The sequence below is a fragment of the Mustela putorius genome, unplaced genomic scaffold, assembly GCF_011764305.1.
Source record: "Mustela putorius furo isolate JIRA1106 unplaced genomic scaffold, ASM1176430v1.1 tig00000450_pilon_pilon_pilon, whole genome shotgun sequence".
NCBI lineage: Eukaryota > Metazoa > Chordata > Mammalia > Carnivora > Mustelidae > Mustela > Mustela putorius.
Window position 1 is genome coordinate 17,039,819 of NW_025421385.1, and position 144,179 is coordinate 17,183,997.

Consider the following 144,179-nt stretch of genomic DNA (forward strand, 5'->3'; position numbering starts at 1 on the left):
GCTGGGGGATGGATCCCATGACCTCTTCAGAGCCTTGCAGGGCTGGGAAACTCTGATTCTATTAGTGAATTTCAAAGCGGAAGATTCATCTTGTGGATTAGAAGTTGCATTAAAAATGTTAAATCTGTTACAAAGCGATCATCAGTGAAATATTTCATGCTCCGTGAGGCAAGAGCAACCTTGAAGCTTTTTGTGAGCCCGGAAGCTGTGGAATGATGGCTTCCTCGAGAGTCTGATGGGCGCTCTGGGGTCCTTCCGACTAGTTGGAGAGATAATAGTTTGTGTCTTGGAATCTGAAATGTTGACATTCAAATGGCAATTCACCATTTGTTCCGTGTTGGGTCATTCATCTACATCTGTGGCATTGGGATTTCTACGTAATACAATTACATGATAATAGCATCACTGTACCTTCCGTGATCGTTTTTGTCTGGATCATCGTTCATGAGTTTCACATCGTTCTTTTGATCTAGAGGCTGACTTCTTATAGTCACGTACTGTACCTTGTGGTCTTTACTTACTTAGCTGTTTGTGCCAGTGGGCATCAGGATTATTGAAATAGCAAAACATTTTAAACCACTTTTATGTTAGGTCACCCATATAGGCAGCAACAGATAGGCAGCACTATTCAGCAGGTGGCAAAACAAGAACATGGCTAATCAAGAAAGGTCTGCCACAGACTCCGTTCAAAGAGCCAGAAGTTAAATCCAGAAGAGCTCATGGGACTGGCATGTGGGGGCCTCCTCAGGCCTGCCTGGGGAGGTTTATTCCAGGGGAGTCAGCCAAGGTAAGCAGGTAGTAGATAGGTAAACAGGTAGGATCTCAGGGTCCTGGGATTGAGCCTCCGATTGGGCTCAGATGCGGGAGCACAGCTGCCAGGAGACCAGCAACAGAGCAGTGAACCTTGAGTAAAGAATGGGAGTCGATTTCCATCTCCTAGACCTTGACAGCTGGGAGTTTAAACTATTAGGAATGGGCAGACGGAGGCCAGTGCCTGTGGGTGACCAAGGAAGGGCAATACATGTTCTCAGGGACAGGGTGGAGAAAAGTGGCTCAGGATCCACTGGAATCAGCACACGTGGGCAAGACCCGGGTCTGCTGTGTGCTGGCTATGTGACTGCCAAGCGAGTCAACCTCTTAGATGTTCAGTGTCCACCTCTGCAAAGTAAGGAGAATGCAAGGCGCTTCATTTGTTTGCTATGATATGACGTCAGTAGAGCGCACAGCCCATTAGAAGTGCTCAGTGTTTCAACTACACACACATACACACACACACACCCTCCCCACACACTAAAGAATATTATACAGTATAAAAGAAAGAAATTCAGCAAAGTTGTGTGAGCAGAATGCAGTCTGTTGGATGGTCCCTGAGTGCCACGCTGAGGGAATGAGGCTCCTTGGATGGCTTGTGCTACGCAGTTGGATGACAAGGCACAATCAGATCCTAAAAATGCAGTAGACTCATTCTGGTACAGGTTTCCATCATGGCTGCCCAACTGGAATAGACTGCCTGTCAGGTCAGACGGTGCCCTTTGAAACAGGACAAACTCAGAAGTTGTGGTTAGGGACAGACCTCTCCTGGATTCGATTCTGGTTGCCACTGGTAAAAAGTTAGAGATTTCCCTTGTAACTACTGGAACCCTCAAACCCCAATTTTGTCAAACCCTTCTCTACTAGTTTCCTATTGTTGCTGTCCTAAATTACCAGACACAGTGCCTTAAAACAACCCAAATTTATTATCTTAACAATTATGTAGGTCAGAAGACCAAACTCTGGGCAGAAGTCAAGTGTCAGCTGGGCTGGTTCCGTAGGGAAGCTCTAGGGGGGCAGCTGAATGTCACTGTCCCATCTTCAAAGCCAGGAACATAGTGTTGTCAACAATGCCTTGACCCCTCTGCTTCTGTCCTCACATCTCCTTTCTCACTCTGACTCTCCTATTTCCTTCTTTCAATGACCTATGTATTAATTACACTGGGTCTACCAGGTAATCCAAGATAATCACAAGATCCTTAATGTAACCACACCTGTGTAACGTACTGTACACACTGGCTCTGGGGATTTGGTCGTAGCTCTCGCTCAGGGGCCAGCATGCTGCCTACCCCACACCTTCCCTCCTTGGTATCCAGCCTATGAATCTATGCTTAGACGGGCATTTACATTTTTCCTGCAAGGTGAGGACATCTTGGAGTAAAGTCCACATAAAATTAAGTCATCATAGCTAAGTTGAGACAGCGAGAGTTGTTTTATCTTCTACTTCTCAGATAAAACCGAGCACGCTCCCCGACTCTCCTGTCCCTCAGGAAGCCTGGTTCTTTGGTTCTTCCAGTTTGCCTGGGAACGTACCCCAGGCCAAAGTGATTCTTTTGGCATGCAAATGAACCCCTCCTCAGGAGCTCCTTGGTCATCTGAACACAGGATTCTCAGTTCCAGGGCTCTTCTCAGCAATCCCCTCCTGCATTTGTGGGCACTGGAATGTCAATGGCTTCTCTGCTCTAAGCTGCTGCTACTTTTCAAACTCTCAGCACTCTGTGGCTCACTGACTTTATTAATTAACTGGTTTCTTCTTGTTTTGCAATCCGAAGTCATCTCTCAAATCTGCTAGCATACCCCAATTGATCCATTGCATCTACAATGCCGAGGATTTTGCCAGGCTGAGGCTGATTCACAGACTGAGGCAGCTTTTGGTGTGAGGGTTTGCAGGGGGTCTCCTGGAAGATTCAGGGCTGGGGTCCACAGAGCCTCTGCTCCGTGCCAGGCAGGTGACGTGGCTCTTTCGTGGTGGAACTCTGATGATCGCACCACAAAGTGCTATCATTAGACGCATTTTACAGGTGAGTAAACTAAGGCTCAGACATGAAAATAAGCTTGTCAAAGTCCCGGCACACCACGTCAGAGTGGGTTTGCCTAGATCCCATGCTCTTTCACTAAACCACAGCCTTTCCGATCTACATTCCGTGCAGATGTTTGCTTCCTCCAAACTTCTGTTTACTTCCAGGCTTCCCTGCATTCTGGCCCCTTGACCTTGGCTGTGCCTGTTATCTTGCAGTTCACTTTTCCTTCTGTGTAAGGTCATAAGCCTGTGGTGGTCAGAGACCTGTTTTATGCCCTCTTATATGGACTGTGCCGGGCACTGTGCTAGAACGTACTTTGTAAACAGTGATGATTAAAAGGATGACTTCTGATAAAATGCCAATACTCTGTAATAAACAGGCATCTTCCTGCTGGGGGTATACTCTAGAGATATTCCAGCATCCGTGAAACTCCAAGACAAGTTTATGCTAGCCTGCTTTTCTCTCCATACATTGACTCTACAGCCATACCACACAGTGTAAAACACAATTCAACCTTCACCCGGCTGTTGTGGGAGAGCAGACCCAGCCTTGTAAGTTGCCAAACACTCTGTAAATGCTGGTGCTGATGATAAGAATTAATTATGACTAAAGAAGACTGAGGAGAAGACTGGGCGCCTGGGTGGTTCAGGCTGTTAAGCATCTGCCTTCGGCTCAGGTCATGATCTTAGGGTTCTGGGATCGAGCCCCACATTGGGCTCTCTGCTGAGTGGCAAGTCTACTTCTCTCCCTCCTTCTCCCTCTGTGATCTCTCTGTCACTCTTTCTCAAGTAAGTAAATAAAATCTAAAAAAAAAAAAAAAAACCACAAAGACAGAAAAACAAACAAACAAACCCAAAAGCAACACAGAAGGACTGGGTTCAAGGGCACTTTGGACCAGTCTATCCCACCTCCTACGGGATTAAAGGCAGAGCATTTAATCCTTCCAGGTTCAGAGTGCTCATTTCTAAACTGAGACAGTCCCTCTTTATTGATTTCAGAGGAGGTGAACATAGGTAAGAATACCTCTTAGTAGAAAAGTGCTATAAATTTCAGAGAAATAGTGTTATTTCTAAAGTGAAACCCAAATTTATAGAATATCAGGAAAATGTTCAACTTGATCTTCTTTCTGGGAATACTGTTATTAAATCTTCCCTGAATTCACGATGAGCCTCGTGGGAAGGCTGATGATAAGATGGAGAAGAACCGAACTGAACCCTGAGCCCAAGACTTCCATCAGCTCTTGGGAGAGCGTCTGTGTCTCAAATGGAGCCGTCACTAGCGGGATTCCTCCATTAAATCTTTACAGCCTACAAATTTATAGCTCTGTCAGGGAGGCTCGAACTTCTCCACATACCCCGATTGAATATGGAAGGAAAATAATTGGTGCTGTTGTCAGTAGTTGGAAGAAAATTTGAACTTGGAGAACGACTCTTTCTCAGGGTGACTAGTGAGGGCTCCCAGGCTCGCTTCTCTCTGTTGGTTGGCTGCCAAATTGGAGACTCTACCATAAAATCTCTTACATGGATGTGAAATTGGTCATTGCAGAGCTTACTCCAGTAGGCTTTAAAAGCTATCTGATTCTACATCTGATTTTATAGTTCTTTTTTCAACTCAGAGCTTAGTATTTGTGGAAGTTGGTAAAATAATACACATGTGGGCTCTTTCCTTACTAGTCTCTCACGTGACTTAATTGTTGTGCTTTCCCCCATTATAATCTGTGCCAATGTAGCAGTTTCAGTAAAAACAACTAAACAAACAACTAAAAGATTCCTGGGTTGTCAGCTTGTAAAAAAAAAAAAAAATTAAAAATCCTTTGGATCCTAGTTAAAAAGGAGTTTTTTTCCTCTATGCTTGAATTATGGGCTCTTATCTTTCACTGTTTCTATTCTGGGAGTCAGCAAAAACCTCCAAGGGCCTCAGAAAATGAGTAGTTGATAAAGAGAGATTTTTGAGACTTTTTTTCTCTCTTCCAATGTTCAATTTGCGAAGTTTATTGGTGATAGCAGGCTAGACCAATTGGGTTATCTAAGATTTTTTTTTTTGTTTTTTTGTTAAGGGAAAGCATCAGTGAGGGTTTGATTAAAGAAGCAGGACCTCTCTGAGTGATACGGCAAAAGGAATATATTATAAGGTTTAGACATTATATCATTGTCTGAGATGGTGAAGAATTCTCTGGAAAGCTATTGCCTCTGCATCTGATATGGCCTGAAGTAAGTGTAGGTCTGCAGGGCTGGTGGTGAGGTGGAGCAGCTGAATATGAAATGGGAAAGAGCAAGGACATGCTGGAAGCCGGGAGAATAGGGACAAACTTTCCCCTCTATCGATTTTTCTCAACACCTTGAACCTCAGTGAGGCAGATAACCAGCAGGAAAAGCTGGTGCTCATTTGCCAGACACTCAGGACTCAAAAGTTACTGATGGATCAGGCAGGAGCTGGAGGAGCTGCTGCAGGGTCAAGGCGAGCCATTAGATCGAGTGAGCTGTGCGCGTGCCTCGCGCTCTCCACAGATTTCAGAGCTTCGTGGTTACTGTCTTTTTTCTGCCTTTGAGATCTCACATTTCCCTAGTGGTCAGCCCAAACTCTGAACCACACAGGGAATGGAACTCCAGGATATATCATTCCAGCTGATCTAAGTTGACACAGTTAAAGCCACCACAGGGGATTTCTAAGACATTGTGGACTGATGGTTGAGGTCAACAAATACAGTAGGTTACCTGTCAAACACTGTATCAAGTCCTTCAGAAACAGTGGTGGACAAAACAGACAAGATCCTTGCCTTCAAATGAACCATAAACAGGAACACAAAATGGTTACAATTTTGAAGTGTGCAAAGAGATTTAAAGGGTATTGTGATCCAGAATAATAGAGGAATGATTATTCTGGAGAATGTATTAGGTAGGTAGGGTAGGAGTCAACATTTGGTGAACAGAAACGAGTCTGTTGTTGGGGGACCTTGTCAGAAAAGATGATGTCTCGGGCTAAATTAGTGGGAGAGAAAGTAGGAAGAAATGGAAAGCTCTTTGTTGTATTTTAGAGGAAGAAACAATAGCATTTGCTATTAGATTGGGTGTGTAAGATAAAAAGAAAGAAAATTTAAGGATCATCCTTAGGTCTTTAGCCTGAGGTTATTATTTGGGAAAGTCAGAGGAGGACTGGTTTGAGGAGATAGAAGCAAGCACTAAGTTTTGAACTTGATAGTTTAGAGATATTCATTTGGAAATATCACATGTAGTTATTTATAAAATCTGGAGCTCAGGGAAGCTGGAGAATAATACAGTGAAGATGGAAGTTGGGAATTACTCTTATGGAGATGGAATTTAAGACCATGATAACAAATAAGATCTTGTAGGAAGGAAAATACAGAGGGAGAAGACAGAGGATCTCGACTAGAGCTCCAAGTAACTCTGCAGTTTTGAGAATAGGTAAACAAGGAGGGTCTCACCAACGTTAAAAAAAAAGAGAAAATCAGTGAAGACGATTCGTAGAGTGTGCTGTTATAAAGGCCAGGAGGAAAATGTCAGTAATATTGCAGAGGGGGAGTTAGAACAAAGGTAAATTTTCAAGCATTTTGATTTCAGGAATCTTTTACAATCCTAAAAACTTTGGAAGACCTCAAGGGGTTTCTGATTTTGAGTTATATTTATCAATGTTTACCATTCCAGAAATTAAAACTGAGAAGAGTTTAAGGTGTTTATTTATTAATTAAAAAATGGCAGAACGAATCAATTTCACATTAACATAAATAATACACTTTCATGAGAAATAACTATAGCAAAGCGAAAAATATTGAGACAACAATGACATTGTTTTACATTTTTGCAAATCTCTTTAAAGGCTGGCTTGATGGGAGATTGCTGGATTTCTGAATTTAATCTATTGTTCTCTGTTTTGTTTGAAGTATATGAATTTTTTTTTTTTCCACAAAGCACAAAATTGGGACAGTAACTGAGAAGGATGTATGACTAAAGAAAGCTTTTGCTTTGTTTTGTGTAAAACACAACCATATATTTGCATGTTGATGGCGTTGTTTGGGAAGACTAGAAGATATGACTAGGTTGTAGAAAAAGGAGATAATTGCAGGAACAAAGTCTTTGTGAAGTTGTGAGGAGATTATATTTGATAACATGGATTTGCTTTTAAAAAGAACCCAAGAATAAGAGGGTAGGTTCAGCTGTGGGTAGCTTGATGATTTTGGATTTAGATGGCTTTTTTTTTTTTTTTTCCTATGTGAAGTCTGAAGTGAATTTACCAGCTAAAACTGGGACTAAGAGGAAGGAGTTTTTGAAACTTAAGAAAAGTTATAAGGTAAGAAATGTTTGGGAGAGGGAGAATATGAGTTCAGAGAAGCATAAGAGTGGCTGGTCTTCTGGACAGAGGACGCTTACGTACACACATTTAAAGTGAAATTAATTACTTGCTTGCATGGCCTTTGCCCAGCAGTGTTCACCTATTTATTTGGGTGCAGGGATGGAGAATGCTGATGGTCAGGTTTGTGCAAGATTAGTTTTTTTTTTTTTCCCCCAACATAACAGTATTCATTATTTTTGCACCACACCCAGTGCTCCATGCAATCTGTGCCCTCTATAATACCCACCACCTGGTACCCCGATCTCCCACCCCCCGCCCCTTCAAAATCCTCCGACTGTTTTTCAGAGTCCATAGTCTCTCATGGTTCACCTCCCCTTCCAATTTCCCCCAACTCCCTTCTCCTCTCTAATTCCCCATGTCCTCCATGCTATTTGTTATGCTCCACAAATAACTGAAACCATATGATACTTGACTCTCTCGGCTTGACTTATTTCACTCAGCAGAATCTCTTCCAGTCCTGTCCATGTTGCTACAAAAGTTGGGTATTCATCCTTTCTGATGGAGGCATAATACTCCATAGTGTATATGCACCACATCTTCCTTATCCATTTGTCTGTTGAAGGGTATCTTGGTTCTTTCCACAGTTTGGCAATTGTGGCCATTGCTGCTATAAACATTGGGGTACAGAGGGCCCATCTTTTCACTACATCTGTATCTTTGGGGTAAATACCCAGGAGTGCAATTACAGGGTCATAGGGAAGTTTTATTTTTAATTTCTTGAGGAATCTCCACACTGTTCTCCAAAGAGGCTGCACCAACTTGCATTCCCACCAACAGTGGAAGAGGGTTCCCCTTTCTCCACATCCCCTCCAACACATGTTGTTTCCTGTCTTGCTAATTTTGGCCATTCTAACTGGTGTAAGGTGATATCTCAATGTGGTTTTAATTTGAATCTCCCTGATGGCTTTTATTCATGTGTGATGAATATTTTTTCATGTGTCTGATAGCTATTTGCATGTCTTCATTGGAGAAGTGTCTGTTCATTTCTTCTGCCCATTTTTTGATATGATTGTCTGTTTTATGTGTGTTGAGTTTGAGAAGTTCTTTATAGATCCTGGATATCAACCTTTTGTCTGTACTGTCATTTGCAAATATCTTCTCCCATTCCGTGGGTTGCATCTTTGTTTTCTTGACTGTTTCCTTTGCTGTGCAGAAGCTTTTGATTTTGATGAAGTCCCAAAAGTTCATCTTCACTTTTGTTTCCTTTGCCTTTGGAGACATATCTTGAAAGAAGTTGCTGTGGCTGATATCAAAGAGGTTATTGCCTATGTTCTCCTCTAGGATTCTGATGGATTCCTGTCTCTCATTGAGGTCTTTTATCCATTTTGAGTTTATCTTCGTGTACGGTGTAAGAGAAAGGTTGAGTTTTATTCTTTTACATATAGCTGTTCAGTTTTCCCAGCACCATTTATTGAAGAGACTGTCTTTTTTCCACTGTATGTTTTTTCCTGTTTTGTCAAAGATTATTTGACCATAGAGTTTGAGGCTGATCAAGGATGAGGAAAGGCAAGTAAAGGCTAATGGAAGGATGGAGAGGATATTTGTAAATGCTTAATTATGTTAATGTGTCATATGATCTAAACTGACAAGGGAGGGAATTGAAGGTAGGAGGAGGTTGATGGAAAGTGATAGAAGTCTGAGGTCAATGGATTGGAGATCACCATTAAAGGAGGACATTGGGGGGTGGAGAGGACAAAGAGATGGAGGAGTGGTCAAAGAATGTGTTCTTTTTTAAAAATTTGAATTGAATTGTTATCATAATTTCTGATGATGATGAGTTCTATGGAATGACCATGAGAATGATTGGTAAGTGGAAGGGAGGAAGAAGATTCATGAAGTAAAGCAGTAAAGAAATTGAGAGTCCAGTATATTTCATGTTCTCACTGTGGGTCAGTGATGATGATGGTGTTGGAGAGGAGAGAAGACTGAGTCATGTATTGAAAACTGATTAAAGGTTCATCAAAGACTGTGGTGGGACATTAAAGAAAGAATAAGGATTCAGAAAGAAGCAGAGAGCTGAGACACTCAGCAGGCCAAGAACCAGGGAGGCTGACGGAAGATAGAAATGGTGGGTTGCCTGAGGTGTGAGCGAAAATGAAGCTTTTGAAAACAGCTGGACACAGGTGACTCTGATAATAACATTAGAGCTGTTTGGAGCCAAGAAAAAAGTCTCTCATTTTGTTGTGATAGTTCCTACTATTGCTTGGCCAGTAGCTTCTAGATGAAAGGTATTCCTATAAGTGAATCTGATACTTATTCCAACAGCTGGAACTTATGAACTAAAATCTGTGCATTCCTTTTTCATTATTTGAAGCTTGATGTCTTAAATTAAAAATAAAGACAAACAAGTCCAAATCCAACAAGTTAATTCATATTTTGTGTACAATTTCCAAATCTTTGAATATAAGAGTCAAAAAAGGTGATTTTGGAAGTTTTACTCAATTATAAATTTCTTTGAATTTTAGGGAAAGCCTCAGGAAAATGCAGAATAGAAGGTGTTCAAATTAAAAAAAAACATTAAAACATTAAACATTTGCTCTGCTTACAAATCACATTTTAAATATGTTTAGAATTTAGCAATACCCCTATATAGCAAGTATATAATGCACCTCTTGAATATGCCACTGAGGATGGTTCAATGCATATGGAAATATGATAAAATAGATCTTCCTTGACTTATGATGGAGTCGCATCTGGAGAAATTTGCTGTTAGTTGAAAATGTTGTTAAGTCAAAGAGGTAGTTCATATATTGAACCTCCCACAAACATAATAGCTTCAACTAGCCTACCTTAAAAGAGCTTAGAACACACCATGGCTTACAGTTGGACAAAATCTTCTAATACAAATCCCATTTTATAATAAAAATAAAGGGTTGTCTATCTCATGTAATTTATGGACTACTGTACTGAAAGTGACAAACAGAATGGCTCTATGAGTACAGAATGTTGTAAGTGTATCAGTGGTTTACCCTAGAGACCGAGTAGCTGTCTGGGAGCCGTGACTTGTTGCCACTTCCTAGCATTGTGAGAGAGAATCATATATGCCCCGTATTGCTAGCCTGGAGAAAGATCAAAATTCAAAATTCAAACTATGGTTTCTACTAAAAAACAAAACCAAGAAAAAAACAAAGTACAGTTTCTACTGAACGTATACAGTTTTCTCACTATTGTAAAGTCAAAAAATTGTTAAGTCATGGGGCCCCTGGGTGCCCCAGTCAGTTAAGTGTCAGACTCTTGACTGGCTCTGGTCATGATCTTAGGGTCATGAGATCGAGCCCTGCCTGACCAGGATCAACACTGGGCCTGGAATCTCCTTAGAGTCTCCCTGTCTCTCTCTCTACACCTCTCCCTGCTCATGATTACTCTCTCTCTCTCAAAAAAAAATATTATAAGCTGAACCATTTTAAGTCAGGGACTGTCTATAGTTATTAGGAATGTTAAAATGATCTTTCAGTTTCTTCTGAAAATTTATATTAAGGAAATAAATATAGAAAATATGTTATTCAGAAATGTGGTGAGACATATATTTTATTTACTGAAAAACTGGAAACAGACCAAATGTTTGTTTCTGATGGAAACTGCAGTATACCCTAGTAAATAAAAAGCAATGTTTATGAAAAATATTGTTTATTTGAATATTGCTCATGAAAAGCAGAGAATTAAGAAAAATACTTAAGAGATAGTAAACAAAGAAGGCAAGATGAAAATTATTCATACATATGATTGTACAATTATTGTATACAATCAGTTATACACCCTATGCATAGAAAATAAAAGACCAGAAAGAATATTGAGAGTGGTTATATTTGATAACGAAAGCTGCAGGTTCTCCTTTTCTCCTTTCTACCTTTCTGTCTTTCCAAATTTTCTTTGAAAAGATGATTTCTGTGAGAACAAACATGAAATGATATTTAAAATAAGACTGCAGCTCTTCTAAAACTGTGAGTGTCAGAGACAGAGATCTTAGGTGGGAAAAGATTTTCATTCTTTTCCAGGGATTGAGGATGATTTGCCCAACTTGACAGGTGGCAATTACACATTATGTCCCTCCTAGAACCCAGGTAAGTACTCCTCCCTCCACCAAATACAAATCATTGCAAAATCAGTACTTTATGTAAAACGGAGCAGGTATAATTTATAAAGCACAGAGGAGACTTGGAGATTAAAATGTGTGCTCCATCTTTTGACCTTCAAATAGAAACCGCCCCCCCCCAATCCAGAACACTGAGCTGCTCATATAAAATGCATGTGAGTCAAGTGGCTTTTGACTGTTAAGTTAGCAGTCATAGATCTAGGTCTCTTATTTGTATTCCTGGCTAGATAAATGCTTCCAGGATCGTCAGCAGAAGGTGGAAATCCTGAGATGACCACACAGACAGCCTTGCAGATCTCAGAAGGGAACCAAATGTTGCTATTCTTCTCCTGAATCAGAAGGAGAAAAGTTAAGCTGATATTTTATTGCATTCCATATTATGTCCCTCCAGTGGAATTCAGATCTGATCAGCCAGTAAGTCAAATAAAAAGGGCTAGCAACTGGATTCTGATCCACAATTGTGCTTTTATTCAAAAGCAGCAACAGCTTTTATGCTTGGGGAGTTAAATTTGCTTTATTATTTGGAATCAAACCTCTGCTCTGTGCCCCTGGGCTAGCTAATTATTCTTTTAGAGAGAATTAGTCTTCTGATGACTCATTAAGAGGTTCTTCTAGAAAACAATACATTTTTAACATTGGACCAAGTCCCAGGATATTTGAAATTAGTGTAAGTAATGGTTGGAAAGCCCCCAAATGATGGCTGTAAATGACATCCAGAGTGGCAGGCTCAGTGGAGGCGGGGATTTAATGGGTGCAGAGACAGACACCCTGTAGGAGCAGAATGCCATGCTGGAGGATTAAATGACCAGTGTCTAAGAGGCTGGATGCTACAATTTGAGATTTATTGTGGCTGTTCTAGAATGATTTCTCCAGCATCAATGCTGGTATTTCAAATGGTGTTTCCAGAGGTATTGGCTTACAGTGCATTTCGATTTGGGTTCAACAAAACATTTTCAATATGCTTGCTAGGAATACATTCACCTTCTATTATTCTGTGTGTGTGTGTGTGTGTGTGTGTGTGTGTACACTTTCGTCCCTGAGGGGTAGATGTTGTGACGTTAAGTATTATCGTTGGATCTGTGAACACAATTCCCATATTAATGGTGTCCCAGATGGGTTGCAAGAAAGCACGCGAGGAGTGTAGCTGAGAAAAGTCACAATATGCTTTTATGAAGAAGAGGTGTTTTATAAACATTGAGTAATATTGTAACGTTATATAAAAAGTAATTTTTCTTGTCTTTTTTTTTTAGCATTTTGTATCAAGGGCCATGTATTATATTAATTTGTGAGATAGCAATTGATGACTGGATAAAATTCTTACAGAGATAGTCTGTCAAGAATAAGACATCAAAATTGGTCTCCAAAGGAAGCAAATAATATACAAAATCATTGGTTATTACCTTTTCATTCTTAGGTTAAAAAAAATGATCCTTTTCTCCTCCTCTGGATGGCTCTGTTCTTCTTCCCACTTGCTGTTTATGAATATTCATTCCCCACGGCTTTAGCCATTCTATTTCCTTCTCCGTGTATCAGTTCAGCCAATGCTGCTAACTTCCCGTTATAAATGTGTAAATGGTCCAAATCTAATGCTCTAGGACTTTCATGCCACGGCTTAGAGGCAACATGGAGAGGTGTTGAATTTCTGGTCAGTCATAACCTTTGTCCATTTGCTTGTCTTCTTTGGATGAATCTCTTTGCTCCAATAGGCATACGGTTCAAACCAGTGCAATATATTTATAAGTTATAAAGGAATCTGACAATACATATCAGGATATAATGAAGGGACATGAGAGATTGTTGGATCTAGATTCCAGATTCTAGATGAACCTCCCATGCTACTTTTATTCATTTTTTTGGTGCTGGTTCTCTATTCACATTTGTCTTATAGGATGGTTTTGGGTCTGTGATAGAAGTTTAATAAATATATTTTATGTCCAGCAACATTTTAAATGATTTTAGAGGAAAAATCGTATTTTCTGCTTCTTCATGTCCTTGGCCCTCTATTGGGTCTGTCTGTTGTCGGTTTTAAGAGTGAGGGAGAGTCAGTGGATTCGTGTTCCCTGAATATGAGGTGCTAACAGGAAGGTGTGAGAGGAAGAAGATGGGAGGCACATGACGTCTGCAACCGAGTTTGAGTGATTCAAAGTCACACACATGTAGCTACAAAGTTGCATCTATTAATGAAGATGGGTTGCAAAACTGAAGAGTTGGTGAGATCTTCTTAAGATGAAAATCTGATCATGTTTCTTCCTTTGTATGAACTGCAGCCTTATGTGCTCATTAATATCAGAAATACCCATATTCTTTGCTTTATTTATGAGGTCCATTATAATCAGCTGTTTCTCTACCTATCCAGGCTAATTTTATCTCTCTCTTCTTACAAAACTACTACTTTCAATTGCTCTAGCGTGGGTGGATTAAAAGCTACAGAAGAAATGAAAATTATTGGCTCAACAGACCACAGACTTGCTCTTCGGCATTATCTACGTATTTAAAGAAAAAGGAGAAGTATATGCACTCAATCCATTTTATCTAATGAAGGTATGACTTTGGGATTCAGTTGCTAGAAGGAGATAAGGTCACATTTGGCACTGAAACGCATTTGCATTTTTAGCTATAAAAACAACTGTATCAGCTATCCAGGATCATAGAATAACATCATCTTATCCCATTGTAAGGCTAATGGGGTAACTGAATTGAAATTGTGGATGAACTTCTTTTAACCAGTTTTAAAGGGGAACTTGTCTGTTATTGGTACTGTGTAAAATTTCCAGGGTAACTAGAGTCAGCCGAGGGAAGGGGATTGAATTGGGGAAGAGAAGTTAGGGAAAGAAGTTCCAAAGGGGACGGTGATTGAGGCCTGACCCTAATACCCATGAGCTGCCGCTGGAATGGACACACTGAACGGCTGGAAAGGGTTAGGTTAATTTGCACCAGAGAGTGTCGGCTCAGAGTCAAAAACGGAATTTCATTCTAAGAATATTAATGCTTTTTCTACCCTGAACAGTAACTAAAATTTTATAACCACATAAATACTTACTGCTACATAATACATAACTACTTTTTTTTTTAACCTAATACTGCCTAATAGTGGTAATAATCATAACTAATATCACCGAGTGCTTACTATGTGCCAGACGTCACTCTTCTTCATACTCTATACGTACTAACACAGTGCTCACCGTAGCTCCACTGGTGTAATTATTACACCAGTTTTATCAAAGAAACTAAATCTTGGGTCAAGTAACTTTTCTGAGCCCACAAACAAGGAAGTGGCGTGGCTGGGCTTCCAACCCACGCAGTCAGCTCAAAGACTCTACCTTCTGTGTGAGCAGAACCCACCCCTAGATGCGCCAGGGGCTGTCATTCATTATCATCGTGGATGCTCCTTCATTTCTGTGTGTTAGTTCACTGAGAATGCAAGCCTTTAGAATGGAAGTAAATTCACACAAAACCCAACCCCAGTTTTTTCTTTTACAGGCAAGGGCACTGAAGCCTCGAGAAAATACGTGTGTTTATCTGACGTTACATCAAGAGGGTAGAAGTGAACCGGAGCACTGTTTCATCTTAGGCAAACACTGTATATTGAACATTTTTTGAGAGCCCTGGAAAAAAAAAAATCTCTAAGTTCTGGTTCTGGTGGTTCTTTATTTTGTTTTATGTATATATATGGGTGTGTGCATAAATGTGTATGGAAATACATATATACACATACATATAAGATATATGGAAATACAATTAAAATATATACATACACATATACACAGTAAAAAAAAATAGAGATATTTATCCCCCTTAGGGCATGTTTTTCAAAGGTAGAAGAATGCGTTAGACCTTCCTCATCCCTCCACCTAGCCCTCTCCCTGCAAGCAGGTACAGCACATGGTGATGTAATCAGGCTGCTGGGGGTTCTTACAGACCCAACTGCGACTCTATCTTCAGCAGCCTCAGGCCCATCCACTCATCTTTGCTTCTTTGGAGTTGGATGGAACCAGAAAACTGAGAGACCCACATTCTTTTTCTTCTTTTGTAGTTGTTTGTGCCTTGCTTTGATGCGTAGCATTTCTATTCAAACAGAAAGGATCAATAAGTGTATATGGCCGTTATCTGGTTCCACATCTTACCCATGTTAGAGGATAAAGGGAACTTGTTCATTTTTTTGTTCTGAAACAAGATCTATATTAATATTTGTTTTGTTGGGCAGAGTTTCATTATTTCTTTCTCTGACTGCAAGCATCTAGACTTGTTCCAAGATGTCCTTAAGTGACAGGTCCCTCACCTTCCACTGTATCCAGGGCAGATTCTGTGATATGTTATTATTCTCGATACCTTAACAACCACTTAACTTTCTTATCTCTAGGAACTGGTCTCTGGCTCTGTTTTAGATTTCACATCTCAACACCTTCCCCGTTGCCCCCGGTCCCCAAAATCTTTGGTCTTCTCTCTGTTCCTAAAATTCTCTTTCTGCTGATCTTTTCACAGTGAGGATTCTTTTGGTCATTCAGCTTAGATGTCCCAAGAGAGGATTTCCCTGACCACTCAATCTAAGGTGACGATTGTCACTGTATCACATTAATCTAGTTGTTTACAGAACATTTATTCTAGGATATTTTCTGGTTTAGTTTTTTTTTTTAAAGATTTTATTTATTTATTTGAAAGACAGAGACCACAAGCAGGCAGAGAGGCAGGCAGAGAGAGAGGGGGAAGCAGGTTCTCCGCTGAGCAGAGAGCCCGATGAGGGGCTCGATCCCAGGACCCTGAGATCATGACCTGAGCCGAAGGCAGAGGTTTAACCCACTGAGCCACCCAGGTGCCCCACTGGTTTAGTTTTTATTGTCTGTCTCTTTCTTCCAGAATCATGAGATCAACTCATTCACTTTATCTGCTGCACTTGGAACACAGGGTAGCTCATAACAGTCACAATATATGAATGTGTTGAATTAATGCTAATAGAGGCATGAAGGCTACGTATTCAAGCAGACTCAATTTTCTGACTGGGTCTGGATCTTGAAACAAAGTCTATATCTATAAGCTGATATCTTTTTAATTTTTCTGGATTAGCAGTAAATTAGGGTATTTTAACCAAGTCAGAGAAAAGACTAAGAATAAATGATTCACCAACAAAGAAATTGCCAGATCGATGGACTGTTTCATGTGACATACAGGTTCCTATTTATAAGGTTTTATGATGATGGTGTTTTCCTTGATGGTGCATTACATAGATATATGTATGTTTTAGGATTAGGCCTTGAGGCTTACACGAATACCATATTAATTCATTATCTGTAGCCTTTCAAACATCAAAACAAATAAGAATGAAACGAGTTAATGGTAAGCATCTATTCTAGATGACTAGGATAAAAGAAGCTAATGCTCATAACCTTTAATCAGGTTGAACAAATTCTTTTTAAAAATCCTTAAGAGAAGTGCCCATGTGTTACCACTACGGGAAATCACTGAGAGGATTCTCCCGGAGATTTATTTATCCTTTCTGACTAATGAAATTAATCTTGACTCTCAATAAATAACAGTAATTCACATACTGGCAAGTGTCAAAGGATTTTATAAATATAAGTAGATCATATGGATAATCAGTCTTTACAGAGTAGGTGATGGGATTTATAAAATCTTAGCTGGCAACTAAGTGACATGGCAACCAATATTAGTGGTCAGGAATATAGTATATTTGAAATACTCAAGTCTAGCACTGATCAGGTTTGCAAGAAGTTATGTTAGGTTAGCACCATTGTTTTGCTTGACTTAGGCAATGTTTAAAAATGGGTAGACTGCAACGGAAAATCCAGATCTTTGTCTTCTCTCAAAGAATTGGGTTATCTGTCCTCCAATGAGCCTTTGTTGCCACACGGCAACAGGCAGCTGAACAGAGTGGTTTCTCATCTCTTCACCACCCCTTGTTCTTCCATACATTGCCTGCAGCCTCTCACTGCAGTCATTTGTTTTTCCTGCCTGTGCCCTGTATACAGTGTATTGTCAAATCTGTCAACTGTTCTGGATGATAGTCAAATGAGTAGTAATACCGAATTCATACTAGGGAAATATCAAATTGTTTTACCTGTCTTGATATCACAGAAAGATTATATATTTTTTGCATAAATGTTGTACAGTTGTGTATTAAGTCAAAAGGTAACTGAAACTTTGAAGGGGGGTCGGGGGTAACGGGGTAGGGAGAGGGTGGTGGGATTATGGACACTGGGGAGGGTCTGTGCTATGGTGAGAGCAGTGAAGTGTGTAAACCTGGCGATTCACAGACATGTACCCCTGGGGCTAATAGTACATTATATGTTCATTAAAAAAAATTTAAAAAAAAGGTAACTAAAACTTTGAGATACTTAACTATACAATAATACAAGATAATATTATTTTGTGTTTTTAAAAAATTGGCACAATTTTGTTCTAAGTGGTATGAATCTGACACATTTTTTTACCTAAGATTGCATAGTAAAATGATCGATGCAAGAGTATTATCAGAATATATTGGCACATGTCCTCCATATTGGTGAATGAAAATTTATATTTATTTTGTAACATTTCCCGATTACAGGTATTACACATATTTATGGTAGAAAAATTTGTGTGCAGAAAAATTCAGAGAAAAACAAAAAATATCCATATCTGATTATATTAAATAATGCATATATATGTGTGTGTGGGAGGTGCTTGTGTGTGTTGTGTGTGAATATACATATCTAAGCATGCATAAAAATTTTATAGTAATATTGTATAGTTTTTTTGTTTTTATCTTTTGTACAGTCTTTTAAAGCAAAATTTAATATTAATATTTTGAATAGTTGTTCATTTTCAATACATTGTCAATAATTTCCCATGTCACTGAATTTAGTAGACCTTCCCGAGAGAGGAAATAGATGTAGTTTTTTCTTTTTATTTATAACAAATAACAAATAGGAATATTTCATTTAATTTTAAAAGTATCAACTTTTAACTGACCCTGGTTAGGGTCCATCTTGCTCAATTCATTTGAAAGGGGAAATATCTATAAAGAAAAGCAAAAATTCATAATAAATAAATAAGTAAATAAATAAATATTAGTCTACAAAGAAGTAAAGATTTATTTTCTTCATTCTATATTCTTTACTAAGGTTCTGATTTGATTTGGCATCGTAAGCAAGACTTAGAGATATTTTTACCCTAACAGAAAGGCAAGACATGCTATTTTAAGAAAACTTCTACTAACATCTGAAAGATCCCTATTTTTCCATATTCTATTTTGACAAAAATAGAATAGCAATTGAAAATGAATAATTCAAAGAAACTATGTTATCCTTTGCTAAATAGGGTCTCCTTTCTTCCTTCATTTGATTAAGCAGAAGAACCAGTCAGTATGATTTGGAGAAACTTTTACACTTGATCTTAGCCAAAAGGCCAAGAAGCGATGGATTTGGAGAAACTTTTAATGACCATGTATATGTTTGGAGCTAAGTATTAAATTCATAAAATTGGAGCTAAGTATTAAATTCATTAAATTCATAGCTCCACTCTATGGCTAATAATTGTGTCAGCAATGGAATGACTGAGTTCTATACAGCACACCCAATAAAACCCATGTAAAATTCCATTTCCAAAAAGATTTGATAAATTTTTAATTTTTATTTCACTTTATAGATGAGAAAACAAACCCAGAGAAAAAAGTGTCATGACCAAGTAACATGGGAATTTAGCAGGAGGGGGAGGGAGAAATCAAAACCCTGTATAGTACGTACCCATTAAATCACCATGTTCCTGGAAAACTCATATTGCCTGGTTTACTCAATTTCAATGTATGTGCAGATCATGTGTTTTCCAAAATAATATTCTTTAAGCTTTCTATTAATTTAACTGTTTTTTAAAAAAAGATTTTATTTATTTGAGAGAGGGAGAGAGTATAAGCAGGAGGGAGGGGCAGAGGGAGAAGCAGACTCCCCTCTGAGCAGAGAGCCCAATGTTGGACTTGATCCCAGCATCCTGGGATCATGACCTGAGCCAAAGGCAGATGCTTAACCTACTGAGCCAGCCAGGAACCTGCTTAAACACTGTCTTAACTTGTCATTCACTTTTTTTTTTTCTGACTCCAGGGCTGTGGTTTCTGACCCAACTTCATATACCAGAGAAACATAATATTATCAAAATGTAATTAGCACTTTTCCTGATTAATTGTGCTAAGACTGAATTATTGAAAATAAAAATAAAGATAATTTTCATACTGCTTTATATATCAGGAAATACATTTTCATTTTAAAAGCTGAAAATTAACTTTGGATAAATGACATTCTATCCTTGCTGTTTTTTAATTTTCTCTTTTTAATGCAAATAATAAAAAAACCTGCTGAATATTATACCCAACAATGCCTAATTACTATCTAACTAAAGCAGAAAGCATGCAAAGGTGACTTGTTTTTGTAAGTCAGTCACTGTAAGACGTTCCACTGAAGAAAAGCTTTGTCTTGAAATAAACACAGCATTGCCATCTGAGATATGTAATGATTCAAATGCACATTTCAGTTTGTTAATACTCAAAGCAATCTTTCAGGCAGTATAGACATTTCTCTCTTTAAAAATGGTCATTTATTATGATACCGCAATTTATAATCCCAGATTTTCGTAAAAAACATTTTAATCGCCTAATCGCCATCGGATCATCAGTGGTTTTCTAGAAGTCCCTCTTCACTGCTCTCTTTGCCCAGCTACCACCTGTCCTCCGGCTCATGTCTGCGTTTTCAGCAGCTGCCTTATTTACTTGGTTATTATGTTGATATCAAACGTCCAGTGATCTTGTTCGAGCATTAGAAAGTAAATCACAGCTGAGATCCCAGAAAAGCTCCCTGTAAAGGTACCATTTTGCCTTTCGCACATAAAGGGCTATTTCGTCACTGGCATTCCCATGCTTCCCAAGCCTTAACAACTAAGCTAAAATAACTGCATTTTTTTTTTTTTCAGCCACCCTCTGACTTTTGAACTGTGGAACAATTCTGCTTTCGTTTCTCTCTAACCCTCTAGAAAATAAAGTTATTTAAGTATAGTTCTGGGATTCTTATTGTCTCTAAAGGTCATCTGCTCTGGCCAGAAAGGTTTCGAGGCGATGAGAAATTGATTTACCCAGAAAACAAGGAGCCTCGTTTTTAACTCTTCCTAATGGCCTTCACGAGGGAATTAGAACATCCTCCTCAGAAAGGTTGACATGTTCTGGCATGGACGGGGGCTGAGCTGCACTATAAACATGTTAGTGTCTTGACTGTGAATTGCTTGCCACCTAGATGAATGCTCATCACAGTCTCCGGGAGACACTTGTCACAGCCTCGCGGGGACCTGCTTATCATTCATGTGGTCACTTCCATTACCTCTGCTCAGACTGTGCTGACCTGCTATTAGTGACTCTAATTTAATTTCCCTCACTAGTGTCATGGGTTATTTCTTCCATTACTTGAGAGATTTAATTTACAGGGTAAACTCCATCAGATGAGAGAAGGAATTTTTCATGACAGTAGGAACAAGTACCTTTGAAGATTAAGATGATGCTGGCTATTTATCTTGGTCATCTCAGTAGCTGGCAGTTGAAACTTCATTGAATGGTAATATATTCCTGTATTGATGGTGCCTCTGACAGGAATTAAGCGATGTATGTTTGACTGATTTTATGGAGTCACTGTTTTGGCGCTATTCATTCAGAGAATCTTAAGTAACAGGTACAGCATAATTTCCAGAAGATAGAGAAAGAAGAAAAGGATATTATTTCCCTCTTGTTCCCCTATGGACTTCAGAATATGACTTCCCTCACTTTTATTCTATTTCAAAAGAATGGCAGTGGGGAAAAAAAGGTCTTAATTGTTTAAGATTAGATTAAAGCCTTCAAAGATGTTATTTTCCCTGTTTGTAGATTTGACTTCAAGAAATGCCTAATAACAGGGTCCCTTTAGAGTACAAAATAATGAAGGCAGGACTGACGGGCGGGGCATTGGGGAATATGAAACAATTTAAGTGCATTCATTACTTTGTCTATTTTTATCACTAATTGCCAGAAAATTTAAATATTTTCACTCACTTACCCCCTCATTCTTCATCTCAAGACCTTGTCTACATGGATTATTCTTTTCTCCAAGTTCTTGACTTACAAAGCCTCAGCAGTCTTGACAAATAATCACTGCTTTTCTTGGTCTGAGTTTTGTCCCCAAATGACTAGTGTCTTGTGAAGTTTCAATAAAGAAAGTTCAAACACAGAGCTTCGTGTCTCTGTGGGGAGAAAGAGAGACAGAAAGAAAGAGAGGGAGGGAGGGAGGGAGAGAGAGATGTCTATGCCTATCATTTTTCCCATCTTCATTGCTGCCTTTCTTGTTCAAGCCCCCAAATTGGGTTCATCCTTAATACTTTACTTTCTTTCACACCTTAGATCTAATCCTTTAGAAAATACTCTGCTTTCAAAATTGATTCAGAATGCCACCACTTCTCTCAAACACAAATTTCTTTGAGTGCCAGAGCAGACATCCATCCTGCACTTCTAGGGAGCAGTGTGCCGGCTACCACCAGACATCAGGACTGGGGTGGGGAAAGGAATCAGAAGGAAGACTGACATCAGAGAGCTCATCTATTTCAAAGCTTCAGTCCTAAGAAAAAGGGAAAGATTTTTCTTCACATCCTTTGCTTTTTTCAATTTTTATCTCAACTTTTCTACTGTCTTATTTAGGGGAATGAGTAATATTTTATTTAAATCAGTTGATACTTCCATTCCCCTTTGCCAGTGATTGGTCTGGGTTGGTCATGTGATCTCATTCTGACCAAGAGTCACAGAGAAACTCCTGAGGTGATTTTATTCCAAGATAACAGAAAGAAAGACAAAAAAATCTTCCTCCAAGTCTTCCTTCTCACTGGGAACACTAAAATGGTACTTGAAGCTGGGGAAGCCATGTTGTGGCAGAAAGGGAAAGCATGGGGATGACAAACCAATGCAAAATGACAAAGAACTTGGATCCTTACTGACTTTGCTAAGTGACTGAAACAATACTTCTGGGATTCTAGTTGAATAAATAATAAAAGCTACAAATAGTTGAGTTGAGTTGGGTTTGCTATCTGTAGCAAAAACCATTTCAAACTGATATACTTCCACATAATTTTGCCCCAGATTTCCCATTATCATGTTCTTCCATCCAGTGTTGAGTGATCTCATTCTTTTTGCTTGGAGCCTGGTGCAATCCATTTGCCTAAACCAAGATTGGAAAGTGCATTTTTGGTTACTATGCCTTTTCTGCCAGATGAATTTAGACTCCATTTTCTACACTTAGTGCTTTTCACTTTGCTGGGGTCACAGGTTGGGGTGTTGTTTAGCTTTTTACAAGGTCAGGTTGTCAGCCGTGTTTTCTATCCCATTAACCAGCATGTACTGTTCTGAGGTACCTGGATGCCCTAATCTAAGTAAATCTTTAGATAAGGATAAATCTAAGCAGTTCTTCGATTTATGGCTATATTTTATTCCCCCTAAATGAGATCATGTTTGTGACTACTTCTTGTCAGTTATTAAGAACTAAACATAATATGTGGATACTATTAATGTTATCACCACCATCATCATTATTACTGTTGTTATTGTCTTCTTTCTTCTCCATGTATATAATGACCTTCTCCTCCCAGAGCTAGCATTCTGACTAGTATTGCCATGATCAGTATAGAGGGTTTCAATGGAATGAGATTTCAACTGTATGAGGTTTCAAATGAAATGAGATTCTTCTAAGATGTTGGAAATAAGAAAAACGTCATTGTCTTCTGAGGGTTTAGTTGGAAATTAATGCAGGAAGACCAGAATATGTCACCATAAAGAATCTTCAAGGCTATAAAACTTGATTGTAACCCGAATGAATATATGAACATATGTAAAGTGAATGGATATCACCTAAAGGAGGGGCTTAATCTTCCATGGAAACATAAATAAAAAGAGTTATAGAGCCAAACATGACAATGATCTTTAATAACATCCAGGGAAGAGAAACTTTCCCCACTGCATGTGAATATTCTGGCTCTTGAAGTTTGTTTGTATATTGTCGTTTCTCCCCTTTCAAGGACTCCCCAACTCTTAAAATAGGATTTTCAAATTTGACATAACTAGTTTCTTTCTTAGAGGGGCTTCTGAATGAGTTTTAAGACTATGCAGATATACTTCTTTTTAGTGATTGAATTGGTTTTAAGAAATGTGATTCCTTACCAACTCCCAGAAAGAATATACTTTTTATTTTTTATGTTTGATCTTTGGGTTGATGGAGTGGATTGTACCTTGGTAAAACTTGACTTGACTCTGACAGTTGGACACATAGAGTCATTGACCTTGAAACTACTGTGAAATTGAAAAATTGCTGAGATTCAGAATAGCAATAATTTTAGAAAATTTAAATAAATCTGTAATTCAATTATATGCCTAATTTAGGTTTTCTAGAGACAAGATGTTTAGTATTGTTACAACACATATTTACTAATTATTTTCTATTAATGTGTGTACAATATATAATTTAAAATGAATAATTCATTGTGGGTTTGTTTGATTAATTCTTCTGTGCACTCCTTTGTCCTTGGAAACCCAGAGGAGTAAAATATTACATCTGCTCTTGTGCTTGTCCATGAATGAGTGGATCTAAACGCCTAGTTGGGCAGTGATTAATCAGATCTGGCTTGCCCTGGAACAGCTGTGTCCAGGACATCTCCCCTTGGAGTTGGTCAGAAGCATAATTTACCTCTAGGGATGGCATATGTCTCAATTTATTTTACAATTTTCTCCAGTGATTTTTTTTTTAAGCTTTCAAATGCAGGTGACATTTTGGTGAAGTATTAAGAGAACCAGATATCTGGTCAAAGATCAAGGTTCTAGGTCTGTCTCACCCCACTGATTAACAGATTGACCTTTGGGAAATCTCTTGTCAGCTCTGCATTGTACTCTAGGGCACAGTTTAATATTCTCTTCTTTAATTACCTTGCCATGTTGTCAAGAGCAACAAATAAAACTATCTATCTATCTATCTAGATAGATAGATATACACTACACATTTATATTTTGAGAGTGCCTTGAAAAAGTTAGTTAAAATGTTTTGTGTTTCTAAAACATAGTATTTGTTCTCATTGTTGTATAAGTGCTGGGCTACAATTTTCATGGCATAGGCTCACAAGCAAAATTACAAAGCTTTTTATTTATCTATGCCTGGCCTTAATACTTCTGGGAGTTTTCATTCCCTTTAGTGGAAGAACACTCAATCTGTGATCTCCTGAGAAATTCCAACATTTCCCAAAATTTGTCTTAGACAAATTTAGACAATCAGACAAACTTAGACAATTAAAATCTCTCCCTCTATTTCCTCTACAAAAGCATCACTAAATGCCAGACTTTCTGCCACACAAAGGTGGGGAGGGTACATCTTGTCCGCAGGTACCCTGTACCCACCATGATCACACAAGGGAATATTCAATCTTCTCATATTATTCTTTCCTTTCTAGTGGTTTGCATGGGAGTCCTGCACACTGATCTGGTGCTCACACTGACATCAAATTCTACTGTAGTGTCCCTCTGCCCCAACTAGGAGACTTCTGCTTTAGCAAGCCCTGTGTCACTTCTCTGCCATTCTTGGCTCCATGGGAGGAGCAGTATGGCCCCTGGCAGCCCTCTCTTATTTTCAGGCATGTGCAGGGGTGAATCTGAGAAGACTGCTATCTTGTCAGAGATCAAGACGAAAGGGAAGAACTTGCTTTCCCTTATATTTGGTTTTCTGTACTCTAGATTGCTCAAAAACTTCTGAAGATTCAGCTTCCCTCCTCTTTGTCCTGGGGTACCTGGCAGGGTGAAGGACTATCCCTTTTCCTTAGCTCTTATTTCATTTTTTTTTCTTCTATCATTAGTGTATATCTAGCAGGGTAGGACATTGGAGAGGGAAATGCCAGTCGATTCTACTAGATAATATTTTATTCACAACTTGCCTCTCTAAAGCCTGGATGGAGGGATTTTGAACTTAACTGTCAAAAATTTTTAATTTTCCACTGTGATTTCTCTACATGTGCGGGATGAGTAAAGTTTTGTTAAAAGTGAAGAAACTCAATGAACAAGGTGAACAGAGAGGGAAAACACATGGATTATTCTGTTATATAAATTCTTCTTTGTTCAATTTCTTTTTGACAAGAAACCTTACAGCATTGCTCAAAATGATTTCTGAGAAAGGGGAAAACTTGAAATGTGAACATTGAACATTTGGCTCTCCAAAATGGTTTAAAAAACATATCTGGAAGTATAAATTATAAATATGACATATGCTTTAGTAATTTCATTCTGTTTTAATGAACTTTATTTTTCTTGTATTCTTACAAAACTGTGCATTGGCTGACAGCTACCTTTTGCGAAAATATGTGTCTTTATAAAATAATTAAGTGTTATATCATTTAGAGGGAGATAAAAGATCTCTGTGAAGTGCTTATGGACATCATTGAGATGTCTGTGTGTTTTAATTAATGCTGATCACTTGTGTGCACACTAGAAGGACTTAATAAACAGTAAGTAATTAATTACCTTTAAATATTTGGAGGAATATGAAATAAGGTCATGATATAAATCAGGTTTAATTCAAAAAATTATTAGAACTAATAGATTATATTTGTACCTGGTACCATATTTGTAAAAAGAAGAGGGCTTGAGGCATAGGAAATAAAAAGAGGAAAGAGATCAGAGGTTCCATCAAATATTAAATATCAAACAATTTTGACATAGAACACATTTTTCCCTGATTTTGTTCTAACAACAGATACATTGTGATGATCAATTCTGTAAAAGAGGCAGCGGCCCTTCTCCTCGAAGTTAATAGTCCATTCAGAGCAGGAGGTAAGCACTTAAAACGAAAAGAAAGAAAGAAAACAAAAAGAATACTGCAAAATACAGTGCTGTAAATGCTATAATCAAATTATGACTAAGTGGTTTCAGAATTCTACAGGAGAACTGCTAAAATATCAGTCTCTTCCTAAAATTGCATTGTGTCCTCATGCATAAATTTAGACTCCATTAACCATATGAGAATATATATCACAATGTCCTGATATTGACAAAATTGAACTTGTTAGCCCTTCATTCTTTACCTCAACTGATCTTCCTTCAGGTCAAGGTGTCCAAGTTGCATGTTATGCTTGTCAGTCACGGAACTCTGGGATATGGCTGTGATACAATGATTCTTTAAAAACATTACAGTTTATCTGTACACCGTTTCTTATAGAAGAAACTCTGAAAGGAAGATGTGCTGTTACTTAAAAACAAACAAGTCAACAAACAAAACTTCCATGAACACTTTAGCTGAGGTTCTGTCCCTTTGAGCTTTTGCAAGAGCGCTGGGAGTTCCTAAGTCTGGATGCGAGAGACGCACAGCCCAACCCACCTCAGTGCTGTTTCGCACCATCAAGTCTAGTCCTGACTGGAAGGCTTTTGATGCAAATACTTCTTAGTTTATTTGTCTCCAGGCATAATGAGCCATTGCGTCTCCTGCTTTCCATAAGCTTCCTCGGAGCATACCTATAGCTGGCATCTAGCGACATAACCCGGCATATTTCCAGTTTCTCTGTGTCTGTGTTCATTGAGCTTCTAGAAACTAAGCTCTGCTTTCCCGGAAGTGGAAGCCACACCGGCAGCGGCCATGATGTGGGTCGCTGGAAGCCTGTCCCTGAGGCTAGGTGAAAGATGGCGGCCCTGAACGGATACCATGATGTTGCTTTGCCAATACTTCACCCCAATGTTTAACAAACCGAACATTCACGTAGGCTCTTTTTAGGATGAAGTTTCTTTTAGTGCTTACTTCAAACAAGACCTCCTCCTTTGAGCAACGGCTTCCCTCCCGAGCTCCTGTTCATAAAACAACCATGCAAATGTCTGCCCAGGGAGAACAGCCCATGTCATGTTCTGTGGCTGTCACAGTAATGGCCGCCGTAAAACAAATGCATTCTTTAAACCAGAAGAAAATCAGGTCCAGAGCAGTAAAGAGCTCTTCCTACTTGTTACTGAGCTTTTTATTTTAGGATGGTCTCAGAATTACAGAAAAATGGTGAGTTTGTAGAGAGATTTCCATAAACCCCACACTCCTATCTCCTTTTATTAACATCTTATGTTACTGTGGTACATTTGTCACAATTAATGAACCAATATTGATACCTTATTATTAATTAAAGTCCATCTTCACTCAGATCTCCTTAGTTTTTACCAAAAATCTGTTTTTTCTGTACCCAAAATTTAATGTGGTATCCAGAATACCACATAAAATTGACTTGTCGTGTCTCCATAAGCTCTTCTTGGCTTTGACAGTGACACAGATGGCCTCAACATTCTCCTCAGCTTAACTAAACTTGAGACAAGGTTCTTCCTGATGAGAGGTCCATGATATCCCTTTTCTTAGAGAATTTTCTTTAGGAACATGCAACTGTAAATTACGTGCCCACCTCTTTGAGACCTTTGGAAATCTCTGGGCCTCTTGTCACTTTCCCAGCCCAGTAGTGTCCTTCTTAAAGACCTGGGAACCATCTCTGAAATATAAATATACGCTAAAATACAAATGTAAACGGAGTATCAGTGTAATATGATATACATATAAATTGATGACAAGCTGAGATATACATAAAAGCTGGGAAACAGCACCTCTAAATCCCAGCCTCTATAGCTAGGTAGGAAACTGACTTCCTGGGGCCAATTAGCAAACACAGATGGCCTAATCACAGAGAAAAACATTTGCAAACTCAGGAATAACTCAATGTGCTTGACACATCCCATCGATCAATCTCTCCCCTAATGTCTTCTGGTACTTTTCCACTAGTCCATTCCAGCGCTTACACACACCCTTTGCCTTTTGTTTCCATGAACTCAAATTCTCCCCTGTTGAAGCCTTTCTTGCTTGTTTAACTTTGTCTGGTGCAGTTTGTGTTTTCCCAGTAGTGTCTGAGATTCCCCCCCCCCCCCCCCCACCTTTTTTTAATGATCTTGATACTTTCGAGCAGTCCTGGACAGGTATTTTGTACAATGTCCCTTAACTAGGATTTATCTGACATTTTTCTCATGATTAGACAGGGGCAGTGCCTTTTGGGGTGGCAGAGCATAAAGGGCCATTTTCATCAGACCACATCAAGGGTACATAACAGTCACACGACTTATCATTATTGATGTTGACTTTCATTACTTGGCTGAGGTCTCTTTTATCAGCCCCCGCCCCCACTTTTCTCTACCATATTTACTATAAGCAGCACACAACTAAATGGAAATATGCTCCCTTTCTTCAGGGTGGAGTATGTACATATATTCTGTGGAATTATTTTGAATGGGGGATTTTATATCTATTCCATTTATTAATTTGGTCAATCATTTATATTAATATGGATGTATGGATTTTTATTTTATATTTAGGGTTATAACTCAATGCTCCTCCATTTATTTTGTTGCTCAACTAATTGAGAGTGCTTTCAGTGGCTCCTGTGTCACTAATATACCTCTACCTTATCTGCCTGTCTATCTATCTATCTATCTATCTATCCATCTATCATCATCTAGTTAGCTAGCTATCATCTGCTTATCTAAAGTACTTCCTTACTCTCTGGAATTGCAAAATATTTCAGGCTGATCCTGTATATTTTCTGCCTCGGTTCCAGATTCAGTAATTTTTTAAAAAAAATCTGGTTCCTCTTATTTGAGAATGGTATTAGAAATAAATATCTGGGCTTTAAGTAGGCTAGTAGTTATCAGGATATCCTTGTTTCCAGGCCTTCTGAGCTTGCAGAGGAAGAAAATATATATGTGTATACTAATTTGTATGTGTATGTATATTTATAAACATTTCTATATGTAATTACCTGTATCTAAATAAACAAGAGCTATAATTGGCTAAATCAGTTTATATTGATGTCTCCAACTCTAGTTCATTAACAATTGGATTATTCTAGCCTTCTCCCCTTGCTTATCTGTAAACTCCAACTCCCACAGTGAGAAACGTGGCTCCCACCATTTGCCTTTGCCTCCCATTTACTTGTTTAATTACAGTATAATGTATAGCAGAATTGTTAACCTGTATTCCTATGGGAAATAACTTTATCAACTAGAGTGCAATGCTTATGCACAGTTCCTTTTGCCTTTAGTTTTGTATACTCCACTCATTTCCAAAGCTACTTAGGTCAGCACTGTCCCTACCCATCCCTATCAGTGAGGTTTTTATTTTATATATTTAAAATACAGTTAGAATCTTTTTCACATTCTATAGTCTATTCAGGGTTTCGTTTAACTTCTTAAATGATATTTAAAAAATTTGGATACATTAATGTCCACTCCATGATTATTGGTTTTAGACCTTTTTTCTTTGCTAATACAGTTGACCCTTGAACAACCTAGAGATTAGTGTGCCAACACTGTGCATAGTTGAAAATTCATGTATAACTTTTGACTCCCCCCAAACTTAACTACTAATTGTCTAATGTTGACCAGAAGCCTTACTGATAACATAAATGGTTGATTAACATGTTTTTTATGTTATGTGTATTATATATTGTATTCCTACCAAAAAAAGCTAGCAAAAAGAAAATGTTATTACTATAATTATAAGGAAGCAAAAATATGTAATTTTTAGTTTAATTCTGTTTGACCAGAAAGCATACTTTTTATGATTTCTATTCTTTTAAAATTGTTAAGGTATGTTTTCTGGCCCAGAACATGGTCTATCTTGGTGAAAATTCCATGTGAGTTTTAGAAGATGTGGATTCTGCAGATGTCAATGAAGTAGTTTATAAATGTCAATTAGATCAAATTGATTGGTAGTGCTGCTCAGGTCAACTGTATACTTACTGTTTCTGTTAATTGGATGTATCCATTACTAAAAGGGAGGTGTTGAATCCTCTATTTGTCTATTTCTCTTTTCAGTTCTATCATGTTTTTGGCTCACATTATAATTGTTAGGTGCATATACACTTTGGGTTGTTATGTCTTCTTGGAGACTTCACTCCTGTCATTATGTGCCCTGCTTTTCCCCTGATAATTTGTTTTGTTTTGATGCCTTCTCCTTGTCTGAAATTAAAAGAGCTACTCCAGTTTTCTTTAGATTTGCACTGGCATGACATATCTTTCTCCATCTTTTTACTTATAACCCTAGTCTTCTTATATAGTGTGGGTTTCATGTAGATAACATATGTTTGGGTGTGCTTTTAAAAAATTCATTCTGTGTGACAATCTTTGCTTTTTAATTGGTTTATTTAGATCATTCACATTTATTGATATGGCTAGTTCCTTTACTGCACTTGTTTTGTTTCTCTTCTCAGCTTTCGACTACCATGTTTGTAACTGTTTTCTATTTGTTGCATATGCTCTTTTTCTTCTTCCTTCTTGTTTTAAATAAGAATTTATTTAAAAGATTTTATTTATTTATTATTTGAGAGACAGCATGCAAGAGAAAGAGCACAATTGGGGAAGGGGCAGACTCTCCACTGAGCAGGTAGCTTGACCCAAGGATCCATGCCAGGACCTTGATATCATGACCTGAGGCAAAGGCAGACACTTAATTGACTGAACCACCCAGGCACCCCTAAATAAACATTTTATATAATTTCCACTCTCTACTACCTCAGCATATGTATTAATTATGCTTCTCTGTTTATTTATTTTTTTAGTGGTTAGTTTAGTTTAGTTTATTTTTTCAGTGGTTGCCCTAGAGTATACAATATGCATTTTTCAGTAATGTAAGTATACCTTCAAATGACTTTATACCACGTAAGTGATAGTGTGGGTATCTTATAGCAGAGTCTTTCCAGTTCCTCCTTCCTGTCCCTTATGGCATTGCTGTTATTCATTTATCTATATGCCATAGTCACCCAATACATTGTTAGTATTTTTATTTTGAAAAAAAAATAGTTTTTTTAAAATCAATTAAGTATAAGAAAAAGGCAAGTTTTTATCTTTATTTCTTCTCCAATCCTTTTCTTTACGTGAATACATATTTCTGACATATATAATTTTATATCTGACTTATGTCATACCATTTTCCTTCTGTCTGAAGAAATTAATTTAGCATTCCTTCCAGGGCAGGTCTCCTTGTAATGAATTTCCTCAGTTTTTGTTTGTTTGATTATATATTTTTGTTTCTCCTTAACTTATAAAAGATAATTTCTTTGGATATACAGTTCTAGGTTGCTGGGTTTTTTTCCTTTTAATTTAATACTTAAATAGCTCACTATACTCTTTTATTATGTATGTGGTTTTTACAGATAAGTTAATTCAATTCCTATCCTTGTTCCTTTATAGGTAAAGATTTTTTCTCTTCTGGATTTTTTCAAGATTTTTTCTTTGTCCTTAGTTTTTTGAAACCTGGAACATGTATCCGTAGGTATGTTACTTTTTGGTGTCTACACTGCTGGTTTTCTTTGAATTTTCCTGGATTTGTGGTTTGTTATCTTTCATTAATTTTGGATTGCTTTCAGTAATTACTTTTAGCAATTACTGCTCTGTTCTCTCTTCTCAACTGGCATTCTAATTCTGGTACATTGTACTTTTTGAAGTTATTCTTGAATTCTTAGAAATCCAGTTCTATTTCATTATTATTATTAGTTTTTGCACTTTTCTGAAGTATGTTTCTATTGATTTATCCTCAGTTTGACTCCTGTGTTGTCTACTGATGATCCCATTGAAGGCATTTTCCATTTTAACTAATGTTGCTGATGTTTAGCCCTTATTTATTTATTTTCCCAAGAGTTTCCATCTCTCTGTTTACATTACTTATCTGTTTTTACATGTTTTCTACTTTTTCTATTAGAATCCTTACTATATTAATCACAGTTATTTTAAATTCCCTGTCTAATAATCCAGACAAGTGTATCATATTTGACTTGGGTTCTGTTGATTGCTTTATCTCTCCAGACTGCATTTTCTTACTTTTGGCATGCCTTGTCATTTTTTGTTGAAAGCTGGATGTTGTACTGGAACGAGGGACTACACTAAAACAGTTCTTTAGTGTAAAGATTTATGTTAATCTATTAGAAGTTGGGCTGTTTTTAGTATTTGCTGAAGCTACAGGTGACCAAAGCTTCAAACTTCTTTGGTGTCCCTGCTTTTTTGTCTCTGTCTTCACAACTTTGGGCTTCCCTAAGTACTCCTGCTCTTAGAGAGTGTAGCTCTCACAGCCCTTTCAACGGTATGCTGTGGTGGCGCATGAGCCCGGTTGTTGTGGTGGGTAAGTTTTGGCCTTCTATAGTCCTTTGATTAAATCCCAATCATTTAGTCATCCTGTGTCTCAGGACTATGATTTTTACTATTGTGTCTCTGGTGATATAGATCCCCCCATCCCCATTCCCTGTGCCCTACTCTCTTCATTGGCTGCATCCCCATCCATTTCCTTGAGTCACAACCCTTGTTGAGTATGTTTTTCTCCCTTTAGGCGAGGCAGGAAAGCTAGAGCAGGATGGAGTGGGAAGAATGCCTTTTCCCCAGATGGGATAAATATCTAATACACTCTTTTCCCCCAGAGAATAGGCTTTTGTTATGGGGAACATCTTGGATATATTTCATAATGAACACTATTCTGTTCCTTTTGCTAGAGTTATGAGGTTTCTTTTTTGGACCTTCACTATGAACGCAAAAGGGTTCTTGGAGGTAAAACCCCTGACAGCATAATTGGTCCCATTAAGACTGTGTCACCTAGGAGTTCAGCCTCCAGCAATTCATCACAATGACCATTGAAGTATTCCTACCCACGGTGGCTTCTGCAGCTTTGGAGCCACGAAAACAGATCTCAGTTTATCTCTAGGACACACTGTTTCTTCAGATTTTCATGTGGCAGTTTGCCCTGTAGCCTCAGTTCTCTGATGGGTCTGAGATAAGTCATTTATTTTCAGTTTTCCAGATTTTCTTGTTGTAATGATGGGAGTGACAACTGGCAAGCTTTTAAATGTTTGAGATAAAACCAGAAGACCAACACTATTTTTTATGTAAACGGCTTGACCAATAAAATTCAGAGTGAGACAGGTAATTTCTCCCAGAGATCTCCTATCAGTAGCTCCAAATGTTCATTAAATGTTATCTTACTCCTCCTACAATCACTCTGAGGAGTAGAATTAAAGCAAATCATTCTAAGTGTGGAGTGAGGATAATCTTGGAACGGAAAAAGCTTAAATCACTTGTCAAAGGTGATATAAACACATCACAGCAGAAGCAGGTACGGGACTCAACATATAGTCAAGTGTTATAATTTCTTGTCTCAGACTTTCTCTCAGTTTTTACTGACTCTTAATTACAAGCAAAATATGGTCTTATACTCCACTATAGAAGTGAGATTTGGGGACCCTGGGCTAAGTTGTGACCATTCAGACACATGCAGCAGCACTTATTATTATTATTATTATTTTTTGAGAGAGAGAGAAAGCAAGTGTGAGAAAGAGAGAGGGGCGGCAGGAGAGGGAGAGAGAGAGGGAAGCTTAAGCAGGCCCCATGCCCAGCATGGAGCCCATAGTGGTGCTCTAGCTCAGGACCCTGAGATTATACCTGAGCCCAGATCAAGAGTCAGTCGCTTATGTGACTGAGCCACCCAGACGCCCCACAGCAACGCTTATCCTAACACATTGTCTTTGCTCATACGCTAATCTCCAATGAGCCAGCGCCGCTGTGCTGTTCCAGAGAAGCACAACGGTGAAATCTCAAGCAAGACTTTTATATACCAGCGATTTGATCAGCGTGGCTGTGTGAGAACACAGCTTGCGGCTTTAAAACACATGTGCGGTGGTCGCCTCAGGGCACCCTGCAAATCCTCTAATACCTGGTGCGAGCGCTAGAGCATCAGGATGGGAACTAAGTGTGAAAAGCGGGGACACGGGCCAAGCTGCTTGTCTAAGGGGCAGAACCGTGAGTATCTGTAATGTCATCTGCCGCAGAGTCAGAAAGAGGTAAGCGCAGTACAAGTGAAAAGAGATCTGCCAGTGTGCCTGCGGCCAAGTCACATCTGGCTTCCAAGTCACCCAGAGTTCTCTGTTTAGGGAGGCTCAGGCTGCCTGGTGGCAAGAGTGAGATAAAGGAGAATGTTTCTGCCACGTGCTGACTCAGCAGAGCACGAGGGTGTGACGGCGTCCAGCCTGAGCGCCCAGCACACAAGAGCGGCTCACTTGACAAGGTTCTGGAATCCAGAATGATCCACAAGATGTCTCCTGTCTCTTCAGCGCCTGCTCCACAGTGCAGAGAGCCGGAGGAAAGAAAGGCAAATATGTTCCTTGATTATTTGTTCTCTCAGAAGACTGTAATAACTGACGTCAACTGTTATTTTGTATTAATTCTCTTAAACAATAAGTAAAAAATGTTTCGAGTTGTATTACAAATCTATTTCTAAGTGGCAAAAAAGGTGAAAGAGGAGTGTGACAAGTGATGTTTTTGAGCAAGGAATGATTGTCTAGGGAGAAAAAGGCCTTGAGTCATACATTTTCACAAAATAAGTTTTTTTAGGAAGCTCCTTTCAAGGAAGGCTCAATTATTAAATAAGAAGCAAATACCTCTGCGAAGAAAATAACTTATTGGGAAAAAGTAATATAAGCTAAAAATTGTAGAGTGCTTTTATATTGGATTTGAGAAAAGTCTGTAATATGCTGCCTCAAATAAAAATATAGGAGATTGCTGGGTCTGAATAACTTAAAGGATAAAGGAGAGAGATATTCAGAAAATAAAAAAACAAAACAAAATAAAACACATGACTACCATTTGTTTTTCCCTGAGTTTTCTGTGTAAGATGAATCTGAAGGGTACATTGTTCTTACAAAAACAGTGATTGAATTACTACTATGGGAAGACCTGAGGAAAGTTCTATGAGTTAGGATAAAATAGCCTCTCTGTTATAAAAATAATCCTGTCTAGTTGGGGTATCATAGCTCCCCACATCTATAAGTCAGAAAGCAGCTCATTTACTGCCAAACGAATGGCACAGCTGTACTGTGTAACAGGAAGGGAAAATTCAGTGGTGGGTTGGCAAACCTTTAATGAAGCACTCTCTGAGGAGGGGGTGAGGGGCCCGCATTTGTAGTGTTCACTGATTCCTATGGTGGTAAATACTCCCGCCATAGCTAATTTTAAACCGCTAGTGTGAAATGGACAATCTATCAAAATTCGTGACAATTTATAATTGGCTATAACAAATTTGTATAGTGTTGTTGCAACATACCACTGGCTCAGACATTGCTTTGTACCTCTGCAGTCACGAAATGCATTTTGGAAAAATGGAGATTAGACTGAGCTCTAAGGGATAGGAACGATGAACTAGGTTTTGGCGTGGGGGGTAAAGGATCATTAATCGAGGTAGGAAAGTGGTCGTGAAGAGCCTGGGTGGCTCAGTGAGTTAAGCCTCTGCCTTCGGCTCAGGTCATGATCTCAGGGTCCTGGGATCGAGCCCGGTGTTGGGTTTTTCTGCTCAGCGGGGTGCCTGCTTCCCTTCCTCTCTCTCTGCCTGCCTCTCTGCCTACTTGTGATCTCTGTCAAATGAATAAATAAAATCTTTAAAAAAAATTAGAATAAAGATAATGTAAATTTAGAAAGTGGTCGTGAGCCCAGACGAGAAGTGGAAATGCTTGTGAGTGAATAGAACTGAAAGAGTGGTCTGGAAAAAGGGACCCGTTGTAGGGGTGTAGAGTTGAAAAGACAAGATGACGGTAAACCACATAGAGTTTCTTAAATGATACAAAAGTAGTATTTTTGCTGTATGTACCAGGTAACTATTGAAGGTTTTTGTCAGGTCTGAGTCAAGATTATAAGGTAGTGAATTGCGAAGATTAGGCTGGAAGAGAGTACACAGAGGGAGTGAGGTGGCGGAAGAGTGGAGAAGAGTTTGTACCCTCTCATGATTCAGGCTCCCTAGGAAGATACTCTGAGGAGAGTCACATGCAGCCATTGACTGGGGACACCTCTCAGAAAGACACCTATTCAGAGAATGAAGGAAACAGTGTTGGGCTATGAGAACAAGTTAACCCACATTTTAGTTGTCACAACAAAGATCATAATTGATCCTGCGGGGAATCCAGCTAGGAGGACCCCTCAGGGATGTCCTGATTTAGGCTGAAGGTGGTAGGTCTTTTTATTGTGACAGCAACAGATATGAGCTGCTCCCAGAAGGGAATGAGACCTTTAGAGGCATCTTTCTCCAGCCCAGGACATGTCCTAGAGAGGCACTAGCTGACACCTGTAGGCAGCCAATCCTTCAGGCAGGTGGAAGAACAGAAGCTGCTATTCTGTCATGAGGGGTCCAGGTGACACATCACAGCACCACGTACCTTCCTTAAAATACGAGTAAATTGGTGAGAAACTGGTCCAAGGTGAAAATGGTATTGGAAAGGAAGCTATAAACTGTGAGATACATTTCAATGGGAGCTTCATGTTATCACAAAATTATTTTTCACTTTTACAATTTCTCTTTTGTTCAAAATAACTTTTACCCTCTCTTACTGCTTACTCATTTTTATTATATTTTAATTTCATAATGTTTCCTTACACATGTTTTCTTTTAAGAATGTCCTTTACCCTAGGTAGTATAGACATTTTAACAATGTTTATTCTTCCAGTCCATGAGCATGGAATGCTCTCCCTCTTTTTTGTGTCTTCTTCAATTTCTTTCATGAGTGTTCTGTAGTTCCTCAAGTACAGATCCTTTACCTCTTTGGTTAGGTTTATTTCCAGGTATCTTATGGTATCTTGGTTCTTGGTTACTTGGCTATATAAATGGAATCAATTCTCTAATTTCCCTTTCTATATTTTAATTGTTAGTGTATAAGAAAGCAACTGATTTTTGTACATTGATTTTGTATCCTGCCACATTACTGAATTGCTGTATGAGTTCTAGTAGTTTGAGGGTGGAGTCTTTTGGGTTTTCCATATAGAGTATCATGTCACCTGCAAAGAGAGAGAGTTTGACTTCTTCTTTGCCAATACGTTTTATTTCTTTTTGTTGTCTGATTGCTGTTGCTAGGAGTTCTAGTACAATGCTGAACAACAGTGGTGAGAGTGGACATCCTTGTCGAATTCCACTGGCGTTTTTCAAAGAGCTAGAACAAATAATCCTAAAATTTGTATGGAACCGGAAGAGACCCCAAATTGCTAAGGAAATGCTGAAAAAGAAAAACAAAACTGAGGGCATCACATTGCCTGATTTAAAACTTTACTACAAAGCTGTGATCACCAAGACAACATGGTACTGACATAAAAACAGACACATAGACCAGTGGAACAGAGTAGAGAGCCCAGATATGGACCCTCAACTCTATGGTCAAATAATCTTCGACAAAGCAGGAAAAAAAATATCCAGTGGAAAAAAGACAGTCTCTTCAATAAATGGTGCTGGGAAAATTGGACAGCTATATGTAGAAGAATGAAACTTGACCATTCTCTTACACCATACACAAAGATAAACTCAAAATGGATAAAAGATCTCTATGTGAGGTAGGAATCTATCAGAATTCTACAAGAGAACATAGGCAGTGGCCTCTTTGACATTGGCCACAGCAACTTCTTTCAAGACATGTCCCCAAAGGCAAAGGAAACAAAAGCGAAAATGAACTTTTGGTACTTCATCAAGATCAAAAGTTTCTGCACAGCAAAGGAAACAGTCAACAAAACAAAGAGGGAACCCACGGAATGGGAGAAGATATTCTCAAATGACACTACAGACAAAGAGCTGATATCCAAGATCTATGAAGAACTCCTCAAACTCAACACACACAAAACAGATAATCACATCAAAAATTGGGCAGAAGACATGAACAGACTCTTCTCCAAAGAAGACATACAAATGGTTAACAGACACATGAAAAAATGTTCACCATCATTAGCCATCAGGGAGATTCAAATCAAAACCATATTGAGATACCACCTTACACCAGTTAGAATGGCCAAACTCAACAAGACAGTAAACAACAAGTGTTGGAGAGGATGTGGAGAAAGGGGAACCCTCTTACACTGTTGGTGGGAATGCAAGTTCGTGCAGCCACTTCGGAAAACAATGTGGAGATTCCTTAAGATATTAAAAATAGAGATACCCTATGACCCTGCAATTGCACTACTGGTATTTACCCCAAATATACAGATGTAGTGAAAAGAAGGGCCATCTGTACCCCAATGTTCACAGCAGCAACAGCCACAGTCGCCAAGCTGTGGAAAGAACCAAGATGCCATTCAACAGATGAATGGATAAAGAAGATATGGTCCATATATACAATGAAGTATTATACTTCCATCAGAAAGGATGAGCACCCAACTTTTATATCAACATGAACAGGACTAGAAGAGATTATGCTGAGTGAAATAAGTCAAGCAGAGAGAGTCAAGTATCATATGGTTTCACTTACTTGTGGAGCATAAAGAATAACATGGAGGACATGGGAAGAGGGAGAGGAGAAGTGAGTTAGGGGAAATCTGAGGGGGAGACAAACCATGACAGAATGTGGACTCTGAGAAACAAACAGGGTTTTGGAGGGAAGAGGGGTAGGGGGGTTGGGTGAGCCTGGTGGTGGGTATTAGTGAGGGCACATATTGCATGGAGCACTGGGTGTGGTACATAAACAATGAATTTTGTAAAACTTCAAAAAAAAATTTAAAAAATTTAAAATAAATACATTAATGCATAAAAAAGAATGTCTTTTACCCACTATTTCAAATACCTAAAATATTTAGTATGCAAATCCATTGTTTGTTGTTTCCCACTAATGATAGATGGTTCTTCATGTGTTTCATAGCATTTGTTGATGAGACCATATTTACTTGATCATAATCCTCAGGTTATCCTGAGGTAATAATCCTCAGGTAATCATCCAGGTTCCAGAATCAAGATACTCCTCCATGGAGAGGATCTGCAACTGTTCCCATAGTAGTTGGGTACTTTATCAAACTGAGCTCCTTTCTGGCATCCCTAGTTCAGTGAGGGTGTCTTAGGGCCAGCCACTCTTGCTTAGGCCATCATACTTATGGTAGCACTACCTTCCCTACTTGTCCAATGGCCATTGTACTCTGTTCTCCAATCCTCTCTCTAGTTTCAGTTTAGTGTGTGTGTGTGTGTGTGTGTGTGTGTGTGTGTTTTGCTTTGTTTTAAAAGCTCTTTAGGGGGTGGAGATTTCCTCACTTTGGAGCAGTTCACTAACACACTGAAGAATGGGTTTTATGGAGGAGGTGCTTGTTCTGTAGTGTGAAAGCCTCCCTGAAATAGCATGCTTCTGAAAGCCAAAGTAATGGGGAACATGATATGAGGGAGATGAAGGCATGGAACAGAAATTTCAAATTTCTGGATTAGAAAACTATAGTTATGATGAACAGAAATATGGAAGTCAGGAGAGAATGTCTCATTTTTTTTTTCTTAATGGGTTGGGAGAAAGGCAGTATGTTCCAATATATTCCACTATATTCTATGCATGACAATATAAAAGTTTAACTACTTGAGTATAAACAAGTATTGAATTTTTATGCAAAAATATTTCAAATAAAAGCTAGAACAGCTGTCAGGGCTGTTTGGTAACCTACAAATAGTGCAAATGTATTTAATTTGAGAGTTTTTTTCCTTATTATTTTGGGTAGGAGAGTATTATATTTAGCATGGGATGTTTAACACAAATTCGTGATAATTCAAGGAGCTGGATGCTGCAAGTATGATCAGCTGTGAATGAAACAAGCTTAAATTAGTCAACATTAGCTATTTATATAAAGAAACACTATAGCAATATAATCCAAAATGAGGCATGTAGATGAAACATTTTGCATCTTATATAAGGGAAACCCCTAATAAACCGTATTGACTGAATCTATTATAAGGTGAAAGTCTAATTTTATGAACCAACTATTTGCTTAGCTAATACTATACTGCTAATATTAGGAGCTTTCTAATATGTTTTAACATTTTGTATGACAAATCCTCCTCTTCTGCCTTTGCTTTTATTTTTCACATTTTTTCTTAGCTCATTTTTTTTGAATTATACAAAGACTTTCAAATCAGTTTGTCTAGTTTTTCCCTATCCCCGTTGAAATCTTATATTTTTGTTGTTATTGTGCTAAGTTCATGAATTAACAGGATAATTTATGTCTTTAATATAGCTTCCTACTTGAGAGTATGATATAATTTTTTATTACTTACATACTAGTTTTTATCCTTTAAAAGGGCTTACATTTTTTGGACAATAGGTCTCATAAATTTCTTGCCAGTAAAGTGTTAGATTATTAAGAGAGGTGAGATGGTGTAGGAGTAGGGTGACCCTAAGCTTGCCTCCTGTCTGGAACACAGCTAGACAAATATCAAATCATTTTGAACACCGAAGAAATTGATCAGAAAACTTAGAGAACAAAGCTGCATGTCTACAAAGAGGAAAAATGACCCATGTAAGGTAGTAACTGCAGAGAGTTTGTGGGAGAAAAGAGCCATGGGCACTGCCTTCAGGAGGGAGCTTGATCTCAGAGGGAGTAGTAAGAGAGAAGGAGAAAAAGAAAGTGCAGTGGGGAAAAAGAGAGAAAACACAGGCAGTGGACTGCACAAGAAAACTATTCCCTAGAACTTTTGCCAGGAAAAAAGGAGAGGGTTACAATACCACCAGTTTTCCATAAACAGTGGAGCAGAGAATCTGAAATTTCAGATGTCTTCAGCATTGTCAGATTCTCACTTGGGGAGGTAAGCCATGTTTCAGGGAGAGAGCAGGGCAGAGCCCCAGCAGCTGACAGCCTGATGATCCCCAAGATCAGGAGGGGAGCAGTTCCCCTGCTTGGAGTGTATTTGGTAGAGGTGATATGGCCTCTCCCTGAGCAAAGGACTCTATGGGGACCCAACTCTATGGCCCAACTCCTGAAGGCAGTAATTCCTGACACTGCCTGTGTGTTGCAATTATTTATTTATTTATTTATTTAATTTTAAAAATTAACATATAATGTACTATTTGCCCCTGGAATACAGGTCTATGAATCATCAGGCTTACACATTTCACATCAATCACCATGACACATGCCCTCCCCAATGTCCATAACTCAGCCACCCTATCCTTACCTCCCCAACCCCAGGAACCCTCAGTTTGTTTCCTGAAATTAAGAATCTCTTATGCTTTGTCTCCCTCCTAATGACATCTTGTTTCATTTTTTCCTTCCCTACTCCCCACAACTCCCCACCCTGTCTCTCAAATTTCTCATATCGGAGAGATCATATAATGATTGTCTTTCTCTTATTCACTTATTTCGCTCAGCATAATACCCTCTAGTTCCAGCCACATCATTGCAAATGGCAAGATTTCATTTCCTTTGATGGCTGCATAATATTCCATTTTGTGTGTGTGTGTGTGTGTGTGTGTGTGTGTGTATCTCACATCTTCTTTATCCATTCAACTATTGATGGACATCTAGGTTCTTTCCATAGTTTAGCTATTGTGAACATTACTGCTATAAACATTTGGGTGCAAGTGCCCCTTTGGATCACTACATTTGTATCTATAGGGTAAATACCCAATAGTGCAATTGCTGGGTCATAGGGTAGCTCTATTTTCAACCTTTTGAGGAATCTCCATGCTGTTTTCCAGAGCAGCTGCACCATTTTGCATTCACACCAACAGTGTAGGAGGGTTCCCCTTTCTCTGCATCCTCACCAACATCTGTCATTTCCTGACTTGTTAGTTTTAGCCATTCCAACCAGTGTGAGGTGGTATCTCACTGTTGATTTATATTTCCCTCATGTTGAGTGATGTGGAGCATTTTTTCATGTGTCTGTTGACCATCTAAATGTCCTCTTTGCAGAAATGTCTGTTCATGTTTTCTACCCATTTCTTGATTAGATTATTTGTTCTCTGGGTGGTGAGTTTGATAAGTTCTTTATAGATTTTGGATACTATCCCTTTATCTGATATGTCATTTACCATAAACTGAACCACTGCCCAGTTAGGAGACTATTTACTGGGACAAGCCAACACTGGCCACAGTGCAGAGAGACCCTCCTCCAGAGGGTCAGTGCAGGTCCATGCTGCAGGGGGCTCTGAAGTGTGGGACTTTGCTTATTTAGTTATTTAATTTTTAAAATATTTTATTTATTTATTTATTTTGGAGAGATTGAGAATGAGAATGAACTTGAGAGAGTATAAGCAGTGGAGAGGGAGAAGCAGGCTCTCCACTGAGCAGGGAGACCCATGCATGGCTTGATCCCAGGACCCTGGGATTATGACCTGACCAAAGGCAAACCCTTAACTGACTGAGCCATCCAGGTGCCCCTGAAATGTAGGATTTTGAAACACAACTGCACCTGAGATAAAACACCAGAGTCCTGTACCATTTAGCAAGTGGGCACATTGGACAAAGACAGGTTGAAGGTGAGGATCTGATGGAAACCAGGGACAAAGGATTTTTTCCTTTGTCCAAAGTTATTACATGTCTGTGAGGATTTACTAAAGATGCATGGCATGCATTTTTGGCTCTGTAGGAGAGAATGGGGTGAAACCATTTTCTTCTCATGCCCACCAGCTTGAGCCACCTCAGTGAGGTAAGCAGTGCCACCAAGTAGAAAATGGATCTTCTACCCCAACCCCGCCTCCTCTGCATCTTGTAGTTGCATCTCCACCAGGACAAATATACCTGAGACTCAGAGCAGCAGGCCCTTTCCCTGGAAGACCAGCACAAAACCCCTCTTCCACACCTGTCTACTCAATATAGAGTGCTGCAAAGCTCCAGCTCTAGGAGAAACAGGATCTAGTGGCCTTTGGGTTTTTGTTTATTTTCTTTCTTTTTTTTTTTTTTGATACAGAAAATAATTTTTAAGTTTTATCATATATTTTTAAAAATCTTAATTTTCTTTCTACTTTCTTTCTTTCTTCCTACCTTTTTCTATCAAGCTTCTCATAACAAGCAGATCAAAACACACATATGATTCTTTCTTCCTATCTTTTTCTATCAAACTTCTCATAACAAGCAGATCAAAACACACATATGATCTAGGTTCCTTTATGTATTTTATTTCATTTTATTTTTAATTAAAATATTATTTTGTTTTATTTTGCTTTTTGTGTTTCCCCACCTAAATGACAAGATGGAGGTATTCATCCTAAAAGTAAAAACAAGAAGAAATGACAGGCAAAGATTTAATCAATACAGATATAAGCAAGATGTCTGAACTAGAATTTAAAATGATAATTATAAGGATACTCACTGGGCTTAAAAAAAGCAGAGGAAGACACTAAAGAATCCCTCATGGCAGAGATAAAAGAACTATAATGTAGTCAGACTGAAATTTAAAATGCTATAACCAGGATGCAAACCAAATGGATGTCACAAAAACGAGGATGGATGAAACAGAGGAGTGAAACAGTGATATAGAAGATAAAATTATGGAAAATAATGAAGCTGAGAAGAAGAGGGAAACAAACATAAATGATCACAAAGGCAGACTTAGGGAACTCAGCAGCTTGTTAAAATCGAATAACATTAATATCATAGGAGTCCCAGAAGATGAAGAAAGAGAAAAAGGGGCAAAGGTTTATTTGAGAAATATAGCTGAAAACTTCCCTAATCTGGGGAAGGATATAGGCATCAAAATCCAAAATGCATAGAGAACTCCCATTAAATTCAACAAAAGCTGACCCTTGCCAAGGCATATTGTAGTCAAATTTTTAAGGATTAAAAATAATCCTTAATCTCCATGGGAAAACAAATCAGGTTCATAGTAAATCTGTCCACAGAAAGTTGGTCAGCCAGAAGCCAATGGCAGGATATATTCAATGTGCTGAATGGGAAAAATATGCAGCCTAGAATATCCAGCGAGGCTATCATTCAGAATAGGAGAGATAAAGAGTTTCCCAGACAAACAAAAACAAAAAGAGTTCCTGACCACTAAATCATGCCTGAAAGAAATATTAAGAGAGACTCTTTAGGGGAAAAAGGACCAAAAGCAACAAAGACTAGAAAGGATCAGAGAACATCACCAGAAACACCAACTCCATAGGTAACACAATGGCACTAAGTTCGTATCTTTCAATAATCACTCCAAATGTAGCCATTTACATTCTAAATGTTCCAAGCAAAAGACATAGGGTAACAGAATGGATTAAAAAAAAAAAAAAAGACTCATGGATATGCTGCCTATAAGAGACTCATTTTAGACTTAAAGACACCTGAATATTCAAAGTGAGGAAATGGAGAACCATCTATCATGCTAATGCATGTTGAAAGAAAACTGGAGTAACTGTACTTACATCAGGCAAAGATTCTAAAACAAGAGTATAACAAGAGATGAAGGAGGGCATTATATCATAAGTAAAGTCTATCCTTCAAAAAGGTCTAACTAATGTAAATATTTATGCCCCCAATTTGGAAGCATCCAAATATATAAATCAACTAATATTAAACATAAAGAAACTCATGGATAATAGTACAATAATAGTGGGGGACTTTAACATTCTACTTACAGCAATGGACAGATCACCTAAATAGAAAATCAATGAGGAAACAAAGGCTTTGAATGACACACTGGAACAGATGAACTTAACATATATATTCAGAACATTTCATCTTAGAGCAGCAGAATACAGATTATTTTTGAGTGCACACAGGACTTTCTTTAGAATACATCCCATACTGGGTCACAAATTAGCCTTTGCAAGTACAAAAAGATTGGGATCCTAGTATGTGTATTTTCAGACCACAATGCTATGAAAGTCAACCACAAGAAAAAATTTGGAAAGACCATAAGTACATGGAGGTTAAAGAACATCTTACTAAATAATCAGTGGGTTAACTAGAGAATAAATATAAAAAAGTACATGGAAGCAAATGAATATGAAGACACGAGTCCAATACATTTGGGATACAGAAAAGGCAGTCCTAGGAGGGAAGTATATTGTAATACAGGCCTACCTTAAGAAGTAAGAGAAGTCTCAAATACAAAACTTAACCTTATACCTAAAGGAGTGAGAAAAGGAACAGTAAGTAAAGTCTAAGGACAGCAGAAGGAAAATAATAAAGATGAGAGCAGAAATAAATGATATGGAAACAAACAAACAAAAAACCACAGTAGAACAGATCAATGAAACTAAGAGCTGGTTCTTGGAAAGAATTAATAAAATTGGTAACCCCCTAGCCAGACTTATCAAAAAGAAAAGAGAAAGAACTCAAATATATAAAATCACAAATGAAAGAGAAGAGATCACAACCAACAGCACAGAAACACAAGAAATTATATGAGAATACAATGAAAAATTATATGCCAACAAACTGGACAATCTGGAAGAAGTGGACAAATTCCTAGAACCTTACAAACTACCAAAACTGAAACAGGAAGTAATAGAAAATTTGATCACACCCTTCACCAGCAAAGAAATTGAATCAGTAACCAAAAATTTCCCAACAAACAAAAGTCCTGTGCCAGATGGCTTCCCAGGGGGAGTTCTACCATTTAAAGAAGAGTTAATACCTATTCTTCTCTAACTGTTTCAAAAAAATAGAAATGAAAGAAAAACTTCCAAACTCATTCTATGAAGCCAGCATTGATTCCAGAACCAAAGACCCCATTAAAAAGGAGACTTACAGGCCAATATTCCTGATGAACATGGAGACAAAAATTCTCAATAATATACTAGCAAATTGAATTCAACAGTACACTAAAAGGAATATTCACCATAACCAAGTGTGATTTATTCCTGGGCTGCAAGGATGTTCAATATCCTCAAGTCAATCAACATAATATACCACATTAATAAAAGAAAGGATAAGAACCATATGATTCTGTCAATAGATTCAGAAAAAGCATTTGACAAAATACAACATTAGTTCTTGATAAAAACCCTCAACAAAGTAGGGATAGATGGAACATACTCCAACATCATGACAGTCAACTATGAAAGACTCACAGCTAATATCATACTCAATGGAGAAAAACTGGGAGCCTTTCCCCTATGGTCAGGCACAAGACAAGGATGTTCATGCTCACCATTACTATTTAACACAGTACTGGAAGTTTTAGCCTCAACCAAACAACAAAAAGAAATAAAAGGCATCCAAACTGGCAAGGAAAAATTCAAACTTTCACTATTTGCAGATGACATGATACTCTATGTAGAAAACCCAAAAGATTCCGCTAAAAGATTGATAGAATGAATACATGAATTCAGCAAAGTTTCAGGATATAAAATCAATATGCAGAAATCTGTTGTATTTCTAGACACCAATAATGAAGCATCAGAAAAAGAAATTAAGGAAACAATCCCATTTATAATTGTACCAAAAACAATAAGATAAGTAGGAATAAACTTAACTAAAAAGGGAAAGGACTGTTCTCTGGAAACTAGAGAATACTAGTGAAAGAAATGGTAGAGAACACAAAGAAATGGAAAAGCATTCCATGCTCATGGATCAGAAGAACAAACATTGTAAAAATATCTATAACACCCAAAGCAATCTACACATTTAATGCAATCCCTATCAAAATACCACTAGAACTTTTCACAGAGCCAGAACAAATAATCCTAAAATATGTATGGAACCACAAACTCTGAATAGCCAAAGCAATCCTGAAAAAGAAAAAAAAAAAAGTGGAGGCATCACAATTCTGGATTTCAAGCTATTTTACAAAACTATAGTCATCAAGACAGTATGGTACTGGCACAAAAACAGACACGTGGATCAATAGAGCTGACTAAAAAAACCCAGAAATGGATCCATAACTATATGGACAATAGTCTTTGACAAAGGAGGAAAGAATATCTAATGGAAAAAAGTCTCTTCTATAAATGGTGATGCGAAAACTGGACAGCAACATGTAGAAGAATGAAACTGGACTACTTTCTTATACCATACACAAAAATAGACTCAAAATGGATGGAAGACCTAAATGTGAGACAGGAAATCATCAAAATTCTATAGAAGAACACAGCAGCAACTTCTTTGACATCGGCCATAGCAACTTCCTACTAGATGTGTCTCTGGAGGTAAGGGAAACACAAGCAAAAATGAACTATTGGGACTTGATCAAAATAAAATGTTTCTGTATAGTGAAGGAGACAATCAACAAAATCAAAGGCAGCCTACAAAATGGGAGAAGATATTTTCAAATGACACATTGGAAAAAGGGTTAGTAGCCAAGATCTATAAAGAACTTAGCAAACTCAACACCCAAAAAACAAATAATCCAGTTAAGAAATGGGCAGGAGGCATCAATAGACTGATGTCCAAAGAAGACATCCAGATGGCTAATAGACACATGAAAAGATTCTCAAAATCACTCATCCAGGGAAATACAAGTCAAACCCACAGTGAGATACCTCACACCTGTTAGAATGGCTAAAATTAGCAACACAAGAAACAAGTGATGTGGAGAAAGGGAACCCTCTCACACTCTTGGTGTGGTGCAGTCACTCTGGAGAATGATATGGAAGTACCGTTTCCTGAGAATGACTCAGCAAAGTCACTATTAGGTATTTACCCAAAGGATACAAAAATACAGATTCAAAGAGCTACATGCTCCCTGATGTTTATAGCAGCATTATCAAAAATAACCAAATGATGGAGAGAGCCCAAAAGTTCATCAACTAATGAATAGAAAAAGAAGATGTGGTATATAGATGTATATCTTCTTTATATGTAAAAGAATATTACCCAGCCATCAAAAAGCATGAAATGTTGCCATTTGCAATGATATGGAGAGAGCTAGAGTGTATTATATTAAGTGAAATGAGTCAGTCAGAGAAAGAAAAATACCAAATGATCTCACTCATATGTGAAATTTAAGAAACAAAACAGATGAACCTATGGGAAGGGGGAAAGAGGAGAGGGAAATAAGCCATAAGAGTCTCCTTAGAAAATTCTTTTTAAAATTTTTTAAAGATTTTATTTATTTATTTGAGAGGGAAAGAGTGCAGAGGAAGAGGGAAAAGCAGACTCCCCTCTGAGCAGAGTCCAATGCAGGGTGCATCCCAGGACTCTGAGATTGTGACCTGAGCCAAAGGCAGACACTTAACCAACTGAGCCCATCCTGGTGCCTAAGAGACTGTAAATGATAGAGAACAAACTGAGGGTTGATGGAGGTAGATGGGAGGAATGGGTTAGATGGGGGATGGGTCTTAGGGGGGTACTTGTTATGATGAGCACTGGGTGTTTGTATAAGTGATGAATCACTAAATTCTACTCCAAAAACCAATATTGCACTATGTGTTAACTAAAATTTAAATAAAAAAGAATATGTGATAAACAAACATGCACAGAAAACAGTAGCAAAAGCTTTCAGAATGTCCACGATAGTGAGAAATTGTAAATAACTATTTTCTTTTTTATACTTTTCCATATGTATAGTTTTCTAAAGGGAGCAATATCATTTTCATAATAAAAAAATAAAATGCAAAAAAGGGTTAAATTATTATAGTGATAGTGGGCATCCTACTTTATTCCTGACTTTATAGGATATACATCTAGAAGTAACTAGTGTGACTAAGCTGGGATTTTTATTTATATCTGCCTTAATGCCAAGACCAAGTTTCTTTCTGCTATGATATACTAACTCTTCATAAATCTTTATTCTTAAGAGAAAATGTACATTTACATATTCTATAAAAATATGTATCTGTAAAACATTATAATGATAAAAGTAGTCAAATAACAAAACTTGAACACAATTTAGTATATACATAGGGATATTAAAAATTGTTTTTAAATTTAATTGAGTCTGAGGTACAAAGCATTGAATTTTATAATCGTCTTTATTTCCTAATATTCACCTAAAATGCTAATTTCTTATATATTTTACCTACAAATATTTCTGTGATATTTATAGATAAAGATTTGAAGATTGTGACTGATTGTATTTTCCAAGATTGTAGTGATAAAATCTCCTCTCACATGCTAGTCTACGATGCAGCCTAGCCGTTCCTTTATTAAGAAGTGGCTAATTTAGTTCCCCTTGGCCAATAGAGTACTGTGGAAATAACACTGTGACTTTTGAGGCTGGGTCATAAAAGATATTGCAGCATCTGGTGTATTCATCTGAACTCTGGTACTTGGGGCTCTGAGTTACTATGTAAGGAGTCTGAGTGCTTTGAGATTGACATTCTATGAAGAAATCAACTACCTGGACAGACCACATGGAATTGCTCTAGTTAGAAGCCCTAGCCTTCAAGTGACCAGACTAGGCACCAGACAGGCTACGTAAGCAAATTTTAAGATGATTCCGGTCCCCAGCCCTCAAACCACTTATAGGCTTTGAATTTTTCCCTAGGCCTCTGAGACTATGGAGCACTGACATATTTTCCCTGGATTCCTGACCCACTGAGTCCATGAGCACATACAGTGTTGAACTTTTCTTAAGGACTGTGCTTTGGAAAAGAGTAATGGTTAACAAATCTCACCCTTTTGTGTTCTGGGAAGTGTTTTTTTTTTTTTCATGGATGTTTGGTGTTTTTCTCTTTGTTTGGTTTTATTTGCTTGCCTTCTGCTGTGAACGAATTATTACCTATGACAAGGCTAGACACAGATCCTCCAAATTCCCATTCTTTGTCTTATAAATGATTAGCTGAATTCTTTTTTTTTTTTTTAAGATTTTATTTATTTATCTGACAGACAGAGATCACAAGTAGGCAGAGAAGCAGGCAGAGGGAGACGAGGAAGCAGACTCCCTGCTGAGCAGAGAGCCCGATGTGGGACTCGATCCCAGGACCCTGGGATCATGATCTGAGCCGAAGGCAGAGGCTTTAACCCACTGAGCCACCCAGGCGCCCCTGATTAGCTGAATTCTTTATCTTCACTGATGAATATGGACAAAACGCCTGTTGACTTGACTTGACTAAAGTTTTTAGTCAAGTTCCTCTCATTTCCCCAGGCCTTAGAACTATTGCCTATCTTTGAGCTTAATCAAGCACTGGAAAATGGAGTGACCCTCCCTTAATGGCCCCTCTTGATCATCTGATGACCGTGGAGAAAAGTATTTCCTTTTCAACTGCCTCATTACATCACCTGCTCACTCCATTCCCTCACACTCAGCTCTTTCCACTGGGTTGTTTTACTTCTCCTGGTGAAGGAAATCCCTTCATGGAAGACATTTTCAGAGCCTTCTTTTTACTGCATGAACTCCCTTCCTTGTGTTTTTGCAAGAGTCCGCTTCTCATAGTTTCTCCTTACTAATGTAAGGATGCACCTTTTTTTCTTTGACAGGCTCATAAAATGATTAATTTAATCAGCTATTTGGTTAATTGATGACTGGTTTTTAAGTTTTTCCCAATTTTTTCAAAGGAAAGCAAAAGTTTTATCAGTGTTGACTCAAAAATTAAGCACCATGGGCAGAGTTTATTTAACCAAAAAATTATCAGAAATGTTTTGACTCAGATATTTACTAAATAAGGATTTGAATGACTTTTAAAGTTTTTGGGTTTTGAGTGTATGGAGTATTTCCTTGATATATTCTAGAAATCTTCAGAATTTTCACTGTAGCTGAGTATGTACTAATGAATTTTGTTTAGGTCCATCGAAAGTGTTATCTATTAGTAGATACAACAAGATGTAAACTGTGTAAGGAATGTGTTATAGAAACTTGATTTTTAAGACTGTATATTCAGATGCAGAAGAAATATACTAACTGAGCATTGATTTGTGTTAGATCTTTCACATTCATTACCTCATTTAGCCCACAAAACAACAGAGAGAGAAATGTATTTTTAATTACATTTCTATAGATGATAATTGAGTTGCTTTTTTGAAATTATCTTCATGATAATTGAGTTGCTTTTTTGAAATTTTTGTTCTCTTTAAAAATAAAACTAATCCTTTGCATCAGAGACAAACACAAAATCAATACTATGGAAATGGAAAAGCATTTCCTTAATGTTTTCATGGCAAAGATAAGAGATGACTTTATCTTATCTGTCCATGTTTTTTTACTTGGTGACAACTAAAATTGTATGAAGAGACAAAGAATTGTGGTCCACACACATGCTTAGTTAGGTAAAGGGACAGTGATAAGGGTTTTGAATCTGGATTGCACACTCATTAGCATGATGGCCTTTGGCAAATTTCCTGTCCCTGAAGTTCAGTTGGCTGTGTCTCCTGTATCTAGCTGTGAGATGGAGATGCGAATTTCTGATTGTAATTCCTGAATATTTTAAGGTTAAAATTAGATAATGTGCTATAGAGTTCTTGGAGACCAGAGGGCTTTACAAAAGCAATGCATGTAAAATCCAAACTTTGCAAGAACAATGCATGTAGTATCAGAACATGATCACATATATTCTTTCACTTGATCTTAACTTCCAAACCATATTTTCTGAAATGGTCCTACCTAGAATGTTCCTCAGCTATGAATACAAAAGGCATATCCTGATTTCAAGATCTTCTTCAGACTACAGATCTTCATTCAAACTTTTTTCTAATCTTGTTAGCTGTAGGTACTCCCTCCATCCTTAAAACATTTCTATGGCAATCTGTATTCTTTTTTATGATATTGCTTAGCAATTATATTTGTGGTTTACAAGTGCTAACTTAAAACAGAACAAAGTACAATTTTATTTAAGTAAGAAAAAAAAAAAAAGGTTTCATTTGGGAATAGCAGAGGAGTTGTAATTTAGGACATGCAAGCTATGGTGAACCATGGCCCAGCCCAAAGAGATAAGGGAAAGGTCAATTTATTAGGTTTTAGGAAGAAATTGGGGAGGGTTGTTCTGAACAAAATCTTATTAGAGAAGAACAAGAGTTCAAGGTAGCAGGGATTTCTCATTGGCTGCGAGTGGTGGTTAGCGTGTTGTTACTAGGGCAGAGAGGGATCTTCCTTCTTTTTCTTCAAGGCAGGAGATAAATTCCTATGTGAAAATTCCTTTGTCAGAATAATTATCTTCCTTCTGGCTGGTTTTGCAGGCTGCAAAGAGTGGCAGTTGGGTAAGAGCTCCCCTTTCAGGGCTCCTGACTCCATTTTAAAGAGGTTTCCTTATTTATTTTCACATGGGTCACTCTTCATGTCTAGATAGCTAACTCTTGGAGCAAAAAGACTGCTTCCTCTTTCCTGAAGCTTCTGTACTACCTTGCCCTCTTCTTTGCAGAGAGTAGGAAGCTCAACGTAAAATTTCTTTAAATTGAATTCTATAAAACAATTATTAATATTAATGATCTTCCTCTGAAATATGAGAATAGCAACTTTTGGCATTGTACGTAAAGAATATAGGGTAAATAATAAAATGAAGGTTAGTAAGGTTCTGTGTCTGATTTATCACTATTGTGAAATAATCTCAATTAATTTGATTACATCCATATTCCTTGACATGTTGTTATAGTATTTTATGTCCCCGTTAATGAAGTTTTATCTTTGCAAAGTAATAAAAAATATACCCTGTGATCTCAGGGTATATTTTATTAATATTCCTCTTTAAAGAAGATCTAAATTACATCGATTTCTTGACATCAGTAGTATATTTTACTCAATTTCTATTATTAGTTCCTTCAGGGTTATTCTCATCAAAAGAAGTGGTTGAATCTCTTTTTTTCCTCGAAGGGTTTAACAGTCCTTAGTGCCATTAGTGGATACTTTGTTGTCTATTCCCAAGGAATACTAACTTGCTCAGCACCCAGAGTGAATTACCTGAGGACAACCAGCTCTTTTGATGTAATTCTCTTTCTTTTTATCCTTTCTTTCAGCTAGAAAACTTAGAAGGAAATGGAACATGGTACAGTTTTAGTTGTTAATTAGCTGGCTGCTTATGATAACAGAGCCAAAGGGTTTCTTTGGTGGAGGAACCTTTTTCTTCCACTCATGGCTGAGGTCACTTAACCCGTATTTAACCTGATTTATGCAGGACGTGACTCAGTGACACCATGCATTACATAAAATGTCTTGTGAAATGAACATATCTGAATATACCAGCAGCCTTGTGGTATGTGAAAATTTTTATTTAACCCTTTATATGCAATCTTAGAAAAATCAGTGGTGGCTGGAACCATCTTCAGCCTTTGTGGGAAAGGTAAGTATTATAGATTGAATGTTTGTGTACCACCTACCCCAAGTATTAGGTGTTGACCACCTAATCCCCAATGTGATAGTCTTTGGGGGTGAGGCTTTTGGAAAGTGATTACATCATAAGGGGAGAGTCTTCTAAAAGAGATCCCAATTGCTCCCTTACCCCTTGTGCCATGTGAGGACATAACAAGAAGATGGCTGTCTGTGATCCAGGAAGAGAGTTCTCACCAGACACCAAATCTGCCAGCCAGCTTATCTTGGACTTTCCAGCTTCTAGCACTACCAGCACTGTGAGAACTCAATTTCTGTTGATTATATACCACCCAATCTATGGTATTCAGTGATAGCAGCCCAAACAGTATAAAAGAGTAAGTCTAGGGCTGGGTCATCAACAAGTACAGCAAATTGGTTCTGCACCAAATTTCCGATTTATGTGGAATATCTCCATGATACCAGGTAATTTTCAGATAACAGCAGGGTGTCCTACAACTCAGGTCAATTCTGATACTACCTACCTGGAGTGCACAGGTAAAGGACTCAGTCTTACAAACCACCTCCTTACTCCCTTCCCAAACAACACACTTCAGACACCTGTTGCAAGCCCAGATTCTCTGACTGAGATTTATAGATAAACGGTTCCAGGGACCCCCCTCCAACAAAGGATGCCAATCACAAGTCTATATTGTTACTTATACTTTTGACAGACCGGCTTTTTTAAGCAGTTGTTTTCATAATTCCCTTCTTGGGTTCAGTTAATTTGTTAGAGTGGCTCACAGAACTCAAGAAACATCTTACTAGATCATGGGGTTATTATAAAAGGATATGGGCAGCAATAGGCAGATGGAAGAGATGCAGAGGGCAAGGCTTGTGGGAAAGGGTGTGAAACTTCAAGGGCCTCACAGCATGCCACTCTTCCCAAATCTCCATGTGTCCACCAACCCAGAAGCTCTCTGACTCTCACTCTTTTGGGGTTTTATGGAAATCTCATTACATAAGCAGGATTGATTAAATCATGGCTTTTGGTGGTTCAACTTAATCTTAAGTCCCTCTCCTATCCCTGGAGGAGGTGCTAATCACACAGTTGACTCCTCTGATAACCAGCTCTCTCCTTAGGCGTGGCCCAAAAGTCGCCTCATTAACAAAAAAAGACACCTTTATTGTTCTCATCACCTGTGAGATTTTGAAGTATTTAGGAGCTCAGTGTCAGCATTGGGTAGGAAGACCAAATCTATGTTATTATAAATCACATTATCTCATACAAGAAGTAGATTGTGGGAGAAAGAGAATGCGAAAGAATTCTAGTAAGAAGGATATAAGGGTTGGAACAAAATACAAATTGCAGATCTCAAGGAAAGTGGTTTGACTGACAGAAGGTCATATTGGTTATAATAACGCTGTCTACTGTGTTTTCTGGAATCATCTTTATGATTCCAATTCCAATTATTCTTCTGCAATGTTGTCATGAAATTTTAAAGTTCTACCCTGTTTTCTATTACTCCTACCACACCAGCTAATTCCCTTAAAATGCCCACTTTAGGGGCACCTGGGTAGCTCGGTGGGTAAGGCCACTGCCTTCGGCTCGGGTCATGATCTCAGGATCCTGGGATCCAGCCCCGAATCGGGATCTCTGCTCAGCAGGGAGCCTGCTTCCCCCTGCCTCTCTGCCTACTTGTGATCTCTCTCTGTCAAATAAATAAATAAAATCTTAAAAAAAAAATGCCCACTTTAACGGCACATTTGTTTTAATCACTAATATCTTGATTATTGTTGTTCTAGTTTCAGTGACTGAGGTGTCCTCTTTCCTGTGCAAAGGCAACGAGCCTTAATGGATTCTCACTTTTTGTAGCAGAAAATCGTAATTTATTTTTTTAAAGATTTTATTTATTTATTTGGCAGACAGAGATCACAAGTAGGCAGAGAAGCAGACAGAGAGAGAAGGGGAAGCAGGCTCCCCGCTGAGCAGAGAGCCTGATCCCAAGATCCTCGGATCATGACCTGAGCCAAAGGCAGAGGCTTTAACCCACTGAGCCACCCAGGTGCCCCCAGAAAAATCGTAATTTGAGACTGCACTTCAGATTGCAAAACATATTTGTGTTTTTCTATTCCTTTTCCTTCATGCTGGGCTGGATTTTTCTCATCTCTGCTCTCATAATAACCTGTGCATTCTCCTCTTGTATGATTGATATTTAAATATCTATACATGTGTCTTTCTTGTCACCAAGCTCTGAGTTTCTTCCAGGGCAGATTTCTTTTTTCAGTCTGCAGGTCTAACATAGTGAATAACACATGGTAACGATCCACCTGTGTGAGTGAATGAGTTATTTGTTATTAAGCTATATGTTCCGTGTTTTGTAATAGAAAATGCCACCTTAATGTCAGAAACTGAAAGAACTTTTGAACCCGCCATGTTTTAATATTACCCTGCCCTCAATTTTTTCCCCTAATATTCTTAAGCTCCAGCTACATCTCTTAGCAACTGAAAAAAATGTGAAGCTCTATTAGTAAAGAGAAAATATTCAGACCTAAAAGACCTCAAATAGAAGATCAATAGGCTGTGAAGGCAATTATCTAATTCATCTGGGTCACCCTCACCTTTATTGCTAGAAGAACTGGCTTTATTTCAATTCAGTCATAAAACCAGTGGGTTATTAGCAAGAAAACAGGCAAGCAGTTCTTCTACTATAGCTACAGTTAAGAACAATTATGGTATTAAGTTCATGGATACTGAAGAGATTAATAGACTTTTCAAGGAGTTTTATGGACAATTATATATGAATGATAACAACACTATATGTAAAGGGAAAAGCCCATATATCTGAATTTTCTTAAATGTGAACAAATTTTAGAAGGAAAAGAAACCTTCTTGAATAAAGCTATTCTTCCTACTTAAAACTGCCAGAGTCCTAAAAAAGTCTAGGTAAGGTCAGGATGCAGGCAGCTCCATTAATGCTTTGCATTAAAGGTTTCATTAATCTTTTATAGATTGTATGATAATAAGACTATTTTATCTCAAATGATCCTGGCCTGGGTTTTGCTTGACACGTGTTTTATTAAGTGCTCTTATCTGCCATCTTAATAATCCAGTGCTGGTATTTATTAAAATTTTTTTCGTTAAATCACATTTTTTTCTTGCAGTTCTTTCATTTGAAGAAGTTGAAAATATTTTATGGTTGCTTTATTAATATGTTCTGTCTTTCTGTGCTGGAGATGTATAGACAACATTTCTCTTTCCATTATCCTGTCACGCCCTTCTACTGTGTGTTACTTCTGGTTGTTATGTTTCTTCCAAGATAGTAAACGCAAGTAAAGGCTAGTAAAGGCAAGATGAAGATTTTTCTCTGATTGGTTCCGGGGACTACTCAATACTGCTTCTTTGTTTAAGGGAAGATGAAAGGAAACATACAATCCCCAGAGAATTATCTGGAAAAGAATTAAACTTCGAACCATTTTAAAGAACGTTGAGTGGGTTTTTTTTTTTTTTTTTTAATGTTTCAAGGATGGGCTCTAAACAAATTGGGCTTTTATTTTGAATGATGCATTTTGTAAGAGGTAAATTTAGTACGAATATCATTGGTGGGCTGGTTTGGGTGGCTTTGAGAGATTGTTGTACTCAAGTTTTCATTTCCCTACAGGATAGAATTCACAGGATAGAACCCACAATTACAGAGAGTAATTAGGTCTCAAGGAACAGATTCACTTTTCAAATTCTACAGATAGGTCTTATAAGGCATCACGACAATTTATTAATTTATAATATAGAGTATAACTTATTATTGAACAAAATATAAAAGAATACATAATAAAGCACACTGTCTAGAATATTACATGAAATAATGTATATAAAATTCCTTAGCTGGGATTTGAAGAATACATAAGAAATGTTAGCTACATCTGAAGTAATAAGACACCTGGGGAAAAGACTTTAATAACCAGAGGTTGTGTTTGAAGGGAGTAGCCATGCTGAGAAATCCATGAAAGACTTTGCTCTGTTACATGGAACAAATCTGCACAACACAGAAGTTAAAAAACCTGTTTATTTCTAGATTAAAAACTATTTTCATGTGTCTCAACACTGTTCTGATGATAAAAATGTTATATTAATTAGCTACTCAATCTCTTTTGGACAGTGTTATGCAAACATTGACAAATGTTTCACCCAATTCTCCATATCACAACACACAAGGAAATATTTCTCCGGTTTTCCTTGTCTGTTCTCTTTTTAAAAAATTTTCTTTAAAATCTTTCTGGTGTTGGAAATTTTATTTGCACCAGTAAGTTATTTCCAATTTCAAATACTGTATTAGTTTTGGGAGCTTTCCTATTTACAGCCAAGCATACCCATAGGACATGCATTCTTATTTGCTTCAGTCACAGGGGAGAGTCTCTTAATCACGTGGACCCCTTTTCTTTCTCCTATTCTTGTCTTTAGATTGGGGATAAAGATTTGCTCTTGGTTCAAAACTGTTTCAGTGATCTTCCAGCAGATATCATTTTATCACCTACCTACCTCCTAACAACCCCAAAGCATTAGAAATAAAACACTCATTCCCTACAGGCATAGCTGTGTGCAATCCCTAAACCAGAAAGAAACAACAGTGCTTGGTTCCATATTAGAAACTCCATCTTCAGAGAGTTGGGGGATCCTAGAAGATGGCAACTGGTTCTATGCCACTGCTCCTTGCTCTCTTCTAAAAATAGATCTCCCTATTTACTCACCCTTTACCATATGGCAGACTATCTGCTTAGGCTTCTAATTCCATTTGGATTTGAGACCTCATCCTGGTTCCCCTTTCTTTAGTTCTTGATATAAACTTTATTTCCATGTTAAGGAATTGAACCTATAAATTAAAAAAAAAAATAATTAGTTTAAAGTAAACTCTACACTCAACATAAGGCTCAAACTCACAACCCCGAGATCAAGAGTTGCCTGCTCTACTGACAGAGCCAGGCAGGTGTCCCTGAACCTGGAACTTTCTTGTTCCATACCTTGGATGCCTACCCCAAACTGAGATTTTCTACATTCCCATACCCCAGAAACTCCACTGCAGTGCTCTGTTTCTCATGGGGTCCATCAGCCGTGGATGCCATCCATGTAAGCTCAAGCATCCTCTTAACATATCAATATGAGATGCTTCTTCTTTCCTAAGAGGGCCCACCCCTAGTCAATTTTCCTAAATTCTACCTTATGTGATCCCATGGGAGCTTTAGATTTTATGTCGTTAGAGCTCTGGAGAAGCTTTATTATGTACCAAGCAATGCTACCACATCTCTCTTGAGTTAGACCATTAGCACTCATGTTTTCGAAGAGGTTTTAGGCACAAACATCCACCTCAGTCTCAGACAGTATCCATGCTGTTGACTAATTGGAAGATGCCATATTTATTCCAACAGCAACTTTCTTTCTTTTAGTAGCCATATCTGTGGTGATATACTGCTAACTCTGATATGTGGTTTTACCCTAATAAATAACGTAGACAAACTTGCAATCCAATCTAATGCCATGTCTAGTGTAATATTCTAAAAGAGGGACTCAGATTTTTCTTTCGTACCACTTTTTCTAAGCAAATATGACAGGAGCAACATCAGAGCAAATAATAGTTATAAAATAACGTTTTTCTACAAATACAATTAAAGCCTTTTTAAATTTCTAGATCCTTTCTGGCCAACCCTATCTGAGAATAAATGGTTCAGGGAGACTGCTGCAATTATATCTAAGTTTCAAATTTTAAGGAGACATTAATTGTTCATTTAATCTAAAGCTTCCAAGTAAAATAAAACCCTTGGGTAGAATGAGCTAATTGTACAATTCTAAAGGGCCATAAAACTTAGTATGCACAGTAATTACCTGGGATGCTTTTTCATAAGCCAATTCCTTCATCCAGCCCAGAGATTCTGAGGCAGTAGCTTGAAGTGGGACCTGGGGTCGGGGGCGGGGGGTCGGCCTATTTCACAAGTAACTGGAGATTTGACACAGGATTCTCCAGAACCCCATGTAAAAACTGTATGGTATGTAAGTAGCATAGGAAAGGTAGCAAAGGAAGACAGAGAAAGGTAATCTCTGCTCTGAGATGGGATGTTTAGAAGAGTGTTTTTCGAGGTCAGTCTTCTGGTCAACTCCCATGTTTCCTGCTCTGAGTCCGCGGGAGTGTGGAAATGCAAGAAGGAACAGAAACAGTGATTTTCACACCGTATTCGGAGAAAACATTTTGCCCTACACCTCAGCATTTGGCATGATTGTGACAGAGTATGGCACAAAAGCACTTGAGGGTTGAGGAGGAAGTGATTCTTTCTACATCAGTGGGACAGCTTCTGTGCTTCGTGGTACTGGCACGGCGTCACCGATGCACCAGTAGTTGGATGGACACTGAGAAGTTGGCCTGCTGTGGCACGTTCTCTTGTGCTGACCCTTGTCAGGACTGTAGGAACAGAAGGAGTCTGATGTCATGTTGAAGATGGAAAGGATTTAATGACTTCCAGAGGTATTGTGGCGATTTCCTTGATGGAGAAAGAAGGGGCATGAGTTTGAGGTCTCACAACTGGATGAGAGAGTTAGGAAAATATTTCGCACACCTTAGGACACAGAGCATCGTTTCCTGAGACTATCTATGTCACTTGAACAAAGACATGTTTTTCAATTCAAACTAGGACAGCAGGCTTTTGAAGCTGTGTGAAGCTGAGCATTTCTAAAACCCATGAGTGTGAATGATTTCTATATACAAAGTGATATTCTCACCTAATTTAGGTGATTTCTACAGATACGTCATAACAGATTTGATGTAACTGTGGGGAAAATTCGGAGCCCTTCATACCTTTACCTAGTTTAGGTATTTAGACGATTATTATAATGCATGAGCTTGAAGGTATCTATAAAATCTGGCAAATGTGTTTGGAAGTCTGGTTTGTTACAAATCTGGGTCAGGTCTACGTGGGGACATGGCTTTGTTGCTTTCCTTTGTTATGTTCTGGCCTTACATCTCTTTTGTTAGAATGCCATGAGAAGCTGTTTTCATGCCACTTTCCTCACAGCTATGTTTCTCAAAGCATACTCTATGGACCACCTCATCACAGTCATTTACAAACTTTGTTAACTGTGAAAGTTCCTAGGCTCTCCCCAGACTCTCAATGAGAATGTTTAGGAGTAAGTTGGGATCTTTATTTTTAACATGCCCCTAATTGATTGAGTAATTCCTAAGAGGATATAAGAGTCACCGCTTCTGTTCTGTTTCAGGTCCTCTTGTCCCCTTAAGCCTTTGGAGCCTCTGATCATTCTACTACCCAGCGAAGGTCTTGGCAGTCAATTCTGTGTGGGATCTGTAGTCTCTGCTGCAGCAAACAGCTCTGCAGATTTGCTCAGCTCAGCCATCAGAAGCCACCAGGAGTTCTGCATCCTCCCATAGCTGTAGGATTTAGGGAGTTCCCTTTTGGATTAACTGATCGAATGGATTGCTTGCCTTTTATCCCTACTGTTTACCATGCATTTGTTGTCTGTGTTTGTACTCCTGCACAATATGTATTGTTCTATATACCTTGAAATAAAGGAGCAAAGTACAAATCCAGGGTCTTTCAGGACACTGTCCTGAGTGTCAGGGAATTTCTTAGGTCCTCGGGGTCACCCTGAGTTTCTCATTCTTTGACAAGTCAAACCCTCTACTTTGCTTCTGAAGTTGTTCTCTGGTCTCTGGTCTTAACCAAACAATTTCATCCTCGGTAACGTAATGCCTGATTTTCCCTAATTTCCCTTTTAGTGTGTATACCAATTTCTAAAACCGGGTGTTGATCCCGACAGGACTCTGCCATTCTCAAACATCTGCATTAAATTTAACATGCATCAAACAGCAGTTCGTCCCATAGGAGAACAGGAGTGTAGTTAATGCACATGTACCTGGAGAGAGGGCTGTGTCATAGCATTCTGTGATTAATATAGATGTGGGAAATAAGGGACAGCAAGGTGACAGGCAAAGCAAAACAGACATACTAATTCCCTTCATTCACTATCATCTTAGCTCTTTCTTCTTACCAAAAGTCATTTGTGCTCTGCCCTACTCATCCTCGGGTCTTTTTATTTTTCACCGATATTTCCTCTTTTGTGGGATATGGCTCAGAATGCACAAAAGAGGATTAGTGTTTTTTTTTTTTTTAGGTCCTTCTGTACCCTAAGATTTTATGAGTCTGTGATTGCTATGGATGAGAGAATGACCATTGGAATAAAGTTGAGATATAAGGAAAAAACAACTCAGAATAACATAACAGATAAAGAAAGCTCTTTCATGCTGCCCTGACTATTCTTGAAGTTGCCAGCGACTGTAACAAATCATTTGAGGGAAAAAAGCAAAGAAAGAGAAGATAAGAGAATTGTACTGTTCAGTTTTCAGTAAAAAGTATTGTTTTTTTTTTTTCAGGGTTTATTTTAGTTAACAAAAATAGTGCAGGAACATACATCTGGACAAATTATCAAATACTTCTTTTTGACACCGCCTTCCTTTTCTCGATTTCAATGTGAATTTTTCCTTTTCATCAAGTGAGTCTATGAAATAAGGTTGCTAATTTGTTTGACTAGGACTCTAGGACTCATTATATCTGATGAAAAAGATCTCAATGCTTTGAACTAGCATGTTGTGATATAGAAAAGTCACTTGCACTTGGAGTAATATTTTTGGGTGATGTACTCTTGAAATGGGAGGAAATTCCTTTCATCATACCTGGCAGTCTTCCCTTCCCTTTTTTGTTTTTGTTTTAAAAAACTGGGCATCTTTCCCCTCAGTGGACTCTGATAACATGTCAGTGTGAAGAACTAGTCCATATCCTGGTAATGGAAGGTCTATTCTTATCCCAGCCTATTGGGAAATACCTTCTGACCTGTCACTCTTCTCTATAAAACTGAGACTAATTTAAAGATAAATTGTCCGGAGCTACTGTGAAGCAGAAACAAAGATAAAGTTAATGGGAATGTGATTCGATTTATAAAAATCTGATTTACGCACAACTTTTCGGTAGCACATTTATAACATCAAATGAGGACCATCTGTACTAAAGGAAACAACAAATTCCTTGAGCTTTCATTATGAAAAGAAATCAAATTGTGAGAAAAGACAAGATATATAGGCAATTACTCAATATCAACATGGCTGACAAGCTCAACTATAGCTGGTTAGAAGAAAATAATTAAATTCCTTGAACCATAAGCTCGCTCACTTTTTATCTTGACTGACTGGGTGGGAATTGAGCAGTGATTATATATTGTGAAGCAATAACAGGCTTTTGTTACTGTGAACTTCATACTTTCAGAAGAGCTACGATGGTGAGAGTTACACTTGACTATTTGATGATAGTTGCCTCTTAGCTGGGACATTTATTGTTCACTAAGCATCCTTGTGCTCTCTCCCATTCTGCACTCTCCTCCAGGTACATGCAACCACATGGCTTTCTAGCCAACAGGTTGGGGAGGATGTGACCTTGTGATTCTGGGCCAAGGCATTTTGGATCGGTATAATTTCTCCACTGTTCTGCCACTGTGAATACCAAAGTGGAAAATCCCCCCACTGGGACCTTGAAAGGCATATGTGGAGAAGAAATCTTCATTGACTTCCACTAACCTGTAGATGTATCAGAGGCAAATCTTGGTTGTATGAAGCCACTTAAGTTTGAGGGTTAATTTTTGATGGTGGCATAAATCAGTGTATAGTAATTAGAATGAACACATAGAACTTGTCAATTTAGCCTACATACAAATTTTACTGCTCTGTTATCATCTGTTGAGGTATTTCATTTTACTTTTCAAAAACAGAAATATTTTAGAGAGGTGAAGGGAGTTGAAGACAAACCACCATTTTACTTTTATTTTTTAAAAATTTCTTAAAGATTTTATTTATTTGTTTGAGAGAAAGAGAGACAGAGTGAGAGCATGAGAGGGGGGATGGTCAGAGGGAGAAGCAGGACATGGGGCATGATTCTCCTGGATCATGACCTGTGCTGAAGGCAGATGCTTAGCCAACTGAAACACCCAGGCTCCCCAGTTTCTAGCTCTTAATTCAATGTCATTTTAAAGCTTTTGTTCTTGTTTCAGAAGTTGTTTAATGGGATCATAGTTAATACCATGGGATACAGGTAAAAATGTGAGCCCTTCTACCAGGAAACTAATTTTTCTAGTAAGTTCATCTACTGAGCATTTTATTTCTTATGGTAGAACATCTTTATATCAAATCAGTTTATAAGCTTCAGGGTTGATACTAGATTTTTTATGAGAGAAATAGGAGGAATTTTTTTAAAGATCTGAAAGTTCATAAACAGGGTCTGGGTTGTTATTTTCAAGCCAAGTGAGAGAATGGTCCTGAGAAATTTATTTTTCAAATATTCTAGTAAACATAGCTACTGTTCACATGTGAATTTTTATTCTAATGCTGATAGAGCTTAGAATTCAGGAAGTAATTTTTAACACAAAATCGAAAGTAAAAGACAAAATTTTGACATAATTTTGAGTGTGAATGCAATGCATATCCAATGCATTTAGTAATGTTAGGCTGCAAATATGCATTTAAGTCATTAACAAGTACTTATTGAATCCACAAGAATATTAATTATTTCAATTCATCATCATCAAATTATTATAAAGTTAAAGTCAGGGCTGTATGTGCAATGATTCTTTAAATTTCATAAACATCTGATGGAAAATTTACCATCATTCTTCTTTTTTTTTTTTCTTTTCAACGTAACAGTATTCATTATTTTTACAACACACCCAGTGCTCCATGCAATACGTGCCCTCCCCAATACCCAACACCTGGTTCCCCCCACCCCCCCAACCCCCCCACCCCTTCAAAACCCTCAGGTTGTTTTTCAGTGTCCATAGTCCCTCATGGTTCACCTCCCCTTCCCTCAACTCCCTTCTCCTCTCCATCTCCCCTTGTCCTCCATGCTATTTGTTATGCTCCACAAATAAGTGAAACCATATGATAATTGACTCTCTCTGCTTAATTTATTTCACTCAGCATAATCTCTTCCAGTCCCGTCCATGTTGCTACAAAGGTTGGGTATTCATCCTTTCTGTACCATCATTATTCTTAAATTCAAATGAAAAGCTTGAAGCAGCAGAAGGTGTAGTAACTTGCCTTAGGCCAGTGGCTAGGGAGGGTTGCATTCAGGCTTTGAATAATCCAGGATGCCCAGGTCCAGAGCCCTCTCTCTTAATCCCTACACTTTAGTAAATTCATACTTGTCAGATATTGTACTATGCATGGCAGGGATACATTTCAATTACTTCATGGTACTTATGAAGTATTATGTATTATCCTAATTTTTTACAAGTACGAAGACTGAGGAAAAGAAATGGGAAGTAATGGAAACCTAATCCTACACCAGCAAGCATGGTGCTATGAGTTGATTCCAAACCCTGCTTCAAGAGGAGTTTGATTTTCAAATGACCGTGCAGATAAAACCCATCTGTTTGTTTGACTATGGACCCTAGGAGAAGAATTGAAGGGTCTCAGAAGAAAGGGGGTAGGGGGAGTAGGGTGTGCACTGGGTGTTATATGTAACCAATGAATCACTGAACACTACATTAAAAAAAACGACATAAATTAGAATAAATAAATAATTATATTGCCAACTTCAATCTTCTTTCAAAAAGGGTACGTCTCTGGCTGTGCATTTTGTCAGGGTGCTAACTGCTCTGTGTATGCCAACCCTCCTAATCTTCCTAGCAGAAGCTCTGTATGAGCCAGAAGCCCCTTGAAAGGGGCACCTGGGTGGCTCAGTGGGTTAAGCCTCTGCCTTCAGCTCAGGTCAAGATCTCAGGGTCCTGGGATTGAGTCCCTGCATTGGGCTCTCTGCTCAGTGGGGAGCCTGCTTCCCCCTCTCTCTTTGCCTGCCTCTCTGCCTATTTGTGATCTCTCTCTCTCTTTGTCAAATAAATAAATAAAATCTTAAAAAAAAAAAAAAAAAAAGAAGCCCCTTGAAAGCACTTACTCTGGGAACATGAGCTTTCATGGATTTTGGAAAAATTATCTTATAGGAAGTTTCATATGTAACTACTGAAAGAATGATTTTAAAGAATATTTAAATATGTAAAAGTATTCATGGTATAAAATGAAAATAAGAATAAACAAAACCCTTTCTATATTTTCATTGTTAGTGTATAAGAAAGCAACTGATTTCTGTACATTGATTTTGTATTCTGCCACATTACTGAATTGCTCTATGAGTTCTAGTAGTTTGGGGGGTGGACTGGCAATTGCATTACTTGGTATTTATTCCAAAGATACAGATGTAGTGAAAGAAGGGCCATCCGTACTCCAGTGTTCATAGCAGCAATGGCCACAGTTGCCAAACTGTGGAAAGAACAAAGATGCCCTTCAACAGGTGAATGCGTAAAGAAGATATGGTCCATATATACAATGGAGTATTATGCCTCCATCAGAAAAGATGAATACCCAACTTTTGTATCAACATGGACAGGACTGGAAGAGATTATGCTGAGTGAAATAAGTCAAGCAGAGAGTCAATTATAATATGGTTTCACCTATTTGTGGAGCATAAAGAATAACATGGAAGTCATGGGGAGATGGAGAGAAGAAGGGAGTTGGGGAAAATTGGAGGGGGAGATGAACCATGAGAGACTGTAGACTCTGAGAAATAAACTGAGGGTTTTGGAGGGGAGTGAGGTGGGGGTTTGGGTGAGCCTGTTGGAGGGTATTGAGGAGGACGTGTATTGCGTGGAGCACTGGGTGTGGTGCATAAACAATGAATTTTGGAACACACACACAAAATTAAATTAAATTAAATATGAATATTCATTCTGCCTGGGCAGTAGATGATGACAAATGTATTTGATAAGTTTTTTTATGTCCATTTTTTTGTTATTAAAAAAAGTATAAACAAAACCCAGAATTTAGAATTAAAAAATGAAAAACAAAAAACCAAAAACGTATCTATTTAAAAATAGATGCATAATATAGCACAAGTTCCCATGCAATGATCAATCTGGCAATGTCTTGGTGGCTCTCTGAGATACAAAAATGTAGCTTAAAATTTAGATTTTTTAATAGGGCTGCCATATTTAGGAAAATACAAAAGAAAACTGGACTCCTAGTTAAATTTGAATTCGAGATAAACACAGCCCCCTTTTAAAAAATGTTACATACATCCCACGCAATATTTGAGGCATACTTACCCTGAAAATTGATTTGTTCTTTATCTCAAATTCAAATTTAACTGGGCCCTTTCCATTTTCTCTAGCGATCCTATTTTCTAGAAGTTTCTTCATTTGTACTTTTAATTCATAGTCATTGACCACATTCAAGGCACAACTTCCTTTTGTTGTGTTTTTGGAGTGAAGGTCATGTAGAGGATGTATCGCTCATTACTGGTATTTATTTACCTAGAACTGGTGGAGAAGATGGGATGAGATAGTTCTCAGTACTTTTTTAGTGTACAGGATACATACACAGGTAAAGTCGTATAAATTATTTTTTGCATTATTTTTCAGCTATGATGTATTAATTCCTCCTCTTTCTACTTATAAAATATGGACAAAGAGAGCTGAAAACCACATATTTATTAGTATTTCATATACATGTTCTTGAAAGACAGTGTAAACCTTGAAAACAGACACATACAGCAGTAGGTACTGTTAGTGTAGACTTTTGATAATCTTAGTGTTGTTTTGAGAGCATGACTGAGAATTTTGTTTACAAATCAGATTCTAAGAATGTCTCTTAGTTCGAATGTAAATGTACTTGGAAATCTTAACTGTTGTTACTACGTGCTCTTTCATTCCTAATAAACCACAAGGTAGTCCAAATATGAAAAGACTTCACAACAAAAGTTTGGAGGCAAAATGGTAGATGATCATTACCCTGGCATTTTTCTTTCTTTTAAAACCTGTCTCTCCTTTCCTTGTGATTCCTTTCCTTCTTGGGTTGGGCCATAGAGAGCCCAAGACACCTGTTAAAGGAACATGAAATATAAGGCTGGAGACTCGTGGTTGTTTTGAGAAAGAGTCTCTGAGATGTGCCTTGCTCTTCTCTGGCAATTATTAAAGTCAGGTGACTGACCCTGTGACAGGAGGGGCTCCTTTCCAGTTTTCATTCGTTCTGACACATCTTCTTCTCTAAGTCCCTTGTTAAGGTATGAAAATCACTTGCAATGCTTTTTCAATTTTCAGTGGAATGATTGCACTCATTGCTTCTGCCAATGCAAAGTTTGTGATACAGAATACATTATGCTGCGTAAGTGTGAATTGTGTAATAATGGAAGTACATAAGGAAAGAAGAAGAGAACCACCACTGTTTCACTACAGAAGAAAGGGAAAGAGGGGAACGATCTTTTAATTCTAGTGAGTTTCGTCTTACTTCTTCCATCACCTCATCTTCTTTTGAGCTTTCTCAGGACTGGGAGAGGCTCCTAGTGGGCTTTCATCTTACCTCCACAGTCTCAAAACTCTGTAAATTTTAAATCAGGTGACCCTCACTGTCCCTTTTTTTTTTTTTTTTTCTGACGTTTCCTTGGTGGACTTCAAAATGGATTGACCCAAAATCAGAACACAGGAAAGTTATTTACCTAGGAAAAATATCTGAAAATAAAATTTCTTTTCTTAAAAATGGCAGAATAAGGGGTACCTGGGTAGCTCAGTTGGTTAAACGTCTGACACTTGGTTTTGGCTGAGGTGATGATCACACGGGTTATGACATCAAGCCCTGCATTAGGCTCCACGGTCAGCATGGAGTCTGCTTGAGATTCTCTTTCTCCCTCCCCTTCTGCCTCTCCTCCCCCATGTGTGTTCACACTCTCTCTCTCAAAAAATAAAAAAAAATAAAAATTACAGAATAAAATATATCTAAACATATTTTTGTTTAACTAGCTGTCACAAGATTACCCATTATCTACACATTGCATTTCCTTATAATAATGAGTTGTTAGGAAGAAGTTTAATGATGTGGTGTGGCCTGCTTCATTCAGAGAAAAACGTCCCCAAAACAGTGTTTGAGAACATTTTCTACAAAAAGGGAGAAACCCTGGTCAGATACAGTATTTGTCATCTTCAGTAGGAAGATGTTCTAGGGCCATCTCTTCAGTAATTCTGGACAAATTGGCCAGGCAGGAGGTTAAATACGGCAACGTATTGATACCCATATCTTCTCATCCGTATCTAGATTTTGCCATTCTAGCATGTTTACATAAAGCCTTTCAGCTCTGAAAGCCTTCTTAGCATTAAGAAAGCTGTGTAAGAAGTCCTCCTCATTATTACTTAGAGAACTTCTTTTCTACTTCTCTGACCCAGTTAGTGGGCTACACTGCAGTGCACCTGAGAATGACAGAATCCAGGAAATTCACTTCTAAATGCATGGACTAGAGTAATCTTTTCAAGTCAGAGTACATTGGTACCTGGGGAAACATCACATGAAATCATGTGCACTGGATAGCTTTTATGGAGCTCATTATCAAATGGGAACATTAGGCAGGAATCTGGCAGAGCAAATGTAATCAGGATTTATAATTAAGTGAGAACAGAATTGATAAACTTGATTATAATTGTAGGGTTTCTAGGCCCTTTTCCAAATATCAGCCACATGCACTGCAAATATAAAATAAGAATTTGTATAGGAAGAATTCTTTATTATGATTTCAGTAGCAGTTCTGGAAACTTTGACAGGTTTAATCTCTAACTGAAAATAATCTACACTCCTTCTGAAGAAAGTTTGGTTAAAGGATATTTCTTGTCGATCCAGTGTAGACGTACTTAAACTAATTGACATAACCTCAGATTACTCCTCAAACAAAAATTCATTCAGAATGTTAGTCTGGCTCTCCTTAGACAAAAGAATCTTTGGAAGATGAAGTCCCAGAGCAAAAGTTTGTTTATTTTATATGCACCTCATATCCTGGTTAGGCTTAAAGGCAGCTCCTCTCGTTCTTTCGTTGTTTTATTGCTGATCATCTTAGGAGTTTGGAAACAGAGATACAGATGTCTAGAACCAGCAGCCAGGGAGGGACCCATGGGTCTAGGGCATTGCCGCCACGGAGAAGGGCTGACAAGCACAGTAGCGACTGCCTGCTACGGCAGCAAGGGCTTGGAATTCAGGTGACTCGATGCTCGATGGTGACAGCCTATGGTATACAGCGTTTGCCGGCACGGAGCAGGGAGAGTATAATGGTTGAGAATTGGCTTTTATACCTTGCCTGATCTGGACCTAAACCCTAGCTGTCTTATTTACTAGCTGTGAGAATATGAGTGTTCCTAAGCTTTAGACTCAGTTTCTTCATCTTCTAGATTATAGAATGAGGCTATTAATGCCAAATTGAATGATTTTTTTATGAGGCTTACAATTAACACGTAGACATATATCCCTGATATATAGTGGGTCCTCAAATAAGGGTACCTATTTTCATTTTTCTTATTGTACACAAAAGAGCTCAGCTGCTGTTTTAGCTGTGTATGTATCGCTGCATTCTTTTATAGCATCCTGTTTCCTCTCTGACTAGTATAATGCGCTCACATACCTACTTGTCAAGTTATATAAGCAGAGACTTGTGTTTTACAATGGGGATGGAGTAGTGAGTACAGACATTCTTTGTAGCCCTGTTCTTAGGTGAAATACAGGAAATACTCTTAAAACTTAAGATCCTTATTTTGGATTGTAAATAAAATACAAGTTATTGACCACCTCAAAGTACTCTGACTTCAAGAGCCTTAAAATCCAGGATGCCTGGGTGGGTCATTGTGAAGCGTCTGCCTTCGGCTCAGGTCATGATCCCAGGGTTCTGGGATGAACTCCCCAGTGGGCTCTCTGCTTGGTGGGAAGCCTGTTTCTCCCTCTCCCACACCCTTTGCTTCTGTTCCCTCTCTTGCTGTGTCTCTCTCTGTAAAAAAAATAAAATATTAAAAAGAAAAGAGACTTAAAATCCATCGAGTGAGGTAGAAGCGGGGCACCCATGAAAAGTTAAAACTGGCAGAAGAAGACAGTGCATTACTGATGGCCGCGGGAGTGACCAGAAGTGAGAGAGCGACGCGGCTCCATGCAGAATTCTGGGCCTGGAGGCTGGGGTCCTCCACAACAGCCCGGAATTTCAGTCTCTGCTGGGAAATGTGGGTAAGCAGGTAGCGGTCAGGCAGAGACCTTGTCTCAAAGAGACACGAGCTCACAACAGCAAACCAAGTCGGACGTTCGTGGTACAAAACAGTAACGTAACTGATCATGTCCATTTTTAAATCAGCTTAATAGAAATTAACCAGAATTGTTTCAGCCTCTCTTGAAAAAGAAATGTCAATTCGTGCATTTGAAAATATTTTTTTATGGCCTATCTTGGAAACCTGATACTAAAATAGAATAGTTTTTACAAAGAGAGTCCTGGCTGCTCTATCCTCAGCCTGCGGCGCTCAGATAATAGGATTCTCAGGCCGGGGCTGGTGGCGCTATGGTCACGGCAGGCAGATGCTGCCTTCCCTAGTGCAGTGGGTTTTGCTGTCTGTCACACTTTACTGATAGACTTCTTTTACCAAGCAAAGAAAATTTCATGGTGTATCTATTTTTTGTTTTGTTTGGCTACCAGGCATGGGTTGTTAAATGATAAAGAATGCGTTGATGTGTGTGTGTTGTTTGCCTTCCTATAGCTCCCGGGTTGCAAGGATCCCTCTCTATTATCACGGTAACATGCACATACACGCACATGTAGAATATACATATTATGAATAATTTGTTAGACGGATTCGCACATGTGAGGCTGGCCGGGATAAAAAGGAGGAGACCTTGGAGTTTTGCTAGGTCTGCATCCCAGACTGTAAGGGATCTGTACTTGAGTTCTTTTTAGATAAGTTTTGCATTTTCTTCAACATTGTATCCCAGCACCTAACACAGTGTTGGCACATGGCAAGTCCTCAACAATGCAGCAACAATAATGCAGTAATGATAATGAAAATACATTTTAATGTAGTTAGGTCACTGATAAATGAATAATAAAATAATAATTGACATTCACTGAATGCTTACCACGGGTGGATTTTGTGTAACATAATGTGTACCTATTATTTCATTTAATCCTGAGAAAACCTCTAGGAGGTGGGTAGTCTTTCTGACCAAACTTAAATGATTAAGTAACTGAGGGGCAGAGTGGTTAATTGGCTTGTCCATGGAGACATAGCTAGGACGAGCCAGAGGAAGGTAGGGAATCAGCCAGGTCTACCAGGGTACCCTGCGTTTAACCAGCCAAACCCTGCCCCCCTGAACAGATATAGGATCCATTAGTCAATCTACTGATGGAGAAGAAGGTCTAGTCCTATCGCTGCAACTTCTCTGGAAGGAATCCAGGTAAGAGTACAAACAAAAGGAAAATTTAAAAAATAGTGATTTTTTCCCCAATGAAACAGTGTTACTATTGTTACTGAAAGTCAAGTTTTTAAAAATTTTTTAATTTTTAAAATTAACATATAATGTATTATTGTCCCCAGGGATACAGGTCTGTGAATCGCCAGGTTTACACACTTCATACAACATATCTGCCCTAATGTCCATAACCCCACCACCCTCTCCCTCCCCCTCTCCCCTCCAGCAACCCTCAGTTTGTTCTGTGAGATTAAGAGTCTCTTATGGTTTGTTTCTCTCCTGGTCCCATCTTGTTTCATTTATTCTTTTCCTACCCCCCAAACCCCCCATGTTGCCTCTCCACTTCCTCATATCAGGGAGATCATATAATAATTGTCTGAAAGTCGAGTTTTAAAACACTTTATTATAGGACAGTATACACTCAGTTTATTATGTTTTAACTTTATTATGACCTGGAATGCATGTTATTCATGTTGACGCTGCTTTTATCTCTGTGTATATGTAGATATTCATACACAAACATACACACATATGCATAAATTATTGGCATGGGTGTATGTGTGAGGGTTATGTATATAAAAAATGTGTATATATAGGAATACCCACTTTCCAAAGATATAGGCCAAGGGCTCCCTTTTAGGTGGCATTAAACTGAGAGGAACAATGAAATAGGGAAACTGGAGGTAGGAATATTTGTATAGTGTTCTGCGTTGGTTGCTAATATGTTAGTTGAATCTTTAGAGATATGAATAGACACAGTAAGGTATGTTTGTAATTACTCTCTTCTCTAGGTCTTTCTGTGTGAACAGAGGGGAAGTGGATGAGAAGGTTTATTTTGAGTTCCTAACATGGGAGCCGATATAATCTAGCAGGAGGTATGCCATTCTTCTATCAGTCAGGTGAGTGTTCATAGCATTTTCCCTTCCATATAGTTCTGCATCTCCACTGAGCCAAGGCCAGTTCAGTGATCACTCATCTGCTTGGCACAGTAACTTGATATCAATGCCAGATTTTCTCTCTCCACTGATCTCACATGGCACCTCATTTGTATTTTTTATTTTCCATGAAACAATTCTACGTTGTATTAAATAGACTTGAGTATGGTGTTTATTCCCTCTGCCTGCTATTTTTGCTGAAACATTTTCTTTCATTTCTGTTCAGGTGATTGGCCAGTATTTGGTTACCCATTGGAGGAATAACTATTGTTTTTGACTTGGAAAATAGGAGTTCTGTATTATCCCACAGCACGAGGTTTTAAAATCTCTGAGGGTTACATTTTCCTCTAGCTTTAGAGCAGAATGTAAACTAGTTGGGCAAAGATTTTCTTTCTTTCTTTCTTTCTTTCTTTCTTTCTTTCATTCCTGTCGGATCATGGCCATGAGTATTGAAAAAGAAATTCTTCCTCACATCCTCTAGTTACTAACCCATTTTTCTTCTTCCCTTCACCACAGATCTTTAGGACGTAGGTGTCTGGGTCTCTGATGACCCTTCAACAATTGGCCTTTTACCCCCCCGTGGTCACTGGCTCTGCTCTGCTCAACGACACCAATAATTTCTCACCAATTTCTCATATAGTCAATTACTCTCCTCTTTTTGGAACATTTTCTTCTCTTCGATTCCAGAACATTGCAGTCTTTCTGTTTTCTCTTTCATTCGCCTCTTCATGTAAGTTGCCTTTGCTGGCTCTGCCTCCTGGGCTTGCTTTCTCTCGGGTTGCTGCAGGACTTTGTCCTCTAACACTTCCTTCCCTTTCCTTCATGATCTATCCTCTCTCTTGGGGCTTATGAATCCTATAGCTTTCACTCCTCTTTGCATCTTCAGAATTAGACTTTATTCATGCATGGTCCATACCCCATTTCAAGAGTGAAAAATATCTTACCGTTTATTTGTCATCATTATAAGCTTCTGTGTTAACATGGACAATCAGAACTTTGGGTTTTCTCCCCAGACCTGCTCTTCCCTCAGTCTTTGGAATCTCATTTGATATTAACACAATGTACCCAGTTAGTTGCTCAAGGCAGAAACCTAGGAATGACTCGATTCTTTCCTTTTTCTTCCAGCCCTACATCAAATCCTCAGTAGGTTCTGTTGTCTTTCTCTCAAAACATATCTTTGATTTTTACTTTATTTCCAACACTACCTGCCTAGTCTAAGGCCACCTTCATCTCTTGTCTAAGTGGCTACATTATTTTCTTAATTACTTTCCCTGCCTCCATTTTCCTTACTATCACTCCCTAAAGTATTAGGAGTAATCTTTTAAAATGATTAATAAGCTCATGTCACTTCCTTGTTAAAACACCCCAAAGGCTCTCATCAGTCTTAGAATAAAATTCAAATTCTGCCTCTCCTAGCTTATAACATCTTATATAAATCTGCTCCCTGCTTGCCTTGTCTACCTCACGTCATATTAGTAACCAACCTTCTTGCCCCGCCCCACCCCCGTCCCCTATCATTCACCTCGGGCCACTATGATTTGCCACACTGGTTTTGCTCCTGTTCCTCAAACATACCACATCTCTGACTGAATTAGGACTTTAACACCAGCTATTTCTTATGTTTGAATGCTCCTTCACTTGATCTTTGCTTTCCTAGCTTCTTGTCACGAGATGTCATCTTAAATGTCATTGGTTCTGAGGATTCGTCTCCTCCCATGCAAACTAAAGTATATATCCGGTAACCAACTCCTTACACCATGTTAAATTCTATGATGCTTAACACTTTCTGAGAGTTCCCTATTTATTTTATATGATTTATGTATATTTGTTTACTTATTGTTTGCTATCTCTGTAGAACGTCAACTTCTTGAGAGAACAGACCTTACCTGTCTTGTTCACTGCAGTACCCAAAGTCCTAGACCATGTTAGAGTAGCTCTTTTATGTAGATGTTAAACGTTGATACAGTAAAGTCTTGTGTATTGAATTCAAGATGTTTTTGAATCCATCTTCTGAAGCTCTCAACATTTAAACCATGGGTGTTTGTTTGCAAAGGATTATATAGAGTTGGATGTTTTCTGGCAGGGACTAATCATGCTTCTGAGTAACACCACAGCTTGGGAGCTAACAAAAGTTTGCCTTATGTCTGCTTGAAAGAGCACTTACAGTTCTTGCCTCATGTACCCATAATCATTGGCATCTGGAGTGCAGAATGAGGAAGTGATGGCAAGAGAGTTGATATTCACTAACTATTATATACTAATATAATATCTCAGGGAAAATAGACTGCTACACACCCTGTTTCAAAATCCTCATAGTCCATCTCTCTAGGAATACAGGCAAGCAGGCAAACAAATATAAACTTCATTGCCAACATGCTGATACTACAGTCTACAGTTACAATTTTCTAGCTGTAAGAGTTATTTAATCAATAGTATGATCTCAAAAGCATTCTTAGTAAGAGTTGATTCAGATAAAGCTCTGTGGTAGATAAAATTTGAAGAGGCCCTTGCCACTTTCTGGTAGTCCTACAACTATGTTTCCTAACACGGCCAAGAGAATCTTGTAGATGTATAATCAGTAGATTTAAGACTGAGGGGTTATCTAGGTGGGCCTGATCTAATCCCACACGTCCCTTACTAGCAAGGGGTGCTGGCAGAAGGGGATCTCAGAAAGATTCGAACAAAGACTAGGACTTGATGCCCCCTTGCTGGGTTTGAAGATGGGGTTAGGGAGAAGAATGTGGGTGGCTTCCACAAAAAGAAAGCAGTCCTCAGCTTATAGTCAGCTAGGAAAATGAGCAACTAAGTTTTATAGCTGCAAAGAATTGGTGGCTAATCTTCTGTTCCCTATCAGCACTCTAGAAGGTGGCCTCTTGCTTGCCAGACACTACACATTGGCTCCCACCTAGCCAAGGCAGCAAACTTCTCTGCAATCTGGTGGGCTTGACCACATCTACACCACCCCTTCCAAGTATATCCCTCTGTGGTCCCCTTCCTCAGCCATAGAGTTCCCTCCAAACTTAATGTTATTCTTTTATCATAGTTGACATTCTCTGTATTAAACTTCACACTACTAGTGTGAGTTCTAACTCCTGACAGGCCTACGCTGCCACAGTTGATCGCTGTGAGCACCCATTTTTGGGGGATGTACTGCTTGCTCTAAAACACCCAATTTAATCAAATCTACATGTAAAGTTCCCCCGTATCTTTATCTTTATCTATTTTATCTCTATCTTTATCTAGTTTCTTGTTTTGGGAACCAGAGTTCAAGGTACACAGATTTTATCACAAAGAAAGAGCTACCCTTGTATTTGAAATTGTGTTAGAAGGCATTTTATTTCATTTAATAAAAGATCACATTAGTTTTATCCTCCATATAGCAAAAATTTCCATGCCTATCTTTGCAGCGTAAGGCAGATTTTCAGAACTAATACATAAATAGTTGCTGATGTTTAGAAAGTAGCTTAGCTTACATAATGGGCATAATTTTCAGGTTCTTCTTGTCTTAAAACAAAGTAATTCCTACTTTAGAGGATCAAGTAAGGATTGATGAAGTAAAATGGCTCTTACTGCATTTTAATTCTTCACATTTAAAATTTATTTATTCTTATTTTTAACTTACTCTCTTGTTTGATCTCCTGCTTTAATGTTTAAAGTAAAAATGATTAAAGTCATCCTTCTCATGCATTTTGTGGCCAACACTGAGAACGCTTTGTTTTCACTTTAATGTGCATATCTATTACTTGGAGGTAAAGATGTCCAGCTGGGGAGGAGCTCACACGGAATAGGTGGGCTAGTCCTTTCCTTCTTCACAAGGTGGGTAATATTCTTAAGGCATGACCCACAAGTGTATCCTGAATGATGCTCTGGCTTAAAGAGGATATGAAAACAAATGAAATTTCAAAATAACTCAAATCTTCCATTTGTATTTCTTTTTTGGGGGGGCAAGTGCAGAAGAAATGGGAGAGAGAATCTAAAGCAGGCTCCACACCCAGCACAGAGCCCAACGTGGGACATGATCTCACAAACTTGAGATCATGACCTGAGCCAAAATCAAGAGTCGGACACTTAACTGACTGAGCCACCCAGGTGCCCTCCATTTGTGCTTCTTAATCATCATGAAGGGGACACTCAATGCCTATTACTAATTCTCACCACCTGCCTTTTCTCTTTGTCCCTCCATCACCCTTGTTTCCCATTTCTGCTCTCAGCTTCTCACTCCCAACCTAGCTTTTACCAGCGATGTCTCTCATTCTCTCATCCCTCTTCCTTCCTGATGCTCCATGTAAACAAGGGATCTTTTTTTTTTTTTTTTAAAGATTTTATTTATTTATTTGACAGAGAGAAATCACAAGTAGATGGAGAGGCAGGCAGAGAGAGAGAAAGGGAAGCAGGCTCTCCGCTGAGCAGAGAGCCCGATGCGGGACTCGATCCCAGGACTCTGAGATCATGACCTGAGCCGAAGGCAGCGGCTTAACCCACTGAGCCACCCAGGCGCCCCAACAAGGGATCTTCTTAATAGAAGGTGGCGAAGAGAGGAGAGTCAAAGTTGGCCATGTTAAAATCCTTTTTAGTGGCAGAGTTTTAACTTGGGCTGGAAGATCTCATTTACTCTTTCTTTCTTCTTTCTTTTTTTTTTTTTTAATTCCATCACCGTTGTTTACCAATAATACCAAATCCAATGAAAGACAATTGAAAAGTAACTTCCAGAGTCTCTATTTATTCAAAATTCTAAAGCAGGAAGGCATAATGTCTCTAAACTAGTTTATCTATGGTCACAAATTGCAGTCCCTAGTAAACTGATTTTGAAATGGAGATTGAGGAACCAGGCATTTATTAGGGATGCCTATTGAATTGGGACAGAGAGTGGAAGGAAACAGGATTGTTTTGGAGAAGTTGATCTATGGTCAGTCGCCATAGCTGTGGGAGCTCAGGGGCTGGAATGGCTCTTTAGAGATTTCTTTTTTTTTTTTTTTTAAAGATTTAATTTATTTATTTGACAGACAGAGATCACAAGTAGACAGAAAGGCAGGCAGAGAGAGAGGAGGAAGCAGGCTCCCTGCTGAACAGAGAACCCTATGTGGGGGCTCGATCCCAGGACCCTGGGATCATGACCGGAGCCGAGGGCAGAGGCTTTAACCCACTGAGCCACCCAGGTGTCCCTAGAGATTCCTTCTAAGGATTTCTTTTCTAAGGATGAGGAAGTGGGGTTTTCGTATTCCAACACTGATGTGTGAATGCAAGCTGCCCTTGGAACAAGGTAAAGCCTTCAGCAGGGCAGTTTTCTTCAGCCAAGTCTGTCCTCAAAGAGGGCTGATGATTAAAGATCATCTTCTGTCAGCGTTCTCAATATCTGGGCAGGGGGACACAGTCCTTCATTCCTTAAGAGGGATCTAGGTGGTGTATCAGAGCATCTACCACATAGGATCATATAATGTCATTTGTCTGCCAGGGACGTGCTCAGTCAAACATGTCATTGACTACCATTTGTAGGAAATCTCAACAGAGCTTTATCATGGGACTCTCCAGGAAAATCAGACTTTATTTCTAGCTGTTAAGGAGAACTATAGAATGGCTTGCTTCTGCTGATACAGTTGTAGAGTCAGAGAGGCTATTTTAAGCTTGGAAAGGGGGAAATGAGCAAGATGAGGACAAAAATGAACCTGGACTGGGTCCAAAGTCCATGGACTCAAAGATCATTAGGAAACACTGCTTGTGCAGTTGGAAAGGTGACAGAAGACAGAGGACAAGGGTCCTAGTTTTGGATAACTTTCTTTCTCTTATGGCTTCTCAGGTGACTCCTGTGTCTCTATTGCAATCTATTACAAATAAGCAAGGATTGGTGATTTAGATGAAAATATCTGTATCTTATCACTATTAGCAGGAGAAATGGCACTCAGGAAAATATGAATAGTAAATATACTCCAGGCTGCTCCTACCTTGCATTCCTGAAAACTTTGGAATTTTGAGTGACTTTCATGTTTTGGAAAATGTGCTCTATAATTTTGAGTGAAAGAGGTCTAAATCTTCATCACAGAGCTATCAAAAGATACCTCATAATCAGTGATTCTGTTGACGGACTTCTTAGTTCAATTATGAGCTCCGTGGGGGCAGAAACTGTGTCTCTGCTATTCTCTACCCCTGCTGACCAGCATTCCAAGCAGAGAGCAAGTTTTCATCAATGTTTGTTGAGTGATTGGATAAGTAAATGAATGGTTACTCTATATCATTGTTATGGTCTTGCTAGTCAGTACTTTTTTCCCTGAGAATTTAAAATTATTTTATTAACTAATCCCTAGCCTCCTACAAAACAGACACCTACGTTGGAGCTTTATATCAAAACATAACAGGCATGTGTATTGTGTATCTAATTTAATTGGGTGAAGAGTGTCTTTTCTTAAAGACCATCTGCATTTTTTAAGAGCAGAGGGAGCTCACGTAGTTGAAGCCTCCAGATTCTAATTCAGTTAGGTACTGAATTGGCTGAAGGGAGCTGTAATTGGAATCTAATAAGGCCATCAATATTGGTAAGAGTAGCAATCAGTCAGAACTACAACATCAGCCTGACGAACAGAGAGCGCCTGTGTTTGACCTTTATTTAACTGCAAGGTAATCTTGTTGCAGCAGCACGTGATAACGAAGCTCTGTGTGGCTTGGATGGAAAGTGGAAAGCAAAGGAAAAATTGCAGATGTGAACGTGGGAATGGAAAGACCAGACTCTGCTGGAAAGGACTGACAGCAAGCATAAACCAAGTCTGGAATGAATAGCCATATATGAATGGCATAGAAACTCCTGAAGTTGGCTGTGTCGGGAGCCGGTAAAGCTGTAGCTTTGTAACTTCTCAAGAGAGGACAGGAGCTCTTTAGCTGAGGTTGTAGACGTATGACGACAGCATATGGAGAAATTCTCTCTGGTGAGAAGGTCCTTCCTCACATTTTCTAAGGAAAGTAAAATATCTCTGGGGCTTCTTACATCTTGCTCTTCCACTGTATGCTACCCTGATGCAATCCTTTTGGTATTTACCTATATGTATCTAAATAACATGCTCTATTGCTAACTGCTCCCCCCACCCTTAAAATTTTTTTTAGTTCTCATTCACTGACTCTCAGCTATAGAAGATGAGGATTTAGTCCTCTTTCATTCCTTGGCCCCATTACAAACATGAATAGGTGTGTACAAACACTGTAATTTTGGTTAGACCAATATACAATGTTAGTATTACTCTGATTATATAACAAGATTCACAATGAAGTCACACAGAACACTGTCATAAGTTTTCCTTTCCTGACTATATTTTAGCCCTCAGCCCCTGACCCAGCACTTATATTTGTCATAGATTTCTTTTATCTGCCATTTTCTTTGCAACTGTTAAAATCTACCCTCAGTATGTTCAAACACATTAACTACCCTGTCAGTTTCATTTCCTTGAAGATTTTTCACTTGAGACTAGTAACCTGCTCCAGAATGGCTGATTGATTTCTCAGTCTTCAGCTCAGGCTCATCTCATAAACTTCCTATGGTTTTGTCCTCTCTCTTTGGTTTAATCACTGTTTCCTGATTCCATGTCTTTCTCTTTCCAGGTTTACTCCCTCTTTCTGGTAGTTCACAGTCTTCATAACCTGCTGAGAGTGGATATATGGAAGGTGCATTTTTTTGAGAATGTGGATGTTTGAAACATCTTTGTTTACCCTTACCTTTGATTAGTGGTTTGGCTGGATGTGTATATTAGAAATAAGTTTCTTTCAGATTGCTGTTGAGTAGTCTGATGATGTTCTGATTCTCCTTCTCCCCCAGCTTTATTGAGATATAATTGTCATACAATATTGTATAAGTTTAAGGTCTACCATGGTGTTGATTTGATACATGCATCTTTCCCAAAATGATTACCACCATAACCTTTGCTAACATCTTCATTATGTCACAGAATTACCATTTCTTTTTTGTGGTGAGAACATTTAATATCTACTCTCTTAGCAAGCATATAATGCAGTGTTTTTAAATATGAACACCATGGTAAACATTAGATTCTCACCTTTTCTTCATCCTTTATTAAAAAAAAAAAAAAAACCTGTTTTATTTTCTCTGGGAGCATGCATTATCTTACCTTTTTTTTTCCCTGAAGTCCTGAAATGCCATTGCTATGGTCAGCCCATTGCTTTTTTTTTTTCCCCCCTATGGTGCTGTACTTTTCTCAGGTCTTTCCAATAAGGCAGCTCAGAGTCTGTTTCTGAGGAAATTCTCACAATAGTTATTTGAAAAATTCATTCTCTTCATATTCTATTTTTTTCCTTTTAGGCTCTTTTAATCATCTTTTTCTAGTTCCGTCTTTTTGTCCTTTTACAACATATACTTTATCTTCTAAACATTTCATTGAGATTGTTTTTAATTTCTGCCATCATAATTTGAATTCCAAGAGCTCCTTTTGTTCTCTAAATACTCTCTCCCTTTTTTAAAAATAGCATCCTCTTCTCTCTTCACAAATATAATGTCTTTTCTTATTTGTTTCTGGCTAATATTGATAGTATTTATTTGAAGATTTTTTTTTTCTTTGTGTCATTTCTTTTTTTCTCCAGGGGGCTTTCTTCTGTTTTCTCTTGGTTACCATCTTTCATACTAGATGTTTCCTCAAATATGTGGTGATCTCTGCCTCTTATTTGGAGACGGGGCAGTAACAAGCTGTTAGGAGCTCTGTGCATGTGGGTGAGGGTCCTTAAATGTGACATTTACTCCTCCCCTTGCCTTGGATAACTTGGTAAACCTGAATGTCGGTTTCTTTAAATGTTTTTTCTTGGGCTGGTCAGATTTCCAGGAGTAGTTTTCTCCAGTTTCTTGATTGGAGGTTTGATGTCTGATTCCCAGCATTCTGGGAGGCTAGAGGTAGACAAAAGCTGAAGATCTGAATTTCTGTATGTCTACGCTGTAAATGGTTTTAAGTTGAGCCCCTCTTACCCCCAACATTGAACTATGGCTGTGGTTAGTGTACCACAACCCTGAGACTTCGTGTTACTAGTCCAGAAAGTAAACTTCCAGTCTTATGTCAGGGTGCAAAAGGAGCAGCAGTTTGTGTGAAGACTTGTGTCTTAGAACTTCAACCAAACTTTGTTCTTAGCTCCATTTTTATCCCAACTTTCCAAAATATCTGGAGCCATCAACTCCTGAGACTTTGAGGGTTTTACAATATAAAATATTTTGTTGCTCACCTTTCCAAATTTGGGATAATTAATTAATTAATTAATTAAATAAGTAAGAAATTTAGAGAGCATATGAGTTGTGGGTGGGGGACAGAGGGAGAGGGAGAGAGAGAATCGTAATCAGGGTCCATGTCTAGCAGAGCCTGACCCAAGGTTTGGTCACACAATCCTGAGATCATGACCTGAGCTGAAACCAAGAGTGGGATGCTTAACCAACTGAGCTGCCAACGTGCCCCTCCACCTGTAGAAAATTTCCAATCCAAGATTATATTAGACATCACAAAAGAAAATAAATGAATTCCTCTTTGGTTTCATTTCTCTACAAACAAGGATATTAGACTAAAAATAACTTTGTCCTTCTTCTTTGACACCACACTTAAATTTCTTTTCTTTTCTTTTTTTTTTAAGATTTTATTTATTTGTCAGGGAGAGAGAAAATGAACACACAAGCAGGGGGAGCAGTAGACAGAGGGAGAAGCAGACTCCCTGCTGAGTAAGGAGTCAGATGTTGAACTCCATTCTGGGACCTTGGAATCATGACTTGAGCTGAAGGCAGATCTTAACTGACTGAGCCACCCAGGCATCCCCATAATTATATTTCTACTGCTGATATATATATATATATATATATATATATATATATATATATATTCTTTTGTAGTAAAATAGAATAACCAAGTCTCAGTCTCCATCGATATAAGGACCAAGATCATCCTGGCTGGGATCTGTGTCAGGGAAGTTGATGCTTGACCTGAAGTCTTAAAGGCCAAAAATTAAAGCAATGTAGTGTACTTTAGGTAGCTGGGGTCAAAAGAAAAAAAGAAAAGGAATGAATATGTGAGCTAAAATTCTTGTTAAATATTGAGGGTCCAAGTCAAGTAAGCCAAAAGAAAACTTCAAGTCCATGAGTGAAAAATTGGTCTGGGATTGTATCTGGAAAGTTTTAAGTTATACCATGAAATTTAAATCTTAAATAGAGATGAAGAAGTATTCTTTTAATACAGGCAACTTTAATGAAGTTTAAAATATGGGACCAAATTTTTCGGGGTCATTGAGAAACCCCAGGTAAAAAATGAGAGACAGAGCTGAGTGCCAGGAGCCGGGAAGATCTAAAGTTGAGTAGAGATGGCTTTGCAGACTCGGGAACTTGCTTGGTATTGTACATTGACAAGTTGTGCAAGAAGGGTTTTTCTGATGAAAGGATAGATAAAAGCAGAGTATTGCATCTGAGATGTTCTCAACATGAATCTTAATGAGAACAAGTTCAGGTTGTCACTTAGGGCACTCCTGAATGCAAGATGTGTTTGGTCCTTGGCATCACAGCTCGTGGAGATAGAAAAGGTGTCTAAGTCTGGTAGAAGGGTGGGAGTAATCTGTTAGAGCTCTGAAGGCTCATTCCTGGGGGACAAATGGGCTGCTCAATGTATCATTCATTAATTTTTTTAATCCTTAATTCTTATGACCTATACATATCTAATCATTTATATTTTCCAGGGACTGTCCTTTGCCCTGGAGATACAGTGGTGAACAAAATACAGTCTTTTGCTTGTAAAGACCTTATAATTTTTCTAAAAGCTCAGATATGGATGAAGGGAAGAGGATAATGGGTACTGAATCCAACTGATGGTACGGTGACAGAGGGAGCCCAGGGAGGAAGTGCTATTCAGAGTGACAGAGGTTAGAGACAGGGTCATGGGCTAGAAGGGCATTCCATTCCTATCAGAACTCAGTCTGGGGGGATGTGTTCGTTTACTCATTCCTTTATTTCCCTGCTGAACATTGTATAGCGTACCAGGCATTGTGCTAGAGGTTGGCATGTCAGAGATAGACCTGCAGTTATATATACATGAGATAATATGGCTTCTGCCTCCAAAGAGCTGTAGTCTCAACACGGAAGCAAGCACATAAATAAACAATTTTAACACAGGACAAGATATGCTCCAATGGGGGAAATATGGACTATGCATGAACCTTCGGGATGACATTTAGACTACACCTGAGGGATGCTTGGGTGGCTCAGTCTATAAGCATCTGCCTTAGGCTCAGGTCATGATCCCAAAGTCCTGGGATCGAGCCCCACATTGGGTTCCCTGCTTACCGGGGAATTTGCTTCCCCCTCTCGCTCTCCCTCTATGCTCTCTCTCTTTCTCAAATAAGTAAGTAAATCTTAAAAAAAAAAAACAAATAAAATAAACTACACCTGGGAAATCCAGTTTTTGGAGGAAATGGCATTTCTGCTGAGACCCAGAGAAGGAGAAATCCTGAGGTCAGGGTGCAAAGTGCTGAAGGAGGGTCGTCTCCACTCAGAACAGAAAAGGCACCATCATCAGAAGGGCATGCACGTTCCAGGCAAGAAAATGCAGGCCTGAGGGCAAAGCTTCAACTCTGATGGAATGGAAAGTCAAAGAAGGAAAGCTGATGGCATTTTTGTGTGTCCTTGGGAAAGTCATTTTTCCTTCCTGGGCCTCAGTCTTCTCATTTGTGAGATGAGAACTACAGTGGAACTTACTTCATGGGATTGTTGTGAGGATTAAAGAAATGCTATACATAAAACACTCAGAGCAATTGGCACTTTGTAAGCACTCAATACATTTTGGTGACAAATGATAATTACTATTGCTAGTAGCATCAGTTGGGTCCAAAACATGTAGGATGAGGAGAGGCTGTATCTCAGAAATTATGTGGATGCCCAGAGCTTGTTTCTAAAATGCCATGTGTCAGAGCCAGTGTGGTAAGACGAATATTAGATATTTTTAGCTTGCAAGCTGACATTGCTTATACTTTTCTTGTTTTCCTTTTCTTTTTTAAAAAAAGATTTTATTTTTATTTATTTATTTGAGGGAGAGAGAGAAAGAGAGAGAGAGAGAGAGCATGAGTAGGGGAGGGCAGAGGGAGAGGGAAAAGCAGACTCCCGGCTGAATAGGGACCTTGATTTGGGACTCTATCCCAGGACCCTGGGATCATGACCTGAGCTGAAGGCAGAGGCTTAACCCACTGAGCCACCCAGGTGTCCCCATCTTCTTGTTTTGTAAGGATTGTCTCAGAACAGCCAGTGGAAGGTTAGCGAGTCGGTATTACTCAATAAAATATACTGAGTGTGTATTAGTCATCTTGGTTTGCAAGAGCCAAGTACCACAGACTGGGCAGTTTAAACAAAAATGTTTACTTTTCATAGTTGTGGTGGCTGGGAAGTCTAAGATCGAGGTGCCAGCAGATTTGGCATCTGGTGAATGCTCTCTTCCTGGCTCCCACATAACTGCCTTCCTGCTGACACCTCACAAAGAGAGAGAGACTCTGGTGTCTCTTCCTCTTTTATAAGGGCACTAATCCAGCTGTCGGGTTTTCCCCTTATGACCGCATCTAAACCTAATTGTTTCCCAAAGGTCCTACCATATAATATCATCCCACTGAGGGGTAGGACTACAACATATGAATTTGTTGGTGGTGAGGGGGCGGAAACGTTCAGTCTGTGACAGTGCCATTGTGGGTCGGGCGCCATGTTTTCTTGCTGGAGTACATTGAAGAAAAGGTACTCAGAGCTCCCCACTAAAAAGCTCAAACTATATTGCCAGGTAGAGCCATGGGGCTGATGGAAAACTCACTGGCATATGTAAAGAAAGTGACATACATACTTTAATACAGAGCTGGAAAGGGAGGAGGTTTGCTTTGTTGAAGTGGTCTACGTTGAGGTTACACTTACGCTGAATCCTGAATGATTAGAAGGAAGGGGCCATGAAATGACCCAGAGGAAGGGCATTGCAGGCAGAAGAAAGAACGACCATTACACAGATCCTGGGAGGCGCAGAGGAAGACGCAGGACTCGGAAGTTCAGTTCTTCGAGTGTTGGTTAGAAGTTTACCACCCGTCTCTTTGACCAAGAAGCTAAATTCCATGGCTCTGCAGATTAACCTTCACAAATCACACCACACACCCTCTGCTCTGCTGGGATTCACTGAAGGCGACTGCCGCATGCCTCAGTGCCCTGGCAAGCAGTGATCTCTCCAGATTACTCCTTTCTTACCTGTCTGTGAAGTTCAGAATCTTGTCCAAGGTTTAAATACTTTGACAATTTTTTTTTTTTTTTTTTACATAGAGCTATGCTAGAAATTTTGGTGTAAAGTACTTGTAAAAGAAAATCTCTGCTTCTGAAAGCATACAATGTGGCTAGACAGACCCAAAACACATAAGAACCATTAGAGAACACTAAGGACACAAGGCTGAGAACAATGGGAGTTTGGATGAGGGGATCCTGATGGTTTTCCTATCTTGCTTCTCTTCCTAATGGTAATGTAGCCATTCTGGCTAATGTAGCCACAGTAATGCAGAATAGCATTCTTCAGAAAAGGAAGCTGATATTATCCAAGATATATTTAAGTGTATAGTTTTCAAATTTTCTTAAACCGAACACAGGATTCTCTAGGTGTCTTAAATCGTGCAGAACAAATAAATCTGTTATGCTTCACCATTTCACTATATGTCTAGAAGAACAGATGGAGAAAAAATACTATGAAGTGCAGTTATCTTACTTCATGAACAAGCATTTGATGAGGCTTTTGGAAAACAACTACGACAAAAAGAAATGCTATATAAGGGATGTTAAATTGCTAGATCTCCCTGGAAACTATGAAAAGAAACCCGGTCTACACCATAGCGATGCCAAGGGGGTTGTCTGGGGGACTCTGACAGTCCTAGCTCTCATTCTCAAATAAGCATTTGACACAATGTGTTTACTACAGTAAATCAATCTCGCTTTAAGTCAAGTCCGCATCTTCAGAGCAGATAGTGCTGCCCTTAAACTCTATTCATGTAGAAATCTGGGGCTGCCACTGAGTCTGCAGAGCATAAAACTTATGAAAGAGTTTGTCTCAGCAGAAAACTCCGCAGTTTTTACTGATGGAGAGGATTCAAAAAAATACTTACCTACCAAAGCAGGTTTTAATGGATAAATCTAGTTTCATTCAGAAACGGATGATTCTTGAAAGTTTGCTTCCTGCATTGAAATCGAATTTACTGCCATTTTCTTGTTTTTCTCCTAACCCCATATTTTGTGTAAGATCTTTATCTTGCCAAACAAGTTTTGCTGACCACAGTGCTCTTTAGCAATACAATTTTCACAACAGAGGGACAATTCTTAAATTCCTGACCTTGTCCACATGAGCTTAGGAAATAGGTAGGGCCAGAGCTGTGTCAGGGAGGGATTTAGAAAATGGCATGTGTATGATTGATGGAACAGCCAACCCCCAGCTCTCTTCTTTGAGTCTCCCTAAATAATTCTATTCTTTTGTCAAAACATTAGTAAACAATGTAGAATAATTCAAAGTGAAGGACAAATGAAGGAGTTTACCTAATACCCAGCACAGAGGGAACTGGAAAAACTTTCTTAAATGTTTTAGTTTTCCTGAAGCATCTCTGAGGCGGCATCACTCACTGGGAATCCTCTTTCCCTCTCAAATCACTGGCCACTCCCCCACTTCTCCCAGCACCTCACAGAGTTTAGTTTTTCCTCTCTCTGTTTTCTGTATTATGGATAGCCTCTTTCTTCTATCCCAGGAACCTCAGGCACAGCCAGGAGATGCATGTGCTTATCCCACGTGGAGTGCACAAAAGCCTTTTTTCCATAAGGCTCTTCTCTTTGCAGAGACATTAAGCCAAGCCAGATGCTGAGATGGCTCTTGAGGAAAAGCCCATATGGAGGAAGAAATCTGGAGATTGAAACTATTTGCCAGACAGGCAGGCAGTGGGACTGTAATGCTTACCTGAGTAGAAGTTATGCCTGTTGGGCATCCAGAGCAATTGAGAACCTGATCTGGCAAAAGATTCCCTGCTTATTACTCTATCCAAACTCCATGCCATCATTCTGCATGCTTCGCATTTAAAACATTTTCATGTGAACTTTGAGCTGACTGCAAAGTTCCTAAGGCATGGAGTCAGAGTTTCTGCACCTCATTCAGAGTGATCAGTTTAGTTTCACTCCTGATCATCAGAAAATGAGCAAAACTGGAGCAGAGAGCAGAAGGGTGCCCAATTAGAAGGATAGACTTTATCCTTTTTCCACTTGTGACCTAACCTCCCAGTACCCCAAAATAGAGTGTGCATGTTAAGTAATATTTCAAGAAAAAAAAATGAGAATGCATACTTCACTTGCTTTAAAACACTCTAAATTTGGCATTTTTTACACGACTTTTTTTTTTTTTTTTGATTGTCCTGCTTTATTATTTATTGAATTACTTTTGAACAATTTCCATTTATCTACTCTCTGTACTTTTTGGTACATTACTTAAATAGCTCTGAAATTATAACATATTGTGCTGAAAGAAAATGGCTATTTGAATTTGCACGTGTAATGAACATAAATTTCAAGGACAATAAATTGCCATAATCATTTGAAAACTCAGGAATATGGAAATTTAACAACAGGGACTTCTTGTGACATATGCACTGTTGTATTATAAAGACATCTTAATGCTACCATCATTTTGGAGAAGAAGCTATCTATAAGAATATGAGCATTTGCATGCATTTAGTATTTAGTATCTGTAAGCATATGACATTAATTTATAGGAAAAAAAGAGAATAGTTTAATCCACTTAAGAATCGGGCAAGGAAGGAAATACTAAGTAATATGAGTAAGTAATGTGAGTCAGATTACTAATTTTCTATTATCTTGATTAGTTTTTATGTTCACAAATGTTCACATAATGACCTCTTAGAATTCCAGGTTATTAGAGAAATTTTATCCGACCTTTTTGTTTTATGTTAGCATTTCATAGTTAACTGAAGGAAATCAACACATGCTGGAATTCCGACAGTTGCCATTTTCCTACTTTATCATTGGTTTTCTCTGAAAATCTTGATTATTAAATATGTCTAACAATGTCATACTGCCCATGACCTTGAAATCAGTGACAAGTTCCAGTGCTCAGAATTCACTGACTACCAGCTAGAAGCTATGGAAACATATCTCTTCACTACTTCTTCAGGTTCCGCATTTTTTACCAGAAGAGATATGCTCACCTAAGCGTCTACTTCACGAAAGGACAAGCAGCCATTCTAATTTCTGGAACTCTGTGTGTTTTCCATATGTTCCCCGAGGTTGTGAATTGCTAGAACACCATGAGTGAGGCGGTGGCCAAATGATGACGGCTTAGAGGTGATACAGAAAACAAATCCTCATTAGTTGGCATATTTAACCATGATGGGATCTTTCAACTTCATGATCCAAGACAAGAAAAATAGTATTTCACTTACATGTTTCAGTAGATTTTCACAGCATGGTTGGTGGAAATATTAATTGACTTGAAAATAGTAGATATGAGTTATGCTCTCAACAGCATAATTTTCTGTCAGGTCACTGAACATGTGAAGTCTGGTAAAATCATTTTCAGATCAGAAATAAGGCATGCAAACTGATGCAGAGGTCTGGTAAGATTTTGAGAGTGTAATGAACATATAAGCATTTTAAATTCTCTTGAGTGTTATATTTATTTACTGCGTGAACATTTCTATTAATTAATTGTCTTAACCAGAATGAGTCATTAAATTTTAAAATATGATAAAGAGTGATCATTTCTTGAGTGTAGAAAGCACATATACTAAACACATGACCTGCATTAGTTGTCTTTAAAACGTCAACCAAAAGGGGTGCCTCGGTGGCTCAGTGGTTAAGCCTCTGCCTTCAGCTCAAGTCATGATCTCAGGGTCCTGAGATCAAGTCCCATGTTGGGCTCTCTGCTCAGCAGAGAACCTGCTTCCTCCCCTCTCTCTCTCTCTATCTGCCTACTTGTGATCTCTGTCAAATAAATGAATAAAATATTCTTTAAAAAAAAAGTCAACTAAAAGACACAAAAATATTTACAGTCATTAGTGAGAGCTCTTTGTTACAAAAAGCCTTGTAACTTATTTTCTTGGCAAGTTGGACTTTGTAATAGGTTTTTATTGAGATACATGTTAATATTGTCAATATCGTCAAATGTATAACTGGAAGTTTTACATATCTGCACATACCCATGGAAACACCCAAAGATCACTTTTTAGAAGTTCCCTTATGTTCTTTCTTAGTTGCTGTTTATTTATTTATTTGAGAGAGAGGGAAAGAGAGAGAGAGGGTGGGAGGAAGGAAGAAGGAGGGGAAAGAATTTCAAGCAGACACCGTGCTGAGTGTGGAGCCTGCTGTGGGGCTCCGTCCCCTGACCCTGAGATTTTGACCTGACCTGAAACCAAGAGCTAGACACTTAACTGACTGAGCCACCCAGGTGCCCCTCCACATCCTCTTCTTTCAATCCTATGTTCTTCATTCCTTTGTCTATTTGCAATGCCTTAGAATTCTTTCACTTGGTTTCTCAGATCTTTAATTAAATCTTCAACTGTGTAAAATATGTTTAGAGTATGTCTATTTAATTCTTATTTCAGTAATTCTATTCAGAATTTCTGAGTACTCTATTATTTCTTCTTTGCTGCACATTATTCTTCTATTACTTTTTTTAATGAATGTAATATCTTCTCAAATATCTATTAGTTTTTTCTGGTCTTTGTATTTCTTTTCTTTCTTATGTCAATATTTTGTTGGTCATTTCTTTTTCCTGTTTCAGATTTATTTGTCTGTCGCATGTTGTTATTTCTCTTCAAATGTCTATTCATTCATGGGTATTTCTATTTTTAGGTGAGGATCTTGACAGATCAAAATTGTTGGCTAGAGTGTATTTTCTCTGTACAAGTGAGAATCTTTTCTCCAAGCAACAAATGTGAATGGGGGAAAGGTAGTACTATCAGCTCACACAGAGGAATATGTGCATGTGTGTTTATGTGACTTGGTGCATTATTTGAAAGTGAAATGTTTGGACTCCTTGTCTTGGGAGACGGTTATAAGCTACCTGGGAGGACTTCCTCCGCTCTCTCCCACTGTACTTTCTATATTATAGATATGCACCCACTGTCAGATTTTCTGAGGGTAGAACCAGGAGTCAACTTCTCTGTTCTTCAACCGGTTATCTGGTGGACTTCTCACTGATCTTTTCTTTTCACAGTTCTTCTCCTTTATTCATGAATGAGGATATTTTTGGATTCTGCTGTCAGCATTCACTTTGAGGTGGTGCCCTTATTTTTCAGTTGGAAAATACTTTCATTGTTCCCTCAGCTCTCTTAGGTTTTCTTATTCTGTTGTCATCTGCCTTATATTTTCAAGATAGAAGACTATTCTGATCAATTGCTAATACCATCCCAGACTTTCAGCATTGTTAGAAATTTATTATCTGTGGTGCATCATTTTAATGGACTTAGGGGTTGAGAAGAGATAAATGCTTGCCTGGTTAGTCATCTCGAATCAGATATATCTTGTGTGTTACTTTCAATGTTCTACTCATTTTATAACCTCAGGGGGATTAAATAACATACCAGAATTTAGACAGCTGTATATAGAGAAGTCTCACTGATTTCCAAATAAGAATTTCCCCCATAACTCTACCTTACTTGAAACTAGTAGAGAATCAGATGCCCAATGGATCAGTTTGATATGCTATTTATTTAGGATTTGAAAATTTTATTTATCTTCTCATTTCAGTAGCTTTGTGTTTAGTGCTGGGCTTATACTTGAATAAAATATAATTGCAGATAATGGATCTGACAGCATGAGTGGATTAGTGTATTCAACAGTGGCTTGATCATTAGGGGGAAAAATACTAATTTAAAACTCCACATTCCATTCTTTAAGCCCATTTCTCATTATTGTAATAATATAAACAGTTCATTCCCATTAAATGTGATTCACAGACCTGTACCCCTGGGGATAAAAATACATGTTTATAAAAAAAATAAAAAAATTAAAAAAAATGTGATTTAAAAATGTGATGCCATTTTGGGATAGAAGAAAGAGGGGAAGAAGGTTATGTGTACTCTCTCCCCCAGTTTTCTGTTGAAAACTACAAGGTTAAAGTATTATAAATAAGGCTCATATATTGTTAAAATGTTGAAAGTATATGCAAAGTTGTTTATGCAGAATAATACCATTTTTGACTAATAACTTTTTCTTTTTAAAATTATAGCAGTTGGAATGCTAATTGGTAGTTTTATTAAAGCCTTGAATATTCCTCCCATTTTTTTTTTGAGCAGAGGACCCCATAAGGGAAAAAACTGATCACACTAAATATTTTTTGTTTTATTATAGTAATTTAAGTAATAAAATTTTAATTTTATTTGTTAGATCATTAAAATTATACTAGACATTCATTACCTGATACACTAATGTAATTAAAAACAAAAATAGCAACGTTTCCTAACTTAATTGCACTCAAAGAAAGAAAGAAGATGCAAATAGGTTTTCACTAGTAAAGTTGAACTCTGTGCTTTCAGAGGACATGGATTATAAGAGGGCAATGTCACTGTAGTAGATTGGAGCTTTGTTAGGTCACATTTTTCATAATGTCAGTTACTGGTGATCATTGATGGTGGCAGTAATTATGGTGGAGACATTATTCGACAATGAGATGCGAACACTGAGGACTCCAGCTTTTTTCCTTGTGCTAAACCTGGACTCGAAGTCAAGTCTTTTTTTTTTTTTTCCTGTGAATTTGATGTGAGGACATTATTGAAAAGGACATTTTTCCACGATAATTTGCACAGTTATTAATAAAACATCTCTGATTACACAATAATTGAATACATTTAATTAAAGATGATGCAATGACAATAATAGAAAAAGACTTTTCCCCAATGAGTCAAATATGAGTGGTGGCAATCAATCTGGATTGTGCCAAAAAAGAAATAATTCCAGGAGATGAGGTTGATGGCCCTTTTTCAGTAACTCTATGTTTTCTTATACAATGAAATTTTAGTAGGAAATGTTAAGTTATGCATCCTCCTCTTAATAAACAGTGACAGTAACTCAATATGTCATAATCTTTTCCATCATCTGACAGGTCTTGCTGTAGATCAGCTATTCCCTGACTTCCTTTTATCTTTTTCTTAGTTCTTCTAGACAAACTCTGAAAACATGTCTTTCTGTATCCCAAACACCCAACTATTGACTCTCTAGCTCTCTTCCTAGAAGAAATTGTTTTCACTCAACGGTCAAGAAAGCGCATCTAGGAACAGTTAATGAGTGCACATTATTAAATTATCTGTTCCTAATGATCATCCTATTAGCTATAAAAGATTGTGATAATTATAAGCAGAGCAGATATATGAGCTCATGACAATTGTGTGGATTTAAATTTTCACTGTGGTCTCTCTCCTAAAAGAATTCCAAATGATGATTGAGTGCGTTTCATTTGCTATATTACCAGCATTTAGCAACTGTTTTGCATAGATATTGAGGAATCGAAATTGACTCAGTTCAGGAAGGTTGACTTTTCCAAAGCACACAGTGATGACCCGTATAATGAATTCTTGGAGATTTGATGTTAAATGGACATTGCTGTTAACTCTGAAACAAAGAAGATGAACTTAGAAAAGGAGGAAAATGCTGTGTTGGGAAATAGATAAAAAAGGCTAGAAAAGAATAGACACTCTAAGAAGATAATTTTTAATGCTATAAAATTATTTACATTTAACTTTCTCTTTTTTCCCCATTGTACACTCCCATGACAACCTACACAAACCACTGCAGAACCCCAGTGCCTGTAACAGACACTACTTGTTCAATCCCGAGGAGGGACACAATCCCTTACCTAGTAAGGAAGCATCGTTCTATGAGATGTGGTGGTGCCTTATTAGTGGGTGAAAAACATCTGACTCCTCTTCTGATTATGCTAGCCACAGAACAGCCAGCATTTCTTTTATTTCATGGATCTTAAGAGTTTTTAGGAGATATGGTCTTCAAATATATTGAACAATACTAATTGGACAGAAAATGCTTCTAAAGCTTTTGCAGTTGCTAAGAATATTTTCTTGTGCTTTCACAGGGACATCATACTGGTTTGTACGCACCTGGGAACTCTCAGGACTCAAGTCTCAGTTGTGCCAATGCCGCAGGTGCTCTGAAAGAGGAATTTGGTGGTAGAAATGTGTGAAGGACAGCATAGGTCCATGAATATCCGCAAGATGTTGGGCTTGTCCTAGTCAAGTCTGGGTGGAGAGAGGAGGGCGTATTGCCTCTGTATTGACTTGGGGGGATTGTTTCCATTTGTCAAACGTGATCAGATCCATTGAAGGTTAGTCTGGCTGAAGGTGAAGAGAACCCAGACTTGAGAAATCTGGCCTCACTTTTCACAGAATTACTTAACATTTGAGCCTCAGTTTTATCCTCTTAGATGTCTCACTTCAAAGTTGCAGGATATTAAAATGCCATAATTTATAGTACAAAGTGATTCAAAGAGAACGTGATAAAGAATAATAATCTTACTTTCTTATATGGGAAACTTGAGAGCTATCATACTGTTAACTCTGAAAACAAGCTTTTAGAGGTTTCTATCATCTACTCTCCCACACCTTGGTCTCTTTTCTGGCCCAGTGGGAAGGACTGGTGGTAAGTCTGAGCCCTCTCCTTCCTTCAGTGTCTTCCGTTGCTAATACTCAGATTAGGCATGACCGACAGAAAAAATTCACCTGAGATGTCACCAAACCACTATCAGTGGCATAAAACTGTCACCATTGCAGTAATTATTTTTTTCAGTTTCAATTTTTTTCTTAAAAAATCTTTAAAAAGACTTTTATTTATTTATTTATTTATTTTGAAAGGGAGAGCGAGCGAGAGAGAGCAGGGAAAGGGGCTGAGGGAGAGGGAAAAGCAGACTCCCCACTAAGCAGGGACCCCCCCCGCCACCACCCATGTGGAGCTCAATCCCAGGACCCCAAGATCATAACCTGAATCAAAGGCAGACGCTTAACCTACTGAGCCACTCAAGTGCCCCTCCAGTAATGGTTTGACTTAAAATCAGAAACTCTTGAATTTTGAAACACAACTAAGAAATTTCTGTTCAGTATGGTTCTTCGTTAAAACTTCTTGGGCTCTTTCCACATAAATATAGAAAATTTGGAGAAATTACGCTTAATAGAATAGAATTTTATAAACTCTTACAAGTATTTTCTATTTTCTGAGTCAAAATGAACTCTAGTTCTTTCTCCATATGTTCCTGCAAGATAAAGCTTCTAGCCAATTCTTTGGTGGGGATAGTTCAGCAAAGAACAACAGGTTCAATGATCAAGATTCTGTAATGGCTGCTTTCTAGAAGAGAAGCAAGATTCCCTCTCTCTTATATGCTATTAACTCATGCTATGGCTTGTGACCAGTGTGAATTCCTCAGGCACCTTCTTGGCCATCCACCTTCAGGCACAAGTCACTGTGATTTGATCAACCAGAGAGCTTGATCAGGGATATCTTGTAACATAACAACTTCTAATGGAAAGAATATAAAACATAATTGGGAATCTGCCCTGGCAGATGGCCCAGGGCATCAGCTTTCAATACTGCTCTTCTAAGCTTGTAGAGAAGCATGTAGTTGAGTGCACTGAACTAATCAAGACCCAACAGCAGCATGTGTGCTGTCATAATTAACTGGAAAAAGGTAGTACACTATTTCAAACCTTCACACATGCTAGAAAGCTTTTCTTCTCATGGTGTGGTTCTTAGATCACTATCCTCTGAGGGCTTGTTGTAAATGCAGACTCTCAGGCCCAACCTCAGATATACTGAATTAAAACCTGCATTTTAACAAGGTCCCCTAATGATTTATATGAACATTGAAGTTTGAAAATCACCATTCTAAATTTGTGGAACTCGATAACATAAAAGTTGGTTTCTAGCTTTCCTTAATTATGTCATTTTGATATGTTTTTCTGTTTTCTTTCTTGATTTTCTTGATTTTTATTTTCTATAGAGATGGATCTATAGACTCTAATATCTAGCTCTTTCCTTTCATTTGATGTTAAAGCTTTTTGTCTCCTAGAAGCCTTCTTTATCAAGGTTTTCAGAACCTTCTAGTCACATTACACCAGACTCTGGATCAACTCTTCAAGAGAGTTCTAACTAACTAGCATCTACTATCTTGACACCCTACCAATCCACTTCAACTTGACTTCTGCAGTTTAGACAAATGGGGGGAACCAGTATAGGTCTTTGCATAGGTCCTGCACATTTGAGGAGATGTGTACTGATCAGGAAAAATTCCAATGTATGTCACATGTTGTATTGTTTATATTGGCAACTATAGTTGAGTTGTATCTGATTAAACTACATGTATTGCCTTGTGTTTTAATGCATACAGTCAAATAGAAGCCAGGAGACCAGAAAGAATTTCCTAATGTATTCCAGCATACAGCTTGTGATAGGGTCAGGGAGAACTAGCATATGGTATATCAACAATTTTGACTTTTGAGATTCATTGACACTTGAGGAAAGAATGACAGCTAGAGAAGGAAGGAGCCGTCGGGGTCCTGGAGCTGATATTTTTCTTTCTTGAATAGAATCTGGGCTGCTTGAAAGGGGAGAAGCGCTGTATAGAGATGGAGTACCTGTGACCTAATGGGAAGGAATCTCAGAGAAATCAATGACTTAATGCATCAGAATGAGTGGCCTTTTGTTAATGCATTATAGCTTGGGCACTGCTGATTGTGGTGGTTGGAAGTAATGTGGCATAATTGGGATGGTTATGTATTTCTAAAGACTGAAAAAAATTAATTCTGAACAGTACATGATACTCCACGTTGAGGGTATGTTTGCTTGCTGGCTAGAAAGACAGTGATGTTCAGTGTTTTAATTAAGGTATTTCCATTAGGATAGGAAAAAAAGGATAAACAAAACTCCATTAAGAGCAATTTTCCAGTTCAGAAGGTGCTCCTGCATATCTCTGTCATCCCTACCAGTCCCCATCAGGGAGCATCAGCTATCTGCATGTGATGGCAATTGTGTGTTGGCAAGCCTTTTCAAAGCATGCGAGATTTTAATTACCTTGAGGGATAATGTTGAAACTGTCACTGGTCAAATGTCTTTTCTAATGCTTTTGGAGGATATGGAACAGAGTATGAACACAAGTCCAGAAAAGACTTATTTATCCCCTCTGTTTGATTCCTGGAGCTGCTGTAACACATTGTCCAGAGCTTGGTGGTGTAAAACAGCTGAAATGTACACTTTCACAGTTGTAGAGGCCAGCAGCCTGAAGTCAAGGTGTCAGCAGGATAGTGTTTCCCACTGAGGCTCTAGGAGAGAATTGATTCATTTTCTCTTCTAGTTTCTGGTGGCTAACTTAGCTTCCCTGGGCTTCCAGATGCATCACACAATCTCTGTCTCAGGCCACCTTACCTCTTGCTCTTCTCTGTCTGTGTTAAAACTCCTCCCACCTTCTGTCATAGGATGCATGTGATGACATTTAGGACCCCCTTTATAACCCAGGATAGACTCTTCCTTTCAAGAGGAATCATTAAGTAATATCCACTGCTTAGCTATAAAAGGTACTATTCAAAGGTTCCGTAGATTAGGAAGAGGATATATTTCTTGGGGGTGGGGACATTGTTTAACCCATAATACACTCCCTACCTGCCACTGGTTCTATCTTCAAAAACTTTAGGTAATTGCAAACATCTTGGATGATTCATGTTACTATGAGTGGAGAGTCAAGTATCAGTCTTATAAACCCAAACCTCTCACACTTTTGACTCAAGGTTTGTGTCCTTTGTCAGACAAGGAACTGCCAGGGTGGAGATATGTGGTCTTGGCTTATGGGCCTGGAGAAATCTACCATTCTGGAAAACCTAGGACCCTGTGTTTTACACAAATTGACATCCACATGGATAACGTCATGTGGAGCTATACAAGAATCTTGGGGAAGGAGTCTAGCCAGTGTCTGATATTCACCTTGGTGTGTTATTTATAAAATTAATGTATATCACTAAAGTGGTGATCAGATCTGTTCTAAACAAAGGAGAAAATTGGAGAGTAAGTTGCTATAGGAAATCATTTCATTTGACAAAAATCATCAAAGTGTCTGAGAGATTTGGCAGAATTGTTAAATTTTTGAGGGTTTAAAAAAATTTATTTATTTGACAAAGAGAGAGAGAAAGAGAGCACACAAGCAGGGGGAGGGGGCAGAGAGAGAGAGGGAGAAGCAGGCTCCTCGCTGAGCAGGGATCCTGATGCTGGGCTTTATCCCAGGATCCCAGGATCATGATCTGAGCTGAAGGCAGACACTTAATGACTGAGCCACCCAGGTGCCTCTAAATTTTGAGGGGTTAAATGATTATCTAAGAGATGAACTAAGTACATACTTGTGCCACGAGCAAAATGAAAACAACAAAACAATTTAGGAAAAAAGAAAGGGTTAAAATAATAGTAATGGAAAAATAAGATTAAGTTGAACTTTATTTTGTATCTATCATTTTTATTTACTTTTCTTTTTATCAACATATAATGTATTATTTGTTTTAGGGGTACGGGTCTGTGTATCACCAGTCTTACACAATTCATAGCACTCTCCATATGTGCCTGTCATTTTTATTTTGACTTACAAATGGGCACTCACTCCCAGAATCTTTTTGGCACTTAAGTCTTTTAAAAATCTAACTGTAGTATTTTCTAGACTGAAGAAGTCATGATGCTATCAGGAATGGACAAATGTGAGGGCTTCCTCTGTCCTGCATATAGTGTTACTGGAATAATGTTACCAATTTCCCTCCTTGTTTATTGATACTTCAGTTGGAGCCAAAGACACTCATCGGCCAACAGGGGAGGCCAGATGGATAGTGTTCACAGTTGTATGGTTGAAATGAAGAGAAACATTCAAGTTACACAATACCATTGGACACGTAGCACACTGTACCAACACACTGCAGCAACACTGAACCCACAAAGGCACCTTAACTCGAGTGACATGCAAGAAGAGGCAATCCAGAGGGAGAAAGGGTCTTACTGAAAATTCGACATTCATGGTAGATATATAAGCTAGTGGACCATGGAAGTGGCTTTTATTTAGTGGTGAGGTAGTTAAGATTCTTATTAGTGGAATGGTCCCACAGAACTGAAGCTGTTAAGGTAATAGTTTACCATTTATAGATTAGGTAACTTGTGGTGAGGCGGTGGGTGAGGGCAGAGATGTCACTGGTGATAGGAGGCATCCATCGCTTCCTTCTGACTGTAACCCTCATGCCTGGATGAGCTGCCACTCATGCAATGGATCTGGTTAGCAGTGGATAGTCACCTAAAGGACGGAGGGAGGTCTGACAGCACCTGGAATTTGAGACTCAATAACTCTCCATTTTTGAAGAGTTTCCAAAGAAGAATGAATACCCCCTAGAAATGGACAACTCTTGGGCTCAGTTGGGTAAGCGTGTGTCATCGGCTCAGGTCATGATCCTGGAGTTCCAGATTCAAGTCTCACGTCAGAAGCCCTGCTCAGCAGGAGTCTATTTCTCTCTCTGACCTCTCTTCTCTCATGCTCTCTCTCTCAAAAAAGAAAGAAAGAAAGAAAAAAAAAAAAGACAGATCTGACAAAATGCCTGAGAAGATGCTCCCCACATAGGTAGGTAGTTCCCAGTATGTAAATTGGCCACAGTACACCCAAGGCTGGGCACTCTTCATTTAAAATGAATCTGGAGTAATTGTATAAAATACATTCTCTTTTACACACAGCTTAGATAAGCAAGGAAGTGAGTCAGAGTTCATTAGCAGCAAACAAAAACAACAATAACAAATAACTCTCGTTTTTGAAAAAAAGGAATTAACTAGTAAGATAAACAATAGCTTACATTACTGAAAAAAAATTAAAAAACAAACAAACAAACAAAAAACAGGCCAGAGAAAAATCAAGAACTGGGTAGCTCCAAGAGTCTTAGGAGGAGAAATTGATGAATAATTTTTTTCAGGGTTTTTCCATTAAAATGCATCAAATTCATCTGTTCTCTGGCTGCGTGACATCCTGTTTAAGCTACAGGTACTCAAGCTCTTCCATGTCTGATGGTCCCAGCTGGCAGTAAGGGTCCTTCTTGTCCTGGAGAGGGCAGAGTACTTTGCTGAGACATCTGGACACATTTTATAACAGGAGGGGACTCTGTTCTCAAAGGTGAAAGCAATGTGATGTTGGCAATATGAGAAGTAATGCTCAAATGGAAAAGCAACAGATATGCCCCATAGCCCAGAACTACACTTTCTTTTTCCAATCTTGTCACCAATTTAGAGGGCATCAGAGCGAAGAATTTACCCCATAGCAATAAACTTCTGCTTGGTGTCAGCATTTTCTTCAGAACCACCTCTGAATTAAGATAATCAGTTTTCATTCCTTGCCAGGTCATGGGGAGTCCTAGCCAGCAGGCCACAAGTGGTGTGGAAGGTGAGATGATGGTGTCTAGATACCGCCACTGGGTGAGAACCACCTGCTCTGGCCCATCATTGGGCCTTCAGGGCCTGTGTGGTCCTGTCCCATGTGTACTCAGACTGCCCAGCCTAGTGATAAAGTAGAATAGGCAGCACTTAGTTCATGAACAGCCCTGATTACCGTTACCCAGTGACCCTACACCAGTGTTTGGTATCTTTCAGACCCTAGGAGGGAGTCAGGAACCATTTCCCACGGGGATGAAGTACTTTCAAAGGGAATATTGTTTGATTCTAAAATTTTGGAGGTCTATGCTGTGTTTCCTTTCTTGGAGCTTAATACTAATCCCATAAAAAATTCCAATCCACATAGACGTTTGAGCTCTGTAATATTTGCTATATCAACACAGTGTTCCCACCCATGCCAGAAACGGGTCAGAGCAGACCACCCAAATGTGATATGTATTGCCTCCAAAATTCTGAATATGCTTGGTTTGTTCATTTATTTATTTATTTATTTATTTTTAGGGGTTGGAGGTGAAAGTTGTTGTGATTTGTCTTTTGTGGAAGTTCTCCTGAAGCAGATTGTGTTAGTTTTCTATTGCTGCTACAATATGTTACCACAAATTTAGAGGCTTAAAAAAACACGAATATATTATCTTACAGTTCTGTGGGTCAGAAGGCCAACACAGGCCTCACTGCGCTAAAATCCAGAGGTTGGCAAGGATGTGCTCTTTTCTGGAAACTCCAGGGAGAATGTGTTTCCTTGCCCTTTCTGGCTCCTGAAGTCTACCTTCATCCGGTGGCTCATGATGCCCTTTCTCCATATTCAAAATGGGTTAACATCACATCCCTCTGTCCTTTCTTCCATTATTACCAATTCTCTCTCTTTTTAACTGAGCCAGAAGTTCTCTACTTCTGTGATTCTTGTGATTACATTGAACCTGCTAGGATATCCTGGATAATATCTCTATCTGAAGGTTCATATTCTTAATCACATATGCAAAGCTCCTCCTGCCATTTAAAATAACATATTTGCAGGTTCCAGGGTTTGGAGTATAGATCTCTTTGGGGGAAAGAGACATTATTCTGCCTACCACAGCGATTAATCCTCATAGGATGTCTTGAAGATATAACTTAATAGATCCAGATGCCAGACACCAGAAGCTTCCTGGCTCCTGTTTACTCTGAAAGCTATTGTTCAGTCATTCCTTCAGTTTTGTGAATCACCATCTACCATCCAACAAATTTCTTCTTTTTTTTCCACCTTAAATTAATCAGACTTAGTGTTATTTGCCTATGTAAGAAATTTATACAAGGCGGGAAGAGATACTGAGCTTGAAGAAAAAAAGAATAACAATTCTCCCTAAGGATGAATTGGTCAAGTTTATAACGCAGCCCCGAGCAGAGAAGGAGAAGTGATTCCTTGTGGATGGGTGGTATGCAGTACCAGAAGGAGACCGGATTAAGGAGTTAATACCCTTTGACTTACTGGGCTGGCATGGGGAGTGGGATAATGATCAGAAACTGAAACCAAGTGGGGATACAGCATACTCAATTTGGTCCATGTGGTGAAAAGCCAGTCAAGGAACATCTCCCAGAAACATGAACCCCATGGCAGCTTCCTGTAAAAATGGAAGTTATAGATTTGTTTGATACAAAATAAGATTGTCCTAGAAATGGAAAAGCAAGAGGGCAGAACAAGACCTCTAGGAAAACAAAAGCTAATGGAAAACAAATAAGTACATTTCAGACATGTATTTAGTCTTGACAACATTCTGGGTTTGGATTACAGCGGGAGAGGTTTGCACGGTGGTGGTAGGTCGAATGTCTGGTTATGCTACATATATACATACATATACATATGTATGTATTTATGTATACATATACATATGTATTGCATTGCAACTGAAAATTTAGGTATTGTTTTAAAATATACCAGTGTCTGGGGTGAGAGTTCTTAGTATACTGACCAGATAGTTTCTCAGGGTCTCAGGAAAGGGTTGGGTGGATGGCTTGCAAAGGACTGATATAAAAGGAAAAAATAAAAGATAAATGAGATAAGTTAGAGAACAAAGGCTTTTGAAGACCTCACATACCCTAGCACCTTAAGAGCATCTTTTCCTTCATAGGCACATAATTTTGGGTGGCAGAATGATTCATTTTGCGCTCATTGAAATGATTTTCTATAGATATTCCTTTTCCTAAATTGGTGATTTCACCTTATTTTAACCGCCAATCTTCTCTGGCTATGTTATTAACTCTCTGCTCGATTTGGGGTAGATCCCTTTACTTTTTTAGGTTTTGTTTTTCACATCTGTAAACATAAAAGACTATTAGGTGGACTCCACAATTCATTCACTCAATAAATATTCATCACGCCTCATCAGTAGGGGTGCAACGATAAAAACACATCCTCATCCTCATGAGCCAGGCAAATAGGAATTTAATTAAAAAAAAACTGTGATTAGTTTCTGCATACAGACATTTATTTTTTTTTTTTAAGATTTTATTTATTTATTTGACAGACAGAGATCACAAGTAGGCAGAGAGAGAGGAGGAAGCAGGCTCCCCGAGAAGCGGAGAGCCCGATGCGGGGCTCGACCCCAGGACCCTGGGATCATGACCTGAGCTGAAGGCTCAGGCTTTAACCCGCTGAGCCACCCAGGCGCCCCTCTGCATACAGACATGTAAAGGGAACCAAGGAGGTGTTGGGGGCACAGAGCTGAGCAATGGGAAGGACAGGCAAAGAGAGTCTGCCCTTGAAGTTCTTCTGTATGTGTGGTATCGTATCTGAGGCTGGCGATTCAGAGGGAGTTGGGAAAAGCCACCCTCATATCCAAAAGCCCAAGGGGTCACTGGGGACATGACACTATCTAGCAAGAGTAAAAGTGTGTTGGCTGCTGCAGCCCAATAGCCAGATACTGGTTGTTGCTGCTGGATGAGATCTTGGAAACAGCGTAGGAAAGCTGTACAGCTATACATACCTCCTCTTCAAAAACAGCGGATGCGAGCCTTCTCAAGTTCTGACCTGTGGAAGGCTCCAGAACCCACAAATCTATAAATAGGTATGCCCACGACCTCACGTCCTTCTGGTCTTGTTCAAAGGTTGACTTTTTTTTTTTTTTTAATATTTTGTTTATTTATTTATTTATTTGACAGAGATCACAAATAGGCAGAGGCGGGCAGAGAGAGAGAGGAGGAAGCAGGCTCTCTGCTCAGCAGGGAGCCTGATGCGGGGCTGGATCCCAGGACCCTGGGATCATGGCCTGAGCCGAAAGCAGAGGCTTTAACCCACTGAGCCACCCAGGCGCCCAAAGGTTGACTCTTTATGGAGGCCTCTGCTACTTACTCATTTAATTATTTCTTCAACTTAAAGTTAAAATTGCTACCCTGCCTTCCCCAACATTACCAATCTCTCTTATTCTGCACTTTTCCTTTTTACAAAGGACTTACACATTCTCAAAGTGTTATATAGTTTACTTGTTTATCATGTTCACTGTTCATTATTTCTTATGCTAGAATGAAAAATGCCATAAAGATAAAATTTCTTCTATTTTTCTTCTTCTTTTTCTTCTTCTTCTTCTTTTTTTTTTTTTTTTTTGATTTACACTAAGCAGTAACTGGCACATAGCAGGTGCTCAGTAAATATTTATTGAGTGAATGAACCACGGAGGAGTTTAAACTTAAAGGCCATGTGGTATTTAAAGAATGGACATATGAGAATATCAGAGGCAGAGGCATGGAGGTGGGTGAGCACACGTCGAAACAGAGGCTATGACTGACCAGGGTAGTGGCACCCAAATCCATGTTGTGATGGGTAAGAAAGAATCTAAATAAAACTTGAATACCAGGCTTCTCATAAGACTTTGCAGATTTATGTGCTTACTGCGAACTTTCAAATATCATTGCCAAGGTGAGACCCTTCCAGGATTCTGAATATACTATAACGTTCTGGCTGTGTTAGGTCAAAAGGCAAGTGATGTAAACGAGAAGATAAAAATGTGACCCAGGTTATGCTACCAAACCAAAATGAAGTGTTTAGGAAAAAAGGAAAGCACATATAGACATGCAACATCATTTTAGAGAAAAATGAAAGTAAAACAAAAGCTGTAAAAAAAGCCATCATTAAACAAAAGGAAAGCGAAGAGGTTTTAGGGCACGCAGGTTTTGATGGACAGTGGTACAGGAAATGAGAAATCCAGTGAAAAGGTTGGAAGATGTCTGACATTAACAGCACCACAGAACCTACAAGGCAAATTTGATTAAAAATATTTTGAAAGCCTTTTTTATTCTGTTTTGTCCATTTTTTCCCCCATTATACTCACTGGGGAAAAAAATGTCACTTTTCTTGTTCTGTGTGTTCTTGGAATTATAAAGCCCTGGGGTGACAGAGCTCATTCTGCCCTTTCTTATTTGTTCAGTGCCATGCAGATGCCAAATTGACCATAAGCACAGAAGATCCTCTCGCTAATTATAGATATGATGTCAGCTGGAAAGAGCGGGAATAATGACCCAGTAGATTGGTTACTAACCTGGAATTTGTAAATGGGTCAATGATCTTCTGAAATTTAATGGAACCTTTTGTGAATATGTATATACATTTTTCTGAAGAAAAGACCCACACTTTTCATCATTTTAAAAGAATCTATGATAGCACAAGGTGTTCCTGATTACTAGTTACATGTACAGTTCTAGTACACGGTTAGTCATCGATGCCTGGGACTGAGGGTTTGCCCTGCAAGCAGGCTTTTCAGTACCTATTTAATTAACTATTTAATTAATTAATTGATTGATTTAAAGGTTTTATTTATTTATTTGACAGAGAGAAAAAGCGAGCAAGCACAATCAGGGGGAGTGGGAGAGGGAGAAAGAAGGAGCAGGTTCCCTGCTGAGTAGAGAGTCTGATTCGATTTGGGGCTTGATCCCAGGTCCCTGGGATCATGATCTGAGCCACAGGGCACTCCAGACTTCCAGTTTTAAATCTAGGCACCATCCCAGGTAAACTGGCTCCGGTTGGTCCCCCTAATGACTAGTGTAATCCTATATATACATATATGTGTGTATATATGGAAACAAACCCAGAAGAGTGGCAACAATTTCCAGAGATTCCAGGTTTACTGGAAAAGCTGAGGCCTCCAGGTTCCTGCTTTTTCCATATGCATAAGTAATTCTTAGGTTACTATCTTCGCTGTCCATAGTAATTCCATTTCTTTCTCTAAACTATTGACTATGAAGTAGTTACACAGGCAAAAATATATGTTTTACATTTGTCCACATAATTTCCCCCTTTAGAACATATGTTTTCCATATAAATATAGAACTCTAAGTATTTAGAAGGAAATCTGGTACAAAGGAACAGATATGGAAAAATATGGCTTGAAAACAAAGTTTTAGCGAAGTTCTGCCCTGTTTATTTTTTCAAATTCAGCCCCGTAAGTGCTGGATCACGGCAAGGTTGACCACATGAACTGGATCATGTGATCTAGATCGATCACATGAACTAGAAAAACATATCCTGTACTTTGCTATTAAAAGAGAGTAAGATGCCTCCTTTGCCTGGATTTTATTGCAGGAACTAATTTTCAACTATAATGTGACTTTTTGAGTAGGTTTGAGCACTGTGTAATTTATTGTTGCTGATGGACTCATCTACAATGGCATCCTCTAAATCATATTTAATGGGATATAGTCTACGTTTTTCAACATGTGGTTTTTTTTTTATTCACAGAGAGGCTGAATCATGATAAATATTATCTTAGAGTAGTAGTTGGGTTGTTAGGCTGACACGCATGTGACAGTACTGAGGTTTCAATTATCCACTTGCATCAATCAATCTTTTAGTTTTCAACACTGTTGCCTGCAGTAATGTCACAGCTCTTCTGTCAGACAGAAGAACTTTGCGGGAAACGTTATTCATTACAGCTGCAAATCTGTCACCAGGCCTGGCATGGCTTGTTAATGACAACATTTATTTCAAAGGGCCATGTTTCGCTTTGTTGCAGGAGAGTTGACTTTGTGATCGTAAAGTATAATGAAATGCCAAAAAGATGAAGTGAACAAAGTTTTCCAAAAATATACTAAAGTGATCCAAAGCTGTTTTTTAAAAAGAGAAGAATACATTTGCATTCATATTTTTATGCCCTTCCTCATAGTTGCAAATGAGCACCCTTGGAAACAGGAAGGCTGTGTTTGGGTGGCTGTAGAAAGATCCAAAGATTGTTCTCCTGGGTTGAGATAAGATTTCCGGTGAACACAGGTTAACTGACCAGGCTTGGGTGAAACCTAGAAACTGGTTAGTAACGTTGCACTTCTTCTGAAAACCTTCCACGGAAGGTGTCCAAGGACAAGTAACAGTGCGTAATGATCATGAAAACTAATTCTTACTCATTTATGTATAGTATTTTTAAAAATTGCAAGATACAAAACAAACTGAAGATTGCCGGTGGGGAGGGGTTGGGGAGAGGCTGGTGGGATTATGGACATTGGGGAGGGTATGTGCTATGGTGAGTGCTATGAAGTGTGTAAACCTGGCGATTCACAGACCTGTATCCCTAGGGCTAATAATACAGTATATGTTAATTTAAATAAATAAATACAAACAAACAAAATAAAAAAAATAAAAATTGTGAGATTAAAAACAGATATGGGTTACCAGGTGAGGGTCAGAAATAATGAAGGGATATATTGGGACGCCTGGGTGGCTCAGTTGGTTGAGCAGCTGCCTTAGGCTCAGGTCATGATCCCAGCGTCCTGGGATCGAGTCCCGCATCGGGCTCCTTGCTCAGCGGGGAGCCTGCTTCTCCCTCTGCCTCTGCCTGCCATTCTGTCTGCCTGTGCTCGCTCTCTCCCCCTCTCTCTCTCTGATAAATAAATAAAATTAAAAAAAAAAAAAGAAATAATGAAGGGATATAAATCAATTCAGACAGATAAAGTTAATTTCTGGTGTTCTTAATGGCTAGACTGATGCAGAAGTTGCTTGGGAGTAAAAATAGCACTGTGAGTCATAAAATTTCTGTTTGGCACGTAGAGTTAAAAAAAAAAAAAAAGCCATAGTTTTTTGCATCTTCTTCTATCCAGAGTGGAGAGGTGGAATTTTTTCTCCACTCCTGGAATCTGAGCAGGTTTTGTCACTTATTTGGACCAACAGAATGGGAGACGCCACACTGAGCTGGCCTGGTGTGGGCCTCAGGAGGCCTTGCACACGTCCTCTTTTTCTCTTGGAGCCCAGCCACGTACCCAGGCTGACCTGCTGGGGAGGCCGTGAGGATCCAAGATAAGCCATTGTGCCAGGTGAGTGATCTTAAATGAGTCCACTCCCATCATTCTGGCAACTGACCTGGGAACCATGAGTGAACCCAACCGAGCTCACCAGTCAAAGCACAACCCGCAGATGCATGGATGGATAAATGGAGCTTGTTGCAAGACACGAGTTCGGGGTGCCTTATTGTTTAGTTTCTTTATCTGGAAGGCGAGAGCATTGAGCCAAATGATCTTTCAGTTTGTTTCCAAACCTATCTCTTTTGTGGATCAGGTGAACCAAGGCAAAGAGACTGTACAAGAAAATCAAGATTGTAGGTCTGGAGCAAAAATTTCACAATATCTTTTAAAGGAATATCTAAAAGCATCCAAAGGCTATTATCTATTCCATCCACTTTTCAGCTGATTTATTTCCCTGCATACACCTCTCCATGTCACCTGTTTTCTAAAAATCTTCATTGTTTTCCCTCCATTTGTAGCATAAATTCTAGGCAAGTTAGCAGGTGAATTTTGGTTTCTTCTAGTGTTATTGAGATATAATCGACATATAACATTGTATACATTGAAGGTATACGACATAATGATTTGGTGTAGGTACATACTGCAACACGGGGGAGTATTTGTATTCCCCCCTAATTCAAATCATATGTGGAACCCTCTTCTCCAATGTGATGCTATCAAGAGGTAGGGCCTTTGGGAGGTAATTTGGATTTGATGAGGTCGTGAGGGTGGAGCTCCTGTAAATGGGGTTAGGGCTCTTATAAGAGATGCAGAAGAGCTTGCTTTCCCTCTCTGCTCTCCAATATGTAAGAATTCAACAAGAAAGCAGACATTTGCAATCCAGAAGGCATTGAAACCAGAACCCAACCACGCTGGCATCCCAAACTTGGACTTCCAGCCTCCAGAGTTACGAAGAAAGAACTTCTGCTGTTTATAATTCCCCCAGTCTATGGTCCTTTGTTACAGGAGCCCAACCTGCCTTAGATATCAGGACATACAGTCCACCAGGGTACTTGTCCCTTTCTGAGTATGCCAAGTGGTCATCCCTTATTTGTATTCCCGTTTACATCTCTGGGTATATCCTTCTCTCCCTTCTTCAGTGATGAACAATTACTCATTCTTCAAAGATTACTTTGAAATGTGGTCTTCTCTATAATCTCTCCTAAGATCTCCAAGCAGGAATGTTTGTTGTATCGACACGTTGTTACAGTTTCTGTATTGGGTTGTGAATTTTTTTGCTTATATGGTTGTGTCTACTCTTAGATTATGCAGTTGTGGAGAACTTTGGATAAAGGGAAGAAAAATAATTACCACCTATCCTGTTTAGCATGAAGACATCCATCTTAATAATCAAATGGAAGAAAAGAGAAGGAATAATTGATTTACCTTTTAGATACAATCCAATTTTGTTAGTATAGATAAAATTCATTTATCTTTTTTCAATGATCTCATTGGTTTGCCTTAAAATAAATTACTGAAGGCTGGTGATTCACAGACCTGTACCCCTGGGGATAAAAATATATGTTTATAAAAAATAAAAAATTAAAAAAAATAAATTACTGAAGGTAAGTGATAGGACCAAAACAACATATACTAAAAGAACAGTTCATGTGGCATAAATAAGTTATTCTCCATGCCCTTTAACACCAAATATTCTTCTATCAGTAGAAACATATTACGACTGAAGGAAATCTAAGGTAGCAGCTTCATTGGTAGTAGTAACTGTGTACATGCAGAGGATACCTTGTAGCCATTTAAAGCCAGATTATTATCGATTAATTTGTCATCTTCCAAGAGCTTGAGTTACTGAAGCTCTTGAAGCTTCCTTTGCAAAAAAAAGTGGACAAGCTGCATAATTGTTGCTTGTTAATTTTCTTGGGAGAAAAACATGAACTCACTTTGTCTAGACATGCTGATTGTAATCCATCAAGCAATGATTAAAGAGTAATACTATTCTTCATTATACAGAATGCTAAAGAGACCCTTGAATAACAATTAGTATTCTTGAAACACAGAACATAAAGGGCCCCAGCCCATAATATATTTTCTGTGAAACAAAGGATTTATAGGAACTCAATGCAAAAGAGAAAAAAAACAGAAAAAAAGAAAAAAAGAAAAAAGTGAGGATAAATTTTTCATTCTTAAGAAAAAGATAATGAAGCAACAATCACATTACAAGAAACTAATTTCAAGGAATTTAAAATGACATATCACGTAATCCAAACTTGGGAATAATTCAAATATAAACATTTCAAGTATAAATGTATGTATGTACATATATATATATATGTTTGTATGTGTATATAGAATATAATTCAAACCCAAGTGAGTTAACCGTGCCATTTGTTCCACCATTGGTATTATAGGTTCCGTAAAAACGCACCAGTTTTTATTTAATTATTTTCTCATCTTTAATCCTATTTGCATGCCTTTTCTTCTATTGGGTTTTCATCTGTTAGAATATTTCTTTTACTAGGCCTCTTGTCACTGCAGCTGAGTGAATGTTCAATTTTTTTTTTAAGATTTTATTTATTTATTTGACAGACAGAGATCACAAGTAGGCAGAGAGGCAGGCAGAGAGAGAGAGAGGAGGAAGCAGGCTCCCCGCTGAGCAGAGAGCCTGAAGGACCCTGGGATCATGACCTGAGCCAAAGGCAGAGGCTTAACCCACTAAGCCACCCAGGCACCCTGAATGTTCAATTTGAATCAATAATGTATTGATGGAAGGAAGAATGTTAGATAACATAAATTATTAGTTTCTATTATTCCTCACTTATATAGTTTATCTTCTTATGAAGTTAAGCTATCCCTTCCAAACCTTGCCCAAATTGTTCGTCCTCATAAAAATGTTCGCATCTGCATCTTGTCAATGTTGATCAACTTCAAGCCTCTCAATTCGTAACATTAACCTTCTATGAATCTCCTCTGACTATTAATTTTGTGCCAACCATCTTATATTGTTACATGTTTTGTATTTTCCTTCATTTGTCATTAACTTAATAAGTGCTTATCCCTCCTTTCTTTCAATAGATTGGAAACCTCTTGAGTGCAGGTATTAAGTCTTATTTACTCATGTATTGTCCTCAGTGCCTTCCTGAAATCCTCTCATATACCATAAATGTTGTTTTAAAAGAATTTATTGGTTCTAAACACAAATAGCAATAACTGATCTATCAATTTTCCAATAATATTTTTATAAATCCTGACCATGTTTCTCTCTGCCGACCCCTTTCCAATTGTCCCTTTTTCTCTACTACCTCTGTGAAAGTAGGTTTAATATTATCTACATGGGGTGAAAAATGAGCAGGAGCCTATTTGGGAGGAAGCAAAAAGTGACAGCAGCAAACACAAGGATCATATTAGTAACAGAAAGCTGAAGTTTAAAAATATGTAACATATTTTAGTGAAGGATACTTCGGATTAATATGTACTCAGTGATATCAAGAGTAACAACCAGGATAAATAATTTGTTACGGTATCCCGTGGATATATCCAAGAGTCTCTTGGCTGATTCCATTGCCTCCTATTTGAAAATGCCTCACTTTAAGACAGGAGGTGCACTCTGGAGCTGACTGAATGACAGTTATCAACTGTCACCAGATCATTTAAAAGTAAAGTACACTTGCCGCCAACTGTCAGTGCCAGATGCAACAGCAAATCGCTTTGCAGATTGCTGACAAATTGCATTGATATAATTTCTGAAGAGTCTCAATAATTTACACTAATTAGGAGTGGGCCAGTCTGAAAAGTGAGACGTCTGAGCTACTTTGGGAATCTTTATTAAAAATAATGCACTGTCTTAAGTTTTAGGCTCTGAGAGGTGTGTAGCCTTGGTTAAAGACATCATCCCCGGTCATTCACGTGGGTGAGCAGATGAATGCCGTATTAGCATTTCACTGTACGCTCACAGACACACGGAGAAATGAAGATGGAAGAATGACCCATATATCAGAGCCAGACATTTAAGTGCTCTTCAATAGGTTGAAATATTGGGATACTTTAGGAAAATGAAATTCTCTGGGCACACATCTATACCTTTTTATATGTGCTCTTTGAATAAGATCCCAGACTATTGGCCATGTAGAGATTGGGTAAGCCACAGTAAGACATAGCACGACTAACAAACAGGCAGACAAAAAAGATAAACAAAACAAAACAAACCTCAGGTTTCTATTACTCAGAAGCTTAATATGAAGTAATAGTATCATATGGCCAACTCCTGAAAAATAAGATGGTGAGGTGTTTTTTTTTTTTTTTTTAAGGATTTTATTTATTTGAGAGAGAGAATGAGAGAGAGAGAGAGAGAGAGAGAGAGATAGATCACGAGAAGAGGGAGGGTCAGAGGGAGAAGCAGACTTCCTGCCAAGCAGGCAGCCCAATACAGAACTTGATCCGGGGACTTCAGAATCATGATCTGAGCTGAAGGCAGTCACCCAACCAACTGAGCCACCCAGACACCTAAGATGGTGATAACAACCAATCACTATCTTCTTTGGTGCAGAAGTAATAGTTTAAGTCTCAGCACTGACCAGATCTTGAAACTATAATATTGCGTCTGGTTTGGGTTATCAGGGGTAGAAGAGACATTGGCAGAAGAGAGTGGGTCCAGAGGAAAATGACTGCACAGGCGAGACACATGGAACCACGGTCTAGAGACTAGACAAATGCAGAGACTAGAGACATTTAGTCGAGGCCAGAACAAGTTGAGGACTGCCTACAATCTCTCTTTCATGGGAGAGTTAATCAGATGTCTTATCTTTGTCTCTGTGGAGCAGAAGCAGGGCAAATGAGTAAAAGTAAAAAAGGAACAGATACCATCAAAATATAAAGAACTCTCTAATAATTTGAACCATTGGAAACTGCAACAGAATGCCCCAGGGATTGTGAACTGTCAGTGATTGGAGGGATTCAACAGAAATGCTGGGAATATTATAGAGGACACTCAACCATGGACTTGGATCCTGTCCAATTTTGAGAAACAGTTATTGCAATATTCTCAAGTTTTATTTATGAGTTAAACCATAAATAAATTTTGCCAGACTCCTCTTGATCATTTTATATTTATATGAATATAAATATATTTTGATATATTTATATTTATATATATACATTTATATAAATACACTTATATATAATTTATATACATTTTATATATAAATATAAATATATATTTATATCAAGACTCCTCTTGATCATTTTATATTTATCTTGGCCTTAAAATAGGAACTTCCAGCTTCATAGTTTAGTTTCTCCTAATTTGCCTGCATTTTTTTACTCCTCCCTTGCCTGAGGGTGAGCCCGGTAAGCCTGTTAGAGTGTCTTACTGCAAGCCTCTCTACCTATGGCTGATGTCATTTCATTTAGGAAAGTAGAAATCCCGTTTCAGAATCCACTACAGAGATGTTTTTCAATTCAGCTTCACTCAGAATGTCCTTGTTAGTTTACTTTTGAGCTACTGAGTAGGAGAACAGCCTAGTGGCTGAGTGTCAACTTTGGAGCTGGAGTGGCTTGTCTTAACTCCTATGACATTGGGCAAGTTACTTAACTTTTATGTACTTGAATTTTTTTTTTTATTTTTTTATTTTGTTTTAGTTTTTGTTCTTTTCACCTGTAAATAGGGCATCATAGAAGTACTTATCTCATGGATTGTTGTGATTATGAAATTACTTAATTTATGTAAATCATACTGAACCAACTGTCACATGCTAAGTGTTAGCTATCATTAGTATGAGTCGGACTCAAACATTCACATTTGAGTAGGAGAAACAGTTATTGGTAGAATTAAAGAGACTCTGCTTCGGGAGTGGTGTGGGGGCGCTAGAGTTAGATCATGGAGAAAGTGACACATGATCTTAAATTGTGAATACCGGTTTTTCAGGCAGACAAAGTGGGGCTGGGGAATGCGAATTCCATTCAGACAGGGTGGAAACTATTTTCAAAGACATGGAATGAGAAAGACAGGGCGAATTCAAGGTGAGAGCGTAGGGTACAGGGTTGACGGAGCGTGAGCCTGAGAAGGCCCAGCAATGCCAGTCCTTGCAGGGCTTGTCTTACTGTCTTTGGGGAGGCTGGGTGTCAACTGTCCCTGTAACCCAGAAAGAAGGTATGTGGACCAGAGCTTGGTACACTTCTCTGTAAGAAGCCGGATATTAATGACTTCAGGCTTCACAGGCCATTCAGGTCTCTGTGGCGTAGACTTTCTCCCCCAACAATTAAAATTCTAAAAATCATTTTTAGTTCAAAAGCCGACATCAACAAGTGGTGTGCTAGATTTGCCGAACCTTAGAGTCAGAACTTTGAGTTCGCATGATGAATCTTCGCTCAGAAAAGCTGGCTGGAGCAGAACGTACGTGCTACCAAAGACTTGAGCAGAACCATACATGAGGTAATACCGATGATGGCAAATTGAGAGCCATTGAAGGGTTTTATAGTAATGCCCCACTTCTCCGGGAGAAAGGACATTGTGATCGCGGCATCAAAGATAGGTGAGATGATGAAGGACCACTGTGGCACTTTGAAGAGTTGTATGATGTCACCAGCCAGTTCCAGAAAGTCAATATCCATGGGACTCCAACCAAGATGAAAAGAAGGTATGAGGAACCTAAGCCGCTAAGTCCTCTTCCTTCCTTTCTCCTGTGAACTACTCGGAGGATGATTTCTTCTGTCAGCCTTCCCAGAGTCCAGTTTCCCAAGGCAACGCATCTACTGAGCAAACAGCTCTTTATCTTCATTGCTCATATGCTTTCCTTTCTCCATCTCTCTCCTTGACCGGGCTTGCATTATCTAATAGAGTCATCACATTTGAAATCTCTCCTCAGCTCCCTTTTCTAGAAAACCAAGGTAAGGGACAAGTGGATGAAGGGCGAAAAACTTGCCAAGAAGTCTAAGAAAAAAGCTCAGCAAGAAGGGAGGAGAAGTAGGAGAAAATGTGTGGGGATTGAGAGAATTTCACTGAGGAAGGGACCGCTGGTGACAAATGACACAGAGAGGTTAAGGGAAGTTCAGGCAGTTGGGCCACGGGGAAGTCACTGATGATCTTGGTAGAGCAGCTTCCTTGGTGAGGTGGGGTAGTCACATCACAGAGGTTCTGAGGCCAAGTGGGAAATGAGGAAAGGTGCACAGACAGATTGCCTGTGGACTTGTCTTTATAAAACCTAGCTTTGAAGAAAAAAGAAGCACAGACAATACGTAGCAATTTTGAGGACATGGAGTTTAGACATATATTTTTGTTTAGAGTTTTTAATGGTGAACTCTTAATGTGTTTATATTTAGGGATCAACACAACTAGGAAAATCATCCCACTCCTTTAAAAACCCATCTGTGGCCATCCAAAGGAGTACCATCCGTACGTACTTCACCCCAAAGTTTGGCATTTCCTGTTGCTTTATTTTTGCCATTTTATTTCTCTAGATATAAGCTGTATATTTACAAGAATATATTTTTATTCTATATCTCTGCCCTTTCAAATGTAAACTCTCTTGGGGCAGGGACTCTTGCTTATTGGCTTTTTTTTTTTTTTTTTAATTTTCAACATGTAGAAGATTGTTGACCTATGGGAGGCACATGGTATTATTTTTGTGGAATGAATGAATCCGACACCTATAAGATGCACTACTCTGAAAAAATGAAACATGTTAAAAAAGGAGGGTGAATCAATTCTATTTTTTAAGTAGAAATAACTAGGACAAATGCTAACATATTAGATGGGTTTGAAATTTATTGAGCTCAGTCTGATCTCCAGGATTACAGAAAATGAAGGCCAGTTTGCTAAGAAGATTCTTATAACTATATGTCAGAGACAGTAAATGCCACCTTTTTATAGTCTGTAAAACTGGGCTGGTTTTATCACCCAAGTGTGTTTGCCACTCTAACGTCTCCATAAACTCCTTAAAATGCAAAAGTCCATGCACCTAATTTTTAACTAAGAAATTAAGGAATTTGGGGGACTGCTGTAGATTAGGAAGAAAGGAAGAGGGCAGCACAAAAAGCACATACACCCTCACATTCTGTTTTCAAAATTATTTTGCAGGCTCTGCATATAAAGGTCCGTGAAGTAGTGGTGGCCCCCATCTCAGCTTCCGGTGTAAGGTGGCAGTTACGGTTATTCTAAAATAAAGGGTTAAGAAACTGAAGGGGGAGAACGGGTATGGAACATAAATGATGTACAGTCCTAGGCCCTACAACTTCAAACTAAATGAGCAGGCAAACATGATTCAATGAAGAGAGAAAAATCAATGAGGTACAAAGAGTTTTCCTCAGAAAGTGAATGAGGCAAAAACAGACTCTTCCCTTTATTGAGTTTTGGTGTTGCTAGAATCCTGTGGATCTGTTGATGGTAATTTTATTAGCTTTTGACGTTTGTTTATTATTTATTTAATCAGGGTCCGTGCTGATCACACATCAGAGGACAGAGTCCGGGGTGACCCGAGACCGAGGGATAGCAGAGTGTGGGGCTGTTAGTGCCATGAGACGGGAGTCAGGCACAGAACTGGGTAGAGTACCAAGTACCTTGAGCCATCTTAAAACAAAAATTTATCCACAAATTGAAATCACTTTTTCTCTTTTTATATAGATATTTGTTTTGAGAATGAAGGAAAGGTATAAAAAGTTGATCTTTATTTATATTCCCCACCTAGAGGTAAGGACAGATCATGATGTGGTGTATATCTTGCTGGGCTCTTCTGAACGCGTTCATACCTATGTACGCATAAGGTCTTAGCCTTACACACCCGAGCACACCTGCCTGGTGGAGTCATGCTCAAAATGCTATGATGTAAACCTTGTTTTTTTACTTTAAGGTTGGTCAAGAATAAGGAATGTAGGGAAATATTGGTTTCTACTGGGATCTAAAGCACGGGAACAGAAGTAACAGGAGAGATGTATAGATAATTTTAATCAGAGGGGAAAATTTTATTATAATAGGGAGATATTGAAAAATTGATTAATATTTTGTCAAGTGTACCTTTTAGGTGGTTCTGCAGGTGGTCATATGTATTACAGAATATATTATTTTAGCTTTGTGTTTTGTCTTCAAAATAGAAAAGGTTAAATGAATAGAATGAAAATATCATTAGTTTTATCATTAAGAAAACATTGGTTATTAAGAAAAGTGTATTTTGGTCAGAAGCTTTTTGGGGGTGGATAGGACAACAGAGGAAAGAATAAACAGACTTGAAGTTCTTGAGACTATAGAGAGAGGGAGTTAGAATAATGTGGGAAGAGTCTGTAAAGAGGAGGAAGGTTGAGGGCCTATGGGCAAGGATTTAGGTCAACGGTGCCAGGTTGGTGACATTCTGGACCCTGACTTTTCTGCTCTTATCACCTGGTAGTTTTCCTAATTCGTATAAATAAAACAAATATTTCCTTACTTGTTCTTCTTACTGACCTCATCATCCGGAAGAAATCCAGTAGTGGGAGATGACAGAGTTCACATTACACTGCACTTTACCACATAAATCTTTCTATGCCATAAACTTTTTTGTTTTCAATGGTTGCCAAGAAGTTCATTATAAGATTATGCCATAGTTCATTAAGTCAAACCATTCTTGATTATCATTAAAGAGTGTGGTAGGCAGATAATGTCCTTCCAAAGATGTCTACATCCTAATCCTGAGAACCTGTCAAGGTGTGATGTTCCACAACAAAAGGATATTAGGTTTACAGAAGAAATTAAGGTTTATCAGCTGAAGTTAGAAGAGAGACATTACCTGCCAAGATTAGGCTAGGCCCAGTGAAATTATTAGGGTCATTTATAGTGGAAGGGGAACACTGAAGAGAAAGTTGGAGTCACAGCAGCATAAGAAGTTCTTGGTCAGATGGTCTGAAGTTGCTGGTTTTGACAATGGAGGAAAGGGTGCTTGGGCCAAGGAAATCAGGCAGCCTCAAGAAAATGGGAAAGCCAAAGGAACTGATTTTCCCTGAGAGTCTTCAGAAAGGACCCCACATCTTGACCTTGGCTCAGTGAGATCTGCGTGGGATGCGGACCTATAGAGCTGCAAAAGGATAAATGTATGCTGTTTAAACACCAATGTCTTGCTAATTTGTCAGCACGGCGACAGAAAACAAATCACAAGGCCCAATTTCAGCCATCCAGAGGCTTTCCAGATTTTAGTCTCAATCCAATCCAATTCTCACTTGTGTTTTAAAATGTAAATTGTTTCACTTTATAGCTCTTCTTAAAACTGGTAAGTGGCTTCAAATTGCCCTTCAAGGATAAAATTTAAACTTTTGCAAAAAAAAAAAAAAATTTAGAAAGCCTTGCATGATCCAGTTTCTGCATATATAATCTCTGATACCCCTCCGGCCACTGCTTGATTCAGTCCCTGCGACCATCCTATCCTTCACTTAATTCTTAAACAAGCCAGCCCCTTCAGACGTAGGCAGTAGGCATGGTGATTAAGCACACAGACCCTAGAAACAAAGTGCCTGAGTTTAAATTTTTGCTCCCTGCTGACTACCAGCTCTGTAGTAATCATTCTGCCTCTCTGTCTCTTTCTTTCTCTGCCACAAAATGGGGTTAAATATAGATTTTTTTAAGATTTTTAATTTTTTTTAAAAATTTTTATAAACATATATTTTTATCCCCAGGGGTACAGGTCTGTGAATCACCAGGTTTACACACTTCACAGCACTCACCAAAGTACATACCCTCCCCAATGTCCATAATCCCACCCCCTTCTCCCAAACCCCCTCCCCCCAGCAACCCTCAGTTTGTTTTGTGAGATTAAGAGTCACTTATGGTTTGTCTCCCTCCCAATCCCATCTTGTTTCATTGATTCTTCTCCTACCCACTTAAGCCCCCATGTTGCATCACCACTTCCTCATATCAGGGAGATCATATGATAGTTGTCTTTCTCTGCTTGACTTATTTCGCTAAGCATGATACGCTCTAGTTCCATCCATGTTGTCGCAAATGGCAAGATTTCATTTCTTTTGATGGCTGCATAGTATTCCATTGTGTATATATACCACATCTTCTTGATCCATTCATCTGTTGATGGACATCTAGGTTCTTTCCATAGTTTGGCTATTGTGGACATTGCTGCTATAAACATTCGGGTGCACGTGCCCCTTTGGATCACTACGTTTGTATCTTTAGGGTAAATACCCAATAGTGCAATTGCTGGGTCATAGGGCAGTTCTATTTTCAACATTTTGAGGAACCTCCATGCTGTTTTCCAGAGTGGCTGCACCAGCTTGCATTCCCACCAACAGTGTAGGAGGGTTCCCCTTTCTCCGCATCCTCGCCAACATCTGTCATTTCCTGACTTGTTTATTTTAGCCATTCTGACTGGTGTGAGGTGATATCTCATTGTGGTTTTGATTTGTATTTCCCTGATGCCGAGTGATATGGAGCATCCCTTCCTGATCAAAACTCTTCAAAGTGTAGGGATAGAGGGCACATACCTCAATATCATCAAAGCCATCTATGAAAAACCCACCGCAAATATCATTCTCAATGGAGAAAAACTGAAAGCTTTTCCACTAAGGTCAGGAACACGGCAGGGATGTTCATTATCACCACTGCTATTCAACATAGTACTAGAGGTCCTAGCCTCAGCAATCAGACAACAAAAGGAAATTAAAGGCATCCAAATCGGCAAAGAAGAAGTCAAATTATCACTCTTCGCAGATGATATGATACTATATGTGGAAAACCCAAATGACTCCACTCCAAAACTGCTAGAACTTATACAGGAATTCAGTAAAGTGTCAGGATATAAAATCAATGCACAGAAATCAGTTGCATTTCTCTACACCAACAGCAAGACAGAAGAAAGAGAAATTAAGGAGTCAATCCCATTTACAATTGCACCCAAAACCATAAGATACCTAGGAATAAACCTAACCAAAGAGACACAGAATCTATACTCAGAAAACTATAAAGTACTCATGAAAGATTTTTAATTTTTTTAAATTTCTTTTCAGTGTACCAGAATTCATTGTTTATGTGCCACACCCAATGCTCCACGCAATACGTGTCCTCCACAATACCCAGGTTTTATATTTAGAGCATGTGGAACAAACAGGTCTGGGTGCACAGTAACCCCAGTGTGAATGTTTAATACCATCACAGGTAAAAACACCTGTTCTTGGCACACTCTTCCACCTGCATTTGGCATTGATGGGTCCTTTTCTTTTCTTTTTTTTTTTTGAATTTTTAAAAATTTTTTATAAACATATAATCTATTATTAGCCCCAGGGGTATAGGTCTGTGAATGGCCAGGTTTACACACTTCACAGCACTTACCATTGCACATAACCCTCCTGAATGTCCATAACCCCACCACCCTCTCCCTACCCGCCCCCCCCAGCAACCCTCAGTTTGTTTTGTGAGATTAAATGTTTCTTATGGTTTGTCTCCCTCCCGATCCCATCTTGTTCCATTTATTCTTTTCCTACCTGCCAAACCCCCAACGTTGATCTCCACTTCCTCATATCAGGGAGATCATATGATAGTTGTCTTTCTCTGAATGACTTATTTTGCTAAGCATAATACCCTCTAGTTCCATCCACATCATCGCAAATGGCAAGATTTCATTTCTTTTGATGGCTGCATAGTATTCCATGGTGTGTGTGTGTGTGTGTATCTATATATGTATCTACATATGTATATATGTATGTATACATATATAGATACATACACACATATGATGGGTCCTTTTCATCTGTAAAGCCTCACTTTGACTATCATCTCAGAGGGACCTCCTTAGACAACCCTATAGAGTCTGCCACTCCTTTGTTATTCATTATCGAATACCCTGTTCCTTTCCTTTAGGCCACTTCTCACCATTTGAATATGTTCTGCACTTGTTTTTTCTGTATCAAGTGTGATTCCTTTACACTGGAATTTCTCTAAGGGTGAGAGCCATGTCTGTTTCTTCAAACTGTTGCGTGCCTTGTATTGACCATGTTGTTGGTCTGGTGTTACTGGTTTTCCTGTTCTCAAAAGCAGGATGTGTATCTTTACCAGAACCCTTACAGCTGGAGAGGGCCACCTTCTAGCAAATGGCAGAAATGACATTTAATTGACAGTGTGAGACCCTCTAGTTCTCTGTCTCATGCTGAGGAAAATCTTCGTAGTGTGTTGGGTTGAAGGTGCAACATGCTGAAAGCAGCCTGACATGCTAAGCCAGGGTATAGAGAGCAGCCTCCCTGGGGAATTATAGAGACTTTGCATACAAGAAAAAGGACACTATGTTAGAATAAGGCCCTGTGACGTGGGTGCCTTTTGTTTTTGCAGCAGAACCTGGACTATCTGGCTGGTACAGTTGGTGATTGTGTTAGTTCACGAGGGCTGCTGGAACAAAGTGCCACAAACCAGGCTGTTGAAACAATCATACATTCTTATCTGACAGTTCTGGATGCTAAAATTCTGAAATCAGGGTTGTTCCTTCCCTTTGAGGGTTGTGAGGGAAGAATCTGCTGCAAACTCTCTCTTTGGCTGGTGGATGGTTACCTTTACATGTGGGCCTCTTCACATCATATTCCCTCTGAGCTTGTCTGTGTCCAGATTTCCCCCTTCTCTAGGGACACCAGTCATTTTGGATTAGGGTACAAACCACACCAGTACGATCTCATCTGAATTTAACTAATTGTATCTGCAACAATCTTATTTCCAAATAAGGTAACATTCTGAGGTCCCGGTAGTTAGGACTTCAATATTTGAATTTGGGACAATTCAGCCCATACTGGTTATTATACACATTGATGATTATATACATACACTGAGGGGATGAATACATGAAGCTTTTTTTTTTTTTTTTTTTTTTAAGGATCTTTGAAACTCTCTGTCTAGCATCCTTTACTGCACATTATCCTTTATAACAGAAATTTCCTAAGAACAGAAGTGTGCTCCTTCAGGTTATACAGAACTTACAAAAAAACAGTTAACCATAACCATTTATAAAAAAAAAAAAAATAGCTGTTTATGAAAGAAGCCTGTCAAAATAACACCACACCCCAGGGTTTTTTGTCTCTGAAGACTTCGTTCTTAACCATTATATTTAAAGATTTTATTTATTTATTTGAGAGAAAGGGAGGGAGAGAGTGAGTGAACATGGAGCAGGGGGAGGGGCAGAGGGTGAAGCAGGCTCCCTGCTGAGCAGGGAGCTCAACATGGGGCTCAATCCCAGGACCCTGAGGTCACGACCTGAACAGAAGGCTGATGCTTAACCGACTGAGCTACCCAGGTACCCCTTTAACCATTATGTTTAATGCCCTCCTCATCCTTGTGAGATGTCTAATTGCTGTTTCTTCCTCTTTTCTTAATTCTTGTTAACATATTCTGAGATGAGGCTCCTGGGTTCATTACTTACTAACTATATGACTTTGGGCAAGTTTTATGTTTTTTGAATGTCAGGTTTTGCATCTAAAATATAGAGAGAGTAATAATACATCACAGAATTTCTGCAAAGACTCAAGATAGCAAATCTATGGACTAGCACAGAGGTAGGCTCATATGGATACCTGAAAGTTAGCTGTTAATAATAGTAATAATAACACTAACAATAACTATTGACATCTGAGTATTTACTGTGTGTCAGGAACTGTCCTAAGAGTATAATAAATATTTGTTGGTTTAATCTTCATAATTAGCTTAATGATATTGGTGCTGTATTTTTTCAGTTTGTCGTAAACTGAGGCACAAAGAGTTTGATTAAGCTGCTCAAGGGCACATGAATTGTGACAGAGTCAGGATTTGAACTCACTATCTGGCTCTAAGGTATTGAAAAAACCCAACTCATTTAAAATTATATTTAAAAAATAATAGAAATAAAAATGACAGCAAATCTACAAACAAACCAACAAAAAACTAACCAACCTAGTGAACTTTTAAAAGAGCTGCAGAACACTTTGGAGGTGAAACACTTTCAGTCTGCCACGGATTGGGTCTCAGAAGATGACTTTTCGCTTCTATCCCAGAGTAGAGTGTTATGCTTTTGAAGATAGAGATAACCAATGCCATGACCTCAGGAAACATAGAATTTCTACTCTGTGCCTTTTTACTAAAAGTTTAAATCCGGTGCCCATCTGCAGACAGCTTCAGACAGGAAGAACAAGTGATGAGTCAGCAATTTGAAGTCCTAGGAATGAAACACCCGAGAAAGCCGCACTGCAGCAGAGCTGGCCCCAGGCGGTGTGAGGGAGGTGACGTCCGATGGTGGATCCCGAGGTTGGGGTTCTCCTGGTTCCTTCTCACAGCCCCAGTCTGCAGCCCAGAGTCCAGTCAGCACTTGGTGAAGGTTTGTTGAAGTGATTTAAGCTGAAGTTTGTCTCTGTGACCTGCAGCCATTCCTGTCAAAATGGACATTTTTCATCTTTCCCAAATTAACCCAGACCCAATCCTTCCTTATAACCTGGGTTTCAGTCCCTGCTACTGAATGAAGCTTGCCATCTCGAAATAGATGTGAGCATTTTAACAAGGAAGTCTAGACAAATGATTCTCAGCAAAGGGTGACACTATTGTGATCGTGTGCTTGATCTAGAAGCTACGGTTGGGGTGAATCTTCATAGCTTTTTCTACCCCCTGCCTCCAGCAAAGCCAAGAGTTGCAAGCCAAAGCGTAGGACTGGTATTCTGAAGACGGTGACTGCTGAAAGTGCCACAGTAGCTGTAGTTTCTTCCTTGTTGGATCAGGATTGGAGTGAGAATTCGAGGCTTCCTAAGACCCATCCATTTGATCCCTGTGTCAACTGGTGAGTTGGATAACAGCAAATCCTCGGGTGACTATATTGAACTGGGAGATAGTGACAAGAAGAGTTAAGAATTTAAGCCTTTTAGGTGACATTGTTTGTGTTCAAATCCCTGCCCAACATCTCCAAAATTACATGACTTTTGTACATCTCTTTAGGCTCTCTGGGCTTCAGTCATTTCATTACTAAAATGTGGATAAGACTGTATACCTCATGTCATAGAAGCAAGGTTTCAAGAAGATTAACATGTACAAAAAGTTTTAGCACATAATCAACACTGATTAAATGCTAACTGTATTAGTAATCATAGTAATAACTACTATTATTAAAATAGTATGGTGTATCGAAAACCCCACAAAATCTACAATTAGAAAATTTCAGTTTTCTCATATGTAACATTGGGATCATAAAGTCACAGGGCAGTATGAAAACTAGTAATAATGATAGAAGTAATGTTAAAATGCATAATACCTAATAATATTGTGGATACCAGGTACTGTTTCAGATTCTCCTCAAGTCTCAATGGATTTAATTCTCACAGCAATCTTACCATGTGGGTAATAATCTTATCACTATTTTTGCAAAAGAAGAAGGGTAGGGTGCATGGTAAACTTAAATCCCACAACTATGTTCATTGCTATCCCCAGTCACATATTTCAAAGTTTTTCCCCTACTCTTATCTCTTTAGCTTTATGGGATATCCCACAATACTTAGGTGATATTTGCTGTGGCTACTCCAAAGGCATGTTGACACCAGTTCTGTTATCCATGAAATAAACATGTATCCGTTACTTAATGGAAGCCGAAACCCTGCCATGCATTTCCCACCTTTAACTTTCTCCCATATGTTAGGACCAGCGCCAGCTCTTTGCTGTCTTGCTCAGGTCCAGGTTCTGGCCCGGACTGACACTTCAGATGCAAAAGACCCTTCCTGACCCAAAAAAGCACACATAGACCTCAACTGTCCTTTGCCACATCTCTGTGAAGTGGCTTACAGGCAAAGGAGTGTCAATAACAAGGGATTTTGTGATGTTTTGGTTACTCCCATCAGAAAACATCCACACAGAGCAAAGAATCTCACTCCCAACTCCACGGCAGTGCTCACACTTCCAGAGGAGGAAGAGGGGGAAATCCATCCACAGCGCCATCAACCCACGGCTCTCTCATTCTGCAGATGGAGGACTGAGGTGATGGGTGAGGACCAGGACCTCGCTAGACTCCTCGGGGTCCTTGTGGGTGACAGACTCACCACACAGCAGCCACACCACAACCTCTGCTGTGACAGACTGATGCACGGCTCTTCTAGAATTTGTTTTGCGGGTGACTTCTGAGACTCAACAAGAAAATCCCTGTCTGCTCAGGGCAAACGTAGCCTAGGTTTTCATGGAAATGAAAAGACAGATTTCCACCCCCACCCAACTTTGTCTGCTCAGAAGAAAGTGTTTTTTTACACCCTCTTTGAAAGCGAAGAGGACAGTTACATTGATGTTATTTAAAAAGTATTGTGAATTAAATGAATGATGCTTGACTGAGACAGGGAGAAAAATTTTATTATGCCCAATTCTAATACTCTTTGGACACTCTAATTTGGTAATATTTCTTTAATTACTTAATGTTGCAATAATGCACTTCCTCCTTTCATTTTCTTATTCAAATGGCCACCATGGATTAGAAAACATTTCTGGGAATCTGCTTGCATTATCGTATATTGTCTCTGATTATAGATGCTATTTTTAGCATGATTGCTATTAGGAAAGGAAGTATATTGCAATAAAAAGAAAATATCTAGGCATAATATTTCTAAATCTAGTAAGGTGTGTGCTTTACTCTTCTAGTAATATCAAAACTCTCCTTCTCCCTCTGATGTAGATTATTGCATTTTTTGGTGTATTTTTGATTCTGAATTTCTTGTTTTAACTAGAATGACTTTCCCATTCACAAGTTAGGACTGAAACTGTGCTAAGGGGCATAAATAGTTTTAAATAAATGATTTTTTAAAAGCCTTTATGAGGGTTTTCCTTCTTGTTGGCTTTTCTCTAATTCTAAAAACATACTGATTTTACAAATGTAGCTTACAATTCTGTGTCAATGTTTAAACAAGAGAGTTGATAATTTTTTTTCTTTGAATTAATAGTTCCTATTGTCATTTTATGGTCTGTTGGTTTAATGGTGATTTTCTAAACCTTATCTTTGGTGTACGGATATTGTACAAATGATTTTTTTCTTTGCCTATAATTTGTTCCAGATAATAATCCCTGATATCACACCAGGAAATTTCTGCGTAATGTAAATTTCAATGTTAAATTATTTATTGCATATAAATTTTCTATCAGATGGGGATCAACACACTGAATCCACTAATGCTGGTCTAATAGAAAGTTAATGGCTTATTCCAACTGATTTTGCGAGAACAAAGGGACACGCTAACCTCGATGACAGTGTGCAATTAGCCTAACATCTAGGGAATAGGTTTTCTAGAGTCTACATTAAGTCTGCAGAACTACAAAGGTAGCCACTTCTTTCTAATCCGCATTCCTTATTGGATTATCACCATTAAACCTGCGGAGAGCTAGAACTGAAAACCAGTAATACACTCAGGTGGACAGTGGTCTTCTGAGACACTTAGGGAGTGCCAGATATGAGGGTACTGCTCAGGCCCAAGACGTGTGCACAGCATGACTCCTTAGAAATATCCTTGTTCTGCTTTTCTCATCTAAAAATTACATCTGAGGAGGCAGCGTGAGGACCAGGGATGCAGATTCAAATTATTGGCTCCTGACTATGCTTTGGTCAGTGACTCCCCTTCCTTTTGGTAAAGCAAGGCTCTGTTTATCCACACAGAATTCTCTACAGCTTTTACAGTATGGAAGCCCTGACTCTGACTTCGTCAAGGTGAAACACTTCTGCTCTTCAAAAGACATTGCTATGAGTGCAAAAGGCAAAGAGAACAGACTCATGTCCCTCCTTGAAGAAACAATTCAACAAGATGGAATTAAAAAAAAAAAAGTCTTTGGCTTTCTGAATGTTTCTTTTATCTTCCTAATGAGATGCAAAGCCATCTTTCTGTTTTCTTACCTTATCTCTCTCCATCCTTTCTATCTTCTATTTTTGTTATTGATATTTATTCATTTAGGTATGGGACAGATATTTATTGAGCATGTTCTTTGTGCCAAGCACCGTTCCAGCTTCTGTGAATGTATTAGAGGACAAAGCACAGTGACTTCTCGGAAGAAGCCGACTTTCTTGACGAAGACAGACACTGATTCATTTCAAAACAAATTACAAAGAGATTGTTGCAGAAGGTGCCCTAAGAGAAAAGTGAGGGATACTATGAGAAAGTGTCACTCAGCTGACCTGGTCTGTAGGGGGCTAGAAATCTTGCCAGAGGAAGTGACAGTGTAAACTTCTCAATAAAAGGCATTATGGACTCAAAGTACGTTGCGTCTCTAGATGGAGGCTCTAAATCTTTCTGAATTAAGTGGAGCATTTCCTTATGCTAAATAAGTTAAATATATTGTTAATAATTTGTTTGCCTCCCTTTCAAGGTAACCCCTGAACATTTAAGCAGTATTAATAATTAATATTAATTAATAAATAAAAATAAAAATATTAATTAACAAATAAAACAGATCTAATTAAATTGAAATGACATTTATCTTTTAGCTTTCATGTGTGTCTTTTTCTTCACTGAAATATATATCTCTTTACTTTAAAAGAAATATCACCATAAACCAGGGACAAAATTGTATGAGTTGAAAACAGACAATCGAGAGGGAAATGTTCAGGGATTTACTTTATTAAAGAGAGTGCCTAAATTACATGTTCACTTTCTATGGTTGCACTGATTAATTTTAATTTTTGTTATTTTTTTAAGACTGACATTTTCTTTTCTTACAACGTATTTTCCCCTAGAGCTCAGGAAAAGGTGGTGCTGGAGAATCAAATTGATCATAGGACTTAGTCTCTCTGGGCACCATTATTCTTCTGAAACTCACATTTTTAAGACCAGCAGATCTTTTCCTCCAACCAATGGACCTGCATTTGGAGGCTTGATGGAGCAGGTCTCATATATTTTTTCTCACTTATCTGTCTGATTCCATGTCAGATGTTTTTCAAATAAATTTCAACTAATATTTACTCAAGATCGTACTCCATTCAAAAAATTAAGTTGTTTCTTGCCTGATGCAGACATAAATAAATTTAAGAGGTTATCTTTTTGAAATGGCTATTTAAAAATTAGAGCTAAAGCTATTTTAGGTATGACAATAATGATTTATGTTAAAAGTTTCTTTCAAAATGTTACATTTTCTATTCTTTTACATACTTAAGTGCTCAGTCCCAAGCCATAACTCACTCAGAAGATCAGATTACAGAGATTTTTGTGCTGTAAATTCTCAAAGAGCCTTTGGCCAAAAGCAGTAAGACCAGACTTGATCTGGAGGGGGCATCGAGAAAAACAAGGAGCCTTCTTTAATACTTTTTTGCACCGCAGCCTGGAGCAAGGTGAGATGGAATTAGATGTTACTTCGGTTTTACCGAGGAGGAAGAAGAAAATCTTGGAAAGGTCTCTGACCATCAAGGAGGTTGAGATGCGAAACATTTCTTTGCCTCTCCCTCCCTGATGACACTGACATGTTTTCCTAGAGGAGAGCTGCCTTATCTCCTTCACCAAAAAACTCCTTTTTTTCCCTTCAATGCTTTAGTGAGCCTCTGTTACTGAAAGATGTAACTATTTTTAAAACATTTTTGTTACTGAAGTATAGTTGAAATACAATGTTATATTACTTTCAGAGGTACAACATAGTGATTGGACAGTTTCCACATCGTACACAGTGCTTGCCATGGTAAGTGGAGTCCCCATTTGTCACCACACAACATTTTTACAATATTATTGACTATATTTTCCTAGGCTACACTTCTCATCCCTGGGACCATTTATTTTATTTTATAACTGAAAGTTTATACCTCTTAATCCCTGTCACTATTTTGCCCATTCTATCCCTCACTCCCATACCCTCTGACAACCACCAGTTTGTTCTGTATTTAAATGAGCATGTTTTTGCTTTTTCTTTGTTCATTTGTTTTCTTGTTTAGATATCATGTGTAAGTGAAATTATATGGTATTTATCTTTCTCTGTCTGATTTATTTCACTTACTATAATATGCTCTAGGTCCACTCATGGATGTTGTTGCAAATGACAAGATCTCATTCTTTCTTATAACTGTGCAATATTTTATTGCATGTGTATACCACATCTTCTTTGTCCATTCATCTATTGATAGATACTTAGGTTATTCCCATATCTAGGCTTTTGCCAATAATACTGCAATAAACATATATAGTTTTCAAATGGTGGAGTTTTATTTCCTGTAGGTAAATACCCAATAGTGGAATTTCTGAATCTTATAGTATTTCCATTTTTTTAAAATTTTTTATTTTTTATAAACATATATTTTTATCCCCAGGGGTACAGGTCTGTGAATCACCAGGTTTACACACTTCACAGCACTCACCAAAGCACATACCCTCCCCAATGTCCATAAGCCCACCCCCCTCTCCCAAACCCCCTCCCCCCCAGCAACCCTCAGTTTGTTTTGTGAGATTAAGAGTCACTTATGGTTTGTCTCCCTCCCAATCCCATCTTGTTTCATTTATTCTTCTCCTACCCACTTAAGCCTCCATGTTGCATCACCACTTCCTCATATCAGGGAGATCATATGATAGTTGTCTTTCTCTGCTTGAGTTATTTCACTAAGCATGATACGCTCTAGTTCCATCCATGTTGTCGCAAATGGCAAGATTTCATTTCTTTTGATGGCTGCATAGTATTCCATTGTGTATATATACCACATCTTCTTGATCCATTCATCTGTTGATGGACATCTAGGTTCTTTCCATAGTTTGGCTATTGTGGACATTGCTGCTATAAACATTCGGGTGCATGTGCTTCTTTGGATCACTACATTTGTATCTTTAGGGTAAATACCCAATAGTGCAATTGCTGGGTCATAGGGCAGTTCTATTTTCAACATTTTGCGGAACCTCCATGCTGTTTTCCAGAGTGGCTGCACCAGCTTGCATTCCCACCAACAGTGTAGGAGGGTTCCCCTTTCTCCGCATCCTCGCCAGCATCTGTCACACACAAAAATAGACTCAAAATGGATGAAGGACCTCAATGTGCGAAAGGAATCCATCAAAATCCTTGAGGAGAACACGGGCAGCAACCTCTTCGACCTCTGCCACAGCAACATCTTCCTAGGAACAACGCAAAAGGCAAGGGAAGCAAGGGAAAAAATGAACTATTGGGATTTCATCAAGATCAAAAGCTTTTGCACAGCAAAGGAAACAGTTAACAAAATCAAAAGACAACTGACAGAATGGGAGAAGATATTTGCAAACGACATATCAGATAAAGGACTAGTGTCCAGAATCTATAAAGAACTTAGCAAACTCAACACCCAAAGAACAAATAATCCAATCAAGAAATGGGCAGAGGACATGAACAGACATTTCTGCAAAGAAGACATCCAGATGGCCAACAGACACATGAAAAAGTGCTCCATATCACTCGGCATCAGGGAAATACAAATCAAAACCACAATGCGATATCACCTCACACCAGTCAGAATGGCTAAAATCAACAAGTTAGTATTTCCATTTTTAATTTTTGAGGAACCCCCAAACTTTTTTCCACCGTGATTGCACCAATTCACACTCCCATCAAAGGGGCAATTACCCCTTTGTAATATATCTTGAAATCTGGAATTGTGGTACCTCTGGCTTTGTTTTTCTGAAAGAAGTAACTTCCCTAGCACTTAAGCATGTTGGCTGCTGAAAAATTAAATGTTGAGAACACCTGGACTAGGGGATCACCATAGAGAAATCAGAAATATGTAACAGTATTTCAGCTCTGACTGCATATTAGGATTATCTGAGGGATACCTAAAAGATGGTAATGCCTCCCCAGAAATTCTGATTTAAATGGTCTGGAGTGGGCCTAGCTATTGGTACTTTCAGGAGTCCCCTTGTAACTTCCAATCTGTGGGCAGGTTGAGAATCAAGGATATATGCTCATCATTATCCCGTCATTCAGATTTTAGGCAAAGGTTTTCATAGTCTTTGTGACCAGTACTCTTCTAAGCAAGAAACTCTTCTAAACATTCCCCCTGCTCAATTCTATTCATTGATTAAATTCAGACTAGGCAAAAGGAAAGGATTTAGGGAACTCTTTTCCACCTTTGTGGACACTGGTTTAACAACCGTCCTGATGATAATTGCTGCGGGACTGAACAAGTGATGGACCAAAACACTATATCCCCTGTTGACGCCATTGAAAGGGCTGCATTGTAAGTAATGCCAAGCAGAGTGGCCCAGCCCAGGGCTTCTCTCTGAATGGTCAGTTCTTAGCAAAGACTTTCGTTTGTTGAAGAAAAGTTACTTTTCTTCTGTCATAGTCTTAAGATGTTTGGGAACTTGAGGATGGACCTGTTTATGATTTGTGCCTTATAAGTCTGTAGCCTTGGATGCTATTGGGGAAGAAATATGACCATCTTTTATGGACTTCTCTGAGTTAGGAGTCCAGCAAACTGAGTTTGGTGAAGCTTAATGGAGATAGTAGAGGCAACCAGCTCAGAGGGATCATAGAATTGTGAATGTGGAGAGTATTAGATTGGAAAAGATAAGACCTCGGTACTAAGGATTTCTGTCACAAACAGGATTTGCTACCTTGAGAAGTTCCTTTGGCTCTTGGGTCTTTATTTTCCTTCACCAAAAGGAGTCTGGGGTGGGGTTAGAAGATATCCACGATTTTTTATAGCTCCAGTACTATAGAATTCTCCAAGATCTATTGGCGGTTGTCTATCTATTGATACATATAAGGGGAAATGTTAGAAGAAATAGAGGCTCTTTGCCTATTTTAAAATAGTCATAGCACCTTAGAGCTTGAATTTCGTCACATTTACTGAGTACCTTCTGTGAGCAAAGAACTATGTGAGGGTTAGGGGTTGAGCATCCAAAGAAGCCATTTGTGCTTCCTGCCTTTCCCAGACTGGCATGGTATGGGAAGACAGAGGAAGCCATACAAAAGGCTGATCGAAAGCCAGCTCAGATGAATGATTTAATAGAGGTGCCAAGATCAATAGGGGAAGTCAGAGGGAGAAATGAAGATCATTTAACTTCATCATGGTAATTAAAGATGGCTTTACAAAATCTGCTTTTGTTCTTTGGTGGTATTGGAAGACATTGTGGTGGTAGATTCCTCTGGGAAAAGCACCATGTCCTCCTTGTTTGTAAGCCTTATGGTGTTAGCTGGGCACCTGTGTTGGCCGAGGGCTCTGTACATGCTACTCTTGACTGATCACAGAATAGAAGTTATTGTTTGTATTGTTTTCAAACCAACTCCATCCAAGAGCAGCATTAGCAATGGCCTGGAACCCGCTGTATAGATTTGTCATATTATAAGGAGCAAAGCCATTTGGCAGTGCCTTGCTCTAGGCCTCTTTGCTGCTCTGCACTGGGTTCTCAAATTAGAAGTGTATAATCATGCCAGTATGTTCCAATGGCACTGTCACAAGTCGTTTGGGCTGTCATGGGGGTGTGGTGATCATCAGCCTGGAGTCTGCATGTGCAGCCTCCTCTACTTCCCACAGCTTCTCTCTCATGGTGGCAGTCACTGAGCACTGGGGCAATGAGCTCTGTCATGGGGCACGATGACAGTGCCAGGAAGGATTATGAGCAGAACGTACCCACAGAAGCTGGTGGTGCCTGTGAGTGCCAAGAGGAACAGATTGTACTGCAGAGGGTGTTTAGGAAGGACCATTAAGACAATTTAAGTTATCAAAAGACTGTGACAGGAGATTCGTGATATACAACAATAATAGGCTTAGGTAGGGGAAAGACAAAGAGAGGAAGTTGGGTACAAAGTCAAGATAAAGACAGCACAAGGCATATTCTGTATTTGGAGGTATATGGAAAAGCTGAGAACCCAAGGAAATGATACATATTGCTCAAAAGCGACTTGTATTTGGGACCAGAAGGAATATAGATATAGTATGTCTGCATCCGAAGTCTCTTCTACTAGCAGGCACTGGCTAGGTTCCAGCCAATGGGGATAGGTGTAGCCTCTAGGAAGGAACATCCCGTGCAAGAAAGGGAGCATGAAGCAGGATCGAGGTAGACATGGAGTTGTGGAAGGCCTCCTCCACACCTTAGTGTTTGTTGTAGCCAGTTGAAAGCCAACATGGGCTCACTTCCCAAAGTTGATGTCTGAGGCCCAGAGATGAGTGTAGAAGGTCTGCACATTTGCATGTTAGCTTCAAGAGGCCAGAATCTGGGTCTTATTGAGATTATAAACCAGAAAGATGCAAGCACGTTTTTTCAGAGATCAGAATCAGTCCTCACCTTCTTGTCACCTGTGAGCCCTGGTTCTGAGATGGCCCCCTGCCCCTACACACACTCCACAGCACAGGGGTACACGCTGAGTGGATGGCTGCACAAAAGAAGACTGATCTGGGTTGCTGTGTCATCTCTTTTACTAAAAGATGACAGCATTTATAGCGATGTCAACTTGGAAGTTAAGGAATCCTAGAATATTAGAGATGGAGGTTAATCAGACACACATGGAGTGTGCAGCTGTTGTGAACAAAGGGCTGTGTGTGAGGGCTTTGGACTGAGCAAAAGACGAACCAAATGTCGTCCCTGCCTTTCCTGGACAAGCACCCCATGGAAGGGCAGAGGCACACACCCGAATAACTGATGGAAGTCAACTGGGACAAGTGATTTAATCGGGGTACAAAGCTGAGTGGGGAAAGGAAACAGAGAAATAGAAACCTTCCAGATCAAATCCTTCAATTAATGGTTGAGGAGTAGCAGGCCCATGTAGCCCCAGGGCAAGCTGGTGCCAATGCTGGGTGCCAAAGCTGAAACCACGCTTCCTTCAGGGAAATCTGTGAAGCGCTCATCTCTGTGTCCCCTGATTTGTCACCGCAATGTCTGAGATTACAGCATTCACCAAATTACCTCTTAAGATGGTCTCGAATGTGGTCATTTTAAATGGAAATTTTTTGTCTGTGATTAAACTTATATATCCTTCATTGACTCACCATCTGGAAGGTAAAACCTATGAAACGCAACTGAATGACAGCGTATTCAGTGCTATATCCCATTTCTTCGTGAGTTCCAAGACCACTCCGGCTTGTCCATATCTGAGGCTCATTCTCTCAAACATGAGAAATCCTGTTTGAACAGTTTCCTCCTTCGAGTCAGTGTGAGCCTTGCTCTTCAAAGTGTCATCCCTGGACCAGCGGTACTGGCATCACCTGAGAGCTACAAAGAAATGCAGAATTTCTCTGCTCCCACCACAGACCCGCTGAATCAAAATCTGCATTTTAACAAGATCCCTTAATGATTTCTCTGCACATTAAAGTTTCAGAAGCTCTGCCTTAGATTCCTCTCTGACGCCAGATTTGTAGTTCCCAATACTGACTTTATGTCTCCATCTGGCTGAATCAGAGGCAGCTTTTATCCCCCTGCAAACAGAATTTATGATCATTTTCCCAGAATGGCTCTTCCTATATTTTGAACTCAGGAAGAAAGTTTTCCCAGGAACAAAGCCTTCTTTTTCAGTGTCTCAACTACTTCTCCCTGTACTCCCTGCTCTCACTTCCAACCCAACCAATTTCCCTCTGAAAACCATTTCCATTTTCTCCCAACTGTTGGCCATAGCCAAAGCTGCTACAGGCGTTGTATGAAAACTGGGGTCAACACCTGTTTTGTTCCTAGCAGGATACACACATATAGACTCTTTACCACCCTAACCCTGCCCCCCCATATATATATGGGGAGAGAGTTATAGATATGTACACACACACACACACGCACACACGCACACACGCACACACATACAACTTTTAAATAATTTAAGGGCCAAGTTAGAGTGGAAAAACAATTACCAATTACATTGGAAATTGCAAAATTGTCTCTTTCGCCTTAAAACAATTGGAGTGCAGTTGATCCTTAACAACGCAGGTTTGAACTATATGGTCCACTTATATGTGGATTTTTTTTTTTTTTTTACAGGATAGTACTGTAAATGTATTTTCTCTTCCTTGTGATTTTTAAAATAATTTTCCCCCTCTGGCTTACCTTATTGTAAGAGTACAGTATGCAATGCATATACAAAGTATGTGTTAATTGGCTGCTTATGTTATTGGTAAGGCTTCCAGTCAACAATAGGCTATTAGTAGTTAAGTTTTGGGGGAGTCAGAAGTTATGGACTGAGAAGGGAGTCATCATAGTAATAGAAATAAGCTCTGTTCCGTTCCAAACTTGGCAGATTAATAAAATAGATTATATTTTCTGATCAAAAGAAGAAGAACAACTAAAAAACTTTTGTATGTCCTCCTTTGGGGATAATTAAGAATTACTCTGGTTTAATAGCATTTTTAAAATGAAGTTAATCCCTTAATAAAGTTTAGTTTTGCTATATGGGAATGATGGTTTATTTCTAAGGACACTACATTTAGAATTTTTTTCTGAAGAAATTTTATTAACATGTGCTACATTTATGTCCCTGCTCTTAATTTTAATGTAATTTTTGAAATTATTGGAAGGCAAAGACAATAATACAGACTTCCCTGGGAAATCTCAGGGGTGTCTTGCATGAATCATGCTATCTTTCTAGATGTGATTCACCTGTAGTTTTCAGTTGAACCTTCTTTTTGTATGCAACACGCACGGGAGGAACTGTGTTGATTGCATTGCGGGCTTCAGAGGGAAAAAAAGCAGACATGATTTTCTTCCCTTGGCATGTCAAGGATTTTATCCCCTCCATCTGACTTTTTTACCTTGTCCCTATAAGTCATCCCTACAATTCTTAAGTGTAATGACAACACTGGTTTATTTTCATTGCTCTATGAAATCTGATTTAAAATGGTTCTTTTCTTGCTCAAATTTGGTGCCTATTTATTTATTTAATGAAAAACTGCACTCTTTATTGTGACATTCACATATTAATGTTTAATGCAGTGAACATGAAAAATATATCAAAGGTATTGCTTGTGATAAAACCTGAATCAGAGCCTGATCTGCTCAATATGGACACTAATGACTCCATGGTGCCTTTGCGAGGCCAGAGTGCTTGCTCCACAAGATTTTTAGCCCCAAGCTGCAAACCTTGGCCAAATGAGTTCAGCGCATCCCTCAGGATTTATTATATTAGGCTGGCTGACAACGGGTAAGGGACAGATCTGTTCAGACCCAAAAGGGCATGCTGTTCCAGTGCAGTTAAAAGTAGCCAAATACTCCCGACTTCACATCTCCATTTCCACTTGGCAGGGCTTTTCCGGCTTAAAACCGAAGTGACATTCCAAGTCGCAGCTTCAATTTATCATTTTCTAACTGAGAAAATACCTTTGTGTTCTTTTCCTATAATAATACCTTTTATTTGTGTAGCAATTTGCGATCTACGCAATTTTCACCGCCGTCATCCCCTTGAACCCCCACAAAAGCTCTGGTGGTTATTGCCTTATTGTTCTCATTTTTGCAAATAATGGAGTTGATGCTCTGAGAGCACAAGTGATTGTCCAAGGTCACACAGGTGGTAATTGAAGTCAGAACTCAAACCCAGATCTTTGACTCTGAGTATAGCTAAGGGCTTTTTTGACTATAGACCATTTTACAACAGCGTGGGATGTCTTAACCTTACAAATTGTAAAAGGTTTTCAAAATTTCTTTAGAATGTGGATCGCAACACAGGGGCATTCGTAATGAGTGTTTTTCTTTCAACTAGAATCCACAGTGAGTCATTTCGCTGTTTTCCCTCAGAGCATTCTCATTTTTCATTCTATACACAAAACGCAGTGTTCATTACATTTGATGGCACTTTGGGAAAACTTGTTTTTAATATTAAATATTTCACTGGTGAATATTCAAAGGGCTTATGCCTCGCTCTGTGGCTAGCCTGCTGTGTGACCTTGATAAGGTTACTTAACCTTTTTTGTGTCTCTGTAAATTTAGGGTAAAATCTTTCTCTTACTTGGCAATTGTAATGCATAATTAATTAGTACTATCAGAGTGAAATAAAAGGCTTTGCCACTAAAAGCAAGGGAAATGCGGCACACAACATTACCCTAGGTAATCACTGGGGCTAACCGCTCTGAGCCCATGACTGCAAATTTGGAGCTGAGATCCATTTGCTGTCATTGATGACAGTAGGTAACACAATACAGAATCAGGACACTTTCTTTTTTTTTTCCCTTTAAACCACCATCTGCCCTTCCTTGTATTCCCCAACCCAACACAAAGACATCTCAAGGAGTGATTGCAAGATTTTTTTGTGGGCTCAACCCCTCACCCAATCTCATTACACGTTTGTATTTTATATACGGTACACTTTTTGAAAAATACTAGTCTCCTCAAAGGGACATAATTACACTTTTTGCTGCTATTTCCTCATTTTTCTTTTTTCTTTTTCAGTTAGGTAAAGGTTTTATTGTGCCGGTGTTTGTCGTATCAGTTGCGGTTACCGAAATACCTTAATTAAAGAGTTCTCGGCAAATAGACTTGGCCCATCATGGGAATGGTTTGGGGGATATCTTTTTTTTTTTTTTGTGCTGTGCAATTCTGTTGTCTGACGCAAAGAAATTATGGAAACGGTGGTGCTGAGGGGAGGGACTGAGACAATATGTGTTGTAATCGCTTTTTTAACTGTTAAAGGAACTAAGGAAATAAGAGGTTAAGGAATACGTTCCTTATGTATATGTCAGTGTGTGTGTGTGTGTGTTTTCTGTTCTATGTGAGAATTAAATTGCTGGGTCTTTGGACAAGTATATGTTTAGGGTTAGTGGACACCAGCTGACAGTTTCCCATGGAGTGTGTACCAATGTACCTTTCCTAGAAATATAGGGTTTGTTGCTCCATATTCTTCAACAACGTTTGGTATTTTTCATGGTGGCCACTAAGACAATATTACATTATTGTTTTAATTTGCATCTGGGTGGGGAAGATTGAATGTCATGTCATATATTTATTTGCTTCATCAGTAAAATGCTTATTTTCCTCTTTTGTGAAAAGTCTGATGTCTTTTCTCTTTTTTCCCATTAAATTATCTTATCTTTCTTTTATTGATTTGTAGGTGTTTTTCATATATTCAGAAAACAAATTCTTTGTTGATTAGGTATATTGTAAATATTTTTTCCTTTCTTGGTTGTTTTCACCTCTTGATAGTGTCTTTTGAAGAACAAATATTCTTAATTTTAATGTAGATCACTTCACTTTAACCTTTTTCTTTTTCTTTTATGAGTTGTGACTTTTGTGGTTTTTTTTTTTTTTTGAAGAACATTTTGACTACTTCAACATCGTGAGGATGTTTTCCTCTGGAAACCTTATTGTTTTACCATTTATTTTTTTTTTTTTTTTTTACCATTTATACTTGATTCACCTGGAAATCGCTTTCGTATATGATGGTAGGTAGAGGATGATGGTATAGATATATTTGGAATACAAACATTTTATGTGGATATACAATTAGATCCAGCAAGGTTTTTATTGAAAAGGCTCTCCCTTCCACACTTCACTGCACCATCATCTTTTAAATAAAGTGGACAATATCTGTGCAGTTATGTTTCTGGACTCTTTCATGGGTTAGCTTTCTCATCATTGTGCCAGACTATACTGCATTAACTAGCATAACTTACTGCATGTTGATGTCAAGTTGCTTTGTCTTTTTTAAGTTTGCTTTGATTTTCTAAATAATTCTCAGTTCTGTGTGAATTTTTACAACTTTTTAAAATTATACACAAGCCTTCTATTTCAGAGAGAGAAAGAGAGAGAGAGCGCACAAGCAGGGGGAGCCGCAGGCAGAAGGAGAAGCAGTCTTCCTGCTGAACAAGGAGCCTGGTGCAGGACTTGATCCCAGAACCCTGGGATCATGACCTGAGTTGAAGGCAGACCTTTAACTGACTAAGCCACCCGGGCACCCCATGCCTTTTTTGATATTTAAATGTTTTCTGATGATACTGAAAATTGCATTGCTTAAATTATATTTTTTATTTGTTCCCCTAATTTAAAAAAAAAAAATTTAGCTTTCCTGGAATATTCCTTTCAGACATTTCTCTTGTATTGAAGTTTGTTTTTTTAGTCAATCTATAATTTTTTTTCACTTTATGCTTGAGTTAAACTTATTTACAATTATCATAACTAATAAATTTGGTTACAAATTTAAAAAAATGTTTCATTATACTTACTCATGCCCTTTTATATTTACTCTATTTTTTCTCTATGTGTTCTGCTTGCTATTTATTTATTCTCCATCTCTTCATATATTCTTTCCTACAGTTTCTTAAAATTTTGTCACATTTTGTCTCCTTTTGTACATTGTTAAAAAGAAGTCTGATACCAGCCTTTCTTTTCTTTTTATTTTTTTAAGATTTGTTTATTTATTTTCGAGAGAGAGTGAGCACGTGCACGAGCAGGACACAGGGGCAGAAGAAGAGGGAGAGAGAAAATCTCAAGCAGACTCCCCTCTTGAGCATGGAGTCCAGGCAGGGCTCAATCTCATGACCCTGACATCACAACTTAAGCCGAAACCTAAGAGTCAGAAGCTCAACTGAGTGAGATACCCAGATACCCCAAGTCTAACTTTCCTTTTCAATTGCTTTTTTCTTCCTGTAGAGCAACAGTTTTTCTCATCTTTGACATCTAAGAGGCATCATATGTCTCAGAATTGACCATTGTTGGTAAATTTTCCCTGTTAAGATATTATAGCAATTGTAATGTCTATACAGGTAATTTTGTATTTCAATACAATATTTGTAGTGTATTGTATTTCAATACAATATTTCAATATAAGTATTTGTATTATAATTTTATATTTTGTACTTTTTTTGGAATGTAGTTTTAAATATCAATTCTTTTTCATTGTCTTGCTTTCCTTTTCCAGGGTCTACAATTATACATACTTTGAATCCTCCTATCTTTGCAAACTCTGAATAATGGCATGTCTTGGGACTCTTTGGGTCTTTGGGTCTTCTTTAATTTTCTACCAACACCTATAGCCCAGGGGTTCTCATCTGGTCCCATAGTCTCAAGTGCCACATAAATGCCATGGCTATCACAGTGCTACGTCCAGCTTTGACTTGCCACTGAATGTGAGACTCATATATACGATTACCCTCTGACATCACTCTTAGATATTTAATATGCTTTTTAAACTTAACATGTCCAACATAGATTTTTTTTTTTTTTTATCTCTGCCCCAATCCTACTGTAGTGTGCTCTGACTCAGAAAGTGGTAACTCCAACCTGCTTGCACGTGCTCAGGCCAAAAAACTTGCCTCCTCTTTCTTTTCCATGCCCACATCCAGTCTAAGAGGAAATGGTTTGTTCTATCTTTTGAAATCTATCCAGAGCTCTACTTCTACCACTACAATGCTCTTCTAAGCAAACATCACGTCTCTCTTCCATTACTGCCGGAGCTTCTGACTGGCCCGTCAGCTTCACTCTTACCCCCTGCAATCTGTTATCCTCTCTGTTGCCTGACTGATGCAAATCATACCATGTATCTCTTTAGTTCCAGATGGTCCCCAAGGCTTGTCCTCTCAGTATCTGTGAACTTGAAGGCCATTCCACAGCCTACATAGTTTGGATCCTGCTGCATCCTGACTTCAACCTTCATTCATTATGAATGAAGGTCAACATTATGTTGACCATTGTGTGCCATTCCCATGCACCTTCATGCTTTCCTTCTCTGCCATGGGTTTACTTGGCCTCAGGCTTTTGCCTTTGATATTCTCTTTGTTTACCTTGCTTCCTCTGACATATCTTTATGATTTATGCCTTCCCTTCATTCAGAACCCTATCAAATCTCTCATCTAGTGAGGCCAAAGAGGCCTTCCCTGATCATCCACACTCTACTTGGTATAGAACTCCTCACAATGAGTTTAGTGAGCAAGTCCTTTATCTGATTTACTTTCTGCCAAGTCCTTTATCTGATTTACTTTTCTTTTAGGACTCATTACCATGTGGGGTGTGTGTGTGTGTGTGTGTGTGCACGTGCGTGTGCATGTATAAGAACAGTGCCTACCAAATAGTAAGACCTTAGTAAACTTTTGTTGAATGAACAAAATTGCTTTATCAAAAGGCATATTTTAATTACATTTTTAAAATGTTATTTAAATGTTATTTTAAAAGGCATGCTTGCCAATCTTAGCGTGGTGTTCAATAAGGTAGACTCATTTTTATTTTGACTGGATTGAGCAAAATCAGTGAGATCTAATAGAAAACTGCTTTCATTTCCTCAAATAGTTTTCTTGTCTCATTCAGATGCCTCTAGGTTAATGTGAGAATCTGGGTCTGTATCTGAGGAAGCTAATCTTACCACTTAAATCAGAATACCGAGGAGCATTGAGCTCACTCCATTAATACTGACAAGATTTGCACAACAGGAGGTTCCTTGGAGAGAATAATATTCATACTAGGAAACTTTAAATTTTGCATGTGGGATAATAAGTGGAAACTATTCCTTAGTTCCTGATATTGCAGGAATCCTGCATTTGGGAAACATATTTGATTTTTCATATTCCTCTTTAGTAAAATCTCTTAGCTGATTATTTCTACTTTATCTTGATGCTCCATAGATGTTTCTTGCATTTTCTTAATTTAAATTTCTCTTTGATCATCCTACTTCATGGCTGATCATCTAGTAAATACAGATGAGAAGTGTTATGTGTTTTGCAGGAATGCTGATACTAATGTGGGCTGATTGCAGTCTGGATCATATAAATAAATGAAAATGCAGTATAAGTCAAAATGTGCTATATATCAATGTTGTTAAGTTAGTTATGGTTACAGTTATCATTGTTATTAGGGATACAAACTTTGCTCACTAAACTCAGGAGTGCAATAAATAATAGATCTTATTTTTAAAAAATATTTTATTTATTTGAGAGTGAGAGAATGAGAGAGAGCGAGCATGGCAGGTGGGGGAGGGTCAGAGGGAGAAGCAGACTTCTTGCTGAGCAGGGAGCCTGGTGTGGGACTTGATCCTGGGACTCCAGGAACATGACCTGAACAGAAGGCAGTCGCTTAACCAACTTATTTAAAAAAAATAATCAATAATCAATAATCAATCAATGTAAACTTATCTCAGAGTCCCCTCTCGCTGAGCTAACAGGAAATTCCATCTTGTCATTGTTGCCCCGCCCCTCCCTTCACCCAAAATTGTGCAAAATTTTTTAGGTCTTATTGAGAGTCGAATTATGGCAATTCGTCAAACAAAGTGGTTACTGCTGGAACTACAGATTCCTTTTTGGTTTGGTGGGTCTGCTGCTTCCATGCTATTCTGGAGGAGGGACTCTAGAGAGGTTAGGAGCCCAGGTGCCTGGAGCACAACATCCCCATCTTGTAAAGCAGAAGAGAAGTTCTCTCCACTGAGGCTCAGATATTTTATCAGTTGGTGCTCAAAGTTGCTGAAACGGAATTGATTCTAAGCAGCTGAAACAAAATGGCCACATTATACAACAATGGGTGACTTACAGAATTTCCAGAGTGTCCAGGAAAATGAGTTTGAGTGGTTGGCAGCCAGATAGATGCCTATCCACAACATGGGACCATTCTGACAGAACAGGGAGACGCTTCCCGGCTACAGAAGTTTATCTTTCGATTTACATTTTCTGGTAGCACACTAACATTCGAGGGACAGACATACACTGGTCAATACTAAGGAGATTTCAATAGTTGGTTTACTTTGTGTCTATCTCTACTATTGATGAACTTTGAGCAGAATTGAGGCTCTGTTCCTGCTGATTTTCCGGGCACCCTCAGGTGGTGTGATCTATGCCATCGAGTGTACCCACTTCTTGGGGAGGGGAACAGAAACTCTCCGAGAAATAGCAGGTTTACTTAGTAATTTGCCTCAAGTCAGGCGGGCTGAAATCCTTGGTGCTGCCTTTAGTGATAGAAACAAAATGGCTGTTTTATGCAGATGCTCTTCATCACTCGCAAGGACAATTCCAAATAACTCCATTTCACGGTTCAGTTCCCAGAGCCATCGAAGGGAACATTCTGCGGTGCGCCGATCTTGGCTGACCAATCAGTATGGAGTCTGTTCAAGAACAAATGTGCTGTAGTGGCCACACAAAGACCTTTTAAAGGTTGAAGCCACTGATTTGTAGCCGTTACCCTCAGGAATTTTTAGGACACATTTTTTTGTTTTATGGAAAGCTGTGGCTTTAATGATGCAAGTTTTCACAGGTTCCAGCAGTAGAGCTATTTCCTAGGAAGGTCTTGGCCTTGTCTTCAGACACTCCTGCAGTTTCCATCTTATAAAGGTAAAGTGACGAGAACACTTGAGGTACTTAATTTTCTCTGAGAAAATGCCAGCTTTTTCTAGTAAGAACTTATTATTGGAATGATAAAAATCTCTTTTCAAGTAACACAGAAGATAGAGGTTTTAGGCATTTGCTGTTTAGACACAGTTGTGGCTTCATTTTTGTTTTATTTGCTTTTTTTCCCCCTTGCCTAGTGTTTTAAACACATTTGAATTAGTTGTTGAAACTGAGGCATTGACAAATTTTACACAGAAATCCGGACCTGGGTTTTCTTCTTGAGACGCTGGAATGGCAGTAACATCCGGGCCATGTTGCCACCCGGCCACAGAAGGAGGGGCTGTGTAGCCGCCGAGCAGCAAGTCAGGGTATATGAGGCTCTGGTCTGCTTCTCCTCAGGCCTCAGGGCTTTGGCCCATGTTCCTCCCAGCCCACTCCATCTTTACCTGCCCGTCTCCCGGGCAGGGGAATTTGCCACCTGTAGTCTTAGCACACAACCACTTAGTCCCTTCATATAGAAATCTTGAGCCGTTTTTTTCAATGCATGTGTACTTTTTTTTAAAGCTTCCCTGTCAAAATGTGCATATCTGTGTTTTTCTAGGGAAGAGATTCACAGCTTTCATCAAATTTTCATAAAAGCTTAAGAATAATGCTTTGGATGCTCTCTCTCCCCCTCATTGTTTAATAGTCAAATTATGAATGTGTTTCAGTGTAAATGTTTTCAGTCCTCTTTAGGAATTAGGTAGAATATAAATAATGTCATAGAATTAATACTAATAATAAACAATAAAGAAAATAATGTTGTCTCGAAGCTAGCTTGATCTTCAAGCACGTTCCAGCCTTGTTCCAAAAATATAAGTCACAGAGGTCTCAGCTTCACCTGGGGACAGCGGTGAATTGTAGAACCTGAAATTTAGCAATATCTATTCTTGTTCATTTCGACTTGGGGCGTTCCTCAGAGTCTAGTCTCTTCACCTGAGGAAATGTCACCTTAACAAACGGTCACAGGCTTGACTGCTAAAGGGAGACACATAGCACTCTCATAGAGGCGCCCAGGTGCAGGTGACCAACCAGGCATAAAGCAGGGGTTTAAAAACAGAACCACAGAAGAGAACGATGAATTCATACTTCACGGAACACCTTGCAGGGGAAAGCATAAGGGAATCCAAGTCTGGTGAAGAACACCTTTGCCTCTTGTCTCTGACAGCACTTGTGGTGTATATCTTACGTGTTCTCCCATTTTCCTTCGTGTTCCTTCGTTCTCTCTCTCTCTCTCTTTTCCTTCCTTCTTTCATCCCTCCATTCCTTCCTTCCTACCTTCCTTTCTTCCTTTTGGAATACTCTAGTGGGCAAAGGAATCCTTCATTTAGAATTTCTAGAAGGTAAAGAAATTAGAGCATTGAAATGTATTGTTTATATAACATATATAAGATCCTTAAAAAATACCTCCAGAAGAAGGCATTGGTATATCTAGAGGAAAAAAAAAATAGTGTGATCTGCCTTCCTCTTTGCTCATATTGAAAGTATCTGAGTGACTGATTTTTCCACATGATTGCACACTTGGAGGTCATGCTAAATAATCTGGAGTTTTACCAAACTGCTGATAAGAATGTAGCCCCAATACATCCCGATGGCGACTTTGGACATTGTGTTTCTGGGATGGAAGTCTGTAGACTTGTACAGAGAAAGAATGAGCTGTACCCAGAAATGATCCCTTGGGTATATTTCCGAAGAACAGGCACTCTAGAGGAAAGCATTTTGTGAAATCACTTCAAAAGTACAGAGCAAGAAAAGGAAAGATGTTCTTCATTTTTGAGATCTTAAAAGGTATAATTTCTTAGGATTATCTGAGTAACTCAAGCTACTTCAGGAATTCCTTCATTTCAGGCAGCACCAGAAAGATAGGGAAGCCTTGTGCCCTTCATACTTAGAGTTATCTTGTCTCAACACAGAGGAAATATATTGTAGGGGTAAATCGAGTTATAGTTCTGAACAAGGAAAGCTCTTGACACAGCCATGAACGTAGCTCTCAGGAG